This window comes from Adiantum capillus-veneris, chromosome 26 (assembly GCF_014529385.1).
Source record: "Adiantum capillus-veneris isolate H3 chromosome 26, ASM1452938v2, whole genome shotgun sequence".
In the NCBI taxonomy this organism is placed as follows: Eukaryota; Viridiplantae; Streptophyta; class Polypodiopsida; order Polypodiales; family Pteridaceae; genus Adiantum; species Adiantum capillus-veneris.
Window position 1 is genome coordinate 103423526 of NC_140956.1, and position 126255 is coordinate 103549780.

General features: G+C 45.8%; 1 protein-coding gene and 1 pseudogene across 2 annotated transcripts; one reads left to right on the forward strand and one right to left on the reverse strand.

Annotated features, from left to right (window-relative positions):
• The first annotated feature begins 7034 nt into the window (after positions 1 to 7034).
• On the forward strand, positions 7035 to 93421 carry LOC147423927 (GTP-binding protein). Of its 2 annotated transcripts, XM_086500898.1 has the most exons (11): positions 7035 to 7209; positions 7305 to 7367; positions 7460 to 7544; positions 51804 to 52185; positions 52655 to 52879; positions 89833 to 90101; positions 90182 to 90375; positions 90585 to 90710; positions 92097 to 92282; positions 92636 to 92773; positions 92857 to 93421. In XM_086500898.1, the coding sequence occupies exons 1-11, from the start codon at positions 7150 to 7152 to the stop codon at positions 93184 to 93186; spliced, it is 2058 nt and encodes a 685-aa protein (XP_086357024.1). In that variant the 5' UTR covers positions 7035 to 7149; the 3' UTR covers positions 93187 to 93421. The 2 variants fall into 2 exon arrangements, with proteins under 2 accessions (XP_086357024.1, XP_086357025.1); XM_086500899.1 differs by lacking the exon at positions 7305 to 7367 and having other exon boundaries at positions 7036 to 7209.
• A 13303-nt stretch (positions 93422 to 106724) lies between these two features.
• LOC147423928 (uncharacterized) lies at positions 106725 to 109092 on the reverse strand (annotated as a pseudogene).
• Between the last annotated feature and the right edge of the window lie 17163 nt (positions 109093 to 126255).

Consider the following 126255-nt stretch of genomic DNA (forward strand, 5'->3'; position numbering starts at 1 on the left):
ACAGTCCAACATAAGGCACATTGTATGTAAAGCGTGAGGGTGATGTGCTTTTCATTCTGGTTCTTTATGTGGATGATTTGTTGATCACTGGACCAAATGAGAGTCTACATATTGTTGAATTTAAGGTTGATTTGAATGCTACTTTCAAGATGAAAGATTTGGGGTTGTTGCATCATTACTTGGATATAGAGTTTAAGCAGTGTGATGGTGGTATTGCCTTGTGTCAGAAAAGTTACATAGAGACATTTCTATGTAAGTTTGGACTTGAGGATTGCAAACCTATTGCCACTCCCATGGAAACAAGTTTGAAATTGAATCTTCATGATGCTGGTGATCCTGCAAATGTCACTCTTTACCAAACTGCTATTGGATGCCTCATTTATGTATGGAACACGAGGCCAGATATTTAGTTTGCAGTTTCACAAGCCAACAGATTTATGCACAGCCCAGGGTGTAAGCATTGGCAGGCTATCGAGGATTTTTTGCTACTTGAGTGGCACTTTACATCTTGGCGTGTTTTATCCCAAGGGGGGATCGTTGCTGCCAGACCTACATGCTTTTTTGGACTCAAATTGGCCTGGTTGTTTTCACATGCAAGTGGTTTTTGTTTCATGCTTGGTAGTTCATGTATATCATGGTTGAGCAAGAAGCAACCTATTGTGGCCACTTCGAGTTATGAGGGTGAGTACAGGGCAGTCTTCACAGCTACGATTGAGTATGTATGGTTCAGATGCCTTATGGTTGATTTGGGTGTTGGATAGGACACTGCCAACACTATCTACAGTGACAATCAGAGTGCATTGGCAGTTGCAAGAAACCCATTTTTTCATGCTCGCACAAAGCACATTGAGGTGCATTACCACTATGCTCTTAGCATGAGAGATCAACTTGGCTTATGTGCCAACACAAGACAACCTTGTAGATCTTTTCACAAAGGCATTGTCTTGTGAGAAGTTTGAAGCTTTCTACAAAGCTTTGGGCTTACTCCCCTTTGTGGACTGATCATGTCCTCAGGGCATGGCACTTCCCTTTTACTCTATGTGCCAGCTCTCATTCACCGCATCACTCCAGGGGCGATTTGTTACCATATACATGTGGTAGTGATGTGTGTGAACACACTTAGGACCGCCGGGGTATTTTTTCCCTCACTAGGAGGTTTTTTCCCCTGTACATTATATATACGCCCTTCATTCTAGGGCTATCTATCTTTCCATTTCACACTAAGTATTATACTCTTCGTTGTGTGCCTTGAGCTTCCTTCATCTTCTCCAAGCTGTCTGTGTTTTCCTTCAACCCTAATTCCAACACTTATCACAAGCACAATCAGCGATAGTATCGCAAAGAAAGTCATTGTTGTAGACTAAACTTTTAACAGGCTGATGATATGTCCAATCATTTAAGACTTTATCTAACATTTTATGGTTACCAAAAAGTAGATCAAAACACTCACAAAAGATTGACTTGGGTGAAAACCAATCCAAAAGTTCATTATGGAACAAGCAATGTATATAGATAAGATCTAATGTAGAAGTCTTTTTTGAGAGACGTTTCCTTTCACAAGGGCCAAAAATTACCTTCAATGTACAGAGGATTACAAGTCAAGGAGGTGATGGATGGGGGCATTTCTTCCTCTTGCTCTAGTAAAGCTACGAGACTTTCCTCTATAAAAGCTAGAAGAAGTACTAGGTGTTAGGAAAGATGTGAAAGAGTTATTGGGGGTGGTTAAAGAGTTAGGTCTTCTCAGTGAGGGGGAATCATTATCTTCAATGCAAGGTTTGAGTAATCCAATAATGATTCTTAACTCCTTTGTAATTGACATAGGTGGTGAGATAAGTGCCTGGTTCCTTAGATTTGAGTTCTTTAAGAACATCAAGCATAAGGCCACAAAAGATGTTAAAAACAATTTAAGCAATAACTAGTGGCTTGGCGGCTTGCCCGCCCAACCAAGAGAAAATAAGGGATAAATGAACTTCCACAGGCTTTTCAGGGAAGAGTTGTTCTAAGTTATGGAGAATATACCAAATTGCATGGTCAAACCACATAATACTGGAATCACACGAGGTTTTAGGGTCCATAAATTTGCAAGCACATTTAAGATAAGGTTAAAAAAAAATTCCAAATAGACGCCATGTAGAATCCTGGATTGCTCTTGGCAAAATCCATATTGCCTTTGCTACAAATATATAGACCAGCATTAGACAAACAGTTAGAGTGGTCAACAAAGTTGAGGCTGAAGGGAGCGTTGATGAGTGCTCCTTTGTCCAAGAACCGCCCTCCTTTTAGAACTTTGAGTCTCCTATCCTCCACAGTGAAAGAAGGGAGGTTGGCTAGATATACCCACGTTTCACTAAGGATAGGTTCTAGGCTTTGTTGGGGAGGACCCAAAGCTGGTGGTCAACTCCAAATGATTCAGGCTCTATTTGTGTGACAGGCAGAAAAGGGAAGACTTTGGAAACTTTGGGCATCATCTCTAACAAGTTAGAGTCACTGAGGGACAAAGGTTGTTTTGAAATTCTTTGACGGCCTCCAAAGTAGCATCGTCTCTGCAGAAGATACCACCACCAGTTTATGGGATACCATGAGTAGTAGAGGTACTAATAAAAGTTGGATTGAGGCCGCATAATTTCTTAAGAAATTTGGATAGCTCTACCCCAGATGAAGAGAATTGAGCTAATTCCTGGTTGTATTGTAAAGTAAGTACATGCAATAGGGCAATGTACTAGGAGATCATAACTAACTCCATCCTTACTATCCTTGTCTAAAGTGGCCAAGATTTTGACCCAAGCATTAAAAGAGAGCATGTGTAAAATAGAAGACTTTTTGTCAGAAGCCAGGGTCAATTCATAAATAAGTTGTGATGCTTCCAAACTGATTATACATCTCAAGACAAGGGAATTTACCACATGAAGAGGTTTGGAAGTTAACTCTATACCTTGGGAGAGTGGTAACATTTTGAAGAGTTAGAAAGAGACTATTTAGGGTGCTTTTGGCCTTTCGGGCAAGAAAGGGCGTAGTTCTAGGAGCATGGGTTTTTTTGAAGAATGGTCCTTTAGGTAAAGTCTAATCTGTTCAAAAGTTCTTGCATGTTTCTCCGGGTCTTGGATGACTCTCATGCGAGCAGTCATTTTATATTGAGTGTGATTCTGAAAGATTATATAAAATCAAGGCCAATAAACGTGGATAAACATGCAACCCTAAAATCAGCAAAGTCAAAAAACTATGATAGCCATGAGCAAGAATCCTGAACTACACTCTAAGAGGGACCACCTAACATTAGCCAACTTAAACAAGAATTATAGACAGTGGGTCCGACTTAGCACTATAATCCAAACTACTCTCTAAAGCCAACGTCTTGGTTCTCCCAGAAAACTAGGAGAGCCTTGTGTGTAGGATGTGTGTGTTGCTGTTTTTTTTAATAAATATACACAAAAGAGCATAAAAGTTCAAAAGACAACTGGCTTTAAACAAGTGACAAGGGGTAGCACAAAAACATTTCAATCTTAGAATTATTTTTGTACATAGCTATAAGAACGAGGCCTCATTCTAGTGTTTATATACGCATGGTAATCTAAATTGATTGTTCCATAAAGTGGCAAGAGTCTGGTACATCAGGGACGAACAACATCTAAGACAAAAACATTCAAAGAAAAGATAGAGTCCTCACCTGCATCCATGCAAACAAGACAACACATATGTTAGCCTTAAATACGTTTTACAAGTGTCAACGGAGTATATATGTTGTTATCCATGTCCAAATTACAACCTCTTTAACTTAAAACCATCGTCTAAAGCAATCATGAATTCTTGTTTAACCAAGTATAAGGTGTATCTTGGTTCTTTTTAAGTTCATTTTAAACTTGTAAATCATAAAGGTCATCACTCCTTTAAGATACAAGTAAATTTTTGTAGGTTTTATAGATAAGGTTATTATATACCCCAATTTTAAGACCTTATATAGCTATTTATATGCATAAAATTTTGATCGAAAAGCCACCACCCCTTTGGATCCAAGTGTTTAACTCCCAATTTTGTCCCAAATCATTGTGTATCTACATACCAATCCATCCATTAGGTATATTTCACTTTTGAATACCTTGGTCTTTAAATGAGTCTAATATTACCATGGTCTTCCACAACCAAATTCTATCACTTTAAGTAATCATTATGCCTAAACAAGTGAATGAGGTATTTATAAAGTATGCTCAGACCATGGCAAGAAGGGTGCCACTTTTTCTTGCATTGGGTTTATTATGCAGAGCAACATACTAAGCTATGGTGCAATACAAAAAAAATGTTTTAAATAAAATTTATGCGCCCAAATTTAGTATTTGTCCATATGCAGACAATAAGTAAACTCAACAAAGTGCATTACTCAATCAACAAGCCCATGTACATGCTATCAACAAGATCAAGCTTGGTAATCATCGACTTGCGAAGGTTGTTCAATAAACTCCATGACAACACCCTCTCTTTCACATACACACACCAAACATAACCAAGGCTAAATGAGGCAAAAGCGCCCTCACCTCTTTATATAGCAGTACTGCAAGGTTGAGGCATCATGATTTTCTCAAGGTGGTAAATCCCCCACAATCAATATAATCCGCCAATGCGCCTTTCCAGACAGGAAGGTAATGCGGCCACCTCGATTTGTATAGTGGAGGCTAAGAGAGTGATAGGGTAGGAATTTGCACAGGTGAGTCAAGAATGGGGCATTAAAATTCCACGTTCAGCGACAAGGTTTTAGGTTTTTACCATGCTCCCTTTTAATGGTAAACCACCATTGGGGTCAACGGGGATGAAAAATATACAACAGGCAACCAGAGCAAGCTAGAGCAAAGTAAACTAGCTACCTTGGGGGGGTAGGTGTTTTAACCCTCTAAGATTCTTTTTTCATAAAAGTGGTCGGGGGGAGAATTTGAAAATGTACTCACGGTGCAATGTTCCAATTGTGTATGGCTCAAATTAAATATGTGAGTGAGTAAGTACTAGAAGCTATAGCATGCTCTTGGTGTAGGGGAACCCCAAGCTTATCAAAGATATGTTTTTTTTTGGGGGGGGGAGAGAAAAAGGGGAAAAAAAGGAGGGCATTGTTTAACTAATCAAAGCCGGTAGCAATACCTGTGTGTGTGTGTGTGTGTGTGTGTGTGTGTGTGTATGGATAGGGAAATGTTGTTTGTTTGCCCGATAGGCATCCCAAAGAAACACCTTATGTTGCTTGTAAATGTAAATTGTGAAGGGGAAAGCCTAGCTTTGTTTCTATTTAGAAGGCAATCTTGCTATAATCAATAATGAGTGCATATGTATACTAGCAATGAGCATGAGACTGATGAATTTTCACTTTTTGCTCAAACTTTTGACTTCCAAATTTGTCAGTATAGCCTGGCCAGCTTATTAAGTACCATCGTCTCAGGCTGGTCATGACGTCATTAAGCAAGAAAGCAAAGGAAGAAATCAAAGTGAAGGAAAGTGAGTTGTTTAAGAAGTTGATTACAAGTGATACCGAGAAAGCTAATCTGAATACCGGTAATGGATGTGTGAACTCACAAAGCGAGCATATCTCACATATGAGTGGTTCTCAACTTGAGGGCATTTGCTGACAAGGCTATGAGAGTATTTCAGGTTTCTTTTGCATTGGCCACTATGCCTTCACTATCATGTACATTTCCACAACCTGTGCACATTGGTGAAAAACATTCAATCGCTCGGTGAGTAAGCACTACCATCTTTTGGTTTTTGACACTGAGAACCCAGTGAACGAATGCGTTAAGAATTGCCAGTTGTGGTGTGGATGGCACGTCCCCATGTATTATGAAAATTGAGGACTGTGCAAACTCCCCCATGCAAGGAGACTTGCAAGTCCCCCCCCCCCCCCCCCCCCCCCCCAAAAAAAATATAAAAATATAAAAAAATTGGAACAACATTTGAAAGAGGACATACTACAAATGATCCAAATCATTAGTTTATATAAATTCTAACCCTTCTTATGTTCTTTTGCGAGGTAGATGGACCAAAATTGGATCATAACGTACTAGAGATGGTACTGAATTTAAAAAAAACATAAATATGCTTTGATGAAAGCTAACAAGCTTTATTTCTCTCTCTCTCCCTTTCCCCCCCCCCCCCCCCCCCCCCCCCAATTTCTTCTTCAAGGATGCATACTCTTACTGAATCTTCAAATGACAATACAAAAATCGTAAACCCATTCTTATACAAATGACAAGAATGCACACAATAGAGCGAGATTGGGTCAAGCTTTTTATTATGGGCCGTGTTTAATGTTAAAATGGCACTACCACAAATTACTAAGCACATTCTTAAACAATTGACAAGAATGCACACAATAGAGAAGATAGGGTCAAAGAGATATTACTATTTGGAAGAAAATTTAGACACGCTCTTTACAAATTCATTTGGCTTGACGTCAATTCAACACAAATATAACTAATTAAGCACTCTAGCTATGGGCTCTTAAAAAGAAATGTCATACATGGCAATGATTTAGTTGCATATGTTTGCATTTCAAAATTATTTGACACTATCCATCATTGGTAAACAAATTCTTGATGAGCTTGTTAGTCTGACGGAGATTGTTGAAAGACAAAAACTTTTGTTGGGTGATGTTTCAATTATCATGTATGTATATCCTGGTGTTGTTTTGAAGATGAAACATATTTTTATGCTCAAGATATAGTCCAACAATTCATCGAGTGCAAGATATGCCTTGAGCTTGTCCATGATGCAAGATTGCATTAATGTAAGGATTTGTAGTTGATGAGAGAAAATTTAAACAGAGAATAGTCTCCAAATTAGACAAAAAAAAACATACACTAAGAATTTGAAACAAAGTGTGATTAGGCAAAATGCTACGCTTATTCTTTTATACTAATTCAATTTCAATGCAATGCAACTAATGAAGTACGATAAACAAGATTTTTTGCATTATGAAATTTATATTGTATGATTAAGATGCATAATATTATTTTCCTTCCTATATCTAGCTTCTACTGTGATTGCTCTTCCCTTTGCCTTCACCTCACACACATTATTTCATTTCAAATGCTGCTAACAAATTACCAAGCTATGACAATGATCAGCTCTAATTGCAACATGAATGTCACCTAGCTTATTCTTGAGACCCATGCTGTCATGCGGGGAACATTTCGGCGCTCGGTAGCATCATTGTTTCTCAGATTTTGCCGCTCTCAGGTAGCTACTTTGATTGTTGTCGTCGTTGCTGGTGGTGTTGTTTGAGAGAGAGAGAGAGAGAGCAATTCTAACAGTGCTACTAATATTTGTCCAAGGCTTCTGCTGTGCAAGCAAGTTTCAGTTATCCGCGGCCTAATCAGCTTCACTCTCCTCACAGTGTATGCAAGAGAGAGAGAGAGAGAGAGAGAGAGAGAGAGAGAGAGAGAGAGAGAGAGAGCAATTCTAACAGTGCTACTAATATTTGTCCAAGGCTTCTGCTGTGCAAGCAAGTTTCAGTTATCCGCGGCCTAATCAGCTTCACTCTCCTCACAGTGTATGCAAAAGAGCTCTCAATGGTATGCCTTTTTACAGCTTTTTTATTTCAAGTATTTTTGAACCAGTTTGTTTCAGTTTCATTGTGGAAGGAGAGTGTCACACTATCAAAGTCTGGTTTTAAGTGGCCTTTTAGGTTTGCCCATGGGGGGATGGGTGAAGAAAGGTCAATAAGAGGATGATTTCAACATAGACGTTGTAGCCTTCATATGTTTGGAATTAATTTGTCCTTCAAATGATATTAACATTTTGGGTGCTGGATGGGTGTATAAATTCCACTAACAACGGTTCTTTGCTTTTTTCTCGGGGTTTAATTATGACTGGGTTTGCTCTGTACCTCTCGTAAGAGCAGTGAGAGGCTCAAGATATTAGATGAGAGTTGGAAAGACCGGCACAAGAAGGCAGAAGAGATGGAGAAGAGAGTGCAACGATCTCTAGGTCATTTACATAAAGTTGCCAATGAGGGGATTTTATGTGATACTTTTGACACCTACAAACGGGAAGAGTTTCAAGAGGATTTTGAGGCTTGCTGCTTGCCTACACAACAAAGAGATATTCGATGCGTGTCACAAGTTTGTGATGTGGCAGCCTAGGGAACTGATGGAGGTTAGGGTTTCTAAACCTAAACCCTTGCCAACTTAAGAACTTATGGTCGAGGGGCTTAAAACCCCCCGTTTCTCCAAAAAATTGGCGCAACATGCTGATGTGGCTGGGCTATACGGAAGTCTTGAAACTGTGGAACCTGCTGGCATGGCATGCTGGCTGTAAAACGTGGGATTTGGTGATGTGGCAGTAGAGCATGGGCCTAGAGAATTGGGCGCGAGCTTTTTGAGGACCAGGAGCTTTTGGAAGAGATGCTTTTGGGGCTCTATTTATGAGCATCCTTGCAATGTTTATAAGGACCCTTGGGGCCACTCTCTGCAAAGCATCTGGACGCAGAGAGAAGCATCTAAATAGTGGATTAAATTCCGAAGAATCTTCACTTCAGCATGGTTAATGGAAGAGTATGAAGAGGATGTGATCACGGCTTGGCATCATCTCTTGATGAAATAGGAAGAATCTTTGGTTGCTTAAGTTAAGAGTTATTAACGGAAGAATATGAAGAAGATGTCATCATGGCCTTGCATCATGTGAGGATGACTATTGCCAAAGGTTTTGGGATATGTTTCGGAGGGTTACTTCGAAGGACCAGATTGAGCGATTCTGCCAAAAGAGATTCAACGGTATTGCTTGCAAAAGAAGTCTGGCTCCATTCAGAGACTTATGGGACATGCGAAGGAAGGTTTTGGTGTGCATGTTGACTCATTGACCTATCCTACGGACAAGCGAGTGTCCACCTCAATGGGGCAAGAGTCTTCCAAGGAAAGAAAGAACCAAAAGATGCGGATGATAGTTCTGGTAGAGTTCAGATTCTTGTCCGGTGGTAGCTCTAGTATCTCCCAAGATCAGATTAGGGAGTGAGGGCTGTTTAGTGGATGTGCCTGACTGTATTTGAGGTAGCTGTAGCTTTTTTCGGCGATGCACTCCACGGTGTTGTCTACCTGGTAGGTTGGCATGAGGCGGGACCCCCGTTCCCATGGGGTTTCAAGCTAGGCAGGAAATTTTTGCAAATGCCTATATATGCCTTCCCATCCCCCGCCCACTCCCCCCTCCCCTCCTTTTTGGCAAGTTGTTCAGTGTAGAGTTCCAGCGTTTGGGCACACACTCTCTCTAGTGTTTTTCTCCACCAACGATTTCTCTTTGTGGCGTTTTGTCCAATGATCTTGCCTCAAACTGCTGACGTGTCAAGCCACTGAAGAACGGAGCCAACCTGCACATCCAGCCGAGGAGCCTAAATCCTAAGAAGCAGCAACAACAGCAGCATAAGAAGAAGAAGCAGAAGAAGTTCTCACCAACTTATGGGACCCCGTCCGATGCGACCCAAGTGACCTAAAGAACTTAAAATAAAGCAGGACCAATACACACAAAATATTTGGCGTAGAAGATGATGATGTGGCAGTTGTACGGATGCTCGAAAATTACGTTGACATGCTGACGTGACACTTGAACGGATTTTCGTGTTTTACGCTGATGACGTGGCAACTGTATGGATTTTCGCAAAACGCGCTAGCAGCTTTTGGACGAGTTGCTTTTGAGTTTGAAAGCTTTTCATGGCTAAGGGCCTTTAAATATGAGCCAAGGGCTCATTCTTTGGTAGGGCTCCCACGTAGAGGTGCAGAGGATGGAGTACTGGCGTTGTATAGAGTTCAAGCAATATAAAGAAATAGTGAAAGGGGCACCAAGGTTTGGGGCCATTGTTCTCTTGGGGTGGAACTCTGCCACTCCCCGTCTTGTGTGTCGTTCATCTCTTTCAGTCTGATTGTTATTTGAAGTGCTTAAAGTTGTTCAGTCTATTCTTTTCCGTTGGCATGTGGTGCCTGGCCCCGTGACAGTGGTATCAAAGCTTCAGGGGTGTGCTTTTCTGAAAGCATACCGGTCCTACTAAAGAGTAGACGGAGGAAGATGGCGCTTACAAGTTTTATAGGGATTTTATTAAAGTATCTTGGTGGCTTGACCCCGTACGTATCAGCCACTTCCACCCTTCCTTCATTGCGGATCGGGTGCGCTCCCATCTTCATCACTCTGTCTTACAGGGCATAAGCCCTAAAGATCACTTGCAAGAGAAGGATCAATGATTTTTCGAGTCACTATTTTTCTCAGAGGTAGTGCCATGTAGTGGTGGAAGTTTGTAGCTACCAAGCTACCCACTCCAAGGACTTGGCAAGTTTTCAAGAAAATTTTTGCCCGAAGTTACATGCTTTTTGACATCTTCCTTTGGATTGCAGCTTCTTGTAGAGTGGGGTATCTTGAAAGCATAGTGGTCTCGTACGGTCCCGTACGTTTTGTACACGTACGACGGTGTGCGGTACTAAATGAACTAAAAAAAATTAAGATGTACGACGATGTTATGTACGTTCAAAATAAAAAAAACAAATAATAGAGAGAGAGGGAAGAGGGGGGGGGGGGGGGGGGGGGGGGGATGGATACGTGAATTATGAGAACTTGAACGGGAGCTTGAGAGGGAGAGACGCAAGGGAGAGAAGATGGAGAGGCAAGACTCTAGTCTCTACAGCTTATCACTTGAGAGCTAGAACATGGGAGCATTGAGCAATGAGAGCATGAGCATGAGCATGAGAGAAGTGGAGCCCTAGCACATAGAATCCAATGTGGCTTAAGTGCTTGAATTTGCGCTCCAAAACGGCCCCAAAAATTGTCCTCAATGGCCCTTGGTCAACAGTCAAGAGTTGCCAACGGCTATAAACGGCCACTTAAAATCTGACCGTATGAAACGTACTAAACGAACGGGACGGGACGGGACGTGATCTGCCGTACCGAACGAGACGTTCCGTACATCATACGAAAACTACTATGCTTGAAAGGCTTGCCACAGAATCCTAGCAGATTACAACTTGAAATTCCTCGACATCTCTCAGCAGGTGTCTCTTCTCAAACCGATAACCTTGTGTCACAATCGGGAGCGCACATGAATAATCAACAAGCTGAAAATAAATAATCTTTCAACTAAAAAGAGTTGAAGAAGGAGGTCGACACAGTATTTGGGACAAGAAGATGGGTTGGTCCTCCCCCTTAAAGAGAATCTTTATTAGGGAGAATCTTTTTACAAGCACAAAAACCGGAGAAAACCCCAATCTTTTTACAAGCACAAGAATCGGAGAAAACCCCTCTTTTCTAATTCTCAGACACTATGGTCGTTCCTTTCTGGGAGGGGAAATTTGAGAGACGAGCTCTCAATCCTTTTTCTATCTGTACTCGGAGTCGAGGCTCCGCAGACAATTTCTGAATTCCGTTCCCGGAATTCCTAAGCATAGGCTGAGGCCTTTCCGCTTCTCCTTCTCGATGAAGTACCTGCAAACACACAAACATGAGAGACAACAATTCGTATGGCAAATTCACAATTGATACCTGTTGCTCTTTCCACGAAAAAACGAACTCCGTGTGATGACGCCTCCTCTTGCCGTGTGGACTCTGGCTACTAGCGTTGGTACCTCCTTCCATCTGAGAGAGGGAACGGGTTGCTTTTATAGGCTCCCGCACCCGGCAAGAATAGCCGGTGCGGAGCTGGCAGGAATAGAGCAGCTAGGTAGCGCTAGGAGTGGATTGCGGGTTGTTTTTGGCGCACGGAGAGAGATCGCAATACTTTTTACCAAATACTTCAGTGTAATCTTCCGGGACTTGAGTGACTGCTCCTGGTGATGAATGATCTACTCCGGTTGGAGTATTTCTTTTGTTTCCTCAACCTCAGGAGGCTCTTTAGCAATAGGATAACTTGGAGGCGGTCCCACATATGGCCGGAGTAAACGAACATGGAAAGCATTTGGAATCTTCAATTAGATGGTAAATCTAATCGTAACGTCACATTGTTCACTCGATCAATGATCTTAAATGGCCCATAATAACGATTGGAAAGTTTTACCAATTTTCCTTTATGAGCCGTTGTCATGAGGACGTGGCAGCTGTTAACTATGTCACGAGGACATGGCAAGGTCTAATCTTAGTTGCTGGTTTCTTTCCAATGATTTTTGTTTTATTTTTGAGACCCTCTTTTTGAAGTAGCAAACGGTCGGACATTGTATGGCCAATGTGAACGGTAGTTTCACCCGCAGATGAAAAGTGGTCGGCACTGGAATTCGTATAGTAAGAGGATGTCTAGGCTCAGAGCAAGATCATGTAGGTCCCCCCGTCGCACTTATCAAGTTGGTGGATACTAGGAAGTGAACTCAATAAAGGTATAAAGTCAAGGTGGGACTACCAACAGAAAGTATCCGACAGTTGGGCCACATTGCACTTTTGGATGCAGTCACCAGTGGGAGCCCAACGGAAGCATTTCCTAAAAATTAGGGAATTGCTATTTTGGGCCATGAAATGTGTTCGCGCCATTGCCTTCGGTATGACCAGGGGAACATTTAACAATTCTGCCGCGAAGTCAACCGGGCAACCAATCGGGAGATTTTTAGGCGGCAACCCCGAAACGGGAAACGGCTTGTAATCGTGCCAAGTGGCACTTTTTCATGGACTTGCCTCTTATAGAAGAAGTGGCGCTGAATTTTAAGAGAGGGGAGGCTTCATTATGCTACTTTCACATGTTAAGAGCTATGGAGTGCTTTCTTTCCCTCTCATGTACAGTGTGGTGCTAGGAGTGATGCCCTCTACGCTATACACTACTCTCTCTCTCTCTCTCTCCCCCCTACGTGCAGTTATGTGATGGCCCAGAAGAGGGCTCTTCATTTGACTGATTTCATGCTTTTGTGTTGCTTTTGTGCTGAGGCAAGAGCCTCCTTGAGCAGGAACAGGGGTAGCTAGCTGCTACTCCAAAGCAAGCACCGGTGAGGGTCATAACCTCACTATACAGGTGCAAATTCAGCGCTGTGTATGCGCTGTAAATTGACTGTTTTTTAGCCATACGGACGCCAGAACCCTTGGAAATCGTGTCCCAATGGCAAAGGACAGCTAGGGGATTGTTTGGGGCTGAAAACAGGGCAAAAACCAGTAAATACAGCGTGCTGAATTTACTGTTTTTGGGCAGGAATCAGAGGGTATATGCCAATGGAAGTGAGTTCTAGCAGGGGAATTGGTTTCGCGCAAGTTTTGGGGTTGTTATGTTGCCGAAATTTGGCCAAGGCAGATGGTATCTAGCTGGATACAGGTGAAGGATTCCCAAGACTCTTCTCTGTAATTTACCCTCCTAAAGAATAAAGAAATACCGAAAGGGGCGCCAATTTTGGGGCCTACAGGTTGTTGGTGTACGCTCGGAGAATTCTATCTTTCGAGCTGTGTGTGTGCTTAAGTGTTAATTCCTATCACAGGTTACATTTGCAAACTGCTATGTGTGTGTGTCTAAAGTAAAGAATTTCGGGTGAAAGCCAAAGCCTACCGCCCCACGGGCCGGTTTCAAGATTCCATTGCCGGGATCTCAATCACTTTTTCCTCAAAGACTGAGCCTCGGTTGTTTTGGGTAAAGACACAGAGTACAGGAACGCGGGATTATACTATGGCCGACAAAGGGAAGGGCATTAGGAAGAGGGTTCCTCTTCAAAGGACATATAGGAAATCCCTATGGTTTTCGAGATTGGCGAGAGCTCACGGCCACGTCAGTGTGTACCTCCTGTCGATGTGAATGTCCCTCCAGTAGTACAGGGCTTTATGACTGGGCAACTTGAGGATGATGCGTTCAGGACTCAGTCATTTGCCGCGGTAAATGTCTTTTCGCAATTGGTGCAGAATCCAAGATTTATGGAGTTCTTGCAAGCGCCACGAGTGCCACAGCAAAATAGGCAACCTACACTGCGTACAGAGCTTGTTGAGGCTCAAACCCAAGCATAGCAGCTACAGTACGGGACGGGACGTTTAATACGCGGTATACAATACGCGTACTAGACGTATTTTTGAAAATCAAAAATAAAATACGTCAACTTTTTTAGATATGATACTTTAATAAGGACAAATGAAGCGGTTCATGGACCTCCTCAATGACTCTTCAATATTTAATTACAAGCATACATAAACAAGCACCATGAAGCTCTAAAACACAATTGATCAACTAGGAAAAGACATATGTTTTGAGCAAAAAAACATTAGAATAGAAAACTTTATGAGACGTATTTTACGTTTCAATACGGGACGTCGTGTATTCTAAATAAAATATGCGTATTTTAGTTGCTATGAGCCCAAGTACTTCATGCGGCAGGATAGGGAACACTCGCATGTTGCGGAGTCAGGGGCTCCAAAACAGGTTCCTCCCGTGCTTGAACAGGTGGCTAGAACGCCTATTCCACAGGTTATACTAGTTCAGCCCGCCACCTTTCAGAGCCCGCATGTTGTCTTGAATGGATAGGGAACTGGATACCAGGCTATGCACCCAGTTTTTCCACCACCCACGGTACATCCTTGGTATTTCGGGGGTGGATTAGTGTTCCAAAGTATGGCTGGTTATACGCTTGGAAGCCTGCCGTACATGCCAAGAACAGTGTTTGGGGGTATACAAGGCATGATGCCAAACCCCATGTATGGTAGTATCGGCATGCAGCAAAGTTTTCAGTGCAACCAGGGCTAGTTTGGGGTGCCACATGGTCATTTTGGCATTTCTGGTTTTTCTGGACAGCTCTGCCAGATATCGCACCTCTGACGCAAAATGTGAATGGCCAAGATGTGTCGATCATGCCTACTATAGTGCCCAAGTTGCAGACTATGCCGTATGACAACTTAGGGGCACTAGAAAAGCCGAACTTTCCTCCAGCAGTTTGATACAGCTTATGCAGGAGGGAATTTTACAGAGGCCTCGAAGGTCAGGAAAGCTGCCACTTTCTTAAAGGACAATGCGCTTACATGGTGGACGACATTGTTAATGCAAGGACAGGCACCCGCCACTTGGGTTTACTTTAAGCAAATGTTTGCATCTGCTTGGCTGTCAAATGAATTTGAAGCCATCGTCATGACAGATTGGCACCAACTTACTTCGGCTACATGCAAGAGCTTGCTGGAGTACAATCGGAGGTTTTGTAAAGCGTTACTCTCAGTGACCTACAGATTTGTGCCATTGACAGAGCAGATAGAGAAGTATTGTTGTGGGCTGCCTAAAGGGCTTCGCGATTACTATACCAAGAACGGAGTGGCTACCCTCACTCAGCTTATGGAAGTTGCGAACACTGGTCTTGCCTTGTTGAAAGGAGAGGACAGTGGGTTTCCGAGCAATGAGAATGGAGGGCAGCAAAAGAAAAATTTAGCGAAGAAGCCCTCTGTGAAAACGGCTCCTGAAGCATCACGGGGTTAGAAAAGGCCACCAAGGACAAGGATTCAGTCGGGACTTCTGGAGCGCAGGCAAAGAAACAGAAAAGGAAGCCTTTTGTGCGCAAGTCGTTTGAGGAAAAGAAGGTCCTAGTGGCTGAAAACAAATGCTCTATATACGAGCAGCCTGGTCACTTTGCTACCAATTGTCCACAAAGGGAAAGACCAGCTAACTCCGGTGATAAAGAAGACCAGAAAGGCAAGAAGCCTAAACCCACGGCAGGTTTGGTGCCAGACATGGTGGATGATAGGCCCAATACAAATGCCAGTGAGTTATGCAGGGCATGGGGTAAAGTTAGGGATCAGACGGCACTCATCTTCTTTGATCCAGGTGCCAAATTCAACTTTATCTCACCAGAGTTAGCTATGAAGCTGGGCATCAGAGCTGAAGAGATGGGGTACACAACATAGGTAGGGTTGGCATGTCCTGGCTACTCAGAGTGTGTTACTTCCATTATTGGAAAGCTGCGTGTGCATATTCAATCATATGTGGACATAGAAGAGTTCTATATGATGCCATTGGAAGGGTGTGTTGCGCTACTTGGGATTCCCTGGATGTTCAGAGTACATGGCGTGCTGGATGTCTTCGGCAAGACGATACCCTTCAACATAGGGCAAAACTCATGTTTTGGATGTAAAGCTCAAAGGGGAGTCTGTTCCTATTGTATCTGCTTTTGCTACCACTTCTATAATAAAGAATCATCTTTCCGTGTACTTGATTTTTGCACGTGATGTCTCAGATAGTGATCAGTCAAATTTATCCGTGCTAGATAAAGAAAGGTCAGCATTTTTGCAAAAGTTTAGTGACTGGTTTTCTGATTCATTACCTTCGCAATTGCTGTCAGAGAGACCTGAGGACCATCGGATAGATTTGGTGCCAGGGTGTAGCCCACCAAATAGACCTCCCTACAGGGTTAGTGCGGCGCAACAGAAAGAGATTATGGGCCAGGTTGAGGAGTTATTAGAGAAGGGGCTGATTCAGCCTAGTTCTTCACCCTTTTGCTCCCCAGTGCTCCTAGTGCACAAGAAGGATGGCTCATGGCGCATGTGTATTGATTACCGTGCGTTGAATAAGAATACCATCAAGAATAGGTTTCCTATTCCTCGAATTGATGATATTCTCGATCGTTTAGAGGGTGCTGCAATTTTCAACAGGATAGACCTTAAGAGTGGGTATCATCAGATTTGTATAAGGCCAGAGGATGTGCACAAGACTGCGTTTAGAACGACATTTGGTCTTATGAGTTTCTAGTGATGCCGTTTGGGCTAACAAATGCTCCTACCACGTTCAACAGAATGATGGACTGGATTTTCCGCTCCCATCAACAGTTTGTTGGGATGTTCTTTGATGACATGATAGTCTATTTGAAGAATGAAGAGGAACATAGGCGTCACTTGACCATTGTGTTCGAAGAGCTGCGCAGTCACAGGCTACTTGTCAATCCTAAGAAAAGTGAATTCTTCCTAGAAGAGATCCACTTTCTTGGCCACATAGTCTCAAAGGATGGTGTCAGAATGGATCCCGCAAAGGTCGAAGCTATTAAGACATGGCCAGACTTGAAGACTGTGCACGATGTCAGAAGCTTCTTGGGATTGTGCTCGTACTATAGAAGGTTATTAGGAATTTTGCAGAGATAGCATCACCTCTTCACGCTTTGCAAAAGAAAGAGGTCACTTTCAGATGGACTCAAAAAGAGATTTCAGCTTTTAGTCTCTTAAAAGAAAAGTTGACTTCAAATCCAGTAATTGTTTTGCCAGATCTCAAGAAGCCATTTGTGGTCCAATGTGATGTGTGTGGCAGTAGCATTGGAGCAGTCCTAATGCAAGATGGACGGGTGGTAGCTTATGAAAGCCGAATTTTGCAAGGGCCAGAGAAGACTATGCAAGTCTATGAGAAAGAGCTCTTGGCCGTGATTCATGCGCTTTCTAGCTGGAAGCACTACCTCTTAGGTGCTGATTTTGTTGTCATGACAGACCATCAGACCTTGCGATACTTCTTGACATTGTCAAAGTTATCCGAAAAACATATGCGATGGGCAAACATTCTTTCTATGTTCCACTTCCAGATTATGCATGTGGAAGACAAGAAGAATGTTGTGGCTGATGCATTATCAAGGAAGCCACAAATTTCAGCTATGTCAATTCCTTATCATCATGAGTTAGATGACATGAAGGAACAATATGCTACTTTGCAAGGATCTTTGAACAGTTGCAGGAGGGGCAACATCATGAGCACTACCTCCTCAGAGATGGTTTATGATGATGCATGGCAGACTTTGTGTCACTAGGCCATTGCGACATAAGGAAGAGAGTCATGTCCCACCGTATGCAGGGCATCGTGGTATTGATGCGACAGTTAAAGCGGTAGAGACATTCTTCTATTGCCCTACCTTGAGGAGAGATGTGGATGCCTTTGTGCGAGCATGCATAATTTGCCAAAAGGTCAAGTTTGACAGGCAAAAGGCACCAGGGTTGTTACAACCACTGCCGATTCCGGATAAGCCATGGGAAAGCATTGCTATGGACTTTATCTTTGATCTTCCAAGAATGCCAACAAGGAATGATGGTATATGGAACATTATCTGTAGGTTCAACAAGCAGGCCCATTTTATCCCTATCAAGAAGAAGATAAAATCTGATCAGATGGCACGTTTGTTCATGTACAATGTGTTTAAGTACCATGGTATGCCACAATCGATTGTCAGTGATCCTGATCCTCGCATGACCAGTTTGTTATGGAGAGGATTGTTTGAGAACATGGGCACTACGCTCAAGTTCTTGTCATCGTTTCACCCACAAACTGATGGACAGTTAGAAGAGGCTAATTCTTTTTTTTTCCGAGAAAAAGATCCTTTTATTAGTTAATGAAAACTGCCCATAGGGCTACATCCACCTCTGCAAGAGAGGGCTACAACAAGCATGATGGGGAGACTCTCCCAATGAAAAAACAGCATATATACAATGGGGCTAAATCAAGAGATGGGAGGAGGGAAGAGCCACACAGGTGGACAGTAGTGCCATCTGAGCACCCCCTGGACCATGGTGTAGAAAGGCCCAGGGCGCCAGAGTCGAAGGAAAGCCTCGCGGCGCTCCCGCATGCGGTCGGAGCGGCCCTGTAGTCCCTCAAGCTGTCCTCTGAGAGTATGGATCAGCTCTAGCCAAAAGTCACGAACAGTCTCTGCTGGTGGCACAGGGCGAGCCTCAAAGATGCGGAAACAACGGGCCCGCCAGATGAACCGGAGAGCTAGGCCGCTGATGAGCTCCCAACACTCCTCTCTCTCACTGCACCACTCCTGTGGAGTAAGGTTTGTAGCAGGCTGGAGTGTAGGTCGCCCCCCCTGTATCACTATCATCCTGCTGGTGGAAGATAGCTCAAACTGAAGTGCCGGGCCCGTGAGGGTGGACCAAGCCGCTGCTCCCCAAGTGTACTGTCGAGCCGTGGAGAGGGCAGGCATCAGCCGAAGAACTCGTAGCCACACCTGCTGGACCGAGGGGCAGTCTCAAAGATAGTGTCGCTGACTCTCCACCAACTGGTCACATGCTGTACATGCGGCCGAGAGACCACTATGCACAAGCCAGCTCCCTCCTGCTGTGGCTCTGTGTGCAACCAACCACTGGAACAAAGTGACGCGCCTCGGCTGTCTGGAGTCCCATAGCCTCTGCCAAAAAGCTGCTAAGAACTCAACTGTGAGGCCCTCCTCCTGCCAATGACGTGCTGCAGCGGGACGGGCCTCTCTGTGTTGCAAGTATATGACGTCCAAGCCGAACAGTGTACTGAAAGAAAGGGACTCCTGGGCGGTCTGCAGAAGAGAAGGGGTCCGTCCAAAGCCACTCACCAGGATCCCACTGTACTCGTGCCAGTGGACAGCACTCCCAAGCCCATAGCCTCCAGTGTCCTGTCTCAAGAGCTGCTGGGTCAGGGTCTATGATGCAAGTCCTCCCACAGATGCTAACAACTCGGATCCTCTGGAAACAGCACTCTGCTACCTGCGGCGCCTCTACTGCAACTCGCTGTAATCGTCCCCCACCCTGAAGCTCGAAGAACAGGGCTGGGACAATCTCTGAGCAAGCCCTGACTGAAATGAGAACCTCCAGTCGTGTGAAGGCTCCCATCCACCGGGGTGCTACTGGTTCGAGAGGCGTGAGCCACTCAGCTGGAACTGACTCTGAGATGTCCTGACACATGCTCTGAATCCCTCTCATGCCCTGTAGCTGGACAGCCTGCACCTCCTCTGACAAACATGTGAACTCTAGCCAGTCACCTAGAGAGCGCGCTGGACCTGCTGCCATGGGACCCCAAGAAACATGAGGCCTACTCCCAACCAAGTGGCCTCTCTGAGTGCTAACCATGGGGTTCCAAATGAGGGGATGCCGTAGGCGCTCCTCCGTGCACGTCGGCTGTCTCTGCTCTAGGCCACGCCGTAATAGCTCCCAAGAACGCAGCAAACTCACAGCAAATCGGTCCTCCAGTCTCCTGCTCAAACCAACTCGGCGCAACTCTGTAAAGATCCATCTGGTCGAAGGTTGCAAGGGCCTCCTGACTGAGGCACCCTGGCACGAAGCCTCTGCAGCAAGAACTCCTTCCAGGGCTCCTCGCCTGGAAGAAGTCCTCTGACGACGAACTTCCCAAGAAGGGCTGTGCTCTGCTGTGCTGGATCAATGATCCCAAGCCCTCCCTGCGAACAAGGAAGTGTGATGACCGACCAAGCCACCTTGGCTCGGGCAATCTGAGTGTCGCGACCTGACCAAAGGAAGTTCCTGATCAGCCTCTCTACCTGGCTGATGCAAGAACTCGAGAAGATCCAGCAAGAAGTGATGTACCACATAGTCGCCAACAACACCTGGTTGGCAACTACTACTCTACCAGCCAGCGAAAGTCGTGCTGAGCTCCAATGTAACAGCTTTCTCCTGATGGACAGGAGAAGAGGAGCAATCTGCTGCTCGGGGGACAAGTCCAAACCAACCTGACAACCCAAGTACCGAACTGCAGTCCCTGGAGGAATCCACCTCAGACCCTCTCCTGGCATCCAATCTGGCATAGGAGCACTACCAACCGAGAAAGCCACTGTCTTTCTCCAGTTGATCAGTGCGCCCGATGCACAGCAGAAGGTCTCCAAAGCCTGCCCACATCTGTGTAAATTGGCCTCCTGGCCCTCTAAGTACAAGGCTGAGTCGTCTGCAAACTCAGCGTCCAGAAGCTCATCTCCCCGTATAGGGAGTGCTAAGCCCCTCAAACCAACCTGCTGTGACACCAAAAATCTGCTCATCGCCTCCGCATAGAACAGAAAGAGAAAGGGGGCAAGAGGACAACCCTGTCTGACCGATCGTGTGAGCATGAAGCGCTCACCTCTACCTCCTGCCAAAAGCACCTGACTGTGAGCCTGTCTGTATAAAGCTGACACCCCTCTGATCCAAGCATCTGAGAAGCCCATCCTGCGAAGCGTGCCCTCTAGAAAGTCCTAGTCAACTCTGTCGTATGCCTTCTCAAAATCGAGAAGAAGAATCACAAGGTCCTCCCCACGGAGACGTGCCAGGGCAGAAGCCTCCCAGAAAGTGAAGATGTTGTCAAGGATACTGCGTTCCTTGACAAAACCTGTCTGAGTCCCATGTATAAGGCTCTCCAAAAGTGGCTGAATCCTCAAACTCAGAGCCTTGGCAAGAATTTTGTAGGCTGAGTTGAGGATGGTGATGAGGTGCCCCTGTCGAATCTCATCCAAGGAGCCACCCTCCTTCGGAATGAGGTAAATCAGGCCCTCACTCATGCTATCCGGCATCACTCCTGTGTGCAGAATGTACTAAAAGGCACTACAAAGATCTAGGCCAATCAGGTGCCAGTACTCCAAGAAGAAGCTGGGAGTCAGCCCATCCTCACCTGGACAGTTACCAAGAGGGAGGGCCCTAAGAGCCGTGTGCAGCTCCTCAAGCTGAAGAGGTATCTCTAGCCTCTGGCGCATCTCCTTAGTCACAAGACAAGGCATCTGCGCCCAAACCTGCTCCCTGCATGCATCCTGTCTCTCTGACTGGGGCTCAGTCGACAGTAGCTCATGGTAAAAGTCAGTAGCAATTGCACGCATATCCTCAGGATCACAAACAACTGATTCATCGGGTCTCCTTAGCTGATTGAGCTTGGCATGCGAGTGCCGAGGTCCCACTGTCTCAAAAAAAGCACCTGTCACTCTGTCACCCACCTGAGTCCACTGAGATGCCTGTCGGTGAAAGGCAAACTCATGGCGCCTATCCTCTGTGCAAGCAAGCTCCTGTCGAGCCTGCTGTAACTGCTCCTCCAACCATGGACTGTCTGGATGCTGCTCCTGTATCCTCTGTAGTGAAGCAATGCCTCGTCTGAGACGCTGCTCCTCTCTCGCTGCAGCCCGTCGAGCCAAAGACTCCTGGAGAAAAAGGTGGCTAAGCTGAGCTAGGCCTAAGGCCACTCTGTCTGCAGGTAGAGCCTGGTTGTCCATGCCCTCTGTCCAGAGAGCCTCTACCCTCTCTCTGAGTGCTGAGTCCAACAAGACCCGCTTTGGGATGCGAAGCATCGTGCTCCCACTCCTCTGCCTGTCTGCCACTGTGAGGATCATTGGAGCATGGTCCGAGAAGGATGTCCCTGCCAGGATGCCCACTGATCCCCCCAAGTCACTGAAGTGGTCACTAGTGTAGAAGCGATCTATCCGCGATAGATTCACTCCTCCCACTCTGCGGTTCGATCTAGAGAAGGCAAGACTCTCTGGAGGCCTCACAAAGCCAGAATGCTGCCATGTATCCGAGACCCTCAAAGTCATACACAACCTCTCCCAAGCTGCTAACTCGACTCCATGTACAGTAGCATGGCTGCCTCCGATCCTGTCAGAGGGGTCCTCCAACATGTTGAAGTCCCCTCCTACACACCAATGGTGAACCTGTGGCAAAGACTCAACAATCTGTGACCAAAACTCTGCACGAGCACTCGCCACATTGGGCGCATAGATGTTCAGGAAGCCCACAAGGACACCCTGAACCTGCAAAGTAATCCATTGAGCCCTGCCTGGCACAATAATCCCTCTGCCCACAATGGCCTGCTGCAATGAGTCCGCAATAGTCATACATACCCCACCCTGTATGCCTCCAGGTCCAAAAGCAGCTGACCAAAAGGTATCATAACGTCCCCGCAAAATCTGAGCACATCGCCGAATGCGGCTCTCAGACAAATGGTGCTCCTGAAGCATAAGGAGATCAATCTCTCCTCCCACAAGGCAACGCTGAAGCTCTTGACGCAATCGGCCCCGCTGTCGTTGAGACTGGGGCCCACCTAATCCTTGCACGTTCCACGAGACGATCCTCATGGGGAGCGAGAGAGAACAGATGCTGTCGCAGCAGCAAGACGGGCTATCTTCGAGGCAGGCTTGGATGGGGAGTAATCCGCATCCGAGCGTCCTCTAGATAGGCGAGCCTGTAGTGAGTGCCTGGCCCAAGCCCAAGCAGAGCGAGCCGTGCGCAAAGCAACCTCCTCTGTCCAGGAGTCCTCATGAATGTATACATAGCAAGGCAAACACTGCGTATCAGCAAAAAAGTACACCACAATGTGCCTACATCCTGCTGAGTCTGGGGGTGTCACCGCAAACTTGGCCAGTGGCCACAAAGTCTGCAGCAAATCTGTAACTCCAAGTTCTCCCATGTGGTGAGAGAACTCGAGAACCTGTGTATGCAACCATCCCACCACTGAGTCTAGGGACCACTCTGTCTCGGTCCGACCACAGAGGGGAAAGGAGAAACCAACTGCTGAGTCCAAGGCCTCTGTCCCCCTAGCGGCGAGGAACACAGCGTGGACCCTGAAGCAGGCTGTCTCGTGGTCTGCTGGGGAATCGCCGAGAAAGCGAGTGAATCCGTAATCGAAGAAATCCCAGCGACGTCGGAGGTCAATGCTCGTCAGACCAAGAGGGATAGCTGCAAGGGAAGATGTCTGAATCTGCAGAGGGGGCCGCAAGAAGGGCTGACCCTCTCTCGCTAGGCGACTCGTGGCAAAGGCACTGCCAAGAGATCTCCTAGCCGCCGGCGAGGGACCAGTCTCCTGAGTCGACTGTGGTACTGAAGCAGGAGGAGGGGGAGAAGGAGCTGGGGGGGGGGGGGGGGGGGGGGGTGTGGAGGAGAAGAGAAGCGGGGTGGGGCGACAAAGACAGGGGGGCGAGGTGGGGAGTGGGCGGGAGGAGAGGGCCGGGGAGGGTATGAGGAGGAAGAGGGGAAATCTGAAGGTGGGGTGGCTGGCGAGGGTGAAGCGGAAGTGGAGGCTGGCGTAGGGGGCTCCTCCTGCTCAAGAGGACCAAAGCGGTTCCCTGTGGGAACCCACTGCTGCTGAGTAGGCACCTGAGGGCCACTCTGAGTGCAAGGCTGCCGGTGTGGCCTCTGGCGTCGACGGCCACGGGCCTGCTTCCATCCCTCCTCCGTTGGAGCCCCAGGCTCAGAGTGTGGCTCAGAATCTGTGCGCTGTGCCGCTGGCTGTGGCTGCGGCCCAGCCTTGGTAGGCTGGGGCTGAAGCTGAGGTGCAGGTCGTGGCCTCCTCTATGGACAGGCCTTCGCTAGATGGCCCATCTGTCTGCAAATGAAGCACTGGTTCGGGAGACCCGAGTACTCCACACTCTGTCTAAACCAACCCCCACTCACCCGAGGCAGAAGGATGACCTTCGGGAGCATGTGGGTATCTCTGACCAAAACTCGAACTGAAGGGATGCCAGCCGCCTTGGCAGCTACTGATGCTGCCGTACGAGGTGTCTCCAGGACAGTCCCGATGGCGGAGCCAATCCTGGAGAGAAGTGGAAGGTACTCCCTCCGTAAACCCGGAAAGCAGACTGAGATGGGGATGTCTGCCTCCTCTACTAGCACATCCGAAGTCGGGTCAAAACCATGTCGCCACTGTTGAAAGTGGGCGCATGATGCTCGGATGTCCAGTTGACTCATAGCTATGACCTTGGAGGCCATCTCGGAAGTCTCGAACTCGATCTGGTAGTACCCCCGTCCGAGGATCTGGACATCCAAAATCTTGCCCACCTCTGCGAGAAGGCGGGCCTGGAGAAGGTCTCGCAGCTCTCCTCTGCTAGGACGGGTGCCGAGAACCTTGCAGATGAGAGAAGTCGCCTGTAAGCGCTCTACCTCTGCGGCAAGGCTCGCTTGCTCTGTCGGCGAAAGAGCAAGTCGAATGGTGGGCTCAGCGGGGTCGGGCGAGGGGGCTTCATGCGAGTCCCTCTGTGGCGGAGCTGGAGCCTCCATCTGTGTCTACTGCTGAGTCGAAGAAGCGGATGGTGAAGAAGAACTGCAACCGAGTACGCCGAACACTAGTCCGAAGAAAAAGCGATGCAGAGCCAGGTGCAGAAAACCTTCGGGGGCAATGCGGACAGGGGGGGGATGGAGGGAAGGATACAGTGGCGAGCGAAGGAACAAAAGGCTGCGGGGAGGGGGCGGGGGGGGAGAAAACAGCCAGGGAATGGGGGGGGCAGCGGGCGGGTTAAACGGCAGCTAGGGGCGAGAGCGGCGGGCAGCGGTGGCGGGCTGGGCTGGGCGAGGGAGACAGTGCGAGGGCGAGAGGGGGGGCAGGGGAGGCAGCGCGAGGGCGAGGGGGGGCAGCGCCGGGGGGGCTGGAGGCAGCGCGAGGGCGAGAGAGAGAGGGGGGGTGAGGGGCAACGATGGCGCAGGGGGGGGAGCGTGCAGCAGCAGCGAGCGTTCGAATTCATCTATAGTGCCCGAGAAGAGGCTAATTCTACTGTCTTAGATCTGCTGAAATGCTATATGTTAGATAATAAAGGCAAGTGGGAACAATATTTGCCTATGCTTGAGTATGCGTACAATAATACGGTGCATTCGTCAACTGGCAAAGCACCTTTCGAGATTGTTGAAGGCGGCAAAAAGGTTCCTCCCATTTTGCATACAAAGGACAAGATCTTTGAGGCAGATCGATATGTTGAGAACATGGATGAAATGTATAAGAAAATTAAGGTTGCCTCGGAGAAGACTCATGCAAATTAGAAAAAGGCTGTTGAACGTCACCGTCGTGAATTGCTGTTATCACCTGGTGACTGGGTATTGTTAAGGTTCGAAAAGGCAAGGTTAAAGAAGATGAAGGGCAAGGAACGGCTATTTCCTAAGCTCATTGTGCGTTACTATGGGCCTTTTCAAGTGCTTGACAAGATCAACGATGTGGCTTACAGGCTGAAATTGCGTGATGCATGGAAGATCCATAATGCGTTTCACGTGAGTCTTCTAAGACCCTTCGTGGGTGATGTGCCAGAAGATATGCTAGATGAGGATCGGCCAGAAGTTGAGGAACTTGATGAGATCCTGGTACCTGAGCAAGTTTTGGCACATAAGGACATAAAAGTTAAAGGACAAGTTGCAAAACGCTATTTGGTGAAGTTCAAGAACTATCCGCCTATCGATGCAAAGTGGATGGAAGAGTGTGAACTGTTAGAGTCACCGAATGTATTGCAGCTTTACCTTGAAGCCTTTGGGTTACAGCTTGCGTATGCCCCAACCCAACGTGTGCAAAGGAGGGGTAATGATAGAGCTAGCACATCAAATGTTTATATGAATTCAGTGTAATGGATGGAAATGACAAAAGTAGGAAGGTCTCATTAAGTCATTTGTATCTATGTGTTACGACCTTTCTTGCGGATACATGCGATGATAAAAGAGTGCTAACAACACAAAATCATCAGTGGCGTGTATTTATGGTATGCAATGGAGGACGTTTGCGATTTCAAGAGGGGGGTATGTCACGAGGACGTGGCAGCTGTTAACTATGTCACGAGGACGTGGCAACTGCTAACCTTAGTTGGTTTCTTTCCAATGATTTTTGTTTTATTTTTGAGACCCTCTTTTTGAAGTAGCAAACGGTTGGACATTGTATGGCCAATGTGAACGGTAGTTTCACCCGCAGACGGGAAGTGGTCGGCACTGGAATTTGTATAGTAAGAGGATGTCTAGGCTCATAGCAAGATCATGTAGGTCCCCCCGTCGCACTTAGCAAGTTGGTGGATACTAGGAAGTGAACTCAATAAAGGCATAAAGTCAAGGTGGGACTACCAACAGAAAGTATCCGACAGTTGGGCCACATTGCACTTTTGGATGGAGTCCCAGTGAGAATAGATGGTCATATGACCAGTGGGAGCCCAATGGAAGCATTTCCTAAAAATTAGGGAACTCCTATTTTGGGCCATGAAATGCGTTCGCGCATTACCTTCGGTATGACCAGGGGAACATTTAACAACTCTGCCGCGAAGTCAACCGGGCAACCAGTCGGGAGATTTTTAGGCGGCAACCCCGAAATGGGAAACGGCTTGTAATCGCTCCAAGTGGTACTTTTTCATGGACTTGCCTCTTACAGATGAAGTGGCGCTGAATTTTAAGAGAGGGGAGGCTTCATTATGCTACTATTACAGGTTAAGAGCTATGGAGTGCTTTCTTTCCCTCTCATGTACAGTGTGGTGCTAGGAGTGATGCCTTGCACGCTACACTGCTCTCTCTCTCCCCTACGTGCAGTTATGTGATGCCCCACAAGAGGGCTCTTCATTTGACTGATGTACAGTTGTGTGGTTTCATGCTTTTGTGCTGAGGCAAGAGCCTCCTTGAGCAGGAACAGGGGTAGCTAGCTGCTACTCCAAAGCAGGCACCGGTGAGGATCATAACCTCACCGTACAGGTTCAAATTCAGCGCTGTGTATGCGTTGTAAATTGTTTGTTTTTCAGCCATATAGACGATAGAACCCTTGGGAATCTTGCCCCACTGGCAGAGGACAGCTAGGGGACTGTTTGGGGCTGAAAACAGGGCAAAAACCAGTAAATACAGCATGCTGAATTTAATGTTTTTGGACAGGAATCAGAGGGTATACGCCAGTGGAAGTGAGTTCTAGCAGGGGAATTGGTTTCGCGCAAGTTTTGGGGCTGTTATGTTACCGAAATTTGGCCAAGACAGATGGTATCTAGCTGGATACAGGTGAAGGATTCCCAGGACCTTACCTTGTAATTTACCCTCCTAAAGAATAAAAAAATACCGAAAGGGGCGCCAATTTTGGGGCCTATAGGTTGTCGGTGTACGCTTGGAGCATTCTAGCTTCCGAGACGTGTGTGCTTAAGTGTTAATTCCCGTCATAGGTTACCTTTGCAAAGTGCTCTGTGTGTGTGTCTAAAGGAAAGAATTTTGGGTGAAAGCCAAAGCCTACCGCCCCATGGGCCGGTTTCAGTCGCTCATTTCTTTAGTCCTGCCTTCTCAAACTTGAGTAAGACTAATTTTCCTATTGTTAAGTCCAGATTTCTTCTGTGCTTGTTTGCAACTTTCTTATGTTTTTCAGACAATTGTTAAGAGCTGAAAGAATTTCCAATTTTCATACTCAATTTGAGGGTTTTGGAATGACTTTAAAGGATAAGACTTCTACTTAGTTTCAAGTCATACCTCCTAGATCGAGGCTAAGAGATTTTGTTGTTGCTTGCTCAAAAATGGGAATCAAGCATATTATGATAGCACAAATCTATAGCTTTAAACAAAATTCATGCATGAAAATTCTCACTTCTCTCTCTCTCTCTCTCTCTCTTTCTCTGTGACCAACAGAAAAGCTCTCTCTCTCTCCTACACATAGACACACACACATACATGCAAAATTGCTCTCTTAACTTGCCTGTAGGCCGTGTCCAGATCTCGGACAAACTCATCTGTTGCAAAAATCTTATCCTTAGTGACAAGGATCGGTGGAAGCAAAGGCTTACCATAAAGAATCTCAAAAGGTGCTCTCCCCGTAGACGAATGTACGGTATTGTTATACGCGTACTTGACAAGGAGTAAACACTTCTCCTAGTCAGATTGTCTTTCTGACACATAAGATTTCAGCATATCCAATACTGTGGATTTAGCGATCTCACTTTGCCCATCCGTTTGAGGATGATATGCAGAAGAGAAATTCAACTTCGTGCCAAGGTTATCAAACAAGGCACGCCAAAAGATGTCATGCGAGAATCTCGATCACTCACAATAGACTTGGGAATCCCACGATGCTGAAAGGTCTGTGCTAGAAAAATCCTAGCCATATGATCCGCTTTAATCGATTTCTTGACTGGAATAAAGTGAGCTTGCTTGCTAAATTTGTCCACAATGGTTTAGATTGCATCATTTCCAGTATGAGTCTTTGGGAGATCCATAATAAAATCCATGGAAATACTCTCCCAAGGTTGATTAGACACAGGGGCACCCTCCACATGAATGCCCCCTTCGGGTTTATTGCCACTTTTGTGAAAAGTCTGGACATGAGGACAAGGATTGCTACTACCTCAAGGGATTGCGACAAATACAACAATGTCTTGGTCCTACTCTTTAACAAGGGCCTCCACCTGCATCCAACATGGTTTCCCCCTATGGGCATCCAAACCACATGCCACCTTTGTTGACAACCCCCGTGATGCAGGGTACGCAGAGTACTTTTCCCTCTCGGATCTTTTATCATGGCCATGCTCCTCAACCTCTCAGAGCTTAGCGGCTAGATGCGACTTTTAGAAGTGACACCCTTGCAGTTATTCAATCACTTTACCTTGGAGTAGGTCCTAGTGGCGGGCACCTCCCAGTGCAACCATCTGAGTCCTATATGATATCCTATCCCGCTGCTCCCCTCATTGATTATCAAAGCCTTGGCCTCACTGTGTCCATCTTGGGTCCACAATTCTGAGGAGTGATTGTGGATGGTGGCTCTGGCATCAACTTGATGCGTGAGTTCACCATGTTGGCCTTAGGCCTGCGGCCTACCGGTCCTGCTCCCTTCACAGCTACATTGGCCGACCAGAGGACAGTCTACCCTGTGGGCATAGTGGACAAGGTGCCCTCTGTAGGTACAAGACTTCACCTTTAGCTTGGATTTTGTTGTTGTTCGTCTCCCGTAGGTTGGAGGAGGATTTCCTCTGCTCATCGGTAGACCATGGCTGCGGCACACTAAAGCATTGCATGATTGGGGAATGACGCAATGTGGATACATATACCTGAAACCAATTCACCTTGAAGGCGGCATGGATCTTGTAGTGCAGTATAGTTCTTTGTCACTGAAAACCAACCTTGGATTGGAACAGCCTACTCCACCTGGCGGGTCAGACGAGGATCTGGTGGAGTGGTTGGAAGATACTAAGTCTATGCCTTGCTATGGAGTCTCTATTGAATCTTTGCCAAAGGATACACCCTATCCCATATTTTCTACAACATCTAAGCCCAATGAGCCAACTGAGCAAACAGCCAATGTAGAAGACCTACAAGAGTTTCCACACACCTCAACCTCCACCCCATCTGTGTCTGACTCTCCGGCCAAGCCCTATTCATACTCTATGTCTGGTGAACTACCCTTCACCAAGCCGCTTCAAGGCGACTTACAACAAAAAGATGTCAATTTCAAAGGGGATGACATTGATGTCTCTCTACTCCTAGACGCGGCAACTTCTTCACCTACAATGCAATATTCAGCAGCGCCCTTTCCAGACCCCACAAAGGGAGCAAACTTCGGCATTTCTGATACCCACCCGGCTCTGCTAGGCCATGTGCAGCGCAAACGTGTATCTTTGATCGGGTCTAGGTCACAAAACAAGATCCATGTAGCCCCTTCTGCAGGAGCGGACTATGATTTTTCAAGAGATTGGTTTGTACAAACTCTGTTTTTGTGCTTACTCTTTCTTGGCTTCACCACCCCTATTTATCCCCTCTCGCCCCTACCCACCCCCTCCCACCCTCACTTGCCCCTACCCTCTCTCACTTGCCCCTACCCACCCCTCACGCCCCTACCCTCTCTCTCTCGCCCCTACCCACCCCCTAGACCCTATCCTCACCCCTCGCCCCTACCCACCCCCTCCCTCTCTCCTCGCCCCTACCCAGTCCCTCTCGTACCTACCCACCCCGTCCCTCCTCCTAGCCCCTACCCACCCCCCTCCCCTCCTTCCTAGTTCTCACCACCTTATCCCCTACCCTCCCCTCCACTCTCAGTGTTAACAAGATACGAGGCATTGATAAATTCACCGGCAGAGTTCCAATCAGATTTTGAGCTTGCCTTGAAGAATACCGAAAAATTTTCGCGAATTCAAAGCTTGATCTAAACCCGGGAGCATTCTGGTAGCCAACTCTTCGCCTTTTGGCCCATTTATAGTCGCCTTGTGACTTTCAGGCTTTTGTTCATGTTGGGGCATTCTTCAGTTTCTGCTTCTGGCAGATTCTCTCGTTGCAGGGTGTCTGTATGTAACAGACTTGGACACTCCAAGTCAAGCATCAATCGCGACAGCACCAAATAACCACTTCAAACAATTCACAGATCACAATAGATTTGCACTGGCTCGGCGGAGTTCCGTGCCTAGAGATATTGGCCCCAAAGACTGGTGCCCCTTTTGGTATTTCTTTTTGTATTAATCAATTTTCAAAGTACGAGAGCAGTTAGGGTTTCACTCTCAGAATTCGTGTCCAGATGCTCCGAGAAGTGAGACCCTCACCACTTATTTAAAGGTTACAAGGGATGCCCAAAAGCAGAGCCCCAAAAGCTTGAAAGCAAAAGCAGATTCTCTCTCTCTCTCTCTCTCTCTCTCTCTCTCTCTCTCTCTCTCAATCAGAGCCAGTAAAAAGCGAGTTCTCTTTTTCTCTCTCTTTCTCCCAAATCATAGCAAAAAGCAAAGATTTACGTCGCTCAAAATTTCCATTTTTTTTTTGACCTCCGCGATTTCCAGAAATTAGGGTTTTTGGAAAAAATTAGGGTTTGCAGGAATTTTAGGGTTTTTGCTGTCTGTAGCCACGTCATCACTTTGTGACATACCCCCCTCTTGAAAGCATTGTAATCGACCGCGATTATGCCTGCAAAACTGACAAAAGCCATAAACCGTCTTAGCAGACACTGACTGTTAGTACCTACGTACTAGGAACACACATCTAGCACATGTACAAAATCGACAGTCACATCTCACGACATCACAGGACATCACCAGACATCACAGGACATCACATGACATTGAACATTCATTCGGATCTGAGACCGTGATTTATCGGCAATGTTGCTAGCAATCACATCTAGGTCCAATCGGGATCTCATCGATGTTCGATTGACTAACCCCTATTGCAACCATGTCTGTTTGAGATCAAGTAGACCAAAATGCTGCAGTCATTTCGTCTATCAGTTCCTGCAGTCAAAGAAGTGAAGAAACAAATCAGTATCATTATCAAGAATTCCATTTCATATAGTCATCCAGCAGAATACTGTCAGCTCTCAGTATCCCTGAAGCTCAAAGAGACATCAGTGACTTTAGTATCAAAATCAAGGTATCTGTTGACAAAGGAGCGGAGTAACTCCCCTCTTGTGCATCCCAACTGCACCAGATCTTCGGCTAAGCTGAATGTCTGGGTTCTGTTTGGAGTAGACTATGCTAAACCAAAGCATCAAGGTAAAGTTTCACAATCCGAGGAGTATTTGCTAGGTCCTCCTCCTCCATCCACTTCGCATCAAATGCAGGAAAGTTCTTGAACTTACCAAGAACCGCCTTCGGACTTACCTTTCTTCGTATCCTTATGTGCCAAAATCTGTTCAGGAACAAGGATCTCCGCGTTTTCTTCCACTTCGGGTTGCTCATCAGGCTCCCCATCATGAGGCACATCACCTTTAAAAGGTTTCAAGAGACTCACACGCACTGCATTGTGATCCTCCAAGTATCTGGCAATTTCAATCGGAAGGAGACATCATTTATCTTTTCAGTTATCTGGAAAGGTCCTTAGTATCGCATACTAAGCTTTGGAAAAAGCCTCTCCTTTCCCTTTTTCTTTCGTAGGCGTGCCTTCTCAAAACGTAAGAGCACCCAATCATCCTCCTTCAATTTCATGTCGCGACGATGGTGATCCGCTGCCTTTTTCTGTCGTTCTTGAGACTTCTGCAAAGTCTCGCGAACCTTGGCAAAAGCCGTATCCAAATCTCGCGAATATTCATCCGCTTCAAATATCTAATCTTTCGTGCTCAGGAAGGATGGAACCTTCGCAGCACTTTCAACAATCTCAAATGGCGTCTTCCCCGTCGAAGAGTGTATTGTGTTATTGTAGGCAAATTCCACCAAAGGTTAGTTCTTTTCTCATTGAGTCTTTTGATTTGAGATACAAGACTTCAATAAATCTGAAACCACTCAATTGGCAATCTCAGATTGCCCGTCAGTCTGCAAGTGGAACGATGACGAGAACTGCAACTGCGTGCCAATGTTCTCCCAAATTGCCTTCCAAAACAAACTCATAAATCTGGGGTCTCTGTCGGAGAGAATCGTCTCAGACGTGCCATGTAATTGGAAAATCATCGTGATCATTCTGTGTTGTCGGGAGATAAAAAATGAAATCCATTTCAATATTTTCCCAGGGGCGGGTGGGTATGGGTAAAGGCTGTAACAATTCTTGTGCCTTACGCCTGTCAAACTTGACCTTCTGGCATACTGCGCACAAACTCTTCCACATCCTTTTTGAGTCTCGACCAAAAGAAGTATCTCTCTACCCCTTCATGGTGGTAGCAATGCCGCGGTGACCTGTAAAAGGTGGACAGTGGCATTCAGTCATAACCTTTTCCCGCAACGGTTGTGTAACGCACAACATAGTCTTTCTCATCAAGTAGCCTTCCCGAAGGGAGTATCCAGCTACTGTCTCTCCATCTCGTATCCGTGTGAAAATATCTGTAAAATTTGTATCTGTGGCATACTGATCGGCCATATCCTCGAAGCTCCTATGATGTATCGCGGAAATAGCCAAAACCAACGGCTTTCGAGACAAAGCATCTGCCACCACATTCTTCTGTCCCTGCACATGGACAATCTGGAAGTGAAACTGTGACAAGATGTTCGCCCACCGCATCTGCTTTTCCAAAAGCTGCTTCTGTGGCTAGAAGTAGCGCAAACTCTGATGGTCTGTAACGACAGTAAAATCCGCTCCGAGTAGGTAATGCCGCCACTGAGTAAGAGCATGGATAACCACCAAAAGCTCTCTCTCATAAATCTGTGTTGTCATCTCCGGCCTAGAGAACAATCGGCTCTCGTAAGCAATGACATGGCCTTCTTGCATCAAGACCGCACCTAGACTACGACCATAAGCATCACAAAATACTTCAAATGACTTCTGCAAGTCCGGCAAAGTCAAATCTGGTCATGTAGTCAATTTCTCTTTCAATGTCTGAAAGGCAGTCAGCTCTGTGGATCCCTACGAGAAAGGGACTCCTTTCTGTATCAAGATATGTAAAGGGGAAGCAACCTCTGCAAACTTTCGAATGAACCGTCTGTAGTACGAACACAGTCCCAAGAAGCTTTCAACTTCATAGACATTCTTCAAATCGGGCCAATCACAGATAGTGTCTATCTTGGCCTGATCCATTTGCACTCCTGTTGCTGAGACAAAGTGTCCCCAAAAAAATGTATCTCTAAAGCATATGATCTCTGTTGTCTGCTTCATTCTTGGAGAAAACAATGATATCATCAAAGAAAGTGCAAATAGCCTGTACTCTTGAAAAATCTTCTCCATCATCCGGTTAAATGTCGCAGGAGCATTGGTTAAGCCAAAAGGCATCACCAAAAACTCAAATAACCCAAAAGTCGTCCGAAAGGCTGTCTTGTAGACGTCTCCCGGCGCGATTCGGATCTGATGATATCCACTCTTCAAGTCAATCCTGCTAAAGCACGAGGATCCCTGTAACTTGTCGAGTATATCATCGATCCTAGGAATCGGAAATCTGTTCTTGATGGTGATTTTGTTGAGAGCTCTATAATCGATGCACATTCTCCAAGATCCGTCTTTCTTAAAATCCAACAACAGTGGAGAGCAATACGGTGAAGTACTACGCTGGACAAGACCCTTTTCCAAGAGGTCTTTCACTGGGTTCATAATCTCTTCATTTTGTGCTCGGCTCACACGGTAAGGTGGCCGGTTCGGTGGCGTGCTTCCAGGTATCAGGTCAATAGTCTGATCTTCAGGCCCTCTGAAAAACAATCGGCATGAGCTGGAGAACAATCTTGGCGTTCTTTTGATGAGGTCAAAACATATTCAACCTTTATCCATCGTTCAGTTATCTCCCAAAAGAATGAGTAAAGAAACTGAAGTTCATCAAGTACAATCTCTAAGCCCTTCATTTATCAAAGTCGCTTTCTCGGCCCGATAATCAACCACGGCGTAACTCTTGTGGTACCAAGGGATCCTGAGTAGAACGTCTTTCGTGTGCCCTGAACACCCTTGTCATTGCAAACGAAGTTTGCCAATGCTTGGTGTAATGGCAACATCCCATCCAGGTGCCAATCGAACTACCTCCGCCTGTGGCGTCAGTCTGTCGAGCGTAATTTCCAAATCGAGCCGCCAATTCCAAGTGAAAAGAAGTTGGCCTTGGCTCCTTCAAAAGAGCTTCCTGATCTTTCACTTTGCCCCAAAAGCGGCAAAGTTTGTACTTTCATTCATTAGATTCGGTGCAGGTCCCACGCCATGTGGTACCAGTTCTGTTTTTCTATTTGCCTTTTCTGCCACGTTCCTCAGCTGCTCTCGAACTCTCAGGCCTGTCTTCGTCTTTATCATTCTATTCTTTCTGTGCCTTTTTAGGGCACTTCGTGGAGATATGTCCCTGTTCCCCGCATCCAAAGCACTTCCCCTCTTTGATGAAGCGAGCTCTCTTCTCAGGAGTAAGCTTGGGTCATGCATCCTTTTTCTCTGGGTTTCTCTTTTTCTTTCTACTTTCATTCCCAGAAGGCTCGTTGTGTCATGGCCTCATCTGTGGGGTAGGTCAGACTGCCAGAGTGAATGGCAAAGCCCCACTTCGCATGACTCATCAACTCCTGAATAGAAGCTGACTTCTGTTCCAAGCAGTGATCTCGGATGTCTGTAGGTAGACCCAAGGTGAACCGCTCAATCTGTTCTCTGAACGAGATCTTCTTGAATGAAGAGGCGGGTAGAAAAGAGCTCCAGAATCTTTCACAATAAGCATTGATTGTATCTTTCTTGGTCATCCGAAGATGGTTCCAAGCAGCTCGTATATCTCGTTCATATTCTTGCATCAATCAAGAAGAAATAAAAAGCTTTTTAAATTTCATCCATTTAACTGGCGTAGTCTTGTTTAAAAGAAGCGTGGACCACCAAGTACGAGCATTCCCCTTAAGGTAAGAGGTAGCTCTCCGAATCTTGGAATGCTCTGAATAGCGTCGTCCCGCGAAAGCGATGTCAAACTGCTGTATAAAAGACAAAGCCTTCGAAGCATCTGAGTATCCTGAAAAAGTAACAAACTTGATCGAGTGGCCACCTTCCTTAAACTCTCGGACTTTCTTGCTTTTATCTTTGAGAAAGTCATACTGGTTGGCTTTGTAAAAATCTTCTTGTTCGCATAGAAGTTTCCATCATCAGAATCTGAGCTGTCTGTAGACGAGTCCTCAGTAGAACTGTCAGGCTCTGGGCGAGATTTAGCCTTCTTTGCCTTTTTCTTGCCCTTTCTGAAGCTTTGTTTCTTGCTTCGCTTTTTACCTTTTCTGTCTTCTTCGCTCGAATCTGAAGAGCTAGAAGAGCTGTCAGAAGAAGAACTGAGTACTCCTTCAAATCGAACACGCTTCTTCTGTTTCTTTGCCTTATCAAAAGTTGACTTACGACCCAAATATCCCGGGAAGTCAGTGCTTTTCTTCTACTTTTTGCCGTGCTTTTTGGCTTTCTTTTGCGTGTCAAAAAGCTGAGCAATCCGTGCATCAACCACCTCTTCTAATTCCTTCTCTGAATATTTCTTGTGAGCAGAAGGTTTCTTGAGAGTGGGTGTAGTGGTTTTCTGCCACTGCTCATGCACTTCTTGAAAAGAAGTCTCGGTCGTATATTTTGCAAATTTTGGGTCCTTCGCAAAATTGAGCATCATCTTCGTTGCATCGCCGATCAACTGGCGACGCTCCATCTCTTGCCGCTCCGCTTGAGTAGGCCGAGGCGGGCCATACTCTCTGCCGGAATCTTCGTTGTGATCCCTGCCCGCATCTCCAGATGCAGAGGGAGTCGATTGATCCTTGCGTGAAGCCATAGGTGCCGCGGAAAAAAAATTGGGGATCGGATTTCTCGTAGAAGAGAAATCCGCCGTGCTCTGATACCACTGTAACAGACTTGGACACTCCAAGTCAAGAATCAATCGCGACAACACCAAATAACCACTTCAAACAATTCACAGATCACAATAGATTTGCACTGGCTCGGCGGAGTTCCGTGCCTAGAGATATTGGCCCCAAAGACTGGTGCCCCTTTTGGTATTTCTTTTTGTATTAATCAATTTTCAAAGTACGAGAGCAGTTAGGGTTTCACTCTCAGAATTCGTGTCCAGATGCTCCGAGAAGTGAGACCCTCACCACTTATTTAAAGGTTACAAGGGATGCCCAAAAGCAGAGCCCCAAAAGCTTGAAAGCAAAAGCAGATTCTCTCTCTCTCTCTCTCTCTCTCTCTCTCTCTCTCTCTCTCTCTCTCTCTCTCTCTCAATGAGAGCGAATAAAAAGCAAGTTCTCTTTTTCTCTCTCTTTCTCCCAAATCATAGCAAAAAGCAGAGATTTGCGTCGCTCAGAATTTCCATTTTTTTTTACCTCCGCGATTTTCAAAAATTAGGGTTTTCAAGAATTTTAGGGTTTTTGGTAGAAATTAGGGTTTCTGCTGTCTGTAGCCACGTCATCACTTTGTGACACTGTACTTCTTCATCATCTCCTACAATTGCCTACATCCCTTTCCTTGAGAACTTACTATCTACTCTACATGCAGCTTTTTTTTTTCCGAGAAAAAGATCCTTCTATTAGTTAATGAAACTGCCCATAGGGCTATAACCACCTCTACTAGCGAGGGCTACAGTAATCATAAGGGGGAGACTCTCCCAGTGAAAACAACATATGTACAATGAGGCTAAATCAAGAGATGGGAGGAGGGAAAAGCCACACAGGTGGACGGTAGTGCCATCTCAGTGCACCTTGGACCATGGAAGAAAGGCCCAGGGCGCCAGGAAGGCCTCTCTATGCTCCCGCATGCGGTCGGAGCTGCCATGGAGTCTCTCTGGCCTCTAAGAGTATGGACCAGCTTTAGCCAAAGATCCCGAACAGTCTTTGCTGGTGGTATAAGGCGAGCCTGAAAGCTGCGGAAGCAACGGGCCCGCCAAATAAACTAGAGTGTCAAGCTGCAGATGAGCTCCCAACTCTCCTCTCTCTCACTGCACCACTCCTGTGGAGTAAGCTCTGTAGCAGGCTGGAGTGTAGGTCGACCCCTTGCATCACTATCATCCTGCTGGTGGAGGATAGCTCAAACTGAAATGCCGAGCCCTTGAGAGTGGACCAAGCAGCTGCCCCCCAAGTGTACTCCCGTGTCGTGGAGAGAGCTAGCATCAACCGAAGGACACGAAGCCAAACCTGCTGTGCCAAAGGACAATCCCAAAGACAATGGCGTTGACTTTCCACATGATGGTCACAAGCTGCGCATGCTGTTGAGAGACCACTATGTACAAGCGAGCTCCCAACTGCTGTAGCTCGATGTGCAACCAGTCACTGAAGCAAAGTCACTCACCATGGTTGTCTGGAGTCCCACAACCTCTCCCAAAAAGCTGACAAGAACTCAGCTGTGAGGCCCTCCTCCTGCCAATGAGGTGCTGCAGCAAGACGAGCCTCTCTCCGTGCTGCGAGTATGTGACGTCCTAGTCGAACAGTGTACTGAAAGAAAGGGACACCTGGATGGTTGGCTGAGGCGAAGGGGTCCCGTCAAAACCACTCTCTAGGATCCCATTGCACTCGTGCCAGTGGGAAGCTCTCCCAAGCCCACCGCCTCGAGTGGCCAGTCTCAAGAGTTGCTGGGTCAGGATCTATGACGCAAGTCCTCCCACAAATGCCCACAGCACGGATCCTCTGAAAGTAGCACTCTGCAACCTGTGGGGCCTCAACTGAAACTCGGTGTAAACGACCCTCACCGTGTAACTCGAAAAAAAAGAAGGTACATTCTTTGAACAAGCCCGAACTTCGATGAGGACCTCCATTCGCTTGAAGGCCCCCATTCATCTGGGCGCTGCTGACTCGAGAGGTGTGAGCCACTCAGCTGGTACTGCCTCTGTGATGTCCTGGCACATGCTGTACACCCCTCTCTTTCCCTGTAGCTGGATGCTCCGAAGCTCCTCTGACAAGCCTGAGAACTGTAACCAGTCACCTAAGGTGTGTGCTGGACCCTCTGCCATGGGACCCCAAGAAACATGAGGCCTACTACCAACCAAGTGGCCTCTCTGAGTGCTAACCATGGGGTTCCAAACAAGGGGCACGCTCCTCCGTGGTGTTGCTCCGGGCCTCTCCTCAAATGCTCCCGAGTCCGAGGAGCGGAGCAGACTCACAATAAAACGGTCCTCCAGTCTCCTGCTCAAGCCTACTCTGCGCATCTCTGTGAAAATCCATCTGATCGAAGGTCTCCAAGTGCCTCCAGCCTGAGGCACTCTAGCACTAAGCCGCTGAAGCAAAAACTCCTTCCAGGGCTCCTCCCCTGGAAGCAATCCTCTGACAACAAACTTCCCAAGAAGGGCTGTGCTGTGCTGTGCTGTGCTGTGCTATGCTGTGCTGTGCTGTGTCGATGATCCCCAACCCCCCCTGAGAACAAGGAAGAGTGATGACCTGCCAGGCCACTTTGGCCCGGGCTATCTGAGTGTCGCGCCCTAACCAAAGGAAGTTCCTGATCAGCCTCTCTACCTGGCTGATGCAAGAACTCAAAAAGATCCAACAAGATGTGATGTACCACATAGTATCCAACAACACCTGGTTGGCCACTACAACTTTTCCTGCCAAAGAAAGTCGTGCCGAGCTTGAGTGTAACAGCTTCCCCCTGATGGACAGGAGGAGGGGAGCAATCTGCTACTCAGGAGACAAGTCCAAGCCAACGTGGCAGCCCAAGTATCGAACTGCAGTCCCTGGGGGAATCCATTTGAAACCCTCACCTCGGAGCCAATCACGCATAGGAGCACTATCAACCGAGAAAGCCACTGTCTTTCTCCAGTTGATCCGTGCGCCTGATGCACAACAGAAGGTCTCAAGAGCCTGCTCACACCTGTGAAGGTTGGCCTCCTGGCCCTCCAAGTACAAAGCTGAGTCGTCTGCAAAGCCTGCTCACACTTGTGAAGGTTGGCCTCCTGGCCCTCCAAGTACAAAGCTGAGTGCTAAGCCTCGTAGATCAACCGGCCGTCAAGCCAAAAATCTGATCATCGCCTCAGCATAGAACAGAAAGAGGAAGGGGGCAAGAGGGCACCCTGTCTGACCGAACGTGTGAGCATGAAACGATCTCCTCTACCACTTGGCAAAAGTACCTGATTGTGTGCCCGTCTGTAAAGAGCTGACACGCCTCTGATCCAGGCATCTGAGAAGCCCATCCTGCGAAGAGTGCCCTCCAAAAAGTCCGAGTCGACTTTGTCGTAGGCCTTCTCAAAATCGGGAAGAAGTATCACAGATCCTCACCACGGAGGTGAGCGAGGGCAGAAGCCTCCCAAAAAGTAAAGATGTTGTCAAGGATACTACGCTCCTTGACAAATCTGGTCTGTGTCCCATGTGTAATGCTCTCTAGAGTGGCTGAATCCTCAAACTCAGAGCCTTGGCAAGAATCTTGTAGGTTGAGTTGAGGATGGTGATGGGCCACCACTGTTGAATCTCATCCAAGGAGCCACCCTTCAGGATGTACTGAAAAGCGCTGCAGAGATCTGAGCCAAGCAAGTCCCAGTACTCTAAGAAAAAGTTGGGAGTCAAACCATCCTCACCAAGACAGCTACCACGGGGGAGTGCTCTGAGGGCCACATGGAGCTCCTCCAGATAAAGAGGTAGCTCAAGCCTCTGGTGCATCTCCTCGGTCACTAGACAAGGCATCTGTGCCCAAACTCGCTCTCTACATGCATCCTGACGCTCTGACTAAGGCTATGCTGACAGTAGGTCACGGTAAAAGTCAGTAGCAACTGCTCGCATGTCCTTTGGCTCTGAAGCAACCGATCCGTCAGGCCTCCTCAACCTATGATCAAGGACATATATCCTGTGCTGATAGTTGAGGAGGGGCTTCATAACCAAAGTGGAAGTTGGCCATGCAGAAAGAACTTGATTGCATCAATAAGAATAACACTTGGGAGTTGGTTCCGCGTTTTGCCAAGCGGAAAGTGATTGGTGTCAAATGGGTCTACAAGACCAAGTACAATTCTGATGGTTCTTTGGACAAGCACAAGGCATGACTCGTTGCCAAGGGCTTCTCTTAGAGATAGGGTGTGGACTATGACGAGACCTTTGCACCTACTGCGAGGATGGCGAACATTTGAACAGTTTTTGCCCTTGCTGCCTTTTTCGGGTGGCCCATTTTTCAGATGGATGTAGTTTCGGCTTTTCTCAAGGGCGACTGTCACCAGGAGGTGTATTTTTCCTGTTGCCTTCCGTAAATAAGTACTAAATATATTTATTTTATTTTTACTTGTTTGTCCCGGAACCCTTGAAAAGGTGCAAGTGGACATTGCATGGCCAGTGTGAAACGGCTGTAGCCAAATGGGTTTCTCACATCGGGGATCTAGGTCGGTCAGACAGGGACTGCCCGGGCCAGTTAGCACTGAATTCTGATGAGTATGGAAGCTCGTGTGCGCCAAACTGGAATTTGGACCACTCGTCAAGTCACTGCAACTTTATAAGTTGAAAGGGGCTAGTAAATTAATCCACATTGTAGATGTTGGTCAAATGGTAGTCTTCAATGATGGTCAGGAGACCGATAGGGATGCCATGGAAGCATCTCCTAAAATTTAGGGAACTGGTATTTTTGACCGGAAAATGTGTTCGCGTCATTAGCTCTGGAATGACAAGGGGAACATTTTATTGCTCTGCTGCCAAGTCAACTGACGCACCGGTTGAGATATTTTTAGCAGGGAAAGCCCAAACTCGGACACTGGGCGACGTGTCAGCCTGTGAGCGATTCTGTCACTCTTGGAGGCAAAAACGAGCTGCATATCAACAAAGGGGGCGCCATTTTCAGCCTCAGGTGGATTGTAGCAGGTACAAAAGCTATGGAATGCTTACCTTGCCCTCTATGCACAGTATGGTGATGGGAGTGATGCTCCGCACGCTACATACTGCTCTCTTTCTCCCCTACGTACAGTATGTTATGCCCCACTAGTGGGTTTCTCATTTGACCTATGTACAGCTATGGGGAAATATGCTTTCATGCCGAGGCAAGAGCCTCTTTGCGCAGGAACCGGTGTAGCTAGCTGCTGCACCAAAGCAGGTCCACGAGAGGGTGATAACCTCTCGATTGCGCAGTAAATTCAGCACTGTTTGCTTGCTGTTTTTACTCTGTTTTGAGACTGTTTTGTGCCCGGGATGCTTCCAGAATCAAGGGGCACCAAGCCCAAGGTGCAGGGAACAGTGTAGGGACTGTCGTGTGCCCAAATCAGGTCAAAAACAGGACTGAACCAGAAATTACAGCGACCTGGAATTTACTGTTTTGTGCTCCCGACGGAGGGATAACGCCAGTGGGATAGAGTCCTGAGCTTGGAAACTGATTCGGGTTAATTTCGGTATCGTTATGTTGCCGAAATTTTGCCGAATATGGAGCGTACTAGCTGGATGCAGGTGTTATCTTCCAAGGACTCTCTTTTTTGTAATTCCCTCTCTCTAAATTAAAGAAATACCGAAAGGGGTGCCAGTCTTTGGGGCCTACAAGGTGTCAGTCTCGTGTGCGCAGTGACATTCTAGTCGCTGGACGCAACTGTGTTCTCTTCCCTTCTCAGTGCTCTGTGTAAAGTTTACAGGTAATTGAAATAGTACCGCCCTCTACGTTGTACGGGCCGGTTATATGGTTCCATCGACGGGATAGTCACTTTTTCTTCAAAAAGTGCAGCGTGGATTGTTGTAGATGAAAGCAACACAGAGCTTGTCGATATGGCAGAGAAGAGAGACCAAGTACCTGAAGAGGGATCTTCCTCACATGGCACAGAGAAAATTCCTTCAACTCTTCAAGAAGAGGATAGGTTGTTTAGAACTCAACTGCGTTGTTGCATGGACATGTTTCAACAATTGGCTAACAACCCAAGGATGCAGGAATTCTTACAGGCTCCGACACAGGGTTTTCAGCCTCCTACACAAGGCATGACTGAGCCGTTGCAGGAAAAGGAGATTTCCAATGCGCAGAGGACTCATGATGCTCGAGGGAAAGCCCATGTGGTTGAGCAACTAGCGGTGTCCAATGATCCAAAGCAACTTGCTTTAGCTGGACAAGAACCGTTTGTGAATGGTCAAGGGAGCAATGAACAGGCTATGTGTCAGACCCTTCCATTACCTAATACTTATCCTGGTTATTTTGGAGGTGGTTCAGTGTTTCAAGCTATGGCTGTCACGAGGACGTGGCAGTTATTAACCATGTCACAAGGATGTGGCAACTGCTAACCTTGGTTGTTGGTTTCTTTCCAATGGGGTTTATTTTATTTGTTTTGAGACCCTCTTTTTGAAGTAGCAAACGGTCGGACATTGTATGGCCAATGTGAACGGTAGATTCACCCGCAGACGGGAAGTGGTTGGCACTAGAATTCGTATGGTAAGAGGATGTCTAGGCTCAGAGCAAGATCATATAGGTCCCCTCGTCGCACTTAGCAAGTTGGTGGATACTAGGAAGTGAACTCAATTAAGGCGTAAAGTCAAGGTGGGACTACCAACAAAAAGTATCCGACAGTTGGGCCACATTGCACTTTTGGATGCGGTCCCAATGAGGATAGATGGTCAGAAGACCAGTGGGAGCCCAACAGAAGCATCTCCTAAAATTTAGGGAACTGCTATTTTGGGCCGTGAAATGTGTTCGCGTCATTACCTCCGGTATGACTAGGGGAACATTTTATAACTCTGCCGCGAAGTCAACTGACGCGTCGGTTGGGATATTTTTAAGCGGCGAACCCGAAACGGGAAAATGCTTGTAAATGCGCCAAGTGTCACATTGTCAGGGACTTGCCTCTTCCAGAAAAATGGACGCTGAATTTTTAAGCTGGGATGAGCCTCCTTTTGCATTTGTCACAGGTTAAGAGCTATGGAGTGCTTCCTTTCCCTCTCATGTACAGTGTGGTGCTAGGAGTGATGCCCTGCACACTACACACTGCTCTCTCTCTCCCCTACGTGCAGTTATGTGATGCCCCACAAGAGGGCTACTCATTTGACTGATGTACAGTTGTGTGGATTCATGCTTTTGTGCTGAGGCAAGAGCCTCCTTGAGCAGGAACAGGGGTAGCTAGTTGCTGCTCCAAAGCAGGCACTGGTGAGGGTCATAACCTCACCATACAGGTGCAAAATCAGCGCTGTGTATGCGCTATATATTTACTGTTTTTCAGCCATACGGATGCCAGGATCATTGGGAGTCGTGCCCCCCTGGCAAAGGACAGTTAGGGGACTGTTTGGGGCTGAAAACAGGGCAAAAACCAGTAAATACAGCGTGCTGAATTTACTGTTTTTGGACAGGAATCAGAGGGTATACGACAGTGCAAGCGAGTTCCAGCAGGGGAATTGGTTTCGCGCAAGTTTTGGGGTTGTTATGCTGCCGAAATTTGGCCAAATCAAATGGTATCTAGGTGGATACATGTGAAGGATTCTTAGGACCTTACCTTGTAATTTACCCTCCTAAAGAATAAAGAAATACCGAAAGGGGCGCCAATTTTGGGGCCTACAGGTTGTCGGTGTCTGCTCGGAGCATTTTAGGTACCGAGCCGTGTGTGTATGCAAGTGTTAACTCCCGTCGTAGGTTCTCTCTGCAAAGTGCTCTGTGTATGTGTATAAAGTAAAGAATTTCGGGTGAAAGCCAACGCCTACCACCCTACGGGCCGGTTTCAATGGCTGGACCTTCCACAGGTTATATGCCAGGGAATGTGTTCGGGACAATGCAAACAGGCATGGGTAACCCTATGTACGGGAACATGGGTGTCCAACCAGGTTTTCAGGGTGCCTATGGCCAGTTTCGAGTGCCTGGAACACAATTTGGTATGGCTGGTTTTTCACAGCCATACGTACAAAATGCAGATATTACAGGGAAAACAGTTGATGCGAGTGTTGGAATGAACACTCATGGAGCACCACTGTTACAGGCACCTGTTTATGATAATGTGGCTCCTTTGAGTCAGCCTAAGGATTACAAGGAAGGTGGGCAAGGAGTGAAGTTTGAAACTTTCAGAGGAACTGAGGACCAATTAAAGGCTTTGACCTTCATACAACAGTTCGATGCAGCTTATGCTGGAGGCAACTTCATGGAATCTTCAAAGATACGCAAGGCTGCCACTTTCTTGAAAGGGAATGCGCTTCAATGGTGGACCGCATTGTTGAATCAAGGTCAAGCCCCAACAACGTGGGTCCAATTCAAACAGCTTTTTGCGCCTGCATGGTTGACAAACACTTTTGAAGTGGATGTGATGACAGAATGGCACGAGTTGAATGCTAAACAGTGTGCGAACTTGGAAGAGTACAATAAACGGTTTTGGGCCGCACTGTTGCCAGTCACCTCTTACAAGTTTGTGCCTTTGTCAGAACAAATTGAGAAGTACTGTTGCGGATTGCCCAAGAAAATCAGGGACTACTGCACAAAGACTACTATCATGAATATGTTTCAGTTGATAGAGAATGCAAGAGTGGTCAACAATCTGTCGAAGGGAGATTCCGATGGATTTAATAGCCACAAGAAAGGGGCCCAGGGCAAACAGTTTTCAGCCTAGGGCAATGTTGCAGCAAAGCCTTCTGAGTCTCCTGCAAAGAAGCCCTCCACTGAAGAAGCTGATACGTCCAAGAAGCAGTCTAAATCTTCTTCGGAACGAGGACAAGGACAAAAAAGGCATTTTTCCGGCAAAAATTTTCAAGAAAGGAAAGCTCTTAGGGAGGCGAAGAAATGCTACATTTGTGAATAGGAAGGACACTTTGCAAATGAGTGCCCATAGAAGAAGTCACAGGATAAGATTTGCAGCAGATTCAGCCCTAGTTGGTTGCAGAAGATAGTCATTTTCAGCCCTCGAAAACGCAGCCAAAACAGTCATTTTCAGCCACCCAAAACAGCCCAAAGATTAGCAGATTTTCAGCAGTTAGAAGACCACAAATTTCAGCCCTAAAGTCGTCGTGGTCATCCCCGTAGTCGTCATCGGCATAGTCCCAAGTTGCATCAGTCCATTGCATCCGCATTGTACCACTTTGTGCAATCTTAAGTAGACCACTCTCGCCGACGAGAGTGGGGCCTTCGGAGGAGGGTTTTACAACGTCTCTGGTGTCGTATCTCTCTTCTCTCTCTGTCTCTTAGTCTCATACACTTGCACGCACAGTGTCCATTCACTTTGTTTGTGATCATAGCATTCTCTCATTAAGAACGGAAGGCTCTCCCTTCCATAAAAACAAAAGAGCCCTTGAGCACAGTTCTGAGCACTCATCTTGAGCAAAGCGCAAACAATCATTCCGCTGCACCTAACATTGGTATCAGAGCTTCGGCAGCGTTCTGTATCACTCAAGGAAAGAATCACAAGAATTTTTTTTGCTTGTTGCGGTTGCACGAACCCAAGTTCTCTTGGGCGTGTCGATTCCTAATCGTGTTTTTGAAGAGTGTCAGGAATCCCAAGAAAGAAGGGCTTGTCCAGCGTCCCCTTGTGTCTCTTTTCACTCATTGAGAGCGGACCGTGCACTTAGCGGCCGGCCAATTGATGTGAGGTGGGAAAAAGCAACCTTGGTGTGAGCGCAAGGCCGCCAAGGGGTGCGCCCACGGAAAGGAGTAGAACTTGGATGAAGAGAAGATCCTTCTTAAACGCGGTTTGCAAGCGAAAGAAAACCTCAAGATCCTCAAGAACCCAGGTTCCTCGTGAACTTAAGAACCCAAGACCCCCAAGAACCTAAGTTCCTTGTGAACTTAAGAACCCAAGACCACAAGACCCCACAAGAACCCACGACTTCAGAATGATCATCACTTGAAGCGGAATGTATACTTCGCTTGGAGGTGATGAGCATGAGAGAGGCAAAGAAGAATTTTCCCCACCAGGAGGTTTTTCTGACCCTCCCCCTTCCCCATCTACGACACCGATTGCACTAACTCCAATGGAGGAGTTGGAGCTGTTGTTTATGGAACAGAATTCATAACGCGAAGCAAGAAATGCTGCAAGAATGGCAGCCATAGTGCGTGAGCGCGAGCAAGCACGCTTGGAAGCCAAAGAACGACAAGCCAAATTGGATCGTGAGCGCGCAGAAAGACAAGCAGAGAACAAAGCAAGACAAGCAGAATTTGATCGAGAGAACAAAGCAAGACAAGCAAAATTTGATCGCGAGAACAAAGCAAGAAGGGAAGAGTTCTTGCGACTCTTTTCTCAAGCTCAGACACAGATGCAAGAGATTTGGGAAAAGGAGACTCTCTCAGTCTCTTCTTCTCCAAAGCATGACACATAGGATTTGCATGGTTGTGTGAAGCATGATGATTTGATTGACAATGACTTGCAAGATGTTTTGATTGACAATGATAAGCACAATGATTTGCATGATGATAAGCATGATGATTTGATTGCCAATGACAAGCATGATGATTTGCATGATCAAGATGTGATTTCTCACAAGCATGATGAGCTGCATGAAGATGATGTGATTGTTCACAAGGAATCAGGATGATGTGTTAGTGGATGCTTTTTCTACCGAAGCTAACCTCGTTGTAGATTCCATCAACCACGAAGAACCGACCTTGGCTTTCGAGTCGAGGTCCAAAGAACCCCCACAGGAGGATTCGATCATTCAGGAAGAACCGATCTTGGCTCTCGAGCCTAGGTCCAAAGAACCATCACAGGAAGTATTATGTGTTCGCATGATTGATACGCACGCATTGTTCGAATGTTTCATTCGTGATCCTTTCCTCTATTTTAGTCAGCATCTTTATGTGATCCCTTTTCGTAGGCATGACATATTGTATGTTGAGCACGTTTCTCTCATGGATGAGCATGAATGTATGCGGATTTTTCATGAAAAGCTGAAAAGTATGCATTCAAGGCAGTCACATTCCCTGTCTCTTCCTTGGCACGACACAGTTGTAGAAAGAGCACATGAAAGTATGAGCACCAAGCATGGGCATTTCGATTGCAAATTGCCTCAGTTGATTGATTTAGATCATAAGAGAAAGATTCGATCTCATTGTTTGCATGTGTTTGATGAACGGTTTGTCACTCCATCTCTTTGTTCATCTACATTGCATGCACAGTCTTTGAGGAAGACAAGATTTTTTCCACTCACTTTACATGGAATAGGTATGTTCATGGTTTTGTGTTGGAAGTGGTTTCAAGAATTTTCAGCCATGGAGATTCTTGAAAAAGGAAGAAGCACGACTCTAGACGAAGTTGAAGCATCGAAGGAGCCACAAAAGACTTTGTGTCGCTGTCGGCGCGGCCCAAAGAAGCAAGCGTTGCAGACCTTTATGAAGTTCAAGTACCGCACGATCCACACCTCAGAGTGGGCCGGCGAAGAGTCCCTTCCAGGATTCCGGTTGCTATTGGCGATCTCCCTTGACGCCATACAGTTCGGTACCAGTACCTCACTTTGAAAAGGAGGGGATGTCACGTGACACATCCAGCCCTATGTGTGCGTGGACAAGCTACAGCATGATCAGGGTTCAATCAGTCCAGTCAGTCTAAATTAGAAGTGATCTGGTACTTTTGTGAGTCTATTCGTAGACCGTGCATACCCAGTCACTTAGTGTAGATGCATATCCTCTGGTTGCACACAGCGTGATCATCAGAATTCCCATCAGAATCCATTAGAATCAGTTAGGGGATTTTTCCAGTGCATTTATCCTATTTTCCCTATTTTTGACATTTTTCACTTATTATTTTTAAGTGACTTTCCAACAAAAGTAGGTAGGGCAATTTTGCTAAGTTAATATATAAGCAAACCCAAGTTAGCACTTTCTGGCAGAAGAGGCAGTAGGAGGTGCCCACTCAACAGACACCTTCTCAACAAGAACCCACTGTACCCCTCAAGCCTTCGCGATTCCCTCTCCAAGCCTAGCGTTTTCAGTTTCCCCCATCAACCATAGCCCGGCGGTTGTAGATTTGCTTCATCGCCAATCTCCCCATGACCTTGGCGTTTTCAGCCCTGCCAACATCGCCAACAATCCCAGATGGTCCAGCGTTTTCACTAACGCTAGGAGTCAGCCCAGCGTTTTTGGTTTTCAGCCCTTATCGCAGCAGATGAGCAGCGTTTTCAACACTTAAGATTTGCAGCAGATTCAGCCCTAGTTGGTTGCAAAAGATAGTCATTTTCAGCCCTCGAAAACGCAGCCAAAACAGTCATTTTCAGTCACCCAAAACAGCCCAAAGATTAGCAGATTTTCAGCAGCTAGAAGACCACAGATTTCAGCCCTAAAGTCGTCGTGGTCATCCCCGTCGTCGTCATCGGCATAGTCCCAAGTTGCATCAGTCCATTGCATCCGCATTGTACCAGTTTGTGCAATCTTAAGTAGACCACTCTCGCTGACGAGAGTGGGGCCTTCGGAGGAGGGTTTTACAACGTCTCTGGTGTCGTATCTCTCTTCTCTCTCTGTCTCTCAGTCTCATACACTTGCACGCACAGTGTCCATTCACTTTGTTTGTGATCATAGCATTCTCATTAAGAACGGAAGGCTCTCCCTTCCATAAGAACAAAAGGGACCTTGAGCACAGTTCGGAGCACTCATCTTGAGCAAAGCGCAAACAATCATTCCGCTGCACCTAACAGAAGAGGAGAGAGAGAGTGGACAAGCCCTGTGGGGCAGGCTTTGCACAATCTGCTAGACATGGGGGCGCCCCCCTCCCTAGTACAGGGTGTACACCGGCTGCCCAACTCCCAAATAATGGCTCACAATCCAAAATGTGGGAATAGGAAGAGACATTGCATAAAAAAGGCACCCCTCTCATAAGTGGCCCAAAATCTAGAAAAATGATGACACTTAGACCCTAGTAGAGCCTCACAAGGCTGGGTATAGCCACAAAGAAGGAGTATCTCACTAGATCTAGACGAGAAACCTATGAGACGACCTACTCAGCCCTTTCACCCCCTCAGATTCTAGGTGCACAATAATTCCAAGGATCTGGGGGCCACCAAAAGGGATGAAGGAATCTGAGAAGTCCAATCCACCACAGCATCAAGCACACACCTCTGAAGGGAAACTTGTAAGGCACTAGGATAGAAAATCCTATCCACCAAATAGCAATTAAGTGACCTGCCATCAGTGTCTGCCAAGCTCTAGAAGCCTCTATTATTTGTACAGACTATCTTTAGAGCTCCACTGCCTTTACACCATGTGGTGTGGGCATGGCATCAATAACTATTGTTTATAGTAAAATCTGACATGGCAGGTAATGCAGATGCTTTTTGTAAATCTTGAATTGTCAACAATCAACTGGTTGCTTTCATGACTAAGTTGTTTTTAACGGCTGCTTTGTGATTGCTTTTTAACAACCATGGATGCCAGCGTGCCAGCTGTATCTCAAATTGCGAGGGCTGTCTCTCCGAGCAATTGTATTGTATAAGGTTTTCTCGATATCAACAAAATAAAGAAGTAACGCCAAGGGCACCTATCGTAGGATCCAATCATCTCTGGAGAAACTCCATCTCTCACGTGTCTTTTGGAGTTGTTTCTCTTACTTACTGTTCTGCAGTTTCAACTCATGATTCAAGGCAGTTCAGTCCTTCTCTGCTTGACACATGGTGTTGGTCCAATTACAACCCATTTATGAGGACCCTATGTTTTAGGCTTGGTGGCCCCACACATTCCCATATTGGGAATTTTTAAGGTTGTAGGGCTTTGTGAGGGGAGTCGAGCTGCCCTCAATGACCAGCATGTTGGCAAGTAGGCCTGTCTCCCTTGTGAGCATCTTGTGTAGGCACCTTGTACCTCTTATTTCAAGAGTTAGCCCGTAGGGCTTGATTGCACACTCTCACATCTCTCTCTCTCTCTCTCTCTCTTGCGGTTTCTTTCTTCTTCCCGCCTCTCTCCTCCACCCTTGCTTTTGTGTCTTCGTCCTTTCGGCTGCACATTGAAAGGTCTGCCTTGATTTCTAGCAGTCCACAATTCCACTTTGGGCTTCGTAAACTCCCCAGAATTTGAGGTAAAAGTTACAATGTGCAACTAAAGTTTTAGACCATCAAATGAGTCCATATCTCCATAATGGCATACTTGTTGTGATGAGATGTGAGGCATGGCTTATTATAAGCCACATGCTGATGTTGGTGGATGGCCACTGAATCGTAATAAGGCAAACACCATGTGCAAGCCTATTATGCAAAAAGAGCTATCAACTGATAAAGCCTAATGTAAAGGACTTGTGCAGACATTAGGTCTTCCAAACTGGCTCAAAAGGTAACCGGCACAAACATTCCTAGGTTCTATAGACATTATTTGGCTTTGGAAGTAGGGTTGGCATGTCCATGTGGCACACAGAGCCAGTGTATATGTGAGATCCAAAAAGCTAGGTGGTTAAGTCAGATGACCATGTGGGGGTTTAAAAACCGAGATTGCAAATTAGCATGTGACTTGCTTGAAAGTCACTCTCACATGGAAATTGAGCCTGCAAATCAGCCAATGAGCTGCGTGAAAGGCACTCTTACGTGGGACAGGCCTGCTTTTTGGTGGGCTCAGGTTTTGGGTCGATGGATTTTTGTGCAAAGGCTCTTAAGAGTTTATGTAAACCCCACATTTATACCCGTGTGCGCCTGGTGTGTGTTTGTAGAGCATTTGTCATCCCCTTAGCTACAGACTGCATCCTCTTTATCAATGTGTAGTTCTACAGACTACACCCAGTACTTTTGCATGGGGATGTAGTTGTTGAACTAATGCAGACTGGGTTTGATGCTGTGGATGACTAGCATGAGTGACTACACTTTCCTTCTATTCCCCCAAATTTTGAGTTATCGAAGTGGTTACAGTTTGACCTTGTCCTTCGTAAAAACTGCATTCCTGTCTTTCCATTTGGAGCAGGAGGAACTGTTTTGTGCTCGAGTATATCAGGTCTAGCCCTATGGGGATGGACATGAGATTAACAAGCACCATTTGAAACGGAATAAGCATATGTTGCAAAATCGCTTAAATGACAGAAGTTGTATAAAGTTTAATATTTTGAGGTTTTTCAGATTTCAGTTAGTTTAATGAGCAATTCTTATTGTCGATTTTTACTCACTAATAAGATTTTGACAAGTTGTGTTGATGATGGACCTGTTTCGTACATGTAGCTCCATTATATGGTCCCTTTTATGACGTTTAACATTCAGGGTTTTACCATGTTTCATGTGCCATCTGTGAACAAGCTGTAACTTCGATCAAAACTCCCCTCATGATTAATGCACTGGCAGTCTTATGGAACAACAAAACCAACTTCAGAGTCTCTTCTCTTGCAGAGTCCTTGTTTGCAAACCTTGGGTTACCATGTTGCAGTTTTTCTTTTGTTTTTGGATTTGTTGAAGAAATGCATGAATATGATTGATCGCATGACATTGTCTTTGTAGGATTTTCTTTATGCCCTTGGATGAAGTTTGATGAGGCAGGCACCTCTTTTTCATGTCAAAGCGGAGGCGAGGTGTTGCTACCTCTTGAAAATGATGCTGAGATTTATGATGATTTGGGATCAGAGAGTCCAGATATCTGTACAGATTGGAACAGCAAGCAGGGGAATGCGTCTCAGCATGCAGGGGAGGTAAGTTCAGAGCAGGGGAGCAGTTTCTCATCAGAAGAGTCTGCTGATGTGCTCTCAAGTGAAGTGAAGCAAAGAAGAGGTGCCAAGAAGGCTGCCAGCGACAATGCGCCAGGTGTGGACACCAGGATTGAAATGCTACCAAGAGTAATGATTGTGGGGAGGCCTAACGTTGGAAAGTCAGCTTTGTTTAACAGGTCATTGACTTGCAGTTTAAGGTTTATAAGAGTTTTATTTAGAGAACTATTAAGAGAACTTCTCATTCCGCTTAAATATCTTAAGCAAATAGATGTGATGTTCTGTTTAGAGATGGAGTTCTTCCAAATCGTTTACCCACTTGTTTCAAAGGGTAGTGCGCGAATTTCAAAACGATATGAGAAGAGATCTTTCATAAGTTTTACATTTCACAGTTGTTTGTTGTTTGATGGGGGACTATATGACGTTAAGTGCATTCCTACCAATCTGCTACCTAACTGTTTATGTGTTTTTGTTGTTTGTGCATGCTATTTGGTATTATCTACAGTCCAAATTTGTCACAATTCTGTCATGAGTTTCTTCAAGATGTGCATATCGTATGTCTGTAAGGCCCTTCTTATGTGTGCAGCGTGGCCACAAGCCATAAATTCACAGATCTCAACATCTCATATTTGTACACTGAATTTGCAGGTTGACAAAGAGAAGGGAAGCTTTAGTTTACAACACGCCACAAGGGCATGTGACTCGGGACATAAGAGAAGGTGTTGCGAAAATTGGAGATTTACGCTTCGTAGTTTGTGACACGGCTGGCTTGGAGACTGATGCAGACTCTCAGAATGTTTTGATAAGGACAGCTGGGCTTACATCGGCTGCCTTCTCTCAGTGCCATCTTGCGTTGTTTCTTCTTGATGGAAGGTATTATAGTGTTTTCCATGCATGCCTGCACAACCACACATGCCAGTTTGGTACATATCTGATTCTTGGTTTTTTGTTTATATTCAAATCTGTTTAATTTTGGCTCCCTGTTGAATGTTCCACTTTTCTGTGATCATATTTAATTTCTGATCTAACAGGTAGGGCTTTTTATTTTTGGGTAGGTGGTCAGCCATTTTGATGTGCAGAAGAGCAGACTGCCTTTCTTTGTTTCTCGGGGGACTTGGGTGAGATGTACATGTGCAGCCAAAAGCTAGTCCGCACAGCTAATTAACACATATTTCTGCTTGCTTGATCTTTGTCTGAGAGAGGGGGCAGTCTGGGACTATTTCTATTTTGTCAGAGTTAGAGGAGGTTGAATTTGTTGGAGTCTTATGCTGAATGTTTCTCAGAGTCTTTACCGGGAGAACTCCCTAGGGAGCTTCCCTCCTAACAAACCCGCTTACAGACTTAAAGCAACACAATGACCTTTTGGCTAAAGGGCTTATCCAACCCAACTCTTCACTCTTTTGTTCTCCAGCGCTTCTTTTGCAGAAGAAGAGTGGATCGTGGAGGAAGTGTATTGATCACAAGGCCCTCAATAAGATAATCATAAAAAAGAAAAATCTTATTCCACGGATAGATGACATTCTTCGCATGCTATTTTTTTTTTTTTTGTGGAAAAAGATCCTTCTATTAGTTATTAAAACTGACCATAGGGCTACAACCACCTCTACTAGAGAGGGCTACATCAACCATAAGGGGAGACTTTCCCAATGAAGAAACAACATATGTACAATGAGGGCTAAATTAGGAGATGGGAGGAGGGAAAAGCCACACAGCTGGATGGTAGTGCCATCTGGACTCACCCCGGACCATGGTGAAGAAGGCCCAGGGCGCCAGAGTCGGAGGAACGCCTCTCTGCGCTCCCACATGGGGTCGGAGCTGCCCTGAAGTCTCTCGAACTGTTCCTTGAGAGTATGGATCAACTCCAGCCAAAAATCTCGAACAGTCTCCGCTGATGGCACAAGGCAAGCCTCGAAGATGCGGAAGTAACGGGCCCGCCAAATGAACCAGAGTGTCAGGCCACAAGCGAGCTCCTAGCACACCTCTCTCTCACTGCACCACTCCTGTGGGGTAAGCTCTGTAGCAGTAGGTCGACCCCCCTTTATCACTATCATCCTGTTGGTGGAGGATAGCTCAAACTGTAGTGCAGGGCCCAAGAGGGGTGGACCAAGCTGCTGGCATTAGTTGAAGGACCCAAAGCAAAACCCGTTGTGCCATAGGACAGTCCCACAAACAGTGACGCTGACTCTCCCAAGGATGGTCACAAGCTGCGCATGCTGCCGAAAGGCCACTATGTACTAGCCAGCTCCCCATTGCTGTAGCTCTATGTGCAACTAGCCACTGAACAAAGTGACTCGCCGCCTCCTGTCTGGAGTCCCACAACCTTGGCCAAAAGGATGACAAGAACTCATCTGTGAGACCCTTCTCCTGCCAATGAAGTGCTGCATCAGGGTGAGCCTCTCTCCGTGCTGCTAGTATGTGACGTCCCAATCGAACAATGTAGTGAAAGAAAGGGACCCCTGGATGGTCGGCTGAAGAGAAAGGGTCCCTCCAAAACCACTCTCCAAGATCCCACTGCACTTGTGCCAGTGGGCAGCTCTCCCAAGCCCCCAAAGCCTCCAATGGCCAGTCTCTAGAGCTGCTGGGTCAGGATTGATGACACAAGTCCTCCCGCAGATGCCCACTACCCGGATCCTCTGAAAACAACACTCTGCAACCTGTGGAGCCTCTACTCAGACTCTGTGTAGTCGACCCTCGCCCTAGATCTCGAAGAACATGGAGGGTACAGTCTTTGAGCAAGCTCGAACTGCGATGAGGACCTCCACGCGTGAAGGCCCCCATCCATCCGGGAGCTGCTGTCTCTAGAGGTGTGAGCCACTCAGCTGGTATAGCCTCTGTGATGTCCTGACACATACTCTCTCATGCCCTGCAGTTGCATGCTCTGTAACTCCTCTGGCAAACTTGAGAACTGAAGCCAGTCACCTAGAGTGCGTGTTGGACCCTTTGCCATGGGACCCCAAGAAGCATGAGGCCTACTGCCAACCAAGTGGCCTCTCTGAGTGCTGACCATGGGGTTCCAAACAAGGGGTTGTCTCGAGCGCTCCTCCATGTAGGTGGGCTAGTGCTGCTCCAGGCCTCTTCACAACTGCTCCCAAGAGCGAAGCAGGCTCGTAGCAAAACGATCCTCCAGTCTCCTGCTCAGACCAACTCTGCGCATGTGTGTAAAGATCCATCTGATGGAGGGTCTCTAAGGGCCTCCTGCCTGAGGCACTCGAGCTCTAAGCCGCTGAAGCAAAAACTCCTACCAGGGCTCCTCCCTTGGAAGCAGTCCTCTGACAACAAACTTCCCAAGAAGGGCTTTGCTGTGCTTGGTCTATGATCCCCAACCCCCCCTGAGAACATGGTAGAGTGATGACCTGCCAGGCTACTTTGGCTCGGGCTAGCTGAGCGCCGGGCCATGACCAAAGAAAGTTCTTGATCAGCCTTACAGCTCTGCCTGCCAAAGAGAGTTGTGCCGAACTTCAATGTAACAACTTTCTCCTAATGGACAGGAGGAGGGGACCAATCTGTTCCTAAGGAGACAAGTCTAGGCCAACCTGACAGTCCAAGTGGTGAACTGCAGTCCCTGGGGGAAATCCATCTAAAACCCTCAACTGGCAATCATGAGGCATAGGAGCACTGCCAACCTAGCCAGCCACTACCTTCCTCCAGTTGATCAATGCGCTTGATGCACAACAAAACGTCTCTAGAGTCTGCTCACACCTGTGTAGGTTGGCCTCCTGGCCCTCCAAGTACAAAGCTGAGTCGTCTAGAAACTCAACATCCAGTAGCTCATTGTACTGAGAAGAAGTATCACCAGATCCTCACCTAAAAGGCGCGCGAGGGCAGACGCCTCCCAAAAAGTGAGGATACTGTGCTCCTTGAGAAGACCTGTCTGGGTCCCATGTATTATGCTCTCTAGAAGTGATTGAATCCTCAAACTTAGAGGCTTGGCTAGAATTTTGTAGGCTGAGTTGAGGATGGTGACGGGCCGCGACTGCCGAATCTCATCCAAGGAGCCACCCTCCTTGGGAATGAGGTAGATCAAGCCCTCACTCATGCTATCAGGCATCTCTCCCGTGTGCAAGATGTACTGAAAAGCGCTGCAAAGGTCTGAGCCAAGCAAGTCCCAGTACTCCAAGAAAAAATTGGGAGTCAAACCATCCTCATCGGGACAACTACCTCGGGGAAGTGCTCTGAGGGCCTCATGGAGCTCCTCTAGCTGAAGAGGCAACTCAAGCCTCGGGTGCATCTCCTCAGTCACAAGACAAGGCATCTGTGCCCAAACCTGCTCTTTGCATGCATGCTGACGCTCTGCTAACAGTAGGTCACGATAAAAGTTTGTAGCAATTGCACGCATATCCTCTATAGCTCTGACCCGTCGGGTCTCCTCAAGTGGCTGACACTCGTGTGTGCATGACGGGGTCCCACTGTCTCAAAGAACTCCCCAGTCACTCTGTCACCCACATGGGTCCATTGAGACGCCTGTCGATGGAAAGCAAACTCATGGCGCCTCTCTTCTATGCTGGCTAGCTCCTGGCGAGCCTGCTGCAACTGCTCCTCCAACCAAGGATTATCTGGGTGGTGCTCCTGTATCCTTTGCAAGGAAGCAACGCCCCGTTGGAGACGCTTCTCCTCCTCCCTCGCTGCAGCTAGGCAAGCTGTAGACTCCTAGAAAAAGAAGCGACTAAGCTGAGCAAGTCCAAAGGCCACTCTATCAGCAGGGAAGTCCTGCGTGTCCAAGCCCTCTGTCCAAAGAGCCACCACTCGCTCTCTGAGCTGAGCCGAACAAGATCCTCTCAAGGATGCGTAGCATCGTGCTCCCCCTTCTTTGTCTATCTGTCACAGTGAGGATCACTGGTGCATGGTCTGAAAAAGATGTCCAAGCCAAAATACAAACTGACCCACCCAAGTCATTGATGTGGTCGCTGGCGTAGAAGCGATCTATTCGAGATAGATTCACTCCTCCTGTCACAAGACGGGCACCACGTGCTAATAGAAAAGAACAGACTGAACAGACTTTTAGCACTTCAAGACAATTGAATTGAGAGAGAGAGAGAGAGAGACGACACGCGACACGGAGTGGCAGAATTCCACCCCTGAGAGTATTGGCCCCAAACCTTGGCGCCCCTTTCGGTATTTCTTTATATTGTATCAACTCAGTACAAGCCGGAACTCCTCACTCTACACCTTCTCCAGGAAGCATGCCAGAGAATGAGCCCTAACCTCATATTTAAAGGCCCTTGGCTTGAAAAGCAGTTACAGTGAAAAGCCTTAAAAACTCATAAGCTTCTGGTCCAAAAAGCAATGCCAAAAGCTGCCAACATAATTTACGGAAATCCGTATAGCCTGCCACGTCATCATGTCAGCGTAATTTTCGGAAATCTGCCATGTCTTCAGTTTGCGGGTCCTGCTTTATTTTAATCTTTATGTCACTTGGGGCCCCATCGGACGGGGTCCCCATAAGTAGGTAGGACTTCTTTTGTAACTTGCTCTTCTTAGGGTTTAGGCCCCTCGGCCGGCATCTGTAAGTTGGCTCCATTCTTTAGGCTTTGACACGTCAGCAGTTTGTTACACCTCCCACTCTGCGGTCCGAGCGAGAGAAGGCCAAGCTGTCTGGGGGCCTCACAATGCCAGAGTGTTGCCAAACATCTGAAACCCTCAAAGTCATACAAAGCCTCTCCCAAGTTGCCAACTCAGCCCCGTGCGCAGTAGCATGGCTACCTCCAATCTTGTCAGAGGGGTCCTCCAACATGTTGAAGTCACCCCCAATGCACCATTGTTGTGCATGCGGCAGAGACTCTACAATGTGAAACCAAAACTCTGCTTGTGCACTTGCCACATTGGGCTCATAGATGTTCAGGAAGCCCAAGAGGCAGCCTTGAACCTGCATAGTAATCCACTGAGGTCTGCCAGGCACAATAATACCTTTGTTCACGATGGCCTGTTGCCAAGAGTCCGGAATAGTCATACATACCCCTCCCTAGATACCACCAGTTCCAAATGCAGCTGACCAAAATGTCTCATATCTACCACTCAAAAGCTGACCACATTGTCTAATGGGGCTCTCACAAAGATGATGCTCCTGCAGCATTAGAAGATCAATCTCTCCGCCCACAAGGCATCGCTGAAGCTACTGACGCAAACAACCCCGATGGCGTTGAAACTAGGGCCCACCCAATCCGTGCACATTCCATGAGACAATCCTCATGGAGAACGAGAAAGAACCGATGCTGCAACAACAACCAGGCTGGCTTGGATGGAGAATAATCGGCATCCGAGCGTCCCAAGATAGGTGTGATTCCGAGAGTCCTCATGTATGTATACATAGCATGGTGGGCTTTGCGTGTCAGCAAAAAAGTGTACCACAATATGTCTACATCCTATCGAGTCTAGAGGTGTCACTGAGAACTTGGCCAACTGCCACAAAGTCTGTACGAGGTCTGTAACCCCAAGGTCTCCCGTGTGGTGAGAGAACTTTAGGGGCTGTGCCTGTAGCCAATCCATCACTGAGTCCAGAGTCCACTCAGACTGGTCCTGGCCACATAAGGGAAAAGAGAAGCCAACTGCCGTCTCCAAGACCTCTATCCCTCTACCTGCAAGAAACAATACATGAACTCTGAAACAAACTGCCTTTAAGTCTGGTGAAGAGTCGGCGAGAAACCGTGTGAAGTCGTAGGCAAAAACGTCCCACCCACGACAAATGTCGAAGCTCGTCAGTCCACGGAAAAGCTGAATTTTCAGATTTATAGGTGTGCTGCCCTAAAAAATAGCAAGCTAGAGAGAGAGAGAGAGAGAGAGAGAGAGAGAGAGGAATAGTAAACGTAGAGAGAGATGGTGAAATGAGAGGGAAAGAGGCTTTATTTATAGGGAAGTTGCCTCTAGAGAAAAGGAAAAAGTTGAAGAGGATTGTGACAAGTGTTTAGTAAAAGATAAAGTTGGTGTGACAAGTGTCCACACACTTGTCTCTTCCTTTGAAAGCTTTTTGACAAGTATCCACACACTTGTCTCTTCCTTTGAAAGCTTTTTGACAAGTGTTTCATCTTTTGGAAAGTTTGTGACAAGTGTCCCGCCACGTGTCTTCTTTTGGAACCTTCCTTCTAGAATCTCTCTTCTAGAATCTTCTAGAAGCTTCCATCTTGGAACTGCTAAAAACTGTAACCCGCCTGTTTAATCCATAGAGGGCGGTAGGCCTTAGACTTAAACCTTATTTGCTTTCACCCATTTAATTTGTCACCCACTTTACCTGTACTTTCAAGACACAACAAAGGGGAAAGGGATACAGGCTGCTAGAATGCACCTGTATGAGAAGACCAACACCAGATTGGCCCCTAACATAGGCGCCCCTTTCGGTATTTCTTTATTGTTTAAAAGAGGGAATAAACGCTGTGGTTCCCTATAAGCTGCCCCGCACAAGCTTGGCTGAATTTCAATTGTTCCAGCCCGATTTCGGCAGCATAATTGTACTAGGACCCTTCACAGTCAGTATTCCCACGCATTGAATGACTTTCCCGACGCATACGGGCACTTTGCAAAACCTGGCGAGAATCTGCAGCACGCTGAATTCTCTGTTTTTAGCCCCGAAAATGCGCCAGATCACCTGTACAGCGGTCCCCTCGCGTCGCCGAACCTCCTGGGGGTATTAAGGTCCGTTTAGGGCCAAAACCCTAAACTTACAAAAATACACAGCAGGCTGTAATTTACTGTTTTGGGCTCCGTTTTGCGTGCCGGTCGCATCCGTAGCAAGCCCTCGAGCTCCCGCACCTATAGGGCTACTTGCCCTTTGAATCGGACGAGATTTCTGACGTGAAACCTCTCCGAATTCACCTGTACCTGCGGGGGATTAGCCGCTAGCTAATCCAGTACCTGTGCAAGAGGCTCTTGCCTCGGCAATTGAGCATGAACCCACACAACTGTACATTGGTCAATTGAAAAGCCCACTAGAGGGGCATAACATACTGCCATAGAGGAGAGAGAGGGCAGTGCGTAGCGTGCAGGGCATCACTCCTGGCACCGCACTGTACATAAGAGGGAAAGGAAGCACTCCATAGATGTTAACGTGTGAGACAGAAGTTGCAAATGAGCCCTCTTCCCTTCAAATTCAGCGCCACTTCTTCCTTGAGGAGGCAAGTGCACAGAAATGTGCCACTTGGCGCATTTACAAGCATTTTCCCGTTTCGGGTTCGCCGCTTAAAAATATCCTGACGGTTGCCCAGTTGACTTCGCGGCAGAGTAATAAAATGTTCCCCTTGTCATTCTGGAGGTAATGACGCGAATACATTTTCAGGTCCCAAAATAGCAGTTTCCTAAATTTTAGGAGATGCTGCCATTGTATCTTTCTAGGTCATCCGACCCTCTTTGTACACTGCAGCTACATCAAAAACTGAAATGTAGCCTATGTAGCAAAGGATTCCACTTTGGCTAGTCAATGACCCCACTGTGGCTAACCATAGTCCTTGTCTAACCTTAGTGCTCTCTTGCCCTCAAGCCTGGACTCCCTCTGAACAGTTCCACACTAGCTATGCAATGCAGGGCAATTAGATTTCCGGAGGGGTGCTTCCAAAAAGTGAAAATGAATCAATAATAAGAAAGAAATCAACAAAAAGGATAGATAGTAGTCACACGCTGGTGGCATACCCCCCTCTTGAAATCTCAAACGTCCTCGTTTGCATCTATGTCGTACATGCTCACAGTGAACACTGATGTATTCAACACATGAGCATGTATGTGTCGACACTTGTACGACACATACATGCTCATTGTCAACCCTGGTGTATTCAACACCTCGTCGACACATGTATTGCCTGCGTGTGAACCCTGTCCCAATGACATAGTGGTAGCTTCGTACTCTGCCATTGCTTTGAGTCACTATCTTTCCAATGACAAAATGGTAGCTACACATTTTGCCACTGTCTTATAGTACACGTTGGACCCAGTATCACTTTCGAGCATACCCAAATCGACAGTTTAAGAATGCAGTTACACATGTACCCTTTAATAGAAGCAATTACTGTATCCTTGACAAACTGACAAGAAATACTCACTTCTATAGCACTAACCAAACTTTTGGACATTCCATAAGAGCAATTGCCAAACTGACAATTTGTACAGCTCTAGTATTCGTGTAACATATACTTGATTTGAGCTCACTTTAAATACCATGTACATCATTTGTTTCAGAAGCCATTGTCACACTGACAATCCATGTAGCTTTGAAACTCAAGAGGTCAAGGTCGGTTGCAAATCGAAGGCTTCAAGGTAAAGTGATAACACAGTTGGTGACTCTGCAAGTTCACCTTCTTCCATCCACTTAGCATCCATTGGTGGATAGTTTTTGAACTTTACCAAGTCACGCCTAGCAACCTTGCCTTTCACTTTTTTTTCCTTATGTGCCAAAATCTGTTCCGGGACCAAGATCTCGTCAAGTTCCTCGACTTCCGGTTGATCTTCAGCTGGCATATCCTCTGGCACATCACCCACATAGGGTCTGAGAAGACTCACATGAAACGCATTGTGAATCTTCCAACTGTCAAGCAATTTCAGCCTATATGCAACATCACTGATTATGTCGCACACTTGAAAAGGCCCATAGTAATGCATGTTGAGCTTTGGAAACAATCTTTCCTTGCCCTTCATCTTCTTTAACCTTGCCTTTTCAAAGCGTAGAAGCACCCAATCACCAAGTGAAAATACCACTTCACGACGGTGACGATCAGCTGCTTTCTTTTGCTTTGCCTGAGTCTTTTCCAAGGCCACTTTGACCTTCTTGTACATTTCATCCATGTCCTGAACATACTTATCTGCTTCAAATATCTTGTCCTTTGTATGCAGTATGGGAGGAACTTTCTTGCCACCTTCAACTATCTCAAAAGGTGCCTTGCCAGTTGATGAATGCACTGTATTATTGTATGCATACTCCACCAATGGCAAATACTGCTCCCACTTTCCTTTATGCTCTGACACGTAGCACTTTAGCAGATCTAGGACACTAGAATTTGCCTCTTTTGACTGCCCATCTGTTTGAGGATGAAATGACTAAGAGAATTTGAGCGTTGTGCCCATATTCTCAAACAAGCCTCTCCAGAACAAACTTGTCATGCGTGGATCACGGTCGCTAACAATCGACCGTGGCATGCCATGATACTTGAAAATATTGCTCATAAACAAGCGTGCCATCTGATCTGGCTTTATCTTCTTCCTGACAGGAATAAAATGAGCCTGCTTGCTGAATTTGCAAATGATGGTCCAAATACCATCGTTTCCTGTCTGCGTTCTCGGAAGATCAAAGATAAAATCCATAGCAATACTTTCCCATGGTTTATCTGGAATAGGTAGTGGTTGCAATAACCTTGGTGCCTTTTGCCTGTCAAACTTGACCTTCTTGCAAATTAGGCACTCTCGCACAAAGGCATCCACATCTCTTCTCAATGTAGGCCAGTAGAAGAATGTCTCAACTGCTTTAACTGTAGCATCGATACCACGATGCCCTGCATACGGTGGGACATGACTCTCTTCCATAACTTTGCGTTGCAATGGCTTTGTGACACACAATCTGCCATGCATCATCATGAACCCATCTCTGAGAAGATAGTGTTCATGACGTTGTCCATCCATTAGCTGCTCGAAGACCCTTTCAAAATCTTCATCATTTGCATACTGTTCCCTCATATCATCAAGTTCATGATGATAAGGAATTGATACAGCTGAAATTTGTGGCTTCCTTGACAAGGCATCAACCACAACGTTCTTCTTGCCTTCCACATGCACAATCTGAAAGTGGAACATGGACAAGATATTTGCCCATCGCATATGCTTCTCAGATAACTTTGCCTGTGTCAAGAAGTATCGCAAGGTCTGATGGTCTGTTTGGACAACAAAGTCTGCACCTAGCAGGTAGTGTTTCCAACTTAAGAGTGCATGAATCACGGCCTGCAGTTCTTTTTCATAGACTTGCATAGTCTTTTCTGGCCCTTGCAAGATTCTACTCTCATAGGCTACTACCCTGCCATCTTGCATTAGTACTGCATCGATGCTACTACCGCAGGCGTCGCACTGGACCACAAATGACTTCCTAAGATCTGGCAACACAATGATTGGATGTGAAGTCATCTTTTCCTTTAAGAGATTAAAAGCTGAAATCTCTTTCTGTGTCCATCTAAAGGTGACTGGCTTCTTTTGAAGAGCATGTAAAGGTGAAGCACTCTCAGCGAAATTTCGGATAAACCTTCTGTAATAGGAGCATAGTCCCAAGAAACTTCGGACATCGTGCACCGTCTTCAAATCTAGCCATGACTTGATCGCTTCAACTTTTGCAGGATCCATTCTGCCACCATCCTTTGAGACAATGTGTCCGAGAAAATGAATCTCTTCTAGAAAAAATTCACTTTTCTTTGCATTGATGAGCAACCTATGGCTGCGTAGCTCTTTGAATACAATGGCCAAGTGATGCCTATGCTCCTCTTCATTCTTTGAGTAGACTATCATGTCGTCAAAGAATGTACCAACAAACTGCTGGTGTGGACGGAAAATTCTGTCCATCATCCTATTGAACGTAGCAGGAGCATTTGTGAGACCAAAGGGCATCACTAAAAATTCGTAAAGGCCAAACGTTGTTCTAAAAGCAGTCTTGTGCACATCCTCTGATCTAATGCGGATCTGATGGTACCCACTCTTTAGATCTATCCTGCTAAACATGGTTGCTTCTTCTAATTTGTCCAGAATATCATCAATTCTAGGTATAGGGAACCTATTCTTGATGGTATTCTTGTTTAGTGCACGGTAGTCGATGCACATACGCCATGAGCCATCCTTTTTCTGCACCAACAACACTAGAGAACAGAATGGGGATGAACTGGGCTGAATCAGCCCCTTTTCTAACAGCTCGTGTACTTGGCTCATTATCTCTTTCTGCTGAGCCGCACTAACCCTGTACGGAGGCTTATTTGGTGGGCTACTACCTGGCACCAAATCTATCGCATGGTCCTCGGGTCTCTCTGGCGGTAATTGAGACGGTAATGAATCGGAAAAACAGTCACTATACTGTTGTAAAAACATTGACCTTTCTTTATCTAGCACAGATAAATTTGATTCATCACAATCTGACACTTCACGTGCAAAAACCAAGTACGCAGAAAGATGCTTTTTCATTACAGAAGTAATAGTAGAAGTTGATACAGTGGGCATAGACTCCCCTTTAAGCTTTATATCCAGAATGTGAGTCTTTTCCCTGCTCTGTACAGTGATCTTTTTGTTGTAGGCATCCATGATTCCCTGTACACGAAATAACCAAGGAATACCTAACAACACATCACATCCGTCCAGTGGCATGATGTAAAATTCTTCAGCATCTACATAGGACTGGATATGTATGCGCAACTTTCCGATGATGGGTGTCACAGCCTCTATATGGCCAGGACATGCCAAACCTGCCTCTGCTGTATACCCCATCTCTTCAGGTCTGATTCCCAACTTTGAAGCCAATTCTGGGGAAATGAAGTTGGCTTTGGCACCTGGATCAAAGAAGATAAGCACTGTTTGATCCCTGACCTTTCCCCATGCTCTGCAAAGCTCACTTGTATCTGAATTTGGCTTGTCGCCCACCATATCTGGCACTAGACCAGCCATGAGCTTCTTTCCTTTCCTGTCCTCCTTGTCTTCAGAATCAGCTGGCCTTTTCTTTGTAGGACAATTGTAAGCAATGTGGCCAGGCTGCTCACAGGTAAAGCATTTGTTCTTTGACCTCAGGACCTTCTTTTGCTCTTCGGACTTGCGAGGAAAACGTCTTTTCCATTTCTTTGCTGGTCCCTTTTCTGATTTAGCCGTAGCTTTTCCTTTCCCTGCGTTGGCGGGCTCCTGAGTCCCTTTTGGAACCTCATTGGGAACGTGCTTCTTCGCTGAATTTTTCTTGGCTGATCCTTCCTTGACGCCAGTATTAAATTCACAATCTTCTCCCTTGAGCAAACCATTGCCAGTGTTTGCTACCTCGATGAGTTGCGTCAACGTAGTGACTTTGGTCTTCGTACAGTAATTTCTCAATCCTTTGGGTAGGCCACAACAATATTTTTCAATCTGTTTTGTCAATGGCACAAACCTATAGGAAGTTACTGGAAGTAGAGCTTTCCAAAACTTCCGATTGTAGTCATCCAGATTCTTGCAAGTAGTAGCATTAAGTTGGTGCCATTCTGTCGTGACATCTGCTTCAAAGTCATCAGATAACCATGCTGCTGCAAAAATCTGCTTGAAGTAAATCCATGTGGACGGAGCTTGCCCTTGCAGCAATAAAGTTGTCCACCATTGTCCCGCATTTCTTGTCAAGAAAGTGGCTGCCTTGCGGACCTTTGAAGCCTCTGTAAAGTTTCCCCCTGCATAGGCCTTGTCAAACTGCTGGAGGAATGAGAGAGCCTTCTTCCTGTCATCAAACCCTGTAAAGGTCGTGAATGTCACACCTTTGCCACCTTCTTTGTACGGAGTTGGTCTCTCCAACGGCGTTAAGTTGTCATATGGAAGTGCATGAAACATGGGAACACTGTTAGGGTTCATCTGTGTTCCCTGACCGTAATTAAGTTGACCTGGAAATGCCATATTTGGTTGTTGATTTGTAATTCCAGCCATACCAAAATTTGCCTGTGGCATCCCAAATTGGCACTGAGTGCTTTGAAACCCTGGTAGCATGCCCGTGACACCATACATGGGGTTGGGCATCATTGTTTGAGCACCCATGAACACTGTTCTTGGCGTGTAAAACTGATTTCCAAGTGCATGACCAGCCATGCTCTGGAATACCGATCCACCTCCAAAATAGCTAGGGTGTATTGAAGGTGGTGGGAAGACTTGTTGCATAGCCTGTAAGTTGATTCCGTGCCCAACCAGCTATAGGCTGCTGAAAAGTGGTTGGCTGAACTGGTACAACTTGAAAGACTGGTATCTCAGCCACCTGTTCTTGCACCTTAGGCACAGGTTGTGGAGATTGCATGTTCTCCGTCAAGTGTACAGGTGTTTCCATTGACTCTGCAGTATGAATCACATGTGCTCGAGCCTTAACAGGATTTTGAATACGATCCAGTGACCCAACTTGCTGAGAAGGTTGCAGAAAGGCTAAAAACCTCGGGTTCTGCATTACTTGTGTGAACATAGCCACAGCAGTAGCCAACTGGATCCTGAATATATCATCATCCGTCTGTGGTGGTCTTGAAGACTCACCCACTTCATGTGTCTGTTGACCCTGCGAAGAGGAAACCTCTTCAGTCACATCATCTGGTCTGTCAGCCATAATTGCAATTCCCTGTGTCTGATCTATGATCCCCTGTGTCTTCAAGCCCAAATTGACCAAGGCTCACTTCTATGGGAAAAAGTGATTTAATCTCGGGGATGGAACCATGTAACCGGTCTGTTTAATCCAAAGAGGGCGGTAGGCCTTAGACTTAAACCTTATTTGCTTTCACCCATTTAATTTGTCGCCCACTTTACCTGTACTTTCAAGACACAACAAAGGGGAAAGGGATACAGGCTGCTAGAATGCACCTGTATGAGAAGACCGACGCCAGATTGGCCCCTAACTTAGGCGCCCCTTTTGGTATTTCTTTATTGTTTAGAAAGGGAAAAAACGCTGTGGTTCCCTACAAGCTGCCATGCTCAAGCTTGGCTGAATTTTAACTGTTCCAGCCCGATTTCGGCAGCATAACTGTACTAGGACCCTTCACAGTTAGTATTCCCACGCATTGAACGACTTTCCCGACGCATACGGGCACTTCGCAAAACCTGGTGAGAATCTGCAGCACGCTGAATTCTCTGTTTTCAGCCCCGAAAATGCGCCAGATCACCTGTACAATGGTCCTCTCGCGTCCCCGAACCTCCTGGGGGTATTAGGGTCCGTTTTAGGGCCAAAACCCTAAACCTGCAAAAATACACAGCAGGCTGTAATTTACTGTTTCGGGCTCCGTTTTGCGCGCCGGTCGCATCCGTAGCAAGCCCTCGAGCTCCTGCACTTGTAGGGCTACTTGCCCTTTGAATCGGACGAGATTTCTGACGTGAAACCTCTCCGAATTCACCTGTACCTGCAGGGGGTTAGCCGCTAGCTACTCCAGTACCTGTGCAAGAGGCTCTTGCCTCGGCAATCGCGCATGAACCCACACAACTGTACATTGGTCAATTGAAGAGCCCACTAGAGGGGCATAACATACTGCCATAGAGGAGAGAGAGGGTAGTGCATAGCGTGTAGGGCATCACTCCTGGCACCGCACTGTACATAAGAGGGAAAGGAAGCACTCCATAGCTCTTAACCTGTGACAGAAGCTGCAAATGAGCCCTCCTCCCTTCAAATTCAGCGCCACTTCTTCCTTGTGGAGGCAAGTGCACAGAAATGTGCCACTTGGCGCCTTTACAAGCAATTTCCCGTTTCGGGTTCGCCGCTTAAAAATATCCTGATCGGTTGCCCAGTTGACTTCGCGGCAGAGTAATAAAATGTTCTCCTTGTCATTCTGGAGGTAATGACGCGAATACATTTTCAGGTCCCAAAATAGCAGTTCCCTAAATTTTAGGAGATGCTGCCATTGTATCTTTCTAGGTCATCCGACCCTCTTTGTACACTGCAGCCACATGAAAAACTGAAATGTAGCCTATGTAGCGAAGGATTCCACTTTGGCTAGTCAGTGACCCCACTTTGGCTAACCATAGTCCTTGTCCAACCTTAGTGCTCTCTTGCCCTCAGGCCTGGACTACCTCTGAACAGTTCCACACTAGCTATGCAATGCAGGGCAGTTAGATTTCCCGAGGGGTGCTTCCAAAAAGTGAAAATGAATCAATAATAAGAAAGAAATCAACAAAAAGGATAGATAGTAGTCACACGTTGGTGACAAAAACACACATTAACATGGGTATCAATTGAAAGATCTTTCTGAGTACAATACGGTTTTTGCTTCAAAACATGGATTTAACATCTCTATGAGGAGATAAAAGCATTCAATGCATTCGGCCCACATACGCATAATGAGCAATCTTCATGATCATGCCATCTTATTGATTGTAACTGTCTTTTCTTGCGGATATGGCCCACACTTCAAGACATCAACCCTGCCTATGTGCAAGTATGATCCCAATATGCACGAGTTACAAGTCATAGGCGCCCTGTTGGGTTATCTAGGTGGGAGTGTGCACTATCTCTGTTCTAACCCACTGTGTATAAAAGTTAAGATTAATACAAAAAGGATACAAGTTCTTTTCTATTGGGGTGTGACAAGACGTCTGCACTAGAAGGGGGGATCGCAAGAAAAGCTGTCCCTCTCTCGCCAAGCGACTCGTGGCAAAAGCGCTGCCAAGAGATCTCCTAGCAGTCGAGGAAGGTCCTGCCCCATGGGTCGACAGGGAAGGAGAAGTGGAAGTAGTGGGGCTAGTGGGTGGGGAAGGAGGGAGGGGGGGGGGGAAGAGTGGAAGCAGTGGGGCTAGTGGGGGGCGAAGGCGGGGGGGGGAGGAGAAGTGGAAGCAGTGGGGCTAGTGGATGGGAAAGGAGAAGAGGGGGGGGGGAGGGGCGGAGGAGGACTCGGGGGTAGGAGGGGCTGTCTGTGGTGATGCTGAGGTGGAGGGTGGAACTGGGGCCTCGTCCTACTGAAGAGGATCGAAATGGTCTCCTGTGGGAACCCACTGCTGTTGGGCTGGAGCCTGGCGAGCACCCGGAGGGCCAGGCTGACGTGGTGGCCCCTGTCGACGCCGACCACGGACCTGCTGCCAGCCCTCTTCTGCCTGGGCCCCCGGCTCTAAGGGTGAAGCTGCCTGAGTGCGTTGTGTCTCTGTCTGCTGATGCTGGCCAGCCTTAGGAGGTTGGGGCTGAGTTTGAGGTGAAGATCGGAGCCTCCTCCGTGGACAAGCCTTCGCAAGATGATCCATCTGTCGACAAATGAAGCACTGATTGGGGAGGTCCGAATACTCCACATTCTGACGGAGCCAACCACCACTCACCCGAGTGAGTAGAATGACCTTCCAGAGGGTGTGGGTGTCTCGAACGAAAACGTACTGAAGGTATGCCAACTGCCTTGGTAGCTACAGAGGCTGCCATACGAGGTGTTTCCAGGACAATCCCAACCTCTGAGTCAATTCTGGACAAGAGCGGAAGGTACTCTCTCCTAAGGCTGGGGAAGCAGACTGAGATGGGAAGGTCTGCCTCCTCGACAAGAACATTGGTAGCTGGGTCGAAACCATGGTGCCACTGTCGAAAATGAGCTTGAGCTGCTTGGATGGCTAGAGGGCTCATCGCAATGACCTTGGACGCCATCTCGGGGTCTCAAACTCTATCTGGTAATATGTCACAAGACGGGCACCACGTGCCAATAGAAAAGAGCAGACTAAACAAACTTTTAGCACTTCAATAACAAGTGATCTGAAAGAGAGAGACGACACGCGACACGGAGTGGTGGAATTCTACCCCAGAGAGTATTGGCCCCAAACCTTGGCGCCCCTTTCGGTATTTCTTTATATTGCATCAACACAGTACAAGCCGGTACTCTAGACTCTGCACCTTCTCCAGGAAGCATGCCAAAGAATGAGCCCTAGCCTCATATTTAAAGGCCCTTGGCCTATAGGAAAAGCAGTTACAGTGAAAAGCTTTCAAAACTTAAAAGCTTCTGGTCTAAAAACAAGATGTCAGCGTAAATCACGAAAATCCGTACAGTCTTGCCACGTCAGAATTGCCAGCGTAAAAAGCGAAAATCCGTACAATTCTGCCACGTCAGCAATCATTGGAATTTTCGGAGCCTCTGTGCCACGTCATCAGTTTTTGGCGCAAGCCTTTGTGTGTGTGTGTGTGGATCCTGCTTTATTTTAATTCCTTGATGTCTCTTGGGGACCATCGGACGGGGTCCCCATAAGTTGGTAAAACTTCTTCTGTAACTTGTTCTTCTTAGGGCTTAGGTCCCTCGGCCGGCATCTGTAAGTTGACCCCATTCTTCAGGGCTTTGACACGTCAATAGTTTGTGACATCTCCCCTCCTTGAAAGAGAGTAATCGTTCGCGATTACAACATATCTGCAAAACAACTCAAGATAGCTCAAAAATTTCCGAGGGACAATCAATTTGCTCTTTTTGTTAAGGAGTTAGCTTCTCCTTTCGACTCTTTTGATCAAGGAGTTGGCTTCTCCTTTCGTCGAGATCAGAACTCTTGATATTTCGGCGTAGTAAAATTAGCCATCACACCGAGACCGCACTGATCTTCCATAGGTGTCTTGATGCACTAGAATTACATACCTAGGCATTCTCATCCAATTAGGAATATTCAGTGGTTGGCACATCACAATGCAACACAAATGCTCACATATGCATGTTACAAGACATAGAAACATAAAGCCGCCGATGAACACTCCTTCCGTTTAACCTAATAAGGTCCGAGCCGGGAGATATTCAACGACTCCCTCATCACTCCTCCCGCATAACCTAAAAAGGTCCGGGCCAGGAGATATAGAGACCTTTTACAACCAAACACCCCCCAGACCGTAGCTTGCGTCGTTTGGAGGTGCTGAGAGTAACCACTGCTTAGACTTCTTAATACTCCTCCCGTAAAATAACCACAAGGGTCTGGGCCATGAGTAAAAACAACACTTTTCAATCATCATTTCTCACGACTCCACCCGGGAGTAAAATCACCAATCATTGAAACCAGTATTACAACCAGAGTCAAACATTTCAAATCGGCACCAAAACAAGTTCAAAACAAATAACCATCCATTTCAAACAAATTTTCAAACAACACTTTCTAGCTATAAAGAAAAACAAGTAGAGAGAGTTTATTCGAGGTTTTGTTTGGACAACCGAACTTTGAGAACGATTGCCTTGTCCTTCTGCATCACGGTGATGGTTGGGTTCCGAACCTGGAGAGTTGCATCATTCTTGTCGTGCCAAGGCATGCCCAAGAGAACGTCGCAATTGCTCAACTTCATGATGTGGAAATCAGCTTTTCCATGATAATCTTGAATAGTCACTAGAAGAGCACCAATGAGTGGTACCGTTTTTTAATTTTGCCCTGTGGCTAGCTCAGCTTCAATTTCTCCACCCTCTGCATCGTAATCAAAGTGCATCTGCTTTAAGAATTCTAGATGGATGAAGTTCTCTGTAGCTCCGGGGTCAAAGAAAATAAGGGCTTTGAAGCCACTGACTTTGCCATATGCTCGACACAATTCATTTGTACTCTCAAGGCGTATGCCATAAATATCAGGAACTAGTCCAATAGCGGGTCTAGACTCTAGCAGGAGCTGGCACTGGGGTTCTGTCGACCGTTGGTGCGGGCGTCGGCTTCTCTGGTCTATCAGTGCGTTTGGGACAATTAGAATGATTATACCCTGCTTGAAAGCATCCAAAGCATCGGCCTTCTTGTAGTAAGGTGTCAAACGAGGCCTTTGTGGTTGACTTTCACGAGACTCTCGAGAATTTGTTCTTCGTTGGCGAGAGTTGTGGTTCGTGGCCAAGGATTCTTCTGGTAAACTCTAGCTTTCCCTTCATAAGTTTGTAGCCGATCGCAGCATGGTCCATAAGTTCTTGCATGGTGGAGACCTGCTTCGATGGACAATATTCCTGCAATGGCGATGGCAGTCCAATGGTGTATCGCTCGCATTGGGCCTCCAAGGGAACAGATCTAAAGAAGGACACCGGAAGGTACACGTCGAGAAACCTTTGGTTATATTTGTCCATGGTTTCGGTGGCAAGCATTTTCAAGTTGCCCCACTTTGCCAAAATCCGGACTTCAAACATAGAAGTCATGTAACTACGTGCAAAAACTGTCTTGAAAGCTTGCTAGGTCTTTGGAGCATGCGGTTGTGTCGCGACTGAACTCCACCATTGCATAGCATTATCTTTAAGAAATCCCCCTGCTCAAGAAATCTTGGATTCTTTTGTATAGTTCCCCAAAACATAGATGTTGTCGAATTGCTGTAGGAACTGCAGTTTGCAATGCTTTCTTGCGATCCTTCACCCCAGAAAAAGTGAAAAATCTGACTGTTGTGCCGCCATCTTTGAAATCTTTGGGTTGGTTAGGCGCATATCTTGGGTATGGATAATAAGGGTATCCATATGGGCTCCAACCATTGTAGCCTGGTGGCGGCGGCGGTGGTGGTGGTGGAGGTGGGGGCAATGGCGGTGGCAAAGGCGGTTGCACTAGATCAGGGTCGGATGGCTGCACCATATTCCTGAAAACTCCCCCGATCGGAAAAGACGACTGAGAAGTTTGCCAATTGGAAGCTCTCATACTTTCTAATGTCGGAGGAGGAGGTACCACCTGGAGCATCAGAGGGGGTAACACGTAGTTTCAAAATTGTTGAAAACTTTGCAGCATCGGAAGATTCGGCTGAAGATGCTGCGAAAGAATGTCGCGAAGGTCGTTGAGCAGAAACTACAAATATTTTGTTGGATGCATGAATTCCTTGTCTTGGGTTCTTTATGGCTTATGCCCTGTAAGACAGAGCGATGAAGACGGGAGCGCCCCCGATGCGCGATGATGTAAGGGTGGGAGTGGCTACTAAGCCGAAGATACCTCAAATAAAATTCCAATAGCTCTGTCTGCTCTTTTGTAGGACCGGTATGCTTTCAGAAAAGCACATGCCCGATGCTCTAATACCACTGTCACAAGACGGGCACCATGTGCCAATAGAAAAGAGCAGACTAAACAGATTTTTAGCACTTCAATAAAAATTGAACTGAAAGAGAGACGACACGCAACACAGAGTGCCGGAATTCCACCCCAGAGAGTATTGGCCCCAAACCTTGGCGCCTCTTTCGGTATTTCTTTATATTGCATCAACACAGTACAAGCCTGTACTCCAGACTCTGCACCTTCTCCAGGAAGCATGCCAAAGAATGAGCCCTAGCCTCATATTTAAAGGCCCTTGGCCTAAAAAGCAGTTAGAGTGAAAAGCCTTCAAAACTCAAAAGCTTCGAGTCCAAAAGCAATGCCAAAAAGTTGCCAGCGTAAATCACGGAAATCCGTACAGTCTTGCCACGTCAACACTGCCAGCATAAATCACGGAAATGTGTACAGTTCTGCCACATCAGCAATCAACGGAATTTCCGGAGCCTTCGTACAGTTGCCACGTCATCAGTTTTTGGCGCAAGCCTTTGTGTGTGTGTGTGTGTGTGGGTCTTGCTTTATTTTAATTCCTTGATGTCTCTTGGGGCCCCATCGGACGAGGTTTCCATAAGTTGGTAGGACTTCTTCTTCTGTTACTTGTTCTTCTTAGAGTTTAGGCCTCTTGGCTGGCATCTATAAGTTGGCCCCATTCTTCAGGGCTTTGACACGTCAGCAGTTTGTGACATAATAGCCACGGCCGAGAAGCTGAATGTCGAGGATCTTGCCCACCTCTGCTAAAAGGGCTTGGAGGAGATCACGCACCTCTCCTTTGCTAGGTCGAGTGTCGATGATCTTGCAGATGACGGAAGTCGCCTGGAGGCGCTCCACCTTTGCTGCGATGCTCGCTTGCTCTGTCGGCGAAAGAGAAAGTCGGATGCTGGGCTCTGTAGGTTGGGGCGAGGGGGATTCTTGAGATTCCCTTTGGGGTGGAGCATGAGTCTCCATCTGTGTCTGCTATTGTGATGGAAAGGGACCAAGTGGAGACAACCCTCTAAGCAACTCCGGCGAGTAGAGTCCCAAAAAACACCACTGACGAGGCTAAACAGAGCGAGGCCTGAAAAGGGGGAGGGGCAATGGAAGGTGGGCAAAGGGGGGTGGGCGGGAAGGGGGGCTGAGGATGGCGGGCTGAGGAGCTGAGGGGAGACGGGTTGGGGGGATGGCGGGCTGAGGGCAGCGGACAACAACAGGAGGGGTGGGGGCGTAGCGTGGGGGTAGGAAGCGGTGGGCCAGGGCAGCGCGGGCTGTGGTGAGGGTGGGCGAGAACAGCAGACAGCGAGCGCTATTCTATCCTTATGGTTCTTCGCATGCTGTTTCAGTCAGATTGATCCTAAAAGTGGGGATGTCTTGACAATACTTCTCGAGTGTGTCTAGGACAACTACAGCACTAGGGAGATCGCTCGCTGTTTGCTGTGCTCGCCCACCTTCACCCTCTTCGCGCTGCCCTTCCCCGCCGCCCACTCCCCCCCACCCCTCCGCTGCCCTCAGCCTGCCATCTCCCCGGCCCGCCTCCCCTCAGCTCCTCAGCCCACCATCCTCAACCCTCCTTCGCCCACCCCCCTTTGCGTCCTGCCTCCCTGCCCCTCGCTTTGTTTAGCCTCGTCAGTGGTGTTTTTTAGGACTCTACTCGCCGGGTTTCGCAGAAGGTTGTCTCCACTCGTCCCCTTTCCTTCACAGCAGCAGACACAGATGGAGGCTCATGCTCCACCCAAGAGGGACTCTCCAGAAGCCCCCTCGGATGACCGTGCAGAGCCCACCATCCGACTTGCTCTATCGCCGACAGAGCAAGCGGGCCTCACAGTAGAGGTGGAGCGCCTCCAAGCGACCTCTGTCATTTGCAAGATCATCGGCACCCTACCAGAGGTGCGGGATCTTTGCGACCCCCGAGATGGAGTCCAAGGTCATTGCGATGAGCCCCCTTGCCATCCGAGCAGTTCGAGCTCATTTTCGATAGTGACACCATGGTTTCGACCCAGCTACCGACGATCTTGTTGAGGAGGCAGACCTTCCCATCTCAGTCTGCTTCTTTGGACTGAGGAGGGAGTACCTTCCGCTCCTATCGAGCATAGGTTCAGAGATTGGGACTGTCTTGGAGACACCTCGCACGATAGCCTCTGTAGCTAGCAAGGTAGCTGGCATTCCCACAGTACGTGTTCTGATTCGGGACACCCACACCCTCCCGAAGGTCATTCTACTACCTCGGGTGAGTGGTGGTTGGCTCCGCCAGAGCGTGGAGTATTTGGGCCTCTCGAATCAGTGTTTCATTTGTCATCAGATGGGCCATCTTATGAAGGCCTGTCCACGGAGGAGGCCCCGACCTTCACCTCAGGCTCAGCCCCAGCCTCATAGGGTTGGCCAGCAGCAACAGACAGAGTCACATGGTACTCAGCCATACTCACTCTCCAAGCCTGGGGCTCAGGCAGAGGGGGGCTGGCAACAGGTTCGTGGTCGGCGTCGACAAGGGCCACCACCTCAGCCTCTTGCCTTTTGCCGCTCCCCGCTCCCCGCCCCCCACTCCTCTATCCCCCACTCCCCCTACTTCCACTTTTCCTCCCGTTCCTACCCTGCCGCCGACCCATGGGATGGGACCTTCCTTAGCTGCTAGGAGATCTCTTGGTAGCGCTTTTGCCACGAGTCGCTCGGCGAGAGAGGGACAACCTTTCTTGCGAACCCCCCTTTTGGTGCAAACGTCTCCCTTTGCAGTAGTCCGTCATGGACTGACGAGCTTCGACATTCGTCGTAGGTGGGACTTCTTTGCCTACGACTTACACGGTTTCTCGACGACCCTTCACCAGACTTTGGGGCAACTTGTTTCAAAGTTCATGTACTGTTCCTTGCAGCTAGAGGGATAGAGGCCTTGGACTCAACAATTGGCTTCTCTTTTCCCCTATGTGGCAGGGACTAGTCTGAGTGGACTATGGACTCAATGATTGAGTGGCTACAGGTACAAGTCCTCAAGTTCTCTCACCACATTGGAGACTTGGGGGTTACAGACCCGGTACTAACTTTTTGGCCGTTGGCGAAGTTCTTAGTGACACCTCCAGACTCGGCAGGATGTAGACACATTGTGGTACACTTCTTTGCTGACACGCAGAGCCCACCATGCTATGTATACATACATGAGAACTCCTGGACAAAGGAGGTTGCCCTGCACACAGCACGCTCTTCTTGGGCCTGGGCTAGACATTCTTTATTCCCCATCCAAGCCAGCCTCGAAGATAGCGTGGTTTAGCTGTTGTTGTAGCATCAGTTCTTTCTCGCTCTCCATGAGGATTGTCTCATGGAATGTGCAAGGATTAGGTGGGCCCTAGTTTCAGCGCCAGCAGGGCCGGTTGCGTCAGGAGCTTGAGCGATGCCTTGTGGGCGGAGAGATTGATCTTCTTAAGTCTCTGTTGCATGCAAAGCAATGGTGCATTGGGGGTGACTTCAACATGTTGGGAGGACCCCTCTGATAGGATTGGAGGTAGCCATGCTAATGTGCACGGAGCTGAGTTGGCAGCTTGGGAGAGGCTATGTATGAATTTAGGGTTTCAGATGTTTGGCAGCACTCTGGCTTTGTGACGCCCCTAGACAACTTGGCCTTCTCTCTGGCTCGGACCGCAGAGTGGGAGGAGCGAATCTATCTTGGATAGATCGCTTCTACGCTAGTGACCACATTTGTGACTTGGGTGGGTCAGCTTGCATTTTTGCTGGGACATCTTTTTCGGACCATGCACCAGTGATCCTCATTGTGACAGATAGACAGAGGAGGGGGAGCAAGATGCTACACATCCCTGAGAGGATCTTGTTGGACTCAGAGCGAGTGGTGGCCCTTTGGAAAGAGGGCTTGGACACGCAGTACTCTCCTGCTGAGAGAGTGGCCTTAGGATTTTCTCAGCTTAGTCGGTTCTTTCTCCAGGAGTCTGCGACCCGCCTGGCTGTAGCGAGGGAGGAGGAGCAGTGCCGAGACTGTCAGCAAAGCCTCAGTCAGAGTGTCATGATGCATGCAAAGAGCAGGTTTGGGCACAGATGCCTTGTCTTGTGACTGAGGAGATGCGCCAGAGGTTGAGTTGCCTCTTCAGCTAGAGGAGCTCCATGAGGCCCTTAGAGCACTTCCTCGAGGTAGTTGTCCCGGTGAGGATGGTTTAACTCCCAATTTTTTCTTGGAGTTTTGGGACTTACTTGGCTCAGACCTTTGCAGCGCTTTTCAATACATCTTGCACACAGAAGAGATGCCTGACAGCATGAGTGAGGCCTTGATCTACCTCATTCCCAAGGAGGGTGACTCCTTGGAGGAGATTCGGTTGTGGCGGCCCATCACCATCCTCAACTCAGCCTACAAAATTCTAGCCAAGGCTCTGAGTTTGAGGATTCAGTCAATTATCAGGTCCTGACGAATGAGTCTAGTAATCTCCACCCGTGTAAAAGACATCGAGGGTGCCTGAAGAGAGTACTGGAAAGGGGACTGCCTATCCATGGTGAAACCATGCGTCTGAAACCATGGTCATCTGTGCATACCAGCATGAAGTGTCCCCTTGAAGAGCTAACTGTCTGGAAGACTCTAGGGCCAGTCTAGCATATCTGTCTCTAGTATTATCCCACAAGCTGTGCCCAAAGGAGATTGATCTGGTAAGCGCCTCAATCTCCATAGGAGGGGCAGCTACCTCTGCTCGAATGATAGCGTGGGGTACGGAGGCCTTGGCTCTGATCAGTCTAGAGATCATAGATCTCCATAGGTCTCCAACCATCGTGGCCTATAGGAGGCCCCCATGTCTGCACCCCATACATCATAGTTGAGGATACTAAGGTATCAAAGAGCCATAACTTTGTCCGAGGTTCCTGAAACTGAACCTGCGAACACATCCTCTCCAAGCCTCCCAAGGCCGCGAAAGCTCTAGCCAGTCTAGTCTCTGCTGCTCTCCCCAAAGAAAACCTCGGCCCAGTGAAGACACCCCAAGGTAAGTGTATGCATCTGTATACTCTACAATCTCTTGGCCATATGTGAAAGTCGGTGCTGATCTCCTGATCCATTGTGGTGTGGTATTAAACACCATAATCTCGGTTTTACCAAGGTTTACAGACAATCCACTATCCTCTGCAAACTTGTGTAATGCATCCAATTGTCGCTGCATACCCTCTAGTGAGTCAGAGATCAACACAATATCATCAGCATATAACAACAATGGGATCCACGTCCCTGCCAGCGGGGCACCTCTATCACCCTGTCTGTCAATGTAATCAGACACCTCATCAACATACATACCAAATAGAGTAGGAGACAATGGGCAACCCTGTTTCACCCCAATGGTGGAGTGAACTAAATCAGATATCCCCTCCGGAGTGCGTACATGTCCCATCACTGATCTGTATAGAGCCATGATCACTATGGGCACCCCCATCTCCTGTAGTTTGCGCATCAATCGAGCTCTCGGTACCATGTCAAATGCTTTGCGGAAATCCACAAAGCTACAAGAAATCCGTCTCCCATGTGACCTGCCTCCTCAATGATGGCTCTGAGTGTCAGAATATGATACCCCTCCTCAAACCGGCCTGGCAGAGAGAGAGAGAGAGAGAGAGAGAGAGAGAGATTAACGTCCTGTCGAGGCCAAAGCTGACCTATAGGACAAATCAGAATACATCCTTGGTTACAGTGTCTTCCATCATAGCAAAATGAAAATAAAATAAAACTACCTCAGTAGCTCAGAGCTCCATGGTCATGAGCTTACCATTACAACATATATTACCCATGCTTTCTACATATAAAGAAAAGAAAGATGTGCAATCGGGTTTCTTTAGTTTCCTGTGCTTGAGGTGATTTGTTGACAAAGTCTCTAATGATGGCTCTTCCTCCTCTATAAACTGCCCACTTCCCCTTTTTCCTTGATTCTCTTACTTTTTCTAGTTCTACTGATGTGTTCTTTAATTGGGTAGGTGTCAGCACATCTGATATCCAAACGGATGTACCTTTTAATGACCTTGTCTGCTTCAAGACTGCTATCTTTTCTTTCATATCATAGTAGAAAACCTTTGCTTGTTTCCCTTTGACTTCCACATGCATTGGCTCTCCCAAATCGATGAAGGGGACCACGCGAGACAATCGTTTAGTCAGTGTATTTGTCTCTACAGTGTATTCAGATTCATCTTGTTCATCTTCATGCCTTTGCGTGTCCCACCCATCGGTAAGACCTCCAATTCGAATATGTCTTTCTATGCTATGTACTCTTTCTTTTTCTTTAATAATAGACAAAACTTCATCAGAAAAGCTTTGTGGATTTACCTTAGCTGTAGATTGGTATTCTTCAACCTTTGGTGGGAGTTCTTCCATTGCTATTTTCTTTGTTGTCAATTCTTGTACTTTTGTTTGAAGGTCTGCTATGTGTTCCTCTTTCTTCTGTAGCTCTTGTTTGACAAGACTGAGTTCATTCTGGAGTTTCTTCATTTCTTGTAGCAGGTAAGATTCCCATCCTGTTGGTTTTATGATTGGTGGAGGGATGCGATCTGGTTGTGTCAGGATGTCAGCAAAAGTCTTCTTCTGCTTCCCTGTCCTGGTGCGGGTGTGTATGTAGAAAAAAAAGGGGGGGGGGGGGGTGTTAGAGAGCTACCCGCCGAAGGGGGGATCCCCCCCTCAACCCCCTTGGGGGGGGCTACTCCCTTACCTCAAGGCGCTAGACCGTTTGCGGCTGCCCTGTGTCGCGCAAGGGAGAGAAGATCAGACGATCAGGGCTGCCCCTGCTGTATCGCGCGAGAGACCAGCAACCGTGACCTGTTGCCATGCCGTGAGAGACCAGCTGTGCCGTGCGAGAGAGAGAGAGAGAGAGAGAGAGAGAGAGAGAGAGAGAGAGAGAGAGAGAGAGAGATGAAATGAAATGTTATATTAACGTCTTCAAAAGGCCAAAGTGACCTATGAGACCAGAAAGTTACAATGTGGTGGATCTGATACAAAGTCAGAGTAACAAGATGAAAAAAATGAAATGACAAAATGTCACAATAAAATACTATGGAATCCTAAACTACTAGGTGTGAACTAAGCAGCTAGTTGGGATAGCTAGATCACAAGAGATCCAGCATCGGTCGCTGGCGGATCTCATCAATCTCCTCCATGGTCAGTAGTCTGACCGGGCGTCGTGCATGTCGAGCCAAAGTGATCTGAATCCTCTTATGCAGCCTCCGCCGATGCTGTGTAGTCCTCCGCAGTCGTGGGCGTCTAGATCTCCCCAACTTAGTCGCTCGGTCAATCAGTGTGCCTCTAGTGTGAGGCGACGAGCTCTGCTGTGGTAGTAACTCCTCCGGGTGTCCAGTGGCAGCTCTAAAGAAATTTGTGATCTGTCTCTGAGACTGGCTAGCCTCTCCTCTCATCATGCTCTCTCTGTGTCAGCGTAGCTCGAGCAAAAACAAACCGAAGCATCTCTGATCCTCGTACTGCATGACTCTGGAGAATGGTCCAAAGCCCTCTCTGAACAAGCAATGGAAGCGGCCTCGTATCTCGTAGTAGACGGGGCAGTGGCATGTGTAATGCAACTCTGTCTCAGGCTCGATGTCACACAGGGGGCATGTCCTGGCCTCTGCTGGTACTCCGTTGTATCTCCTAGTCTCGATCCGCAGTTGGTGTGAAGATGTGCGTATCTGGCCGATAGCACATCATATCCCATGAGACAAGTGGGTGTCCATGTATCTGGGCCTCGTCACAAAACCATCAACCGTAAGCTGGAGGAGATGCTCTCTGTAGAAAGCCATCTTCGTGCCCAGCTCCTGTGCTGGCTATATCCATGTCCTCCTGGTGTCCAGCTGAGTCAAGTCCTGGCGGATGAGCCTGGTGATCTCGGACTGTGTAAGAGTCACAGAGGGTGCATCCAGTGAGTACTGGAAGGGAGGCAATCTGTCTATGCTGAACCCATGCGCTTGAAACCATGATGTCATCTCCCCATACCAGCATGCTGTATCTCCCTGCATGGCTAACTGTCGAGAGGACTCAAGTGCAAGGCGGGCATATCTGTCTCTGGGAAGTTCCCACATGCGGTGTATGAAGGGGAGAGATGTGGTGAGCGCCTCAACCACTAGTGGGGGGGCAGCTAGCTTTGCTCGAACAATAGCACGTGGTACTGAAGCCTTGGCTCTAATGAGCCGCGAGATCATAGAGACCAGAGGCTTCTCCATGTCCCCCCATCCATCACTGCGGCCTGTCCTCCCGTGATGATCCAATGAAGGTCCCCAAATCCCAGCTCCATAAAGCAATGCAGAAGCCACCAGAGTGTCAAAGAGCCAGAGCTTCGTCCGAGGCTCCTGAAACTGAACCTGTGAACACATCCTTTCCAATCTACCCAATGCTGCATGGGCTCTGGTCAGTCTAGTCTCTGCTGCCCTCCTCAATGAAAATGCTGGCCCACTAAAAACCACTCCGAGGTAAGTGTACGCATCTGTATACTCCACAGTCTCCTGGCCGTATGTGAATGCTGGCGCTGACCTCCTGATCCACTGTGGGGTGGTATTAAATACCATGACCTTGGTTTTACCAAGGTTGACGGACAAACCACTTTCCTGAGCAAACCTATTCAAAGCATCCAAGTGACGTTGCATCCCCTCCGGAGAGTCGGAGATCAACCCAATATCATCAGCATATAACAATAATGGAATCCATGTCCCTGCCAGCTGTGCACCTCTATCACCATCTCTCTTAATGTAGTCAGAAACCTCATCCACATACATACCAAATAGAGTAGGAGAGAGCGGGCAGCCTTGCTTCACCCCAATAGTGAGTGAATCGGTGTGGATAGACCCTCTGAGGTGCGTACCTGCCCCACTACTGACCTGTATAATGCCATGACCCCCCAAATGAGCTCTGTGGGTACTCCCATCTGCTGTAATCTGCGCATCAATCTAGCTCTAGGCACTGTGTCAAATGCTTTGCGGAAATCCACAAAGCTACAATAGATCCGTCTCCCACGATCTACCCTCCTCAATGATGGCTCTGAGTGTCAAGATATGGTCAGGAGTAGAAAAACCCCTTCTGAACCCTGCCTGCCCGGCTGTGCGTATCCCCTCCCTCTCTGCCCATCTACTCAGCTGTTGCTCAAGAATAGATGCGTACAACCGTGCCAATGTGTGTCCAATCATGATAGTGCGATGATTCCCAGGCTCCATAGGGTCTCCCGACTTGAAGATAGGTACAATAGTAAATAGGCTCCAAGTATCAGGCAAGCCCTCACACATGGCACGGTTAAACATCACTGCTAGAAGCTCTGCTAGTAGATCTCTGGCATGAGTGAAATGCTCAGCCACTAAACCATCATGATTGTATGCTCTCCCAGTCCTCATCTTGTCAATGGCCTTCCTCACCATCTCCGCGGTGAAGAAAGCACATGTGTGTGGGCATGGATCGGGAGGGTTGGCTGCTCAGGAACTGTGTACAGAGATGATGCGTACTGGCCCGAGTCCTCTGTAGAAGTGATGGCGGGGGGGGGAGAGTGCTCCTGAAAGAGCCGCCATGCCTCACGTGAGTCCTGACTCAAGAATAGCTGATATAGATCCTGCTCTAGGCAAGCCAAAAATGCCCTCTTCTTCCGGCGTAGTAGGCGTCGGAAGTCAATCTGTGACTGTCTGTGAGTGATGTCCCCCAAAAGCACCTCCCTCTGAAGTCTAGCTCTAGTGTCCCGGCATTCCTCATCATACCAACTGTTCTGGGGCATGCTCCCCGAGCGGCGTCTCTGCTCAGGCTGGGTATGTGGGTATGCCTCTGCTGCTGCATCATGTAGTGTCTGTGTCAATATAGTAGTAAGCTCCTCCAGAGGTCGCCCTAGCTCCTCTGTGCATAGGCGTCTGTAGATCCCATCTATGTATACATAGTCCGTCTCCCGCGTGAAGGTATAGCGAGTAGGGGTTGCTGTCCGTAGCTTGTGTGCTACACTAAACTGAAAAGAGATGGTCATCGACACAAGAGCTTGATCCACTGCCACACCAACAGGTCTGGGTCCAACCGTGAGATCCTGGATACTAGAGATGAGGCTCGGCTGTGCCATGACATAATCCACTGTGCTGGCTCCATGTCTATGTGGAAAGCATGTAAAACCCCTCGAAGTGGGAAATCTCTGTAGGCCATTCAAGATGGCCAATCCATGTGCAGTCCCCATGTCTATCAAGTGTCGTCCTCCATCTTGTGATAGTCTGGATAGGCCTGTCTCTGCAGCATCCAGCTCTCTCAGCATCTCCTCTGAAGTATCATAAAATATTGTCTGGATGATGGGCAGTCCTAGCATTGAAATCCCCTAAAATGATGATATCACCATCTCTAGAGAACTCCCATATGTCATCATCCAAAATAGAGAAAGGGGACTGTCCTCTGGCTGGTGCATACACTGACGTGCTTGGGGGAAAGTAGCAAATAGCAATGTAAAGATATCTATCTGTCTCTGCTCTCAGTCTCCCCCACATGTACCTAGCTTGCTCATCTCTGCAGGCTATATGTATCAATGGCTGCAACTCCTCCCTGAATAACATTGCCACACCTCTTGATCCCCGCCCTCTGTGCTCTGATCGTGTCTCCTGTCTATAGGCAGTCTCCCATCTATATCCACTAATGTGAGGCATAGACTGTCCAGGGGCCTGATGTCTCTCAGAGTAGAAGACGATGTCTCTTCCCCTGAAACTATCCTCAAAGGCGCCCACATCAAGTCGCATAGATCCATTACAATTCCACATGGCAACTTTGAGTGTGGTCCCATGGGTCTCGCACCGTCATGTGGAGCGCCGCTCTACAATCACAACCCGGCCATCTCTGTAGAAGGCCGTCTTTCACTTCTCCCTTGCCGCTTGAATCTCTGGCATTACCTCTCTCACATGCGCAAGCTGTGTGAGAGTGAGGTCATCTCCAAGGAATATGCCCGTTTTCTTTAGTGTAGGACGCTTCTTCAAGAAGTCCTTCTTTGCCTCCATGGATGGGAAATGGATGATTAAAGCTCTCCCTTTTGAAGTCTCCCCATTGCCTCGTGTCTTCTTCCCCACCCTCCATGCCTTTGTATGAGTAGCCTCACTACCCATCATGCGGAGAAGTTCTTCAATTTCCCCTTCCACATCATCTCGGTCTTTTAGACCGGTTACTCTTATATGCAAAGCTCTAGTTTTCCTTCGCTGTTCTTCTTCTAGAGTCATGTTAGTGGGGACAGATGTGGTTTCTTTCCCTTTGCCTTTCTTAGCGACTTCTATCCACTTCTTGGCCTCATCCGCCTTCTTTTGCGTCTTCGTGATCACATCCATCCACGAAGACGTCTTTACCATCTTTTGTTTCTCCTCCTCTTTGATCATCCGTACCTGCTCTTTGATGACCTTGATTTCCTCTACTACCGAAGGTTGGAATTCCCCCTCCTCTAGTCCACTGCTCGCTCTATCAGCAAGTTCTCGCTTGAGAGCTGAGACCTCTTCTTTAAGTGCTTTGGAGTCCGCCTTAAGTGCTTGTAGCTCTGCGTGCAGGTCCTCTTTCTCTTTCTTCCACTGCGCGCCTTTGTTGAGAAACATTTGAAGAAGGTTGGCCTTCTCTTTCCACCATCCCTCCATATCTGATTTCCAGTCTTTCATCTCCCTCTCCATTTGTGTAATCCGCTTGTTTGTAAGCACAAAGGTTGCCTTCGGATTGGCTTACACACTGGTGAAGCAGTCATGACCTCCATCAAAAATACAATCTGCACTTCTGCCAAACCAACCCACTATGTCCACATCACACATACATCCTTGTCCCGCATAATGTATACATAGGGTTTCCCCAAATCAATCATACATTCTTGATATTTGCTTTTCTGATTTTCTGCAGAGTTTTTGTCAGAGCTGTTCTGCCTTTTGTAGACCTGCAGGTTCTTGCACTTTCTTTCAAAAATCTCCAACTGAAAATTGGGGAAATTCCTGTTTTTTGTTTCCCTGTAACTCTGATTTTCTGGCTGTGGGGGAGGGGGTAATTTCTGACGGGCAAAACCCTGTACCTGCTTGGGGGGGGGGGGGCAATGCAGGCAGCAGCAGCGCGAGGGGCAGCAACAGCTTGAGCAGCAGCATCGCGAGGGGCAACAACAGCAGCAGCAGTGCGAGCAGAGAGAGAGAGAGAGAGAGAGAGAGAGAGAGAGAGAGAGAGAGAGAGAGAGAGAGAGAATGAAATGAAATGAAATGTTATAGTAACGTCTTCAAAAGGCCAAAGTGACCTATGAGACTCAAAAGTTACAATGTGGTGGATCTGATACAAAGTCAGAGTAACAAACTAACAACATGACAAAACAAAACAAAAAATACTATGGGATCCTAGACTGGTCGATGTGAACTAAGCAAAAGGGGCAGCTTGCCGGGATAGCTAAATCACAGGAGATCTAGCATCGGGCGCTGGCGGATCTCATCAATCTCCTCCATGGTCAGTAGTCTGACCGGGCGTCGTGCATACCTGGCCAGAGTGCTCCGAATTCTGATGAAGCCTCCGTCGATGCTGTGTAGTCCTCCGCAGTCGTGGACGCCTGGATTTCCCCAGCTTACTCGCTCGGTCGATCAGTGTGCCTCTGGTGTGAGACGAAAGTGAGCTCTGCTGTGGTATTAGCTCCTGCGGCGGCTGTCCGGTGTTTGCTCTAAAGAAATCTGTGATCCGTCTCTGAGACTGGCTAGCCTCTCCACTCATCAGGCTATCTCTGTGTCTGCGTAGCTCGAGCAAGAACAAACCCAAGCATCTCTGATCCTCATATCCCATGACTTTGGAGAGTGGTCCAAAACCCTCTCTGAACAAGCAATGGAAGCGGCCTCGTATCTCATAGTAGACGGGGCAGTGGCATGTGTAGTGCAACTCTGTCTCAGGCTCCATGTCACACAAGGGGCAAGTCCTGGCCTCTGCTGGTACTCCGCTGTATCTCCCAGTCTCAATCTGCAGCTGGTGAGAAGATGTGCGTAACTGGCCAATAGCACATCTTATCCCATGAGACAAGTGGATGTCCATGTATCTAGGTCTCGTCACAAAACCATCCTCCGTAAGTTGGAGAAGATGCTCTTTGTAGAAAGCCATCTTCGTGCCAAGCTCCTGCGCCGGCTGTATCCATGTCCTCCTGGTGTCTAGCTGGGTCAGGTCTTGACGGATGAGCCTGGTGATCTCGGACTGTGTAAGAGTGAGAGATGGTGCATCCAATGAGTACTGGAAGGGTGGCAACCTGTCTATGCTGAACCCATGCGCCTGAAACCATGATGTCATCTCCCCATACCAACATGCCGTATCTCCCTGCATGGCTAACTGGCGAGAGGACTCAAGTGCAAAACCATCCTCCGTAAGTTGGAGAAGATGCTCTTTGTAGAAAGCCATCTTCGTGCCAAGCTCCTGCGCCGGCTGTATCCATGTCCTCCTGGTGTCTAGCTGGGTCAGGTCTTGACGGATGAGCCTGGTGATCTCGGACTGTGTAAGAGTGAGAGATGGTGCATCCAATGAGTACTGGAAGGGTGGCAACCTGTCTATGCTGAACCCATGCGCCTGAAACCATGATGTCATCTCCCCATACCAACATGCTGTATCTCCCTGCATGGCTAACTGGCGAGAGGACTCAAGTGCAATGCGAGCGTATCTGTCTCTAGGAAGTTCCCACATGCGGTATATGGAGACTGATCTGGTGAGCGCCTCAACCACTAATGGGGGGGCCGCTAGCTCTGCTCGGATAATGGCATGTGGTACTGATGCCTTGGCTCTAATGAGCCGCGAGATCATAGAGATCAGAGGTTTCTCCATGCTCCCCCATCCATCAGTGTGACCCGACCCCCCGTGATGATCCAATGAAGGTCCCCATATCTCGGCTACATAGAGCAATGCAGAAGCCACCAAGGTGTCAAAGAGCCAGAGCTTCGTCCTAGGCTCCTGAAATCGAACCTATGAACTTATCCTCTCCAATCTACCCAATGCTGCATGGGCTCTAGTCAATCTGGTCTCTGCTGCTCTCCTGAGTGAGAATGCCGGTCCGCTAAAAACCACTCCAAGGTGAGTGTAAGCATCTGTGTACTCCACAGTCTCCTGGCCATATGTGAATGCAGGTGCTGACCTCCTGATCCACTGTGGGGTGGTATTAAACACCATAACCTTGGTTTTACCAAGGTTGACAGACAAACCACTTTCACGGGCAAACCTATGCAAAGCATCCAAGTGACGTTGCATCCCCTCCAGAGATTCGGAGATCAACACAATATCATCAGCATATAACAAAAGTGGGATCCATGTCCCTGCCAGTTGTGCACCTCTATCACCATCGCTCTCAATGTAGTCAGAAACCTCATATACATACATACCGAATAGAGTAGGAGAGAGCGGGCAACCCTGCTTCACCCCAATAGTGGAGTGAACTGGTGTAGATAGTCCCTCAGGGGTGCGTACATGCCCAACTACTGATCTGTACAATGCCATGATGCCCTAAAGGAGCTCTGTGGGTACTCCCATCTCGTGTAGTCTGCGCATCAATCTAGCTCTGGGTACTGTGTCAAAGGCTTTGCGGAAGTCCACAAAGCTACAATATATCCGTCTCCCATGAGATCTGCCCTCCTCGATGATGGCCCGGAGTGTCAAGGTATGGTCAAGAGTAGAGAAGCCTCTCCTGAACCGTGCCTGCCCATCTACACGTATTCCTTCCCTCTCTGCCCATCTACTCAACTGCTGCTCAAGAATGGATGCATACAACCGTTCCAGTGTGTGTCCAATCATGATAGTGCGATAATTCCCAGGATCCATAGGGTCTCCTGACTTGAAGATAGGTACAATCGTAGATAGGCTCCAAGCATCAGGCAAGCCCTCACACATGGCACGGTTAAACATAAGTTCTAGAAGCTCTGCTAGTAGATCTTTGGCGTGTATGAAATGCTCAACCACTAGGCCATCATGATCATATGCTCTCCCAGTGATCCTGTCAATGGCTTTCTTCACCATCTCAACGGTGAAAAAAGCACGCGTAGACTGACGTACTCGGGGGAAAGTAGCAAATAGCAATGTAAAGATATCTGCCTGTCTGTGCTTTCAATCTCACCCACATGTACCTAGCCTGCTCATCCCTTCGGGCTATATGTATCATTGGCTGCAGATCCTCTCTAAATAACACTGCCACTCCCCCTGAGCCCCGTCCTCTGTGCTCTGATCGCGTCTCTTGTCTGTAAGCTGTCTCCCATCTGTATCCACTGATGTGAGGCAGGGATTGCCTAGGGGCGTGACGTGTCTCAGAGTAGAAGACGATGTCTCTTCCAGTAAAACTATCCTCAAAAGCACCCACATCAAGACGCATAGATCCATTACAATTCCAGGAAGCCATTTTGAGTGTGGTCCCATAAGTCTCGCACCGTCATGTGGAGCGTCGCTCTAGTATTACCACTCTTCCATCTCGGTAAAAGGCAATCTTGCCTTTTGCCCTTGCGGCTCTAATCTCCGGCATTACCTCTTGCATATGAGCGATCTGCGAGAGGGTAAGATCATCCCCGAGAAAGATGCCCGTCTCTTTAAGAGTTTGCCTTTTCTTCAAGAAGGACTTCTTCGCTTCCATGGAGGGAAAACGGAGGATGAGTGCCCTTTCTTTTGAGGTTTCCCCATTGCTTCCATTTTTCTTTATGTGGCCCACTCAGGCTCTTGTGTGCGTCGGACCATGAACCCCCATCAAGGCCATGAGTTCTTTTACCTCCTCGTCCACATTGTCTTTGTCTTTAAGACCGCAAATTCTCACATGTAAAGCGCGCACACGTCTTCTTTGCTCCTCCTCTAGTGTCAGATTAATGATAGTGGGTGTGGACATGGGCGTTATGTCCTTGCCTTTTCCTTTCTTGGCAACCTCGATCCATTTCTCGGCCTCATTTGCCTTCTGTTGAGTTTTGTAAGAACATCTACCCAAGAAGTCGTCATCTCTTTGTGTTGCTCTTCTTCCTCTTTGATGGCCCGTACTTGCTCCTTGATCGTGTTGATTTCTTCGATTACTGAGGGTTGCAATTCGCCCTCTTCCAGTGTGTTTCTTGATCGTGCTTTGGCAAGATCCTTCTTGAGTGACGCAATCTCTTCATCCTGAGTCATCACCCGATCTTTAGTGCATTTATCTTGCTTTTTTGAATTAAAACGCGTCCTTCGAGCATTTTTTATTGTGCCCAATAGATTTCGGTTCATCTTGGTAATGGTCTCCGTCATTTCCTCTTTGCACTTTTGGATGGCATCCTCTAGGGGGTCGGCTTTATCGTTTAGCTTCCTCATGCTTAATTGTCGCCTGGAAAACGATAGCCACTAAGCTACTAAGCGCACATATGCATCCACATTACGCATACATTATCTCCCGCATAAGCATACATTTTGCGCGCTTTTGCAATTTCCTGTGAGATCTGCCAAGAAAATCTGCGATCTGAATTTCTGAATTTTCTGGGGTTTTTTGTATTTCTGGAATTCTGTCACCAGATTTTTGAGAATTTCTCTAAATTCCTAAAAATTCCCTGCTATTGGAAAATTGCTGGACCTGGCAGCCGATTTCTGAAAATTCCCTGCTACGTGTGTGCTCTGTTCGTGTCAACCTGCTGCAACTTCACCTTGCTTCTGTTCATGTCTACCTGAAGGCGAGCAGCTTTACCTGACAGCGAGCGGCGAGCACCTATTGGGCGAGCACCAAAATTTTTTGTTGGACTAGCAGCTTGGACAAGCACCTTTGGAAAGGATGAGGGCGAGCAGTCGTTGGCGAGGGTGCCCTCGCAGTCAGGGGCAAGGGTGAGGGTGAGGGCGAGGGCGAGGGGAGGGGCGAGGGCGGGTAGTCGGGGGGGGGGGGGGGGGGGGGGGGGGACGAGGGGCTTTCTCTATCTACGCTTGCAGGTTTTTTTTTTTCGTAATTATTATTTTTAAAACCCCTCTTTCTCTCTCTACGCTCACAAACTCTACCTCTCTCTCTCTCTCTCTACGCTCTGCCCTCTTTCTCTCTCTCTATTCAACATTTTCCTCTCTCTCTCTCTCTCTCTCTCTCTCTCTCTCTCTCTCTCTCTCTCTATGCAATTCCTCTTTCTCTCTCTACGCCCTGTTTTTCCCCCTCTTTCTCTCTCTACGCTACTTTTCCCCTCCCCTTGTTCTCTCTCTGCGCGCTAGGTTAGGCTGGGTTGGCGCGCGAGCAGGGGGCGGGTGCAGGGGCAGCGGGGGAGCAGAGAGAGAGAGAGAGAGAGAGAGAGAGAGAGAAATGAAATGTTATATTAACGTCTTCAAAAGGCCAAAGTGACCTATGAGAGAGAGAGAGAGAGAGAGAGAGAGAGAGAGAGAATTCCTTCTTTTAGTTTGGCTCGCTGTTTCATTTCAGAGCTGGTTTGCAGCCATGGGACACAGAAGTAGGAAAATGGCTGCGGAAACAAAATGTTTCCATTCCTGTGATCTTGATTGTTAACAAGGCTGAGGGTATACAATCGGATGCAACAGGCATGCTCCTAGCCACCCTTGGTGAAGCGCACAGTTTGGGATTTGGGGATCCCCTTCCAATCTCAGCCGAGACAGGGGAAGGATTGACTGATTTGTATGCAACCTTAAAGCCTTTGCTTGCGGATGCTCAAGAGTATATAAATGCAACCAAAGGTGCTTTTAATCAGTTTTTTGAGCTTATGAAGATGAATTTTTAGGAACTGATTCTCATTCTTTGCCTGGTGAAACGACAGAATTAAGTGCTGATGAGACATGTGAGGGCTCCTTGCCGCTGCAGCTTGCCATTGCTGGGCGGCCCAATGTTGGGAAGTCAACTATTTTGAACTCTCTACTTCGAGAGGAGCGTGTGCTTACAGGGCCTGAGCCAGGATTAACTCGTGATGCTGTTCGGGTTAAGTTCAAGTATGAGAACAAAACTGTTTACCTTGTAAGTTATTAAACATACTTTGCATTTTTATCCGGTACATCTCAAAAGCATAAGAGTTGGTATGTAAACGGCGGCTTGCTTGGTTTCTTTACGTTTTGGGAAGGGGTGGACACCATAAACTTCCTGCCTCATCTATGCTTAATTTGTACTTGCCTAAACATAACGAGGCTGTGCTGATGAGCTAAACATTTGATGCTTAATGCCTGCAGGTGGACACAGCAGGGTGGATGCAGAGGGCCCAAATAACAGAGGGCCCTGCAGCACTAAGTGCTATGCATGCTAGAAGAAGTCTCATGCGGTCCAACATTGTTGCGCTAGTATTGGACGGGCAGCAGGTTTGTTAATTCAACTGAAGCATTGGTCTCTTAACTTTTTAAGTGTCCCTTAACCTCTTTGTGACGAACTTTGGCACCAATGACACGGGTAGCGATGTGAGAATTATTTTCCAAGCTATACATGATAAAGACGACAATCTTTCGCTACACGTCCCTTCATAAGTGAATTTGGGCTCTTCCTGGATTCATCTAGGTATATAGATGATCTTTTGCTGCATGTTTTGACATTGGTGAAGATAAATGTTGTCGAGTTTGAACATTGTGTTTTAATTTGTCCTCATGTGGAGCCCCATTTTTCCTCGTGTTCTAGTATAGCTTCTCTGTTTTATTAGCTTGTTTTCACCATTGATCGCATGCCAACTGTGCACTTGCTATCCTTTGACTTGTGCTGTTGAAAAAAAGGTGGCTCTAACACTGGTGAGCTGACATGTGGGCTTTCCCTCCTCATGTTAAGTTCAGATTGCACCATAGTATCTACGGCTGTATGGATCCGTTTGGCTTGGTTTTCTGTGTATCTGCTTGTTTTTCTTGCTTTGACACCATAGGCACCTTCCAGGAAACTTGCATCCTCTTGGAACTCCTGGGCTGCATTTTCTTGCTTGCTTGCCCTGCTAAAGACCTGCATGAAATTTTCTGGCTCCTACTGGAGTGACAAAACTGCTACCTCAAAGAATAAAATTGGTTTGTTAGCCCGCTCATTACCTTCTGCTATAATAGCATTGCCTGCGAAGACATGATTCAGGCAAGTTCCATACATGTTTTGTTGGCCCAAACTACCATTTTGTCTGGATTTGCATTGTCAATTTCTGGTCTTTTGGATTGTTCTCTTTGATTCTCTAACAAGTGTAGCTCCTACTCCATGTGGCTGCATACAAGAGACACAACAGCACAAACAGTAGGGTGTTGATGCTCAATTCAGCTGTCAATATTATGATGGTCACAGCACTTATCACACTTCCGGTGGTTTTATATGCCGGCAGGAGCTCTGAGAGTGCTGCACTACGAACACACATTGTGGTATGCCTTTTAAAGGGTTTGCATTGCCTTCGGAAACAGTAGAAGCTCCATCCAAAGCAAGAGTTCCACTCTTCTCGCACAAGCCCTCAACCCTACAAGTGCGTTTTGTGAATGTATTTATGGTTATTTCTATACGTATTAGGAAAAATATTTATGACTCGTAGGTGAACATTGACAGCCCAGCAGTTATGACGGAGATGATCTCTGGATTGGTAAAAAGTCGGTCAAAGGGGGCAGGGGAGTTAATGTTTTTCTGTAAGTAGGTAGACTTAGCTGAAAAGATATTGGTGTTCATCCTTTTACTCAACAGCATAAGCAATCGCTTAAAATTTGCATTATTGTTTATCTGATTGGTTGAGTGATCCTCAGATTGCCAAGTCAAGAAAAAGTATGCTGCAGTCAGAAGTGGCGCTGGCGCGATGGGTCACTCAAGAAGGTCGTGGTCTCGTGGTGGTGGTGAATAAAATGGATCTCTTAAAAGGCAAAGAGCAGGCTGAGCTGAGGAGTAAAGTCATGAAAGCGGTTCCAGAGGAAATCAACAATATTCTACCACAGGTTTTGTCCAGCTTAGTCTTGTCTTGCCATTGTTTCTCGTTTGCTTAACAAGTCCAGTAAAGGGACCTGCCAATTAGCATGTGTCCTCAGCGAGTAAAAGCTAGATTGTTGTTTCAGGTGCTCTTCAGGGATCTCTATAGATTGTTTTTGTCTTGCAGAGTCAGAAAGTCCTGATTCATGAGAGACTCTAGTGCATTGCATTATAAGTTTTGTTAGAGACTGTCCTGTATTTATGCAATTGACATTAGTGAGGGGATAGTTTTCTTTATTAGCAATCAATGAGCCATGTCAAATGAGTTGTGTATGTTTTTCCCGATTTTATGCTCTGAAGTGGATCTTAACCACTCTTGCAGGTAGAAGGTATTCCCATTGTTTTTATGTCTGCTTTGGAAGGAAAGGGACGGGCAGCAATCATGAGAAAAGTATTTGAGAGCTACAGGAGGTGGAATGTGAGGCTTCCGACTGCAAAATTGAACAACTGGCTACAAAAGGTTGTTATTTTCCATTTGCATGGTTTAGTTTATTGGAGATGATTTGTCATGATTTACTGAGTAAAATGATTCTTCTTGTAAAGGTGCTGAGCCGGCATCCAAGAAAAGCTGAAGGCGGTTATGGTGCAAAAATGCGATACATAACTCAAGTAAAGGCGCGGCCTCCTACTTTTGTTGTGTTTGTGACGGGAGCTGGGGACATTGAGGAGACTGACCTACGTTTTGTTGCTTCTGCAATGCGCGAAGATTTCGACTTGGGTGGCATTCCAATCAGAGTCATACCTCGACATACAAGAAGAGGATTAAGAGCAGTCGAAAATACTACTAATACTAAGTCTAGACCCAGGAAGTTATTAAGCACAAAGTCTCAGGGGAGTCAGTTACCCTCATCAAAGAGGGCGGGTGTAGATTGATAGGCATGTATAAATTTTCTACTCACAAGATAACTTGGTTTCTTTTTGGAGAGAAGCCAGGAGTAACAGAGTAGGGCCTGAGCAAGTTCAGGTGACACGTTAATGTTGAGAATGGCGTATCCTATTTGTCAAAGCTGGGTTGTTGATGAATGTGATGCCTAGCTTTGACGTTGAACATCCCTCGGAGCTACAAGGCTGTGCTAGATTGAAGTATATTGCATGTGGGTTTCTTAGCTGAGAGCAAAGTTTCTTGACGTACTACTGTAACTGCAATGCCTTTGCTTCATTGGATATTGAATAGTAAAAGGTCTGATGCATGGATTACTGTTCGTATACTATCGACGCGATGTTTTTCCAAGACACGGCATCATCTAAAGCAACACAAAGACCGTCGATGGTCATATTATGGCTATCAACCACGACTTAAAGCCACAAGATTTACCAAAATGGAGAAGGAAATGGAAAATGGAGAGAGGAGTGGATGCCCACCATGGAGGAATGGAAGAGAGAGAAAGAGGGATGGAATAAAGAGTGCACAATGAGAGAATCATGTGAGGAAGGATAGACTATGGGGGTAGATAAGGAGGCATCCAAAGACGAGCTCACCAAAGTGATCACCGAGAGCGTTGAGGGTAAAACAATGAGGGATGGGTGGAAGTGAATGCCGCAATCAGAACATTGGGGAGGTTGAATGCTGCAAGTTTTACATGCGAGGACAAGAAAGGAAATCTTATCATAGAGACAATTAAGTCATGATTGACGGCCAGCCCATAGACTAATGGTATGGGGCCTAAGGAACATAGCCTAACCCACAGATAGAGCTAGACTGGTTGGAGAAAAGAAGCTGAGACAGCCATCGAGAGTGATGAGGAATACAGAGATGGGAAGCAGATACTAGCCATTATGACGAGCAGAGACATTGGGAGAGGGGACCATATCACAATGATAAATTAAGATGCCAGGAAAGGGAGTCATATTACCATGCCAACTCCAGACGTGGAGAGAGGTCCAATGATATGAAAATATTTCTCGCTTTCCAAGGTGGTTGCAGAGATGACCAGATGTTCATGTTTAGGTGTTTGACAATATGATAATTTGAAGGATATAGACAGAGATGCTTGAGCGGAGTATTTTCCACAAATTTTGAAAGATGCTATACGAAAATGGTACTATTATTATCCAACTTGTAAGTTGAGGACATATAGAAATTGTGGAAAGCCTTCTTATTAGAATATAACGAGAACCGAGAGGAGGATATTCTTAGTGAATTGGATTAGATCAAGTAAGATTTTGGTTAAGAGTTTTTTAGAAAAAAAATAAGAATTGACTAGACAATTGAACAAGCCACCCTCAAAGAGGTGGATGCGCGCTTGGTTTCTAAGTGGATTTAGAAGCAAGAAGCTCACAAAACAGGAAGTGCCAATGCTTATCAAAAAATTTGATGATCTAGTGCAAGAGCTATGAAATTGCAAAAACAAGTTAAGAAGGAGAAGAGTTGGAGAGGAAAAGCAAGCTTTAATTTTAGTGAGTAAATAATTGAAGAGTCATCAACCAGCTCTAGTTTTTCGGACAAGAACTCAGAAGATACATTCAAGAGCAACAAGAAGGGAGCATGGAGTAGAAAGATCGACTAATTGTCCAAGTAGGTTGTTGAGATCTTTATTACCAGACCTCCACTTGGGGAAAGTAGAGACCTAGTGCACAAAATGCAATTCTGACTGATAAATGTTGCGTGTGTACTTATTGCAAAGCTTTGGGCACCTATGGAACAAACTACAAAATTAGAATCCACCACTTCAAGGAGGGGAAAGATGTCTCCATGATAGCATTGACCAATCTAGAGCAAGAGAAGGCATCCAAAAATGTAGAAACAGAGCCTGTACCAGTTGGATAGCTACAAGAGGAAGGTACCACAATTTTCCTGGAGGACGGGATAAAACTGTTTTTTCTAGGTGAATTTTCAGTTGGCATACATGTGGAAAGTACGGATGCTTTGTAGCGCAATGCCCAAACAATTTGAAAGTTGAAGTGGCTTCTAGGAAGGTGGCAAAGCCAGTTCCAGCGTGTGTGATCACTAAGAGCGATGACATTGGCATTGAAGAATTACTAGATGAGCCAACCGGTCAAATGAAGCAAAATAAAGAGGTTTAGAAGCCTAACAAGCAAAGAGTTGTCTGGAAGGCCAAGGGAAAGGCCAAGAAAGTGGACGTTGGTAGCATAGATCAACACAGACCAGTCAGGATCTGGAGCGAGAGGCCATAATGCTCAAAGGCCAAAAACGTTCAAAGGCTTTTACCACAAGCTTCAGAAGCTCTACAAATGAAAGTCCCAACTTTTGAATTTCGTAAGGACAGTGTTGAGACAACAATTGACAAACCAACAAAAGGATCTGCGGAACATGTTGAGAAAGAGGTATGGCAAGTCAAGGTGGACTTGGCCGAAGCTGATAGAAAGGATCCACGGACAGAAAATGTTTAATAGAAACTTATTTGTGGAGGTCACGAGAGCTCGAGAGGTCAAACCTCCCATTTTTGGGTTGCAATGTGAGTGGACTTCAACAATGATCTCAAATCCACCCTAAGTTACGGGCGGGTATGTTAGGAGGAGATCACACAATGGCGCCTTTTGGCTCATAGTCAAACACCAACAGTTATAGATTGTGAATTTGGGTACTTTTCAGCTCTGCAAGAGCATAGTCTCGCGCTTTGCTCTGAAGCCACCAAAGCACTTAAGCCTTCATCTTGGCAAGAGCTACTTCCCACATCGCAAGCAGTCAACAACACTGTCCGATCAACAGAGAAGGGCATTCCCACAAGCAGCATGCAACAAAAGATTGGCAAAACTAAAGCTCCAAAACATCAAAAAAGGCATTCCTCCCCGAAAATCGAAAGCCTCTTCAACGGGTCAAGGTATAAAAGATTCTTCAAAGGGGTTTTTTCACGAGCATTCAAAGGCAGTCTTCGAAAATTTCAAAGCGTTTATAAGTATTGGGTTTTGATGAAGTGAGAGGAGATATGTGCCTATGCAAGCAAGGATGCAACTGCACATTGGAAGTTCTAGAGGACATTTTCTACAGATATCACTCATAAGAAAATTTTTACATGTTAGGTTATGGTGGCAGAGTATGAGGTTAGAGATTTTTGTAAGACGCGATATTTGTGAGAGAATGGAAAATCCTTATGCAACAAATATGACACCACTGACCACTATTCAATCCTTGGAATTATTCATGAAGTGGGGTTTGGATTTTACGGGACTTTTCAAGAAAGTCATACCCATTAAGAATAAGTATATAGTCATGGCCACATGCTATGTTAGTAGATGGGTGAAGGCTAAGGCACTTCTCAACAACACAGCTCAACCCACAACATGGTTCCCGTATGAACATATCATATGTCAATATGGTTGCCTGTTGGTGGAGATAGTTTCAGATCAAGGGACCCATTTCATAAATGACACCATTCATATCCTATATGCAATGGACATGTTGAGAGTAGTAACAATAAGACCATCAAAACTATCTTGTCTAGAATTGTGCATAAGGAACCCCACAATTGGGATGAGAAGCTTCCGACGACACCATGGGCAAATAGAACAACATGCAAAATTACCACCGGTAAGATACCTTTCAAAATGGTGTATGGTATAGAAGCCGTCATACTAATGGAATTTGTATTTTCCAGTCTCAAGCTAGCAATAGAACATGATATGAATTATAACTCAAATTTGGAAAAGACTAGATGAGCTACTAAGGCTACATTAGGGCCAAAAACGGCTAGAAAAGGGTTGTTCGTTAATCTAAGAATTAAGGAATAGTGCAATAGTCATTTCAAACATATATAAAAGTATGGCACTCTTGTTTTCTCTACCTTGGGTCTTTATGGTTCTATTTTGGTTGAGAATGGCTAAATGTCTTGGTTTTTTTTGGTGAAAATCGCTATATTTGGGTGTTTTCGACAGCTATAAAGTTTGGATTCAAAGTATTGACCGTTTTCTTTATTTAATATTTCATAAAATTCAGCTAGAAGATACGAAATCTCTCTTTTCAGGCTTTGAAAACAATGCTATTAATGACAAATCGCCTAATTTTTTCAACCGTCTAATTTTTTCACCTTTTCTCCATTTTGTGAAAGCTTTGCATATTTTTGTTGCATTTTCACACCCTTCCTCTATGATCTTTGAGCTTCCATGGTATCCTCTACACGTCGTTCTTCTCATACCATAAGGGTACTTGCCACCATTTGCACCAACCTGTGTTCATTTTCATTGGGGAGGAAAGAGAGGCTTGCTGGGAGACTTTGGTCTTCAAAGTCAATTTGAAACTTGACCTTTTCTACCTTTTCACTGGGAGAAACTCATCTTCTCTGAGTCCTAGTGTTTTGGCAATGTTGTCAAAGGAACAAAATTGACGACCATCCATCACCACTACATGCAAAGTGAAAATTTGGAGGTCGGGGACTTCCTCCAACACTTCGTCTCTCTCTATCATCCGATCTTCCTCCTCAGTGGAGTTGGGCTCATGCAAGAGGACGAGTGCCACCGATGCTTTACTCTGCTCATCAACCTCTTCGATAGCTTCATTTGATTCCTCCACAATGGTGGTCACATGTGGTTTCTTGCTGACCTTTTCCTTTGATTTTCCCTTCTCCGTGCCCTTTAGCATAAGACGAGAACCATGTCCCAACAAATGAATTGGGTGTATATGCACCCCATGTCCAAGTCTATGAGGGCATCATCATCCTCAGTCCCATTCAGTGAGCCCTTTAATAAATCTCAACAAGCGAAAGCGAAAGATATTGTCGACCATGTAGAGGTGCTTGAGGAAATCCACTAGCAACCATGCCGTGTCGGACCTCCTCAAACACTATGCCATATTCTTCCATGTGCTGCGCCATGTAGTCAAGAAAGCTTTGGAATGCCTCTGCATGAAGGTTTGGAAGTTTGCATGTCGATATTCCCCTCAAACACACTGACTAGCTTATGTACTCGATCCGCAAGTCCTACCTTTTTCAGTTGTGCGAGAAGTGCGTCACAAGACGTTGCCATGGGTTCGTTCGCGAAGAAGATGACAAGATAGCTTAGAGCTAGAGATTTGTGAATGTAAGAAATGAAGTTTAAAAACCTAGAAATTCACATATACACCCAAGGTCACTTTTGAAGAAGCACTTAAAAGTAACATCAAATTAACTTAACACTATAGTTTTTAACAAAATCACGGGACAAAGCATCAAAAGATACCAATAGGCATTCACGTTCCAAATCAATGAAATTGCACGTTTCAATCAAAATCTTGAACAAATTAAGAATGAACAAGTATGCTCAAAGACGAGATTCAAAACACTATATTTATTAATGGGAGCGAAATTCGCATCAGTTATTACAAGCTTTTACAAAAAAACATTGTGAAAATGCAATTTTCTCACATAGAAAACTCTTCTCTTTTTTGGAATGAACAACCTTTTCAGTGATTACAAAGAGGTATTGCTTGGGCAAGGTATATATGAGATTAATATACTGGCAAAGATAACTGAGGTGCCAGTCGTTATTCACAGAGATGTCGTGCACTGCATCGTCATGGAGGCATATTTGAAAGTCAACTGATTCTCTAACAACAACAACAGAGTTTAGTGCCTCCCATTCCCCATTATCAGCTTCCATATTTTGTAGAGAAAGACCATTGACCAGTTTTACTTCTCAATATGGTACCTGAACACCACATTCTGAGCAACTACAGAGAACTTAATTCTATCTCCCTAGTGGTTGACCACCTTGGTCTCCCATCCAACTACAAGGAAGCCGTACATCACACTTACCCTTGCAAGTCCACATTGTTGGTGTCCTGTGAACGTTCAAGTGTGAAGCGCCATACATATACATCACTTCGCAAGCCGCTCGTCGTCTTGGGTCTTCATGATTCTTCCCTTCCAGTGGTGTTCTTGAGAAGCCATGTGTCTCCTTGAGACCTTGTGTGCACCTCTTGAGCTGGCTGCATTGTCACCCATATCAATCGTTCGAACTCCATTGTCACCCAACATCCATTGTCATCTTGTACATTGCTGCATAAAATGGAGTCAATAACACTCCTAGGTCGTCGAGCAGTAGCACAACTTGCACACAAACACTTAATATTAATCTATGCACATCCATGTTCTCAACTGCATAAAGAGCAAGATTATTGATGGTACACAAAGATGGTTAATGCTACTTACTGCTATGTTGTTTCTCTTGCAAGTTGGTTAAATGGGGAAGATAATGTGAAGAAGATATAGAAGGAAGTAGATCCACTTTAGAGAGCTTAATGGAGAAGGAGTAGGAAACCTGTTGAGGAAAGAAAAAGGGAAATATCTAGCAGAAGGATATGCTACATATCTTCACCTTTTGGTAGAGGTGTGTAGTGAGGTTCATGGAGCAATGGAGAACTTCAGCTTGAGGAGAATGCAGCAAGGTTGAGGAGGGAAAGTAGGTTCAAACTTCTACTGCATAGCTTTTTGGGACGGAAAAGTGATTGAGGAGAGAGATGCAACTTGCAAGTTGGAATGAAGAGAAGTGAGAGATGGTATAGTAGAGAGAGAGGGAGGGAATGATCAACACGTTTTTGGTGGGACCCTCTTTTAGGAGAGGGGGGGGGGGGGGGGGGGGGGGGGGGAGAGAAACTGGTAGCCACTAGAGAGACAAAGGATTGGTTTTTACCCAACTTTTCAAAGAAAAGTTTAGTTTTTTGAATTTATAAAAGATTTTCTCTTTATAATTTATAAAATAGTATAAGTTTGACCACGTACTTGTAGGTCTTGCCATACCCACCATTTCAGGCCACATGGCATCCACCTATTTTTCCCTTCCATAATCTCGTTTTTAAACCCATGACAAATAAAGAGGACCCCGTAATCCCTATTCTTTTCCCTTTGGGGTGAGAGCCAATAGCAAAAAGCAGCGGGGCAAGGGGACAACCTTGCTTGATCGAACACTTGACCTCAAACCCTCCCATTATCGTGTTGTTGAAGAGAAGCTCAAAGTACCTTCCTTCCCCCCAGCGTGCAAACTATCGCATACAATTTGGGTCAAAATCCCAAAGGTTTTGTGACTACCTTAATGTAATACCAAAAGATTTGATCGTAAGCCTTATCTAGGTCAAGCTGGAGGAGGATATATTCTTGCTTGGTGAAAGAACCATGACAGCCAAAATGTTGTCATAAATTGATCTTCCTTTTATGCTTAGTGTTCCAAACCAGATGTTGTTAAATTGTGGGATCTAATGGTAGTTTTCCCGATTATCAAAAGAGCACAATGAATCCTTATTAGATGTACTACTCATGTGATTTTATGTTAAACTATAACAGGTAAGCGCCTAGAGGTGCAATGCCAAAGCACCTCATCAACAAGCCCTTTGGAATGGGAGGCACTTGTGCAACCACATAGGCCACAATAGTGTTCTCTGCCATGTTAGTATATTTGGTCACAAGCTAATCCTTATCTATGGAGTTCATGAAGAGCATTGTGTGGTTTGACGATATTTTCAAGGGGCTAGTGCTTATGTCACGCAATCAAGGGCATTCATCCATGTAGCCACTAGCATTCGATCAAAAGTTAATCACATAACGGTGTGCAGGTTTGCGGCATGTAAAATATGTGAACATCGATAAGTGCTCGTTGGGTGGAGGAATATTGTAGTAGTAGTGGTGAATAACTGGCAAGCCTTGTGATTTTATCACTTGTTTCTCAATATTGCTTGATTGAGAAATAGAAATGCTTTTTCATATGGTAGGCCTCGTGATTTGATCACTAGCTTCTTTTTTTTGGAAAACTCACAATGGTGAGTAAATTATATTATCATAATCGATAAATTACAAATTCTTGCCTGCTCGTGTTGAGCCATGACATCTTCCAGGGATCCTAGATACATCAGCTGACATAAGAGCCACCCCACGACAATGGATGAGCCCATACCTTTATCCATGTGAGTCCTTCATTGCGGCGCTCATGGTCCTGTTCCACTGATCACTAGCTTCTTAAGGTGGCAAGTCAAACAACTTTCACAATTTGAGGAGTTGTTAAGATTATCAAGTCAAACAACTTTCACAATTTGCATACATATGCACTCCATTATTGGCATTGAGATTATGAAACACCAATAAAGAATTAGTTACACCAACTTTTTATGCAAAAAAAATCCCAAACAAATCAATTTTTTTTTTCAAATGGGCTAAGTGGTAGCAAAAAACATAAGAAAATTGGGAATAATAATTTAAAGGTAATATTTTTTGTCAAAATATAAAAAATGAGGGAAAGATTGACAAAGCAAACCATCAAATATTAATTTTTTGCACCAGTTTTGCAAAGAGTTACCTTTTTAACCTCGTAAAAAAAAAAAAGCAAATTGTGCATATCCCGTGCGAGGCAATACATGTGTGCGCGAATGCGGTGTGTGTGCGAAAAGAGAGAGAGAGAGAGAGAGAGAGAGAGAGAGAGAGAGAGAGAGAGAGAGAGAGAGAGAGAGAGAGCGCATAGGATGTGGGTGGAGCAGCATTTGGAAGAAGTAAGAGTGAGGTGCTCCTTATTCTCATGTATACGAAGAATAAGGGTATGTACACATGTGGACGGCTGGCCGGACATTGGACGTTCGGGCGGGCAAAAGGTGGAGTGCCTTTACCTTAACAATCTCCCACTTAAAAGGCGATGCACCGATAAGTGAGACCTACTAGCTAAACTACTAGTATGTACAAAAAACTAGGTGAGAGACTCTCTCAACCTATGCCCAGTGGCTCACTCTATTGATCTACACGCAGTCATATCAACTGTGGTGGTAGGCTAGTGTGCGTACCCACACTAGAGCTTGCATGTCAATCTCCTAGACAACTCTGTATGGTCTGCAAAGCTCCATGAAGCATCATGCTAGTGTCGGTTACCGTACTACTGACTATCCCTGCTACAAATGCTCCCATTGCAGTTGCTAGATCGGGCCTTGACACTAACAAGTCGAATATGAGACGCCCGAACGCTGACGAAATCTGTGCAAACCTAGTTGTACTTGCCTCCCGTGTGCTATTTTCAATCACTGCATCATCAAGACTACCCTTCACGTATGGATGTGTAAACACCGACACTGAGGAAGCTACATCCCTCTCACCCATAGGCAAAACTGTGCGTCTTGGTACCAACTCATCAGGCTCTAACATGAGCATGTCAAAAAACTCCATATCTGTCAGCTCTATCTGTGTCTCTAGGGATTGTTAGGTTTGATGATGGATATGGAGGGTGACGTTTGAGAGGAGCCATGGCGAGCTTGGAGATCGGTGCAGGGAACGAGGGGGATGAACGGGAGAGGAGAGAGAGATTCGACACTACAAGGGAAAAAACATGCTATGTTGATGCTTGTATTAACTTTGTAAAACAAAAACCTTTACAATATAAGAGGCCTTGCCATGCAAACTTCTAAAAGGAGACTAAGTGTATCTGCATGCCTCATGAGGCGTTTTCCACGGGTTGATACCACTGAACGAGGGCTTGGAAACCCAACAATCCCCCCCTCAAGCCTGAACTAAACAGACCACTCTCCTGATACCTCGAGTTTTTGCTGTACTCGTCAACCGTGAGTTTTAGGTTCTCTAACAACCAAGGATTTTGGTGTATCCATAACTTGGTGCTATGGTAGTGAACCCCCCCCCTCAATAGATAGGGTGTAGGTTGAAAAATTAGCTACCAAAATTTGGTTCACTGCAAAACCTTGGGTTTAAGGTGTACCTAGTAACCTCATGATAAGCATGACAAAAATGGGTTGAGAAAAAATGTTTTTGGGAGGTCTTACCACGTATGTATGTGTGGCAATGTCTAACCCGTACAATTTATCATGGCAATAGTTGACAATTTATAGGCTAAAATAAGCCTTTTGAAAGATAATTATGATTGTGTTGACAATAGACAGACAAAACAAGTCTATGATATTGAGCTGTAATAATAGGTTTTGAAATTTTTCATTTGTTGATGGACCATGTTCTTGAAGCAAGTATTCGTGCATGATTGTCGGTGCCTCATATAGAACAACATGGCTCCAAAATCTCCTCTCTTTCATGTGTCTCAGACACAACTCATATGTAGAGCAATGCATTCCTGGAACAACCTTCAACACATATATGGCATGTTGTTTCTCCCACTTTTTGAACTCTTGTCAAATATTCAAAATCCCCAAATCCTAAGATGATTGAAAAAACTTACTTGCTACACCATCAAGAGGGTGTTTTGAGATGCTCTGCCTTGTAGTGCTAATTACACTACCAACCTGCTAAGGCAACGTTTTGATATGCTAGTCAAATGGTAGCTAGTTTCACTTCAATCGGATTGTTGGCGTTTTGATATGCTCACCCACTAGCTCTACAAACAGTAGCGTTTTGAATTGCAAGTTGTAAAGCTTCTTTCCACCGGGAGTACCTCGGGCTTTGACTCAGTACATGCCACTACTGCCTATCAAAACGCCACCGCCAAGGCTCACCAATGAGATGCCGACCCACCTGGGTTCTGTGATGCCCGCCACAAAAGTGATGTGCCTTTTAATATGCTCGCAGATTTTCCTACTTGGAGTAGCTGAGTTTGTGTCTTGCATGTCCGCCTGCAGCGAACACCTATCAAAACGTGAGCGTCTTGAGATGCCAGCCCCTCCCTACGGCCTAGGCTCTGATACCAGTGTTAGGTTCGATGACGGCTATGGAGGGTGGCATCTGAGAGGAGCCATGGAGAGCTTGGAGATTGTAGCACGGATAGTGTGTCTTGCTCTCTACAGTGGGTGCTCCTCAGTGCAATGTGCATGACAATCTCACTCGAAATAGATTGAAAACAAAGGAACAATAGATAACAACTTAGCTCACAGAGACACAACAACAGACCAGAACATATATGACTCGACTATCTCAAAAGAACCGATACAGACTTTGGCGTGGCATCACACTCAGCTCCAGCCCAGGACCCACAGGTACAATGGGGGTGTTGAGGCTCAGATGTGCAGGGGATGATGAAGACGTGCTGTGTGTATAGACTCGCTACCCAAAACGACGACGCTGGACCATATATCTAGAAGATGATCTCTATGATCCAACAGCTACTCCTCATGTCCCACCATAAAGAGCCACCAACGGCTCATAAATGTCAGCCATCTAAGTCTATCTCTAGAATGAGTGGTGGAGGTGACCTGGCCACGATGTCCACTAGAACCACCGTCGTATCCCTACCACGTGTCATTGCTCAGCCCAGAGAGTCCATCCAGTGTGAACCAGATCAGACCAACTGTACTAACTGTGTGTCCTATGAAAGTGACACTATAGCCTGCTACAGGTTGCCCGCCACAAGACCGCTCACCATCTCGATGAGAGGAAATACTGAAAAAACTGTGAAAGAAAATTACTAGGTATCACATCTGTACGTCTTTCTTGAAGCAAGTGCTAGGCCCAACCATGACCCTACATGCCTCAAAAGTGGAGTTAAAAACACTACATTGCTTGCAAACGCCTTAAGCCTTTGAATAGGCAGGAACCCAGTATGATTGCATAGTCCAAGAATCCCAATTGGCAAAACAGAGTGAGGCTCCACATCAAAGAGATATGCTCGGGCCATGTATGGGAGGGACAGGGGGTGGATAGGGGGGCCGAGGGGAGACTAGGTAGGGGTGATCTAGGGGGGGGGGGGCGAGGGGAGACTAGGTAGGGGCGAGGGCTGGTGAGGGGGGCGAGGGGTGTGTAGGGGGGCTAGATAGGGGCGAGGGCAGGGAGGGGGTGGGTAGGGGTGAGGGCAAGAGAGGGGGTGGGTAGGGGCGAGTAGGGGGAGGGTAGGGGTAAGGGCAAGAGAGGAGGTGGGTAGGCGTGAGGGCAAAGGGAGGGTATGGGTAGGAGCGAGAGTGTGTGAGGGGGTGGGTAGGGGCGAGTTGGGAGGGGTGCGGGAGGGGCGAGTTGGGAGAGGGTTGGGGAGAGTTGGGAGAGGATTGGGGGGACCAATTTGGAATGGGGGACGAGTTGGGGGTTGGGTAAGGGAGAGTAGGGAGTAGACCATTATGAACATGGTGCGGGTTGAGGACAGAGCAAACTATTATGCGCAAGACCACTATCAGGAGCAGGGAATTCATCAAGCAAGACGGGCTCTGTGAAGGGAGTTCGCTAGACACAGAGGATATGCTTGTTGTGGTCGGAGAAGCAGACAACAATGGGGTTGATGTTTGAGGGGGCTGCCTTTTCTCGTCGCCGTCCAATCTTGTAGCTAAGGTGACCCAAACACAGCTAGATCATTGTTGTGTGCTACTCACTCGTGACCGGCTCTCCGTATAGGCCGACGTAGCCTTACTCAACTCTCTCTAAAACACACTCCATCTGTCCCTCTTTGAACAACATTTGAGTGTTCCGAAGGTCCGACCACCTTGACACTAAACATGCCCCCTGAATACTCTGGAAACATGCAATCCATGTGCTTCTTTTGACTAGGGAATCACTCTTGGCTCCACTATGAGAGGAGTTCGCATTTCCTCTGAGATCTGCTGCGATTTCTTGTTGTCGTCAAATGTTTTAGATAAGGTGACCCAAACGTAGCTAGATAATTGTTGTTTGCTACTTACTCAAGGCCGTCTCTTCATATAGGATGATGCAACCTCACTCAACTCTCTCTGAAACGCACTCAACTCTCTTTGAAATGCACACCATCTGTCTGCTGCGTTTTTTTATCGCCGTTGAATCTTCTAGTCAAGGCGACCCAAATGCAACTAGATCAGTGGTGTGTACTGCTCATGCCATGGGTATACGTGATTTAAACCCACTTGCCTAGGCTGGCTCTCCGTATATAGGCCGTCGCAGCCTCACTCAACTTCCTTTGAAACGCACTCCATCTGTCCCTCTTTGACCAACAACTCAGTGTTTTGAGCATTCGACCACTTTGACACTAAACATGCCTTATTAACACCTTGAAAAAATGCAATCCATGTTTTTCGTTCCCCAAGAAAACCCCTCCTCGCTTGGCTCTGAGAGGAATGCCCGTTTTCTCTAAATTCCGTTGCGTTTTTCCGTCGCCGTCGAATCTTGTAGCCAAGGCAACCCTAGTGCATCAAGATTAGAGATGTATGTTGCTAATGCCGACGCAACCTCACTGAGCTCCCTCTAAAACACACTACATCTGTCCCTCTCTGAACACCAGCCGAGTGTTTCGAGCGTCCGAACACCTTGATACTAAACATGTCTCCTCAACTCCATTCTCGCGCCAATTAGAGCATTATACAGTGTCTCTGGAATCCACTACGTTTTTCTGTCTTTGTTCAACACATTATCACATTGTTTCACATTACAATATCATGATACGAAGAAGGAAGAAAACATTTTACATACAAAACTTCCAATATTTGCAATGGCAAACACATATTCACATTTAAAGGCATTACAATGTCACAAATGAGCAAGAAATAGAATGTAATCGACAATATAAATCTGTCGTGAACCACTAGATAGGTTATTACAAATTTTCAAATTGTACATCTCAAATATAATTGTAGACAACTAGTGTTTGTCCATATCCCATAGTCATTGTTCTAATGCTTTTCTTTTGCTTAGCCGCGCTGCCTGTGCTTTCATAATTTTTGGAAGCTCATCCAAAAATGTTTTACTACTCTCCATGATTGTGAAATATCGTCCCATATGGCTACCAAGCAATGCAAGAACACCTGTGTCTCCTCCATATTGCACTACCACATCTCCCTTCTTGGTATACATGTTCAACATTTGATACAGATAGCAATGCCCACGTTCCATTCCTCCTGCGAGCGAGGACTTGTGAGAATAGAAGACAAGTCGAGAAAGCAACAAAGCTACACAGTAAAAGAAATTACAAAAAGGACGTACCTCTCAATGGTGTTCCATCTTCTTGCATGGTCCATTCGCTCTCTTGGATTGTATCCAACCACGTGTCCTCATCGGGTTTCATCACTTCAGCAATTGGGGCTTGGTTTTTCTTGAAAAAGGTAAGACGAAGTGATCTTACAATCATATTAACATCCTTGCATATTGGTGTCTTGCAAACTGTGACTGTAGTGTATGTTGGCTCCCAGCCTGCGGCTATTGCAACATCATGTACCATTCGATGTTGGATAGGTATGCAAACAACAACAAATATGCCATTGTCATCTGCTGTCAAAAAACTCAGACGTGCAAATTTGTCGGATTGACAAACGTCCATGTCATTCCATTCCTGTGTAGATGACGACGGGATACCGTGCTCGAGGCAATTTGGAGGCAAAAGCATGAATGAAGCGGACACTGAGACAGCCACCCAAACCCCATCTCGGACATACACACGGTCGTCCTTTTTCACTTGGCCTTCGATGCATGCCAGCATGGGCCAACAATCTCATTTTCTTCCATGCTTGTATCCAAGAAGGAGATAGACACATTCTGCTCGTCGAACATTGAAGAACACAACCAACAAAACAAAGTAGTTGGTCAACAAAATACACCTCAAAAGATGCTAGCATTAAGATTCTCAAAAAGGTCTTACAAAAACCTAGATCATCGCTCGCCACCATCTGTTGATCTCCCTCATGATGATCTAACAATTACTACAAGGATTGGGAGAATTCTTTAAGATCTTTTTCATTTGGCCCAACCGCATCATGCTCTATATTAAAGATCATTAAAACGGTTCTCGCAAAGACAAGATTCTCGGATTCTTTTCAATTACAGATTTTGTCATACATTTGCAACTCACTTCTTTTCTTTAATTCGCTTGAGGACGGTTTCTTACCTATGTCTTTTGGAGTCCCAGTCTGCAACAAAAAACTCTTAGCGAAGTCACAGTTTCAAAATGATGCATTTGTAACGTTCCAAGATCAAAACATACTCTAGAATACGATACTTGGCCGACTTTATCAGATGAAGGGGCTGTTTTTGTTGTTGTAGTGGTTTTTGTAGGTGTTTCCGGCGTCTCCACCCGGACAGCCCTCCGTGCACGTTCCTCCCTCTCCTTGACAGCATTGTTATGCTGCAGTTCTTCGCTGGCAGGAAATTTGCCCTCTTTATACTCAAGAAACCAAGGGCGCGAGTAATAAACTGTTTTGTTGAAGTTACGTGCCAACTGCGCTGGGTTGAAAATAGTATCTTTCTTTGAGATATCCAAGACTTCAGATAGAGTGCGAGATCTTCTAACGTTGAAGTTACGCCTGGTCAACCACCTACAAAATCAGAAGATGTTAGACCAATTTGCTTCTTTCAGTCCTTCGAGCTCTCCCAATGACAGAAGTGCCAAGAGCAATATTCCAACCTGCAAAGACATCTTTGACCCGCGTCTGTGAGTGATTTCTTAAGGTCAGGGCTACCTCTTCCCGAAGATTTAAATTTTTCAAGCCCGTATTGGAACGCCTCAGTTCTGTGAGTCAACTTTGCTTCTTCTAGAAAAGAATCAAGCATCTCTCCTGGACCAAGCTTGGATGTGATATTTCTCATGTTGTTGTATAGAAAACGAGCTTCGCGCTCTATGGTGTTCCATAGAACCTCCACATGCATCCAATCACGGAACGAGACATGGTCAGCTGCAATAAAGGACATAGAGAATAATGTCAATTACATTGAGTGAAACATGTCATTTTTTATTCTGCAAAAAAAAAGGAACGATAATACCTGTCTGTGGAATATCCAAACTTTTGACATTTATAGGATCAGAAGAGGCCATTGCTCGAAGAATGTAAGTTTTCTTCTCAGGAGGCAGATCAACACATGCCAGAACGTACAATCTATCCTCAGTAATCCACTTGGGCCGGTTAGTCCATTCAATAGTCCGCAGGGTTTTGAACATATAATTAAATCAGCACTAGACATAGAGTAGTGATCCACAATACACTTTCTTACCTCCACCATTCATCGCCTAGATTGGGATCAACAATAGCGAGTGCCTGCTTTGTCCTCCTCTTGCTCGGACCATCTGCCTCAAAAAAAGATTTCTTGTAGCGTTGTTGAAACTCTGAAGGGAGCATAGTGTCCTTTTCAGCTTGTAGTTGTTTCAAGGCTATAGCATACTTGTCCTACAATGCATTCCAACCTTTGAGATGCGCACGTTGAGTGAATGAAGACTACATAATAACGTATACTCGCCGGATGAAGCAATTGTGACATCACTGCCACTGGAACGTTATACCACGCTTTCTTTCCAACTTTCTTTTCAATATCTGATTGCATCCATTTGTAGACTGTGAAATGTATCTTGTTAACCAAGGCGTCTTTTGAAGATAAGCCCATTGCACGCACCATCCACAACATGTCAGTGTAAGAAGTGGTGACATATCCAGAATCATTCAACCTACAAATCACCACAAAATACATGTCAACAAAATTATGCATTTTAGAAGAAGCTTAGAAATGATCAATGGTGGTTACACTTGCCTATTGATGCGCATCACAGTGCTCAACATATCTGTCTCATTTTTATCATCCACCTTCACAAGCTCTACTCGAACTCTAGGATGCATTGAAGTGTCATTTTGATAAGCCGGAGCTGCACGTAAGTATCTTTGAAACAATGTATTGATTGACAACCGGATTTGATAATTGCAAAGACAAGAGAAACTTACATTAACACCCCCACTCCCAACCAACCATGCAACATTTCTCTCTCTTTTGCCCACCATTCCCTTGCATTTGCAGGCACTAACTCTTGACCATAGCTTCGCATTCATCCCCCCAACCGCAATAGTCCCTCTCTCTCTCTCTCTCTGTGTGTGTGTGTGTGTGTGTGTGTGTGTGTGTGTGTGTGTGTGTGTGTGTGTGTGTGTGGCCGCCAACCAACTCTATGCAACCGTTTTCCGTCTCTCTCTTTTACCAGTTGCCCCCCCCCCCCCCCCCCCCCATACACACCTCTCCCTTTGACCTCTATTGATCAAAAATCCCATCCAAGCTGCGAGGCGATGATTCCCATCCCAAGTATAGAACATCTTACCACTCAAATCACTCCAACATGTATCACAAATTTCACGCTCAAAATCTTCATTGGCAAGGTGCCACAACTCATCCCACTGCTCTGTAATCTCGCTGGTTACTAGTACTGTCGGATGATCAGGAGCATCAACAGAACAAATAAATGAACCCTTTGGCTCAAAGTATCCCTCTGTCAAAAACGCCTCTTTGAGAGGCTGTAGTCTCTTGGGATCCCAACTAACCTACCTTGCCTTCTCCAATTTCAAGAGACGACAAAGCGGCACCCAAGGCAACAATTGTTCTCGCTCATCCTGCTCAAGGTCATTTCAAGATAAGTGTCAAGATAAATTTAAAAGGTGGTGATCCATTTAGAGTTATGAAGGACAACTTACTTTTAATTTTGTGAGATGCTTTGAAAGCATGTCTTGACGAAGGGTAACGTCCTTATTCATGGGAAATTATCCCCCAGCATTAGCTCCCTCTTCAATGTATGCTTCAATCTCTTCATCATGAAGCTCCTCTTCAGATTCTTCTCTCTCAAATGTGCATGTTATTGATTCATCTCGGATGTGTTCTTTAGCAAGATTTTCTTTCTTACTCTTCCGCTTTCGATCATATGTACTAACAGATTCAACTCTAGTATTCGAAACTATCATCTCACTCTTTGTGCCTATATGTAATTGGGATGACCTATCCATCAAAGTCTTTGTTGATTCGACCTCTTGTCCAATGTCATTGAGAATTTTCTAAAATAAATGGGAAGAGAGGACCTTAGAAAAATGTAAAATATACTAGAGAGTTTAAACTAGCAAAAACTCAGGCTCTCACCAGTTCATCTTTGGGCCAGGCAATGATGATATTCACAGCACAGCACAAAGTTTTGGTGTCCTCGTCCATTGGATTGAGATGACGCAAAGGTGCATCCTTTCCAGCATAAACTTGAACCATAGATACACCATAACATCCACTAGGCATTCTTGAGCCATGCAGAACGTCCAAATTTGATACCTTTGTAATCTTCCCTCTACCAATAGCTTCTCCATTGTTCAGGATTTCAACTAGACTTCCCACGATTCTTTTACCCCTTGCCAAGGGAGCAGCTTTCTTTGCTTTTGTGGGAGACATGTCTTATGGAGGTCTGCCAAAATGAGCAAGTAATTTAAATATAGATTTGGAATAGATATAGATAAACAGTCTCTCTACATCTTTGAAGTTCCTAATGTATTGTAGGTCTCTCTGAAAAGGAACCTTAATTTTTACTTGAATCTGGGGAGCATAGCACCCCAGGATTCTAGCTTAATCTAAAAGATTGTTTAGAATGTAGGGATTACGATTCATGAATTTTAGGTAATGAAACCACTATTCGTAGAGCCAATGTTATTGTGCATATTTAACTTAAAAGGACATCTTCAAGCATAGAAATCAATAGAGAGAGAGAAGAGAAATGGACCTGGTTTGATATTCAAGCTAATGAACTCTGCAATTGCTGTTTATGCTCGTTGAGCTTCCTGGACTTTACAACGAGGCGGCTTCCTATTTATAGAGATTAGGCCCTGCTTATCTCCTCTACAAGTGTCGAATTGGCCAGCTTTGGTCTGGGGTGCATAGCGCCCTGGGGATCCTTTAATTTGCTGATAACACAATGAAGTTTGAAGCATGGAGCTGGATTAAGAGAGCAACTAGATTCTCCATGAATCCAGCAATTCTCTAAACACTACCCTTTGAATAACGTTTAGCAATTCTCCGAAGTAATCGAGCTGGGACGCATTGCCCTTTGCAAAACGTTTAGCAAAGAAGTCGCCTAAGTAATCCAGTTGCTAGGGCGCATTGCGCTCTCGAAAGCTGCATACGAAAAACCATTTTTGTGAAATTTACTAAGGTTTCCTCACTATGTCTGGGACGCATTGCGCTTTGGAAATTCTTTGGCAATAATGGAAAAACAACAGATTCTCAAAAAGGTCTTTCTTAAGGTCAGGTCCCAATACACCTTAAGAAAGCACTCACCTCATAAGATTCTCAAAAATTTATTAAGGTTTCCTCACTATGTTTGGGGCGCATTGCGCTCTCGAAATTCTTTGGCGCATAGCGCTTTGAAAAATTTTCATGAAAGGAAATATTAAAGTTCACAAGGGAGGCGCCAAATTAGTTTACCTGGGTCACATTACGCTCTAGACAGTGTTCGGGAAAAGTGTGCTCAGCTTAGCCTTGAGCCGGTTGCAAAATCAAAGTAGCCGGTTAAAGGGAGGGCAAGAAGGAGAAAATTCATCTTAAAATACATGGAAAACTGTGTAATTTTGCAAAAATACTGGCTAGTATTGTAAAATTTCCTGTTCAGAATTGTCTTGGAGAGATTTTTGTATGTTTGTGAAAATGATTTTTCCCGAACACTGTCTCTAGAAGGCCATACACAATAACCATTTTCGTGAACTTTACTAAGATTTTCAACTTACGCCTGGGACACATTGCGCTCTGGAATACCTTTCGCAATAACCATTTAATTTAGTAAAATTTCCAAATTAAGTCTCCATTTTCGTGAACTTTAGTAAGATTTCCAACTTAAGCCTGGGGCGCATTGCGCTCTGGAATATCTTTTGCAACAACCATTTAATTTAGTAACATTTCCAACTTAAGTCTGGGTCGCAGAGCGCTTTGGGAAAACTTCAACAAGCTGACAAACAATTGAATTTTATAAAATCAAAACCTCATTAAGGTGAAAACCAATTGCATTTAATAAAATATGTCAAACATAATCCACCAATATTCTTGGGTGCATTGCATTTTGAAAAACCTTCACGAAGGTGATAACCCAATTCAAGTTTCATGGCACCAAGTTAATTTAATAAAAGTTTGTCAATACTCTGGGATGCATATCGCCCTTGGAAACCTTCAACAAGATGCTAATGCACTTCAAGTAGCTTACTTGAGATGAGTTGCTTAGCGCCGTGGATGAAAAGGAAGTTCCACTACAATTAGCAATAGTTAGTTTATTTACTATTAAAGGGCAAAGATGCCACGAGTGGGATGCGCTGCAATACTATAGTGTATGGGGTAGAAAGGAGCTAGAGTAGGATAAAAACTGGGGTAAAAAAGGGGTAAAAAATGGTTGATAGAAAGGGGTAAAAAAGCCTCCTGTTTTTTATTAAGATGCAACCTATTTGTTTATAAATAGAGCATTAATCTATCCTAAATATCACTGGTTTATCAACAAGTCTTGTGTTATGAATTCTTCTCATATGGTGAGTTTATTTTTGGGCTCTACTGCTTCACAACCTATTGCTATTGATTGTTCACAGAGATATGCTATGCGTCAAGCAACTCTGAGGTGTTTGCTCTTGTGCCTGCTCCTGAGGGTGAGATTCAAACTCGTGTCACGGATGGTGTCATGATAGGGGGGGATTTCCACTTTGTGTTGGATTTGACTTTTGCAAAGAAGTTCTTGATCGTTCAAAACAAAGGATCCTCAAGTAATATGACACCTGACATTTTTCAGAAAAAGAACAAAGAGCCTATTATCGATATATCATCAAGTTCTTCGGATGCACTTGATGAAAAACCAATTCGTCCATCCTTTGAATATGATGTTTTGAGTGACAGTTGCAATGAAGAAATAGTAAAGGACTTTGGCTTCCTTGGTTGCCATGGCAAACATGGAATGGATCAGAACATGGAGAATTTTGAGAGTATTGCACCTGATTTTGCTCATGCAGAAAGCACTCTGCAGTGCATTCTTCTTTCTAAGCACAAGTATCACAGATTGAGCAGAATTATTTTAAGCTGTGAAATTATTGAACAAGTTGATGAGATTCCACAACACTACAATGGAAATTGCGTATACGAATTGCCCCCTGTTCGTGATGGAGGCTCAACTATGGTGGGGATGGAACAAAAATATGATGGTCATTGTTGGGTGAAGCCGGTGCAAACTAGAATGAAGTTTCCTCCTGTGGTGAGGAGAAGTAAATGTGGCGGACATCTGATGTGCAATAACCCCATGTGTCCCATTAGAGCCCATAGTGGTGTACCAAATGAGACAGCATGGATTGGAAAACTTTTGCATGTCATCCCATCAATTGGTATGAGATCTACGTAGGAGTTGGGTTTGCTTTGACCATGTTAGAAGGGTGTCCGGTTGGACAACCATGGCAGCACATGTGTACGATCCAACGTACGTTTGTGTGAATATAATCAATCGAGTCATTGCTTCTGAAAATGAGTTTGTCTTATATTGTATTGCAGGATCCAAGAGATGCAAACTATAGCAATATGTGAAATGGAAGAAGAGGATACAAAATCCCATGTCATGTTCTGGGAGATGATGAATGCAGTGATGCTGGATAATGGACATTTGCCAGCATATTTTCGAGGGTTCATGGCTGACGAAGCCGCTGCAAACTGGAGAGCATTTCAAACTGTTTTCAACGGAGGACTGCAAAATGTGATGGATGGTAGAGAACGCTCATGTTTGTTTCATTGGGAACAAAGCCTAAATATTCACACTAACCAGTTTGTAAACAAGAACTTTCAAGACGAACACAAAAGGCTTTGTGAAATGTGGCGTTGCGCTCGGAGTGAGGAAGAAGCTACAACCATGTATAGACGGATCCGTGCTTGGTGGGCTTCTGGCAAGGTTTCGGATCTAAATATTCCCCAAATGGATTGTTGGATGAGTTGGTGGCATGTTCGCTATCCACGTTGGAGGAAGTTTCTGGTGGCTGTAAGTAGATGTAGTTGTAGACATGTAGTAGTGTTAGTGTGTATACGCGCTTCACCAGGGGCACTTTTCTCCCACTGGGTTTTTCCCCCTGGACATCTGGTGTGAAAGGACACCTTATCTCTTAGGGTTTCATATAAGCTTTGTAGCTTTGAGTTTGTACACACAATATTATTATTCCAATACAGAGAGAGACTACAGAGATCTCGTACACAAGCTCTGTGTCTTCTTCTTCTCCATCTTCTTCCTACTCTGAGTTGCTGTCTTCCTTCTGTTTCCTGTTTCATCATCTTCAACAATTGGTATCAGAGCGAGGTGATTTCCAGAGCCTCTACTTGCGTTTTCGCGTCCGCGCGCGCAATCGCAGTTTTCAGGCAGTTTTCGGAAAATTTGTTCGTGGGAGCATCCTCGATGTTCCGGGAGTATTCTGAATAGGTGACCTGGGGTTTTACCCCCCTTTCGAAGCCGTTCGAGCCCTCAGAATTTTGTTCTGAGCAGCGTAGCAGAAGTTACTTTTCGGAGGCGTTTAGATCAAGAGGGTGTGCTTTTTGACAGATTTTCTTCAGGTAAACAGTTCTTTTGGGAAGCAGCTTGTCTTAGCTTTGTGCTGAGATTTTGTGTAGAGTTTTGCTTGGATTGGAGAGGAGATTTGTGAATCTCTTGGAGGTTCTTTTGCTCTCTTGTTTGCATCTATAGTATGGCTCAATCTACGGAGAAAGAGATTTTTGGTGCGTTTACATCCGAAGACAAATTGGATGGTACCAACTATTCTCTTTGGTCTTTTATGGCCAAAAATGTTTTGGTTGGTAAAGGATTGTGGGATTATGTATCTGGAGATGAAGTTCGTCCAGGTAGCATTGCACCTGCCACTCCTGGTCGTGGTGCAACTGTTGGTGCAGGACCCTCACAAGTCACTCCAGAGCAAAAGAGATGGGATACTAAAGATGCACAGGCTATGGCTGTGATTGCCTTAACCATAAAGAGGACAATCACACCACATATCAGATCTTGCAGAACTTCTGAGGATGCTTGGAACACTCTGCAAGCTATGTTTGGAGGAAGAAACGCTGCCAGAATAGAGTTTTTGAAGAAACAACTTGACAAAATACAGATGGACGAAGGTGACGATATTGTCGAGCATCTTACAAAAATCAGGGATCTTAAAGAGCAATTGCTTAGCATTGATGAAGTGATTCCAGAGAAGGACTTGGTTTCCAAAACACTCAATTCACTACCACCATCTTATTTGACTTTTCAGACTTCTTTGACTCTGTCGTTGCGAGCTAATCCTGACCCTCTTCATTTTGAAGAGTTAGTGGCTTTGCTATTGCAGGAGGATCAATCACGTAAGAACAAGTCTTTACAGGTGGATGGTATGGATCATGCTCTTGTTGTACAGAACAAAAACAGGGGTAAAGAGAGTGCTCATCACTCCAAGTCTAGTGCAGGACAATCTTCAGAGAAGTCTAAAGGTGATTCCGACAAGTCCAAGAAGAAAGGTAAATGTCACTACTGCAAGAAACCTGGTCACTACATTAGTGAGTGTAAAAAGCGAATTGCTAAAGAAAAGAAGAAAGAGTCAAGTTTGGTTGTTTCAGCTTCTGGTGATTCTTCTACAGCTAAAGAAGAGTCTGCAAACTTTGTGCAGGATTCTTATGCTTTTGTAGTATGTTCAAATTTTTCTGCTTACAGTGTTGACAAGACACAAATGATTTGGTACTTTGATAGTGGTGCATCCAGGCATATTACTTCAAGGAAGGATTTGTTTTGTTCATTGGATGCAGCTCCAGCAGGAAAGAAGGTGACGTGTGCAAATAATGCTTCTTATCCAATCAAAGGCGTTGGTAAGATTTTGATTACCATTTCAGATGGTTCAGATCTATGCTTGCCAGATGTCTTATATGTTCCAGGGATCAAGAAGAATTTGTTGTCTGTATCCTCTCTTGCAAAAAATGGTCTTCGGGTCATTTTTGAGGATGACAGATGTGTTGTACGAGATCGAGAGAATGGTTATTCTCTTATCACTACAGGTACGCTGGACAATGGACTATTTGTGCTAGATCATTATGAAAAGCAAATTCAGGTATGTATTGCAGAAACAAAGACTCAGGCCATGCAGGATGCTGAGTTGTGGCATGCTAGATTTGGGCATGTTGGTTATGGCAGTTTGATGACTTTACAACGTCATAATATGGTGCATGATTTGTCTTTATTGGAGATGCCACCAAGACATGTATGTGAAGGTTGCGTTCTTGGAAAGATGCACAGATTTGCATTTTCGCAGGATGGTTCAGTTAGAGCGACACGAAAGTTGCAGCTTGTACACAGTGATGTATGTGGTCCTATGAGGACGCCATCTTTGGGAAACAGCCTTTATTTTGTGACCTTCATTGATGACTTTTCCAGGTTTTGTTGGGTGTATCCACTCAAAGCAAAGTCAGATGTGTTTGCAGTTTTTCAACATTATGTCGCCATGGTTGAAAATGAAACAGGTTGCAAAGTACAGACTCTTCGTACCGATCGAGGAGGTGAATACATGTCAGGTGCATTTAAGGATTTTTTGGGAAAGAAAGGCATTAAACACCAATGCACTATGCCATACACACCACAACAGAATGGTGTTGCAGAAAGGAAGAACAGGTCTTTAATGGAGACAGCTAGATGTATGCTCAAGGCTAAGAGTTTGCCTCATAAGCTATGGATGGAGGCAGTTGCTTGTGCAGCACATGTTTTGAACAGGTGTCCTACTCGTGCCTTGAAGACCATTACTGCATATGAAGCTTGGTATGACAAAAAACCTTCAGTCAGTTATCTTCGTGTTTTTGGTTGTCTTGCTTATGCTCACATCCCTCAGCAGTTACATGGGAAGCTTGATGATAAGGCAATCAAATGTATATTTGTGGGGTACAGTAGTGGAAGTAAAGGTTATAGACTTTACAATCCTGCTACAAACAAGATTTTTGAAAGTCGTGATGTAATTTTTGCAGAAACTACTGCTCAACCTATGGTTGCTTTTGATGTACCTCATATGCAGACACATGATGTATTTGAAGGTTTGCTTCCTTCTTTTGTGGAAAATCAAGATTCACAACAGGTTGATAATCTTGATCAATCTTTTGATCAGCATGTGACACCTCATGATGTAGAGGAAATTGTGCGTGAAGAGCAAGAAGTTCTCAGGGAAGAAAGAACCTTGCCTAAATGGGTTCAGAAAACTTTGCAGGATAGCAAGTTGGATGCACCGTTGCCACGAAAAACACGTGCTGGTACTACTTTTGGCAGAGAGCAAGTAGATTTGGCTTGCTTTAGCACTCTTTGTGATGCAGATGAGCCTGATTCATTTGAACAATCTTTAGAGTGTGTTCAGTGGAAAGATGCTATGCAGCAAGAAATTGATTCTATTCATAAGAATCATACATGGGATCTAGTGGACTTGCCTACAGGTAAAAAGCCTATTGGTACAAAGTGGGTTTTTAAGGTAAAAAGGAAACAAGATGGTACTGTTGACAGGTACAAAGCAAGGCTTGTGGCAAAAGGCTATGCGCAACAGAAAGGCATAGATTATGATGAAACCTTTGCTCCTACTTCTCGTGCTTCCACAGTTAGATCACTAGTTGCAATTGCTGCTCATCATGGTTGGAAAGTGCATCAGTTGGATATCAAAACTGCTTTTTTGAATGGTGATTTGCAGGAAGAAGTTTATGTAAGTCAACCAAGTGGTTTTGTTGTAAAAGGTCAAGAGCAAAAGGTATGTAGATTGCGTAAAGCTTTGTATGGTCTCAAACAGGCTCCAAGAGCATGGTATGAGAAGATACATACTTATTTGATTGGCCAGGGATTTCAGAATAGTCCAGCAGAAAGTACTTTGTATGTCAAAAAGAGAGATGGAGTTCTCATTATGCTAACACTTTATGTGGATGATATGCTTCTTACAGGCAATAATGCAAATGAAATTGAAGCGTTTAAAGATGCTTTGAGAAAAACCTTTGAGATGTCTGATCTTGGTTTGCTACATTATTACTTGGGTATTCAGTTTGTGCAATCAGAAGATGGCATATACATGTTGCAGGCAAAATATTTGCATAAAATTTTGGACAAGTTTGGTATGCAAAATTGTAAGCCAATCTCTACACCCGTAGAAACTGGATTAAAGTTGAGCATGCATGATGCTGGAGAACCTTTTGATGTACATACTTATGCAGCAGCCGTTGGTTGCTTGATATATTTGGCAGGCAACACTCGTCCAGACATTCAATTTGGGGTTTCACAAGCAAGCAAATTTATGCACAGCCCAGGTATGCATCATTGGCAAGCTGTGAAGCGCATACTTCGTTACCTTTCAGGTACCCCTAATCTTGCCATGTTCTTTCCAAGGGGGGATATGTATGGAAAGCACAGTTCTATGCAGCTTCTTGGTTACAGCGATTCAGATTGGGCTGGTGATTTTGACACACGACATTCCACAAGTGGCAATTGTTTTTTCTTGGGAAATGCATGTATATCTTGGCTAAGCAAGAAGCAACCCACAGTGGCTACATCAACTTGTGAAGCTGAGTACAGGGCAGCTTTCACGGCAATAGTTGATTGTGTATGGATACGCAGGTTATTGGCAGATCTTTGTGAGTGTCAACAGGCACCCACTACCATTTTCACTGACAGTCAGAGTGCTATGGCAGTTGCAAGGAATCCAGTATTTCATGCAAGAACAAAGCACATAGAGGTTCACTACCACTATGTCAGGGAAAGGCTACATGCAGGGGAGATCACACTAACTTACTGTCCTACACAGGATAACATTGCAGATCTATTTACGAAGGCGTTATCACGAGAAAAGTTTGAAGCTTTCCGAAAAGCTTTGGGCTTACTCTCATACACATGATGATCTGCTACCTTGTACGGATTCACACTATCACTACAGGGGGGATTTGTAGACATGTAGTAGTGTTAGTGTGTATACGCGCTTCACCAGGGGCACTTTTCTCCCACTGGGTTTTTCCCCCTGGACATCTGGTGTGAAAGGACACCTTATCTCTTAGGGTTTCATATAAGCTTTGTAGCTTTGAGTTTGTACACACAATATTATTATTCCAATACAGAGAGAGACTACAGAGATCTCGTACACAAGCTCTGTGTCTTCTTCTTCTCCATCTTCTTCCTACTCTGAGTTGCTGTCTTCCTTCTGTTTCCTGTTTCATCATCTTCAACAGTAGTGTGCGTGTTATCGTTGGTCAAATTTTGAACAATTTTTTAATGGCAATAATGATGGGAAATGTTTTCAGGATCCAGAAGACATTACATTCATTCCGACAAAAAAAATTATCTGAGACAAAACATGCAAGTTGGCTAGCAGGAGAAGGAAACTAACAAATGCTCAGTCTGTATGATGCAAGTGTTTCTGATCTAGCAAACTTGTTGCTGCAAAGCGTGAAGATGCTTGCATTTGTGGAAGGTAGATACCATGGGGCTGGACCTACTGCAGAAAAACTAGCAAGGCGGATGTCACAAGGGCGTGCTCCAGCTGCTGCAACACTTTCTCGAGAGGTAGATGAGGCGATTGGGGGAACCCCAATTTACCAACGGCCTCATGTGGAAGGGGATAATATCACAGGAACACGAAAGCAAAGAACGGCTAGTACTGTGACACAAGAGGAGGAAAATGCTTCCCATAGACCAGAGTATGTCACTCAGAATTTACCAAGGAGGGGACGAAATACGTCTCAAGCAACACCAACAATCATGGAAGATGATAAAAATGAAGATATGATTGCTGAAGAATCTGATATTCACAAAACAATGTGGGCAATTCGAAGAGTCCCTAGAGGTAGCAGAGTACAATGTCAAGGATGGCTGGGTGGTCAAACAGGAAAATGCAAACAGAATATTAGAAACACTGGAATGGGTGTAGTAGCACCATCATTTTGGGGTATTAGAACTTGGGACAATGGAAATGAGGGAGGGAAAGGTCGTGGATCAAAAGCCCAGCACATGTGGTTTTGCAACGACAGTGTGGATCACACGTGGCAAATTTGCAACACAATAACCCATTGTCCATGGCGAGTGCCAAACACATGGCCTGTGGAAAAAGGAACAAATTTGACTTTGGACGAAATGAAGATGTTAGAGGAAGGAGGATTTAAGATTCAAAAGAGGCTAGCAAATGAGCCGACAAACATGCGGTATCGTCCAGGTGTCTCAGCCGCTGCAGCCAAAAGAATTGACTTTGCAATATCTATGGAGGCTAAGATTGAGGAGCATGTTGTAATCAAAGAAAAACAGCATGAGAGGTTTATGGTGGGGACTTCGAGTTCGCTTGTACGTGATGAGGTGTACGAGGTGCACATCGCCACAAACCCCATGCGTACATGTAGAGACTTTGCAGATCGAGCAGCACAAGGACGACCATACATAGCATGCAAACACATCTACTATATCTTCTTGCGTATATTTGGGTTAGATGTAAACCATAACATGTTCATCCATCAATGCAAGCTCACAAATGAGAACCTTGCACGCGTGTTCAATGCGCGTCGCACCTTCTAGATTGTGGAAATTTCATGTTTTTCAATCAGACTCCTCATTAGAGATCTCCATTGGGAGTACAATTGTGACTTTGTAATTTTGTTGGTACTCCTCACTCATGTGTTGAGAAATTGATGGAAATATTTTTGCTAAGATCTAGGGATTGGCATGTTTTTGTTGTTTGGTTTATGTTAATTCCTTTTCATCAATTTAACCCTTCTATTTTTAAATCTTGAGTTGTTCGATGACCTTGGATTGTTGGTGAAACTTCACACTATCTAGCTTAACTACTATCATTGGTGGTTTGGTGCCACAAGAGTTAAATATTATTAATTAGTGGTAATACATGAGTACCTCTCAGGCTAGGAAAATTGAAAGAGCGTGCAACATGCACATTAGCTAGAGAAGTCAAGAGTGAGGGGAGTATTGTGTGGCTCTATTTCTACTTGTTTAAGCTTCCATTTGGTGGATCTAAAGATGTGATTGAGCTCCATATTGTTGCAATTTTTCTTTCATCTTGTCAACTACTTATCATGAAACCCATGCATCATAATTTTTCAAGTTTCTCTTTGTTTTTCATGTGATTGGTGCTACCTTGGATTAGTATGTGAGCGTGATTGTGTCCATAGCCCTTAATAATTTGTGGAAAGAGGGTGGCAAGGTAAAGTCCATAGCCCTTAGTAAGTTGCAAAAAGACGGTGGCAAGGTGAAGAAGACTCCCCTAGCGCTAAGGTAGTGCATGTCATGGTTCTCTTGAGTGTAAGTTTTAGTTGTGGTTAAGGGTTTTGATGAGTTCTTGCAAGCATTATGATAAATTGGTTCTATGCATGTTGTGGTTTGATCTAAGGAGCCCATCTATCAATGGCCAAGTCAAAGCTTGTGATTTTCAAGTTCAAGTGATTAGTTTGATCAAGTCATAATTATGCTCTCTTTCTTGTGTAGTTGAAGTTTTCAAAGAGTTTTTATTAAAAGTTTTATCATCACAAAGTCATATACTCTCTCTCTCTCTCTCTCTCCGCCCCCCCTTCCCAAGTGCCTCAGTTTGTGGTCTACAAAACTAGATGGTGCCATTATGATTCCCAATTTATGTGTGTGGTGTGTGGTGCTTACAAATATTTATGTGTTGTTGTTTGCATTATATGTTGTGTTTGCTTTAGGTTTCAATTCCTATCAACATTGTTTTTTGGTCTAAGTATAGCCCAAAAAAAATTCAAATTGGACATGCATATGTACTCCTAAAAAGTGTACTTGCCCACAAATCCTAACCCTAAGCGGGCACCATTAATAAGTGTCAGTTTTTATAGTTATTTTATTTCAATAAAGGTATGTTTTTTACTATCCTATTTATTTAAATGCACTTCTAGCTATAATTGCCGTTACAAATAGTATGAAAAAAAAAATAACACCTAACAACTTTGGGAAGAGTCTAATCCAAAGCAAAAGCATATCTACTTGAATGTATGAGGAAAAGGTAAGGGAGTCTTGACATGCAAACAATGGAGGAACCAAATCACCATTTTTTATAGAATGGACCAAAAAATAATTCTATCTCGTTGAGATTTCCACCCTCATTATCCACCATTTATAAATTTCTATATGGATCATCTCTAGATACCCTTTTTTTTTACTAATTTTACTGACCTACTAGATCAAAGTCTAGTTCCCACCCTCTTTCACCTTACTTCTCAAGACATATCTTGCAATTAAGCTCAAATATGCAATCATAATCACCTCCAATCACCTATAACAATTGGGTATTACTAGAATGAAAAATGCCTAACTCCAATTGCCTTGTGCCAAGCTTAACCTTTGTGTGCAAAAGCCTTTGTGAGTTATGCTCAATGCAAAGCTCTCAAGCTTTATGCATGCTAGAGTGAGCTTCTCTTGGCAAAACACTAAGTGAAAGCGATCATAAGTCACCCCATATGTATATAATCATATGATGCTTAGATGAAGAGTTGTGAGAAGGTCGAGTTCACTTGTACGTGATGAGGTGTATGAAGTGCACTTGACCAGAAACCCCATGTGTACATGTAGAGACTTTGCAGATCGAGCAGCACAAGGATTGTGGAAATTTCATGTCTTTCAATCAGACTCCTCATTAGAGATCTCCACTGAGAGTAAATTGTGACTTTATTGATTTTTGTAATTGTGTTAGTACTCCTCACTCATGTGTTGAGAAATTGATGGAAATATTATTGCTAAGATCTTAGAATTGGCATGTTTTTGTTGTTCGGTTTATGTTGATTGTTTTTCATCAGTGCAACCTTTATAGTTTGCACTCATGTGTTGAGAAATTGATGGAAATATTATTGCTAAGATCTTAGAATTGGCATGTTTTTGTTGTTCGGTTTATGTTGATTGTTTTTCATCAGTGCAACCCTTATAGTTTTAAATCTTGAGTTTTTCGATGACCTTGGATTGTTGGTGGTGAATCTTCAAACTATCTAACTTAACTACTATCGTTGGTGTTTTGGTGCCACAAGAGTTAAAGATTATTAATTAGTGGTAATACATGACTACCTCTCAGGCTAGTCAATTGAAAGAGCAAGCAACATGCACATTAGCTGGATTTTACAAATTAGTGAAAAATAGTTATTTTCTTGAGATGACTTATTAAGACTCCAAGCATGTGAAAAACTTAGGAAGAATGATGCTCTCAAGTCTAATACTAAGAATAAAAAATGGGTAAGGTATCACTTCAAAAGTTGAGTCCACCACTTGCGGTATCTTTCCTTTGTTGTGTCTTGGTGCCACATGAGTTAAGGATGATTAAATAGTGGTGATATATGAGTACCTTTTAGGGCATGACAATCGGAAGAGCATGCAACATCCACGTTTTTTTTTAACATTTCAATGCAAACTTGTATTTCGCTTGAGACGACAAAAGAATTTTGAGAGCTTCTCACATTCATACTACAAAATTTTTTGAGCCTACTTATTTATACCTAGTTTTATAAATGCAATTCACATACACACATACACACATAAAAGCTTCCTCTTCACATGTCAAACAAAGGTATAGCAGATTGCGCACTTCAAGTAAACAAAGACACGGTGATAGGATGGAAGGAGGACCTACTTTCCTTCATGGAAAAAAAATAAGGACACACAAATTGGTACCTATGCCATATTGAAGTAGGGAGCGATCTTGCAAAAGATCTTAATATTTTTTTAAGTGAGCTTTCTTGATTGGATGGAAAGCTTCAAGAGTGACCTTTTTCCTGTCGGAAGAGAGCTTTGAAGGTGAGATTTTTTAGGGCAGACCAGCCACATGGCACGAGAAAACCCAAAAGCTTGCTCCACAGCTCGCTCGCAAAGCTCGCTCCAAACGTGCACTCGGTAGAAGACTCTCTCTACTTTTTTGCTGGAAAGTTTTGGGAAGAGCCTTCTCCACCCACTTCTGAACCATAAATTCCCCTGGTTGCTGAGGAAGCTTGGCAACCCGAGACTTGGTTTTAGTCATGAGTTCTACAAAAGTCTCCTCTGGCTGGAGCAACATGTTGGCCAACTCATCCAATACCTTTTCTTGGTAGTCGCTTGGCTTGAATACTGCACAGAACTGCTATCGTAAAGTGGTCCAAGTCGCAAAGTGGTTTTCTACAAACTGATTGTACCACTTGTTTGCTAAACCATCCAAGGTAGATGGGAAGAGTAGTAAGTAGGCATCTTCTCGATTGAGACCACAACCTCTGCAGAGAGAAACAAACCTCCGGGCATGGTCGTCAGCATCCTCTAAGGAGAGACCCTTGAAAGTCGGAAACTTAATATTCACCTTAGCTATAACGCTTGTGAGCTCCTCCATTGCAAGAACTTGTTGCACTAGAGCTTGCTGTAACACAGGGGATAAGAAGTTTATTGATTTGAGTGACTGGGGAGGTGTCGAACTTGTTGAGGGAATGGAGGTAGCTATAGGGGAAGGTAGGGGTACTGGAGCTGGTAGACTTCTACTTGGCACGAAGGGTTGACGTTTCCTATGGTAGTACTTCAAAGGACTGTGTAGTGGGCTTTGTCGCTCTTTTGATTGCCTTGTATGTGTCATGAAGTAACCAAAAACCCACACAAGCCTTGGGCGCAAAGACCTTGTACTTGTTGTTCCTTACTGAAAACTAGTCCAATCACCTGGCTGGACCGGGGATGAGGAGGGACTAGACCAGGACGAGGAAGGACTAGACCAGGGATGAGGAAGGGCTAAACCAGAAGGCTGCACAACTAAAGGAAAAGTAGGCGAAGCTAGGTAAAAACTAGCTAGCTTCTTGATTTGTACCTCAACAGAGAGTGAGACGTTAGTTGAGGTCCCACCGTGCTCGCCAAAATGAGAGCACCTATAGTGCAGATCGTGTGTCGTGCTCTCTACAGTGGGTGCTCCTCAGTGCAATGTGTGTGACAATCTCACTCAAAACATACTGAAAACAAAGGAACAATAGACAACAACTGAGCTCACAGAGACACAACAACATGCCAAAACATTTGACTCGACTATCTCAAAGAACCGATATAGACTCTGGCGTGGCATCACACTTAGCTCTAGCCCAGGACTCACAGGTACAATGGGGGTGTCAAGGCTCAGATGTGCAGGGATGGTGAGACGTGCTGTGTGTATAGACTCGCTACCCAAAACAACGACGCTGGACCATATATCTAGAAGATGCTCTATGACCCAACAACTACTCCTCATGTCCCACCATAAAGAGCCACCAATGGCTCATAAATGTTAGCCATCTAAGTCTATCCCTAGATTGAGTGGTGGAGGTGACCTGGCCACGATGTCCACTAGAACCACCATCGTATCCTTGCCATGTGTCGCTGCCCAGCCCAGAGAGTCCGTCCAATGTGAACCAGACCAGACCAACTGTACTAACTGTGTGTCCTGTGAAAGTGACATTGTAACTTGCTACAGAGATGGGTGCAGGGAATGAGGGG

Coding starts and splice junctions, on each gene's coding strand:
- LOC147423927 (XM_086500898.1), top strand. CDS start 7,150: ATGCGGGGAACATTTCGGCGCTCGGTAGCATCATTGTTTCTCAGATTT. Junction 90,102..90,181: donor GTATATAAATGCAACCAAAG/GTGCTTTTAATC, acceptor GTGAAACGACAG/AATTAAGTGCTGATGAGACA. Junction 92,283..92,635: donor TCAACAATATTCTACCACAG/GTTTTGTCCAGC, acceptor CCACTCTTGCAG/GTAGAAGGTATTCCCATTGT.